Source organism: Apus apus, chromosome 3 (genome assembly GCF_020740795.1).
Source record: "Apus apus isolate bApuApu2 chromosome 3, bApuApu2.pri.cur, whole genome shotgun sequence".
Lineage (NCBI taxonomy): Eukaryota > Metazoa > Chordata > Aves > Apodiformes > Apodidae > Apus > Apus apus.
The window spans coordinates 57,673,571-57,817,749 of NC_067284.1; the positions used below are offsets into that span (position 1 = coordinate 57,673,571).

Here is a 144,179-nt window from a genome sequence, read left to right on the forward strand (position 1 = left end):
CCAGCTGGTAGACGACTTTGAGTATCTCGCTCTTCTGCCACTTTCCACCACTCCAGCTAGCTCCATTAAAGGATTAACTCTCTCTGGCTGCTAACAGGTACTTTCTCCTTCTCAGTGGACATGTTTATGAAACGGGACTGATAGGCTACTGGAGAGATGATCACTACAGGAAAGCCAGCTTTCTGAATTTAGCACCGTGTGTGTCTGCATGTGCACACCCATACCCATGGGCCTGCAGAACTGCTCTGCTGTGTATTGTCAGCTACACTGTAGCAAGTCCCAGGTTGGGGTTATTTTTGTGAAATTCACACCGCCTTTGATGAAAACTCAGTTTCCAAATCCTTAGGATTACATGGGAATTAAAGGTTTTATTTGAAATGAAGGCAGATTCTTAGCTTTCATTCTTCCAGATAAATATTTGAACATTAGATAATTTGAAGCTCCAATAATCACAAAGCAAATGTAAAAGTTAATTACTTTTAAAAAGCTTGTTATATTTTTAATGCTTGAAGCTGGCAATATAGCATAAGTCCTATCCTGCTGTCAGCTTACAGATTTTACTTAAATTAGATGCTAAAGGAGTTCAGCAGTCCTCACCAAAAAATATGGGGCCATCTGTTTCCAAGAGTGTCTTCTAAAATTATGAATTCCCGTTGCAAGTGCTGCCCAGCTGTAATTGGCTGAGAAAGCTACTGCCTGAGGCGAGAGAAAAAGACAGTGATCAGAAACTTTACTCAAAAAATAAAAAAATTACACTTCAGCTATTGAGTAATTTTCCAACACAAAAGCGTTTCAAAAGAATGAAGTGAATCTTCCATTCACAGAACAATGAATGTGTTTAAAAATGCACCAATGGAGGAGATAGTTTAACTATGAAGGAGGGTTTTCTTTAAGACAACCTTGGTTAAGATTTAAGGAAGAATGGGAAGAGACAGCAGATGCTCCAAGACAAGTGAAAATTATTTAGGTGTTCTTCTATTAGTACAAAAGCTGCATCGAATTATTAATTTGAATGCAGGATATTCAAGACACACAATAATGGACAAGTCAAGCAATTATGTGGGTGGGAGTCTTCCTGCTGAAGTTACCTTCCTGAAACTATGAAGAAAAGAGCATGTGTCAAAGAGAAGACCATTATATGTGAAACAAAAAACCAGGAATGAAAAGGTCATGTGTAAAATGAGCCCTGTCTCCTGGTAATCCTGTTGAAAAGTCAAATTTAGGGACATAGATTATACCTTAAATTATGCATGAATGAACGTCACAGCTAGAAGCCTTGAAGTTCAGGCAGCACTGACAGCAGACTTGCCGTGCAGCTAGTCCAACCTCTCAACTGCTCAGTGTCAAATTTGTGAAAATGCCAGTGTCTACAGAATGAGCCATATAGATATTTTCTGTCTAGCACAGGCACATGAACTCACATTTCTGATTAAAATCACAGGTTATAGAGTCACACAGGCAAGATACTTATCATTCATGGCTACAGCACTTCTGTTTAGAGACTGATAATTATCACACTGCAATTTGGCAAAAAAATCCTCTAAAACTGTGCACTTTTCAGTGTCCATTTTAACAGAACTATTTACTTTATATAATGTTTTTGACACCTGTGTTACACGTAAAATGCAGATAGGTGGTGTCCAACACTTCTTAGCACCCATCAATGTTCTAACATGAGGTTTAGTTCGACGTGGTTCCGCAGGGAAATGCAGGAAGCCCATACCCAAGGTAGGATCACACAAACAGAGTGACTGAACATCAGTCCCAGGACAAGCAAAGGGCTGGCTGCACATCCTTTCCAAGACTTAACATAGCAGGCTACATCCTGGCTGTGAGGGACCAGCCCTCAGGACCTATACTTGCTGGAATTGGTGTGGAAACCCCATTATAACCCTAAACAAAGTCTTGTTTGCATCCCAAAAGGCCTGCCTGAGAGGATGGAGACAATGCAGATGGCTGCATATGGCCTGCAGCTGCATCTACAGTGCCTGAGACAAGGATGGAGGGGCGGAGGGGGTGGAGGTCCACTCCAGCTGCTCAGGCTTACGACTCAAACACACTTGCTCATTCTTGCAAAGCAAGGAAACTAGGCATGTAAACCAGGGGGCTGCAATGGTGGGCTTGGGGAGCCTGACTGACACGAACTCTCCCCTGTTGGCTGGCCCAATGCTGGGTCCAGGACTGGTGACTTTCTGTTACCTATCCCTCTAAACATTTCTTCTCTCTCTCTTCCTTCCTAACATCATTAAGTAATGCAAGGCCTAACCACGACTTGTTCTCAGGTTCTGCAGCTTAAACATATATGTATTGTACTCTTGTGATCTAATTGTCAGCCTTTATGATTGTGCAGCCAAAGATAATAATTGAAGTATCCATATTCCTTCTAATGTTTTAATTAAATCTAATTCAAAAACAGACCTTGAGTGTTGTTTCACCTTAATCTGATCAAGGAGTATCAGGCAGTCCAGCATTTCCTTGGACTGTGGCATTTTAATCACTCTCCCTGGAAGGGCCAGGTCTGAGACCAAGGTTGGATCCAGCTGCACCTGGGCTCCTTTCTGAGAAGGAGTTTAGAAAGCAAGGGGGGCTGATCTGAATCTCCCTGGGTTGCCCTACTCAGGTCATGACACTGGCAAAAAAGCCTCATGTACATATCTTGCAAATTCCCTACAGGAAAAGAAAGAAGAAAATACGGCAGTGATCATAAAAATGAAGCTGCAAATAATCTTCTTGCTCAGTGCAGACCACCAGGTTTGCATCAAGTCCCACTGTGACCAACAATGCAGGACTGTGTGGTTCCATGGCAATACAATTGTCACCGGATCAAGACAGAATTGTTGGCTTTAGCAGGCAATTAAAGAAAGGGATGGAAATGGACATCTGTATATAGTAGGCTATTTTAGATATCAATAAATCTTGGGGATTTTTTAAATTAAAATAGAAGGTTTCTTGAGAAAGAAAATTATTTTTAGAGCCTCATCGATGGAATTAGTATATTTGACACTATGTCTCATATGTAAAGATATACCTTTGTTCTTACCTGAAATGCATTTAGTTTTAAATCCCTGCCTCTCCAAGGTGTGGATTCCAGGTACACAAATCTATCTAATAATTTTCCACTGTAGGCAAATTGCCGCTATACCACTCCTTGCCTGACTGGTTCCCCTGCCTGCTTAATTGCCATTATTGTATCACGAAACAGCATGGCATCCAGATACTTTGATGTTTTTTTAAATTTTATTTTATTCTAACAACTACAATAGACTACTAAACTGACTTCAAGTTCAGCAAACACATGGTGTACCAAAATGATTATACTAGCAACTGATTTAAATTTTAACTATTAGGTACCCACTAGAAGACTAGTACAGGTTGTATTATTTGACCTTTGATGATATTTTGCCCTAAACTTAAAGCAGTATCAAATTACAATGAAGTGTATTTTTGTTCTGGTTTGGTTTGGCGGGATTTTTGGTAGCGGGGGGAAGGGCCCCAGGCTTGGCTCTAGTAAGAAGCTGAGAAGCTCCCCCTGCTCCAAACCCAGCCAAGACCAGCCATTAGAAGGACAATAGATGGGCCTCTGCCATTAACATACGAAAGAACTGAGATAACACCTGAGCAGAGCAAGCAGAGAGGGGGAGAAGAGCTGTGCTAAAGGAGAAGAGCTGTGCTGGTGGTTGGTGAGGAAGAAGGGGAAGCAGGTGCCCAAGCAGAAGTTTGCCTGCAACCCATGGTGAGATGGCAGCTGTCCCCCTGCACTCATGGAGGAACGTGGTGGAACATTCACTGAAGGTGCCAAGAGGGGTGAACTTGGCCAGTGGTCTTGGATGTTGTGGCCAGAGGATTTGCTGCCAGTGGACTCTGATTGCGCAGCTTTGGAAGACCCCGGTGCCAGGGGATTTTGTTCCCGAAGCAGCCCCTGACTCTGTGGGAAGCCCAGGCTGGAGCAGCTCCAGACCTCGTGGGAAGGACTCATGAAGGAGAGGTTGGTGGAGGACTCTCTCCCATGGGAGGGACCCCATGGGGAAGAAGGGCAGGACTGTAAGGAATCCTTCTTCCTGAGGAGGAAGAAGCAGCAGGAACCACCAGCCTGTGACCTGACTCTAAACCCCATCCCCTGTCCCCCTGTGCTGCTGGGGGAAGGAGGGAGAGAAACTGGGAACAAAGTGATTTGGGCCCAGGCAGAAGGGAGGGGTGGGGTAACATATGCAAGCCCTGCTCTGTGTGTTGTCTGTGTCCTGTGTGTGTTTAATTAGTGTGAAATTAAATTATTATTTTTTCCCAAGTTCAGTCTGTTTTGCCCAGGACCTTAATCCGTGAAGAACGTTACTTGTCCTTTGTCTCGACCCAGGAGCTTTGTCCTCCTCATCCCAGAGTGTGTGTGTGTGTGTGGAGGGGGGGGGGGGGGACAGTTGAGTGAGCGGCCATGGGGCTGTTCCTTTGTTGTGTTGGGCCCAAACCATGACAATTTTATATCCAAATGTAGCAGCACTTGTCTGCAGGGTTGGCTGCTGCTTTTGTTCAGTCATGGTAGTCAAAACTTTGTAAAAATTAGGAGGGGAATGAGGACAGATTGAGAACTGCCCACAGATACACACCTTCCAGGATAACATTGCCCTTACATATGTCAGTTTTGAACGGCAGCTTGGTGGAGCATGCAATGTTAGCACCCTGCATGGCTTCCTTCTCGAAGAGAAAGAAAAGAAAAATAGCACCAAGTGGAGTTCTTGGCAGGGATTGGAGGTGCCTGTAGAGAAAAGGAAAGCTTACAGGAAAGTAAAAGAGCAGAAAACTTGTGTTCTCAGCATGTGAAGAGAGATTGGGTACATACAGAAAAAAAAAAAAAAAAAAAAGGAGATAAACACAGAGAGGGCCCTGAGCTTGTGAGGGATAGCAAAAATGGAATGGAGAGGAGCAAGTAAGGTGACACACAGAGCCACTGCCATGCACAGGAAGGGAACAACATGGCACAGAAAGTATTTGTCATCACGAGGATGAGCAGGATGAGAGCCCTGGTGAGTCTATCAAGAGCTCTCAGCCCCTGTGTTTCCCCAGATTATATTCTATCAAACAGAGCAGGCAGTGATCCCTGATCTACCTTGAGCCAAGCATGACTTGTTTCTCTGAGTTTAAGGAGAGGTCACTATAGCAATCTCAGAGATCTCAAGCCCTGTCTTCCTGGAAGCTTCATGTTATGTAGCTCCCAAGGTCTGGCTGCTGAAATATAAAGCAACAGTGAAAGCCAAGCTACATTAAAAATGTGTTCTAAAACGGAAGCATCTTTCAGTGTGAACTACAAAGGTACGTATATTGAACCAACACTGTGGTACACCCACCAGCATACAGGCAGTGATTTTGAAGGAAATGATCTCTTGTTAAACATTTGAATTAATGCTCTGAATCCCTCAGACCTCCTGCCCTTCATGATACTTTCAACCACTAACTTGGTTGTTTTGAGAAAATTAATTTCTAGACTCACTGCAATCAGTAAACTGCTGACTGTCAGAAATTCAGTGTACACATACTTTAAAAATAAATCCACATAAATATAAATCTGCTAAGAAAACAGAAACTTCAGGAAAGACACCTCTCAGAACACCTGTGTTAAAGAGAAGCCTGTAAAAAAGGGGCTCAGAGTAGTACATCTGACAAGCTATTCATTCCCAGCCAGTAGACTGGTTACTATTTCCTAGTAGAAGCGTCTTTATTCAGCAAAGGTTCATAGTTAAACTCCATCTCTCTGGCTATGAAAACCAGTTGTCAGCTTAACTAGGGGACTGATTCAATGTGGGCAGGGCTCAGTGGGAACAACAGTCCTCCAGTGTGAATATCAGAGCACTGTGTCACAGCAGAACAGACCACCCCACCCCATGTCACCTCATCCTTGTCCCAGTCTGCACCTTCCTCAGAGAAACAACTTCTGGAAGACATTTTCCAGATCTAGTGCCAATGTCACTTGGCAGGAGATTAGCTCCCCATAAGGAACAAAGTTACAGATTTCAGAAGGAAATCAAGAAGCTTCTTCTTTTTTTTCCCTGCCTTTTAATTAGTAGGAACCAATCTTCCTTTGGCTCTCTAGGCAGTATCTGGCAGGGATGCAGAACTGAAACATTTAATTATCCAAGCAGTGACCGTACTTACTCTTCATCACAGGGCTGCTTTCCCTTTGCCACTCTCACCCATCATCAATGCTGACAGGTGGTATCTCTGAAGTAAAGCAAAATACAAATACTTTCCTTTTGCAACACCAATTTGCTAATTCAATGCTGGGGAAAAAAAAAAAGGAGCTTGCTTAACCCTATCCATCCAGCTCAAATTTAGTTCCCTGTCTCATCAGCTGCAAATATCTCATGATACTCATTTAACAGACTGTTGTCATGATTGGCCTTTGCAAACTTTTGAATAAAAAGTGCTTGTTTTCAATCTGATTTAAGCAGGGATTGATTTGGAGAAGCAGGTTGAACTGCTTGATTAGTTGTGTTTTCTTCTGGATTTATGAGTTATTTTTCTTTGCAAATTGAAATTATTAAACTGTATCACTGAAAAACTTGCAAGGGTTCATACTATTAATAGAAGCACAATAAAACAGAAGGCAGGAAGCAGGATAACTGTGGGTGGGTACTACACTTTGAAAAAGCAGGAGCAGCAGCAGCAGAGTGTTGCTGCTCTGTGCGTGCAGAATGGAACCATGGAGAAGAGTTTGAGTGTCTTCAGCCCTGACCCATTTTCCTTTTTTTTCCTGCTTTTTTTTTTTTTTAATTATTTCTATTATTTTTTTTTAGGACATTCTATCATTATGTGGGGATCAATAGTGATGACATGAGAAACAGCTGAATTGGAGATGCAGTCTGTCTGCTGTTTAAGTTGCAAATCAGTGTCACAGTTTATATTTAGACTTTTCTTGATATTTTAACTCTTCTTTCTGGTAGTTCTGCTACATGCCATTCCAGCAGCTCTCATTTTACCTCAGACCTGCATCTAAAAGAATGCACAGTGTAAACAGAACATCCTAAAATGTCATTTCTTTAGAAATATTACTGTTCCATCTCTCCTTTGTCACATAAGAAAAACAGTAAAAGGGTTTTATTCATAGACTGTGTAATTAAAGGGATCCTAAATAAACATGCATTTCTTGCTTCTTTACAAGTGCCTCTAAAAGTGGTAGAAGGAAGCCGCATGTCTGCAGACATGCAAAAAGCAAGCATAGAGGAAGTTATCTTACAATGCTAAAATAAAGGTGGTTTCTCAACCCAATTACAGAACAATGAGCTACTGAATAAACAGTCTCTGTCTTATTTTCGTACTCATGCTTAGCCCTTCAAGTATGCTGGATGCCAAGGAGGAAACTGAGAAGTGGTAAAGTTAGCACTGGGGAAAAATGTCTTTGAAACACACTTTTACAACATCCTTGCATATTCATTTTTTCCAGTCTTGCACAAAACTAGTATATGAGGATATATGAATCTCACCAGGCTACCAGATCAATTATATCTAGGTCAGCATGAACTCAGTATGCATTAACATTTTTTCATGGTCATATTTTTCTTAAAACAACTTTTCACTGGTCACCTTGTTTACAACAAACATAATACAGAGACATCTCATGCTTAAATTTTCCTTTGGGGGAATTCCTGAGAAAAGTCAACATTGTCTTCAGTTCTGTCTACATTAGCATGATGAAACTATTTCTGCAAATTGTTCCACCTCATAATCTAAAATTGGTGTGGCACCCTTTGTCACCAAGGAAAGGCCCATAAAACATTTAACACTGATTTACGGTTACTTCTCAGCATCTGACCTTTATGGGTGTACAAGCAGCTCAAGTCAGCCTCAGAGAAAGGACACACTTTAATCAAATGAAGCAGTAGACTTTTCTTTCCACTCCCCATTAAGCTATTTGCATGCCAAAATTATTTCACTTGGTTTTGAGAGTTAGTGAATGTTTGCAGCAGGCTTATAAAGACAGTTAGGACTCACAATCTTCCTCCATAGTCACAAATTCTGCCAAAAAATTGAAAGAAAAGATATTAAAAAAAATTTAGAAAATGTGTTTGTACTAAAAGTGAAAATTGTCACATTGGTCCCAGGGGGACGACTGCAGAATATTGGAATGAGAAAATCTTAGTTTTATTCAAAATTAAAAACTCCTACCTATACTAGCCAGGAGTTGTTTCTCACCTAAAGAATTTTCTCTTATCTCTGGAAGACAGATTTGTTACTTTGCTGAGCAGACACATAAAGAGGGGTAGAACACATACCTTGTACTTCAGGCACCTACCAAAGCGAAACTTGATAGACTGCTCTTGACATTAATTATAATAGATACAGCTCTTCTGCCAGTGGTTTAGAAAATTTTGCCTGAAGAGCTTTCAAAAGTTTGTTATCAATATTTTTTTTTGCCCTGGGCACCCAGCCCCTGCCTGATCAGTGCTTGCTCCAGGTGTGCCTGCCTACAACCCTGCCTCCCAGATGGATCCTGGATCTGATCCAACCCCTCGCCTTGTCTGCAGCTGCTGTGGTATCAGTACCCTGGCTCTCCTCACACAACTCACCCTTGAAGTGGGAAGCAGTAATGCGTGGTGTCCCTCAAGGGTCTGGACTGGGACAAATACTATTCAATATCCTCAATTACAAAGACAGACGTAGCACAATGCCCTGCATCTGGGTCAGGGCAGCCCCCAGTATCAATACAGGCGGGGGGGATGGAGAGATGGAGAGCAGCCCTGCAGAGAAGGACTTGGGGGTACTGGTGGGTGAGAAGCTGGATGTGAGCCAGCAAAGTGTGCTTGCAGCTCACAAAGCCGCCCATACCCTGGGCTGCATCAAAAGAAGCACGGCCAGCAGGTCGAGGTATGTTGATTCTCCCCCTCTACTCCACTCTGGTGAGACCCTGCCTGGAGTTCTACAACCAGCTCGCGAGTCCTGAGCACAGGAAAGACATGAAGCTTTTGGAGCAGGTCAAGAGGAGGGCCCCAAAAATGATCAGAAGGATGGAACACCTCTCCTATGAAGAAAGGCTGAGAGAGCTAGGGTTGTTCAGCCTGAAGCAAAGAAGACTCCAGTGAAACCTAATAGTGGCCTTTCACTATAGAAATATGACTTACAAGAAGGAGAGAGGTTTCTTAGCAGGGCCTGTAGTGACAGGACAAGGGGTAAGAGTTTTAAATTTAAAGAGGGTATATTTAGGTTTGATATAAGGAAGACATTTTTAACTATGATAGTGGTGAGTCAGTGAAAAAGATTGCCCTGAGAAGTTATGGATGTGCTATCATTGAAGTGTGTAAGATTAGATGGGACTTTGAGCAACCTGATCTAGTGAAAGATGTGCGTGCCCATGGCAGGAGGTTAGACTAGATGATCTTTGAAGGCTGCTTCCAACCCAACCAATTCTGTGGTTCTCTAATACAGACACTGTGGGTCTGCATCCTGGTCAGTGAGGGTACTGCTCCTGCACCTTGCTCCTGCTGCTCCCTAAGCCAGTTTGCTTTTGGCTGTATATGGCAATTTTAAGAACAAGATTCCTCACCTGAGGAATGACTCTTCCTTCCTGTCAAGTGTTTCTTCCAAAGAATATCTAAGATAGCAAATGCTACAGAAGTAATATTGAGGTCTTTCTGAGAAAATGGAATAATGTAAATCAAGAAGGATACCTAGAACAACAACCACAAACAGAACAGCAAAGTACTCTTGAGGCCATCTGTTTACCTGACTAATTTGGTGGCCTTCTACCATGGGGTCACAGCGTGAGTGGACAAAGGAACCGCAACCATTGTCAACTACCTGGACCGTGCAAAGCCTTCAACACTGCCCTGCCCTGCCCATCGTGGTATTGAAACTGGAATGGTACGGATTCGATGGATGGACCACTCACTGAGTAAGGACTGGCTGGATGGTTGCACTCAAAGACTGGTGAGGAATGGCTCAATGTCCAGATGGAGAGCTGTGATGAGTGGTGTCCACCAAGGGTCAGAACTTGGACTGGTGCTATTTAATATCTTTGTCAGTGACATGAATGGTGGCATTGAGTGCACCCTTGGCAAGTTTGCCAATGACACCAAACTGTGTGGTGAGGTCAACGTGCTGGAGGAAAGGGATACCATCCAGAGGGACTTGGCAGGCTTGAGAAGTGGGCTTGTGCAGACTGCCTGAAGTTCAACAAGGCCGAGTGCAAGGTCTTGCACAGGGGTCAGGGCAATCTCAAGCAAAAATACAGGCTGGACAGAGAATGGATCAAAAACAGTCTGGAGGAGAAGCACTTGGGGGTGATGGTGGATGAGAAACTCAGTATGAGCTGGCCATGTGTGCTTGCAGCCCCAAAAACCAACTGTGTACTGGGCTGCATCAAAAGAAGCATAGCCAGCAGGTCAAGTGAGGTGATTCTCTCCCTTTACTCTGCTCTCATGGGACCCCACCTGGAGTACTGTGTCCAGTTCTGGAGCCCCCAACATAAGAAGGACATGGAGCTCATGGAGAAAGTCCAGAAAAGGACCACAAAGATGATCCAAGGGCTGGAGCACCTCTGCTACGAGGACAGGCTGAGAGAGTTGGGGCTGTTCAGCCCAGAGAAGAGAAGGCTTCTGGGAGACCTTGTAGCAGCCTTCCAGTACCTGAATGGGGACTTCAGGGAAGCTGGGGAGGGGCTTTTCACAAGAGAGGGTAGTGATAGGACAAGGGGTAATGGATCAAAACTAGAAGATGGGAGATTTAGGTTCGAATTTAGGAGGAAATTCTTTAGTGTGAGAGTGGTGAGACACTGGCACAGGTTGCCTAGGGGAGTTTTGGAAGCCCCATCCCTGGAAGTGTTCAAGGCCAGGCGGGATGGGGCCTTGAGCAACCTGATCTAGCAGAAGGTGTCCCTGTCCATGCAGGGGGGCTGGAACTAGATTATCTTTAAGATCTCTTCCAACTCAAACCATTTTATGATTCTATGATAATGTCTGCACTACAGCAACTTAACAATTCCCTATAGTTTTATCTTCAAAAGAGGATATTCAAAAAAAGAGGGAAGGACAGAGTTATTTATGTTTTCAGTAATGTTATCTTTTACAACCTGCTATCAAACAACTTCCAAGGACTTTCATGTTTTAATTACTATTCTATAACCTACCCTGCTGAAACTGGTAGAAAAATTAGTGGTTTGTTTTTTTTTTAATATATAGTTTACTAGAGAGAAACTGAAAACCATGTCATAAAAGCCCCCTCTGTGTGAGTTTTTGTGAATGGCTCCACAGGCATGTGTGTGGCTGGAGAAACAGGTACCAGAAAACAGCAGGCAAAAGAGAGGGAAAGTGTGTGCCACGAGTTAGGATGTGGAAGTCTGTCAAGAACTGATAAGCTCCAGAGACCGGCAGTCCTGCTGAATCCTCAAAAACTGGTAAATGCTGAACACTAAGACTCTGCCAAATCTGTCCAAATCCATAAGCATCAACCTTGGGCTGTACAACGCAGGATACATGCTATACTCAAAACTACAAGATTATATTTCTCTCTCTCTCTTTATCTCTCTATCTAAATATATAAAACACACACACACATATATACGATAAAACGAATCACCTGGAGGGACTTCCTGAACGCCACCTCAAAGCCCTTGGCACATCAATACATGCCTCTGCTTTTACGTAACAGCTGGGGTTGGTCTCCCTACTCTTCCTCTACCCGGGCAGCAGGTAGTGCACATGTTTGTGAACTGCATGAGGCAATAAGTGAATGCAGCCCGCAATGAGCCCCTGCTGCTAATAATAGATGAATAATAATAAAAACACAGTATCTAGTAAATACTGGTGTGATCTGAGTTTTCCCCAGCATGATCCCATCAGAGAAAAGGGGATGTACAATAATCCAGTATTGCAAAGTTTAACTCATACAGTTTTGTGGATATCAAAGGGCAGAGCTACCCCACCTTGCGGGGGGGAGGGGCGTGCCTGACATTGGATCTAGACTTTCTAAAACAGATTTAGGTATGTTTGCAATGTGGCATTTCTGAAGTGGCTGTCACCACAAGTGGAGGAATGCCCAGACACAGACCTGGGGACATCACAGACCTGGAGAACTGTTATCATTGCACAGGACAAATTAAAAACCTGCAAAGCAAAAGAATAGTCTTCTCACAGGTGCACGTTCAGGCCCCTCGCTGAAGCTTCTGGAACACATGGTCTGTAAATTCCAAGGACCACAGTCTCTTTTCCAGGCCTTCACAGCTGTGCAGAATCACTACCGTGCAGTAATCCTCTTCCAGCAGTAACAAGGAGTGACTCACGTGCTGCTGCCAACCTGGAGAAATCCCAGAGGTACCGAAACAGACCCCAACACCAAAGTGACTTCTGTGGCGCTAATCCCATGTTGGATCAGGAGGCCACCAAATACAGATGACCCTTCATGTTTTTCTGCTCTCTCCGTCCCCCTTATGAACTGACAACAGTCATCTCCAGGGAGACGCTACCAGGACCTATCAGGATTCTGCTCAAAACAGGCTTAATCTTTAAAGACTGGGCTTGTTTTCAGCATTCTCCCAGGTTTCTTCCCTCCCTGCCTCAGCCCATCTCCCTCTGCCAGATAGACTATCAGAGGGTATTTTTCCAGACAGTTACAAATTTAAATAGGGATTCCTATTTCCTGCAAACAATTGACAAAAATGTGCTACCCAAACATTTGTGCAGGTACCAGTCCTGGAGAGTTTTTTTGATAGGAACGACAACGCCTGCAGAGGGAGTTACCCTGCAGCGTGTTCCACTTCACAGCCCGTGTGCTTTGGAATCCCCTGGACTATTCTCGGGAAAATGAATGCAGTTATTTTTCTGTTTCTGTTTGAGGTTTGTGTAGCTGGGGATACATCAGATTGTTTACGAAAGCAATAGATGGTAAGTTATATGGAAATTCTGTTTTGAAATTAAACAGAAATAATTCTTATAAAAGGAACAGGCTTTTAAAATCCTTCAGTATCCTTAGGGTTTGCGTGACCTCTGGTGGTCAAACCCTTATCATGCAGGTCCACTTTTTAAATCGCGGTGGGAGCGTGCCTGGTTAAGATTGTTGGCTGGTTGTGCTGAGCAGTAGAGGTTTTGGCTTGCGGTATTAAACAGCAGTTTAAGTGAAAGGAAAAGGTATGCTAACAGACTTTTAGTGGCAGTAATTTTATTTTTTTTTCTCCGAGTTCATGCTGATAAAAATAAGTTCTTATTTTTCCTCTGTAGTACTGTTGCTTAAGCACAACAGTCAAGAGCCATGGTAGGTATTGCATTTTAGTGCATTAAAAAACGCTTTTAAAGGACATAGCCTCATCTACATATTGGGGGGGGGGGGGGGGGCGGGGAGGGTAGGGAAAAAAGGTGTGGGAAGAGCAGAGGAAAGGATCCTATTATCTTAGCTGCCAGTTCTTAGCTCTGGTGTGGACCTGCCAGCCAAGCCAGCTGAGGGGTATCCCCTTGCAGCCTGGCAGCAGGGCCAGCCGCTGTCCTAGCTTCTCCTTCTCCCAACACACGGCTGCTCCTGCCCTCTGCTGCAGAGGTGGGAAGCTCTCCAACGCGGGCGCCAATACCCCCCTCTCTGGGGGTATTATTCTTTGCGGGAAGGTTCTATCTCAACACTAATTGCAACAAAAACGCTGTGGCCTGACTACAGACAAGTAGCAGCGTTCGAAAGGCTGTGGTTAGTAAGGTCAGGCCTCGCCGCGAACTCCAGGAGCCGGGCAGCGCCCGCCTGGCAGACACGCCGCGGCAGGGCGGCCCGCTCACAGGGCAGGCGCCGAGGCTGCGCGGAGGCGGGAAGGAAGCGGGAAGGAGGCGGGGGCAGCTCCGCACCCCCGCAGCCCCGCCTCCGCGTTTCCCGCCCCGGGATGGCGCGCTGGGGGCGGGGCAGGGGCGGTGGCGGGCTCGGCGCGCTTGGGGCGGGCCGCGGTTCCCGCCGTGGCCATGTCTCGGCAGAGCACCCTGCTCCGCTTCTTCCCCAAGGCGGCCCCGGCACCGCCTCAGGCGGCTGCACCCGCGCCCGCCCCGCCGCAGGCCGCCGCGGAGACCCGCCGCCGCGCTTCGGGCGAGCAGGATGGCCGCCGGGCCCCCAGCAGCCCGGCGAGCGACGGCGCGGCGGGCAGAGCTGCGTCCCGCCGCCGGGAGACAAGCGGAGGGGACGGCGCGGCCGCCAAGGTCCCCGGGTGAGCGGCGGGAGGAGCGGGGCCTGCGGGGGGGGAGGGGAGGGGAGGGGCGGGAGCGGCAGCGGGGGGGGGCGGCGCGCGCGGGCCGTGGCGGGCGGGGGGGGGGCTGCGTCGGGCGGGAGCGGGGCGGCCCCGCACCCCTCGGACCGGGGGCTCCGCGCCGCCGAGCCCGGGGGGCGGCTGCCGGGGCCTGCCGGGCGGGCGGGGCGGGGCGGGAAGGGCGCGCAGCGAGCCCCGCGCCTCAGGCCGTGCCCCGGGCGGTGCGGGGCGGCTGCTTCCCCTGGGTCGAGGTGTGGGGCCGGCGGGACAGCGCCCACAGCTGCGGGAGGAGGGGATCCTGAGCTCCTCCTGTTTTGAAACACCCCAGTGCCTGCTCTGTTGGTGTGGCGGGGTGCGTGTCTCGGACGTGAGCTGCCCCGCAGTCTGGCGGCAGCCCCCAGGGCCACCCTCGCCGGCCTGGGTGAGACCCGGCAGCGGCTGGGTTAACATCTCGGCGGGGTAATATCTCGGCGGGCAGGGAGCGAGCAAATAAAAGCCGCATCGGGTGGTTTGCAGTGGAGAGAGTTTCTATTTGTTCGTTTGGTTTTTGGGTAGCCGGAGGGTTTTTTGAAATCCTGCTCGTTTCCTTTAGGTGCCCTGTTGAGAATTGGTCTTCAGAGGAAGACTTGTCTTGGTTATGTAGGTTGAAAGTTCGTGACGTGTAGTCTGTGATCTGTTTCTTTCAGTTAGTGCCTGTTTGGACCCAGTTACTCACCCCTCCCCCGAGAAGCCCACTAGGAGGGTTTGCACAGGGCTCTCGGTGGCCCTGCCTGAGCAGAGGGCTTGGGCGAGGTGGCCTCCAGAGGTCCCGTACAACCTCAGCCAGTCTTCCGTGACTGTCAGTGTGGGTGCTGATAGAACCTGGAGGAGCAAATCAGAAGAGCCATTTTAAGAGAAATACTGATTGTGATATAGACAGACTGTATAATCCAGGGTGCACCAGCTTAGGAGCCTTCCAAGACCTTCAGTGGGCAAGCTGCTCAGAAGCAGCATGCAGTTTTGTTGATGAAGAGAGCTGTTTTAAAATGTTTATTATGTTCCTTAAATTACACATCTCCTGTCTTTGCAGTGTCTCCTGTGAGTATTCACCTGGTGACTTGGTCTGGGCCAAGATGGAAGGTTATCCTTGGTGGCCGTGTCTCATATACAACCACCCGACTGAAAGAACAATTGTCAGAGGAAGAGGGAAATCTGCTCGTGTCCATGTGCAGTTTTTTGATGACAGCCCTACCAGGGGCTGGGTCAGTATTAAATATTTGAGGCCATATAAAGGTAAGGGATGTAAATGGATTTTTTTGACAGGGAAATAATACCATTTGTTTGGGAAAAATAGGCATGGAATATAGGGTATGGTATTCTCCATGCAGAAAGAGCAGCAAAACAAAGATTAGTATTGAGTGGGAAAACATGTTTTGTACTTTGTAAGTTAGAGAAGGCAAGTTTTTGAGGGTTTCAGGTATTTTTATGGTTGTACAGTTCTTTGGGCATGAAACACTAAGCCCTCTTGTTAGATTAGAAGGAAAACTTAAAGCTTGCTTATGTTTTAAAGTTTGGTCCTTTATTTCTCCCATCAATAAAAAAAAGATTTAAAAGATAAATCAACTATTTCAATTTTTGGCACTGAAGGCCCTAACATATTAGGAATGCCAAAATTAGTTTTTAAGCAGGTATTTAGGAACTATGGTTTGTCCAGAAACAAAATATTAGTCACAGGAGGTTCGTTAGGTAACTAAAATTAATTATACTGTGGTGTTAGTTCTTTTTAGCAATACAGTACAGCTTTGTTAATGAAGTATATAACTTGAGAATTCACTGTTTGTTGGGATGGTGCTTGTAGTTACAGAGCAAAGTTGGTGTTTGTTATCTTGAAGAAATGACTTAGCTAACTAATGAAAATCAAACGTCATAAAGAGTTAAAACAGCATTTTAAATCTCACCTTAGTAATAATGGTGATCTGTTTTCAGTGTAACAAATGAATTTAAACAGTTTTATTTCAAGTCTGAGTTCCATCTCATGTGATCATGTAATCTTTTTTTTACCTTGTTTATATTTCAATGTACTGCACTTAAGCCATAGTTAATTTTGCATTGAAATGGTAATGTTATTCTAAGTGTTAGCATAGCTTAAGGCAAATTGATTGATCCATGGTGTTTATGTATCGTTCCTGAAGGTATTCTAAAATAATCCAATATACTTTAACAGCTTGCTGTTGCACTTAGAAGCAAGTATAGGTAAGGAGAATAGAGCTGTTTACTGAACAAAAATTGCAGAAAAATAAGAAGGGTTCAAAATGTTTAAGAACAGAAACAGTGGTATATTTACAAGATAAAATATTAATCTAAAATATAAAAACAATAAATACACACTTTGCTTTTAAATTCAGACAAAATGCTTCTATGTATACAAAGTAAGAGTCTTGGAGCCTTTCGGTAAGAAAATGGAGAAGTTTCTTACATTGTGGTATTGTTTGTAACTGAATAAATGCAGGCAGCACAGAGGTAGACTTCCAACAGCTGGGCATGCAAGAAGTGGAGTTAAATACAAGCTGGTTAAGTGAACATGCAGGTGTTGCACATTTGAGGCTTTTCTCTTGCTATCATTAAATTGTTGGTATTAAATACAAAATATTTTAAAATTGTCTCATTGCATTTGCATAACTAAAATGGAGATCTGGTTTGTTAATGTGTTACCTTTGTGCAGTAGAAGCAGCTGCTTGTAGCTCCTGCTTTGCTTCTGCAAGCTCAGAGACATGAACATGAGCAAGTGTTCTGTTTGCCTTGTGTCTGAGACAGATAGACTGCAAGTCATCTGCTTTTTGTCTGCCATTGGCTTAGAGCTGAAGCTTCAGTTAATAGCAGCCTCTGCAGGGATTTACCAGAGTGGGTGTGAGGAGCTATTAAAGCAGATCCTACTGTCCATTGCAGCCAGCTTCCATTATAAGGGCAGAAAAAGGAATTGCCCTTCCCCATCTATAATCATACAGATACTCTTCTCTCTCCTTTCTTTTCCTCAGGCTGACTCTCTAATGTGTTACATATGCCATTCACTTTTTGAGCATGGCATTATGATGAATGTTGGTGTCTTTGGAGACCCTTTCTAGAAATTGATCTGTAGGCTGGTTGGCTGTGTTTTTGTCTTTATGTACAGGTCGTGGAAGGAGGAACTGTGGTGCTCAAGGGATATGAAAGAGGATGAGGGAATGGTATGGTTATTAATAGGCTTTGCTGTGTCTGTGATACCTGCAGTGTCAGGGTGAATTGCCAGTGTGACTGATAATCAGCTAATCTGGCTGATAGCTTGCTGTTGAGTCTGGGCACCTTCCTGCACTTAGAGGAGCAGTTTAAATGGCCAGCAGAGCCAAGAGGTTTATGTCATAGATAACTGATGCCCAGAACTTGAAGATAACTTTGTGGTTGAACTTACCTGTAAAAGTATCTGTGTGGTCTCAGTCAGGTCTGCTGCACTGTTAGTATAAAGTGTTGCTTTTAATAGTAACTATACTAAGTGTGATGGTGTTCACAGCTTAGCTTAGAAATATTCAGATGTGGTAACGAGTTACAGAAACAGAAGGAATTCTTCAAGTGTTCACATACTAGATAGACATTTCATTTGTGAGTGTTTAGACTTTCTCTAGGGATCACTTCTCAGGCTGAGAGAGTCATGGGTTGCTGTAGTTAATATGTGAGAATGACCAGTAACAAATCAGTGTTAGATAATCATGAAATCACAGAATCATCCTGGTTAGAAAAGACCTTGAAGATCATCAATTCCAACTATAACCTAAATCCCCCTACCATAATGTAATCCGCCTGTTCAGTGCTTAAATCATGTTGCTAAGCACTACATCTATGTTTCTTTTAAACACTTCCAGGGATGGTGACTTCACCACCTCCCTGGGCAGCCTGTTCCACTGTCCAACCACTCTTTCAATAAAGAAATTCTTTCTAATATCCAGTCTAAACCTCCCCTGGTGCAGCTTCAGGCCATTTCCTCTGGTGCTGTCATTACTCACCTGGGAGAAGAGGCCAACTCCCACCTCCCTACAACCTCCTTTCACGTAGTTGTAGAGAGCAGTGAGGTCTCCCCTCAGCCTCCTCCTCTTCAAATTAAACAATCCCAGTTCCCTCAGTCTCTCCTCATAGGACTTACTCTCCAGACCTTTCACCAGCTTGGTAGCTCTTCTCTGGACACGCTTGAGCAACTCAACATCCTTCTTGTAGTGAGGGTCCCAGAACTGCACATAGTACTGGAGGTCTGGCCTCGCCAGTGCTGAGTACAGGGGCATGGACACCTCCCTACGCTGGCCACACTGTTCCTGATGCAGGCCAGGATGCTGTTGGCCTTCTTGGCCACCTGGGCACACTGCTGGCTCCTGCTAAGTTGGCTGTCAACCAGCACCCCCGGGTCCATCTCCACCATGGAGCTTTCCAGCCACTGATCCCCAAGCCTGTAGCTTTGCATGGGATTGTTGTGACCAAAGTGCAGGACCTGGCACTTGGCCTTGTTAAACCTTGTACAATTGGCCTCAGCCCATTGATCCAGCCTGTCCAGGTCTCTGCAGAGCCTTCCTACCCTCAATCAAGTCGACACTTCCACCCAGCTTAGTGTCATCTGCAGACTCACTTAGGAAGCACTCCATCCTTTCATCTAGGTCATTAATAAAGATATTAAACAAGACAGGACCCAAAACGGAGCCCTGGGGGACACCCCTGGTGACCAGCCACCAGCTGGATCCAACCTCATTCCCTACAACTCTCTGGGCCTGGCCTTCCAGGCAGTTTTTTACCCAGCAGAGAGTGCACTTGTCTATGCCATGAGCCACCAGCTTCTCCAGGAGAATGCTGTGGGAGATGGTGTAAAAGGCCTTCCCAAAGTCCAGATAGACAGCATCCACAGCTCTTCCCTCATCCACCAGGTGGGTCACGTGATCATTAAAAATCCTTACCCTGCCCCAATTTTACTAGGTGTCTGAGTACACTTAAAAGTGAGTATAAACACTGACAAAGGACTGGCTAAATGCTAGACCTGACGAGTTATTTGTGGTTTTACAGGTTCCTCAGATGGGGAGACAATGAAGGGAGGTATGTTTTACAGCACAAAGCCTGAAATTAAAAGAGCAATGGTGCTAGCGGATGATGCCATGAGTAAAGATAAAACTGAGCGCCTTGAACTGGCAGTGTGCCGTGAGCCGTCAGACACTGAGGAGGAAGAAACAGAGGTAATTTTTTTTGTACTTGGTGTCATTTTTAGAAATAGTGCTAGAACTGAAAAGCTGCCTCTTGGAGCTAAGCATGGAGTATCCTGCAGTTCCCTGCTACAGTGGTCACAGCTTATCTGCTCTCTAATCATGCATGCACGTGTACCCCTTTGTTTTTCTTTCTGCTGCCTCAATGCTACCAGGTCATACACTGGTCTCTTTTCTATTTGGAAAGACAAATCTAGTATCTCTCTGGTGTTCTGTATGGTAAGGACTGACCTCAAAACTTACTTCTCTGAAGTATATAATCTCTCTTTGTTGATCACTCTGTTATTAGCACAGATGACCCACTTTCTTCTTCGTAAGTTTAGGACGTATTTTGTGGTGTATCTTTTGATGTTCTGTATCTGGTATTCATATACCACGTGCCCCTAAGTTCTGACTTGGAAGTTTTCATTTGTCATGCATGTCATGCTCCTCAGTTAGCATGGCCAGTCTACTCTTTCTCCAGCATGACATGGCCCAGGGGTCAGGTGCCACTCCAAGCATTGTGTTACGTTCATGGCAACAGTGCAATGTTAGCTTATGGAGGCATTTCTCCATTGTGCTGAATTTCATATGCCCTTTGTCCAGTTTAAATGTTCATACTATCACTTATCACAGAATCATTAACAAGATTTTAAAGAATACAAGTAAGAGTAATTGTGCCACTGGCTGGTATCAGTTCCTTAATCCAGAAAAATGAATTCTAAATTGGCTGTGACTTTCCTGTCTCTTGCTTGAACTATCATAGCTACTGCATTGTTGCACATTTTTGCACTTCCTTTTACAGCAGCAATACTTTACTTTGTAGCCAGAATTTTTTATAGGTTAAATAATTTATTTTTCCAGCAGATGAGTGAAAGTGCATCAGGCAACAGTGATGACTGCAATAGTGAGGAGGATGTGAAGAGTAGTAAGAGAGCAATGCGCAGGGAAAGTTCCATAAAAGCAAAAAGAAGAAGAGTGGTGGATTCTGACAGTGATCGTGATGGTTCTGATGTAGAGTTCAAGCCTGATGTGAAGGAAGCAGCAAGCAGTGAGGAAGAAGCTAGTAGTGGGGTGGATGAACATGAATCTGCTGATGCAGAGACGGATGCAGAGAGTGTTGAAGAAAGTCCCATAAAAGTCCCTTCTAAACGAAAGAGACAAGAGAGAAGCAAGCCTGCTAAAAGGAGTAGCCTAGAAAATAATAATTCTGAAGCACCCAAAAGACCAGTAACCGTTTCTCTAGAAGCCAAGTCTAAGCTGACAGCGTTTGCAGCACCTGAAAGTTTTGAATCTCAAGCAAATGCTTCCAGTGGAGGCACAGGTGGGTTCGCAGTATGGGAGCATGAAAAGCTTGACTGGTTGCAGGCGGGGAAGAAGAAAGATGCACACAGGAGACGGCAGAGTGACCCTGATTATGACCCATGTACCCTCTATGTACCTGAGGACTACCTGAACAAGTGTACACCAGGAATGCGGAGGTGGTGGCAGCTGAAAAGTCAAAACTTCGATGCTGTGATATGCTACAAAGTTGGAAAATTCTATGAGTTGTATCATATGGATGCAGTCACTGGTGTAAATGAGTTGGGCCTGATCTTCATGAAAGGTACTTGGGCTCATTCAGGTTTTCCAGAAACTGCATTTGGCAGATTTTCTGATGTTTTAGTGCAGAAAGGCTACAAGGTTGCCCGTATTGAGCAAACAGAAACTCCTGAAATGATGGAAATGCGCTGCAAGGCAATGGCCCACCCAACAAAATTTGACAAGGTTGTGCGCCGAGAAATATGCAGGATCATCACCAAAGGCACTCAGACCTACAGTGTTCTGGATTCTGACCCCTCTGAGAACCACAACAAATACCTTCTGTGTGTTAAGGAGAAAGAAGACTCCTCTGGACAGCGTGTTTATGGGGTTTGCTTTGTTGACACATCGGTGGGGAAGTTTTATGTAGGCCAGTTCTCAGATGATCGGCATTGTTCAAGGTTTAGGACTTTAGTAGCGCATTACACTCCTGTGCAGGTACTGTATGAAAAGGGGAACCTGTCTGCGGACACTCAGAAGATACTGAAGAGCTCACTTGTTTCTTGTATTCAGGAAGGGCTTATCTCTGGTTCCCAGTTCTGGAATGCATCTAAAACACTGAAAGTCCTTCTTGAAGAAGGTTATTTCAAAGAGAAACAGAACTCTGAAGATGGATGTTCTCTGCCCTCTGTAATCAAATCTCTGACTTCGGAGAATGACTCGCTCGGATTAACTCCTGGTGAAAACAGTGAATTAGCTTTGTCAGCTCTTGGGGGATGTGTTTTCTATCTCAAAAAATGCCTGATTGATCAGGAGCTCTTATCGCTGACAAACTTCGAAGAGTATGTCCCTGTGGATATTGCTGCTGCAAAAACTGTGAGCTCAAGTAGTTTCTTTGCGAAAACTGACCAGCGGATGGTCCTGGATGGAGTGACCCTGATGAACTTGGAAGTCCTGCAGAATGGAACCAATGGAACCACGGAAGGTACTTTGCTGGAAAGGATTGATTCTTGTTGTACGCCATTTGGGAAGCGACTCCTGAAACAGTGGCTCTGTGCTCCGCTTTGTAATCCCAAGTCCATCAATGATCGCTTAGATGCTGTTGAGGATCTTCTGGCAGTGCCACATAAAATGTCCGAAGTTTGTGAGCACCTGAAGAAGCTTCCTGACCTTGAAAGGCTGCTCAGCAAAATTCACAGTATTGGATCGCCACTTAAAAGTCAGAACCATCCAGACAGCAGGGCCGTCTTTTACGAAGAAGTCAAATACAGCAAAAAAAAAATTGCTGACTTTTTGTCTGCACTGGAGGGGTTTAAAGTAATGAATGAAATTGTTGATGCAATGGAAGAAATTGCCGGTGACTTCAAATCTAAGGTCCTCAAGCAGCTAGTCACCCGCAAAGCAAAAAATCCAGAGGGCCGCTTCCCAGACTTGAGTGCGGAGCTTAAAAGATGGGATACTGCTTTTGACCATAACCAGGCTCGAAAGACAGGAGTGATTACTCCCAAGGTGGGCTTTGATCCCGATTATGATAAAGCGCTACAGGATATTAAAGCTGTTGAGGAAGATCTTCACAACTACTTGGCTCAGCAACGCAAACTGCTTGGGTTTAAATCTGTTCTGTACTGGGGGGCAGGCAAAAACCGATACCAAATGGAAATACCAGAAAGTGTAGTGTCACGTAATTTGCCTGAGGAATATGAGTTGAAGTCAAGCAGGAAGGGATATAAGCGCTACTGGACGAAGGAGATCGAGAAGATGCTGGCTGCGATGATCAATGCCGAGGAGCGCAGGGATGCAGCACTGAAAGACTGTATGAGGCGTTTGTTTTACAACTTTGATAAAAACAGCAAAGACTGGCAGACAGCTGTGGAATGCATTGCTGTGTTAGGTAAGAGGTTTTCTTCATTTTGACGTAGAATAAAAATAATACTTGATAGTAAATGATGAAATCTGATCCGGGTAAGCCAGATAGGCTTGTTGCTCCTACTTTGTAGTTTTAAAACTTTGATTGTGGTAACAGCATTGATAATTAACAGTGATCACCTGTTTGCCTCCTAACAGTAAATGGCAGAACAGGTGGCTTGCTGGTCTTGGATATTTGCAAGCTCTTTCTTTGTTCCTGCTATGTGATTGCAGGTGTGCAGCTGACTATTTCTCACAGTTAAGTGTAGCCTGCTGGGTCTCCCACTGCAGCTAGCATTCTCTTGTATGGATTAGTAGCTTTTTTGTAAATGAAGGCAGTGATGCAGATGGAGGGGTAAACATCTAGTGTGCTAATCATCTCCTTTCCATCTGAGCAGGCTGCTTTATCAGCAGCCTTTAGATGGAAAAAAAAAAAACGGTCAGTGTCACTATTTTGAAGAAGGTAGTCTAGTAAGAAGACTTCTCCAAATCTTCCATGAATTTCTGGGGTAGAACAGTCTCCTGTATTCCCTTCTTGTGACTGGCGTACTCTTGTACTGTGAATTTTCTGCTAGCAGGAGGCACTCCAAGATGTCTTTGCTGCCAGGAAAAAATAAAAGCGGTCTCCGAATGCCATTGGAACAGAAAAGGAAGTATTGGTGGGCAGGGAGCATTGTGTGGGAAAGAATTCTCTAAATAGGCTGGGAGAGCTGGGAAGCAGTCACATTAGCTACAGCACAGTACCAGAGCAAGTACTGAAAATCAGAGGAGAGCGACATAGCTGTAATGAAGTCTCTAAACTCACATAACATGGTCTCATTTTGTTAGGTAATCAGCTTTGAGTACCGTAGAGCTAGGCTAATTGAGGGGGGTTGTGCTGCTGCCAACCGAGTTTTGATGCTTACATAAACTTATTCTGGCAACTTCAGAGCAGCATTATGGTTCTTAACAAAGTAACTAGTTGTCACAGAAGCTGATTTCCTCTTTACTTAGCTTGTTACAAACAAAACAATGCAAGAAAATAATATTTTATACACATATGTTTAAAAAATAGCTTTTAAAGTGACATTATGTGGATTGTAAAGACTTTTAGACTAAAGTCTAGAGGGGAGGATTTTTAGTCTGACATCAGTAGAAATCTGGAATGAATAAGGAAGCATACCACCTTTTACTTGTTCTTCTGGAGTACTTCTTGGGTGTTTTTGTTAACAGGAAAATGGAATGGAAATGGAAAATTGTGTTTCTAAAAATGCTTTTCAATGAGTAAATGCATTCCAGTGAGTAAAGAAAGGTGAAAGTGTGAGTTACTGGAATTTCTCTTAATCTTACAGATGTCTTGATGTCCCTTGCTAACTACAGTCAAGATGGTGATGGACCACTGTGCCGACCTGTAATTCTACTGCCTGTGGATAGTGCTCCTCCTTTCCTGGAACTTAAAAATTCACGCCATCCATGCATTACAAAAACTTTTTTTGGGGATGACTTTATTCCTAATGACATTGTGATAGGCAGCAAAGATGAAGACAGCAGTACCAAAGCCTCCTGTGTCTTAGTAACTGGTCCGAATATGGGTGGCAAATCTACCCTCATGAGACAGGTGACTATCTACATAAGAGTGAATGTGCCAGGGTACCTCTGCTTTGCATAAAGGAATGACATGATTTAACTGTTTATAAATATCCATGCAGGTCTTAGCAGTGGTCTTCAGGGTGTGCAGCACAGTACAGCAGTTACCCTGTAAAGACAATATAATCTGGTAGAAAATGCCCATGTTTTGATAGTAGATTTTCTGCTTATTTCAGTGAGGCGTAAATGTTAATTGTCCCACGAGAGATGGTTGGGAAAAAATGAGAGAGTATCTTTTATCTTTTTCAAGTGGCCTTATCCAGGACTTGGCATCATCTGGCAAAAGATGCTTCTGCAGGTTGAACAAGATGAAAACAGAGATCAGTGGCAACTGGGAAAGCAACAGGGAGTTTCCTTTATAAACACTGCTTCCTGTGATAATTTGTGTTTTGAAGGTTTTCAGAGTAGTTTAGACCTACTTGAGATGACAGCGCTGCAGTCTAGAGCTGTTAAAACAGTAGGAAGCTTTATGTACTCTAGTCTCTCTGTTTCAGAGGAAATGCAGTTTCATTCCCTTGTTCTCTATGTAGAACTGAAACTCCAAGCACATAGTAGAAATTGAAATGTTTAATCTTTGTTCTGCAGGCTGGTCTCCTGGTTATAATGGCTCAACTGGGATGTTACGTACCTGCTGAAGTCTGCAGGCTGACACCGATTGACAGAGTCTTTACGAGGCTTGGAGCCTCAGACAGAATTATGTCGGGTGAGTTTCTGAAATCCAGCTGTCCAAAGTGTTTTTGTCAATGAGTGAGTTTCGTTTTTTTGCTTTGAGTGGCAAGTTGGAAAGGGATAGTCTGCTGATTTAACAGGGAGAGCTGGCCAGTGAATTTGTTGTCTCATTGTTCAGAGTACAAACAGGATTATGTAGTTATGCTCGATTTGTTTTATATGCTTGCCCTCCATTATTTTTGACACACAGGACCAATTTTTAATGAATTGCAATATTAAAAGCTTGCCTTCCAGCTGGATGCAAGCCTGGGGAATAAATACCTTTTTTGATGCTGTACAGTTGATTGTGTTCTACTTACACAGGTGTCTTTCTCTAAGTGTTCTGGAATAATAGGACAGTGATCTTCAGGTAGCTGTTGTAGAGGAGTTGAATATGTACCCTCTTGCAGGGACTGGAGGTCACTTATTTCAATTAGAATGTACCTGCCTTATGTGTGAAGTCCAGTTTCTTCATACAATTACCAAAGAGGCAAGCTTCCTTCTTGGAAGGAGTTGTTGGCAATTGTTGGAGTGTTTTGTTTCTTCCATGGAGGGGAAGACAAGAGGTGGAGATGACACAACAGCTGGAACACGAAAATCTGGTTGTGGTGGTAGGCAAAGTGTCACAGGGCTAGAAAAAACAAAGTATTTTTTGTGGTAATAAGAGTAGTATCACGACTCAAGGAGGGTGCAGATTTTCTGTGATCTTTCTGCTGAAAAATGTGTGTCAGTGAATATGAAAGGAGTTAAGCCTACTGAACTAGTTGCACATAAGGAATTTTGAAATGAATAATTCTGAGTTCTTAATTTAAAAAAATATTTACCCTTCCCCAAATTGAGGCTTTTCTTAGCAGCTAGAAAATGTTACTAAGTCTTTGCACCCAGCTATTTTCCGTTTTGCTTCACTTCAGCACAAAAAGAAATGTTAAGAATGAAGGAGTACTTATGGTAGAAATAAAAACTGCCCTTGCTGCAAGAGAGGTGGTGTAGAAAAATGCAGCATTTTCAACTTTTTTATATTAATGGAGAGCTAATCTTTTCCGAATATCTGCAGAAATGTTTTAACATTTCACAGCATGAGGCTGACCACTGCACAGCAGAACTGATTTTGAAATCTGTTCTTGAGGCATTAGTTTCCACACTGTATAGAAACAAAAGCACAGGGGAAGTTGTTCCACAGCAGCTATTTCCTAACTGAAGTCAACAGGATTTTTATGGAGTAAATTTTAAGTAATATAACTTTTAAATTGCTTATGTAATTGTAGGGAAGTATTTTCTAAAGTGAATAAATGGTTATTCCTAAACAGTTAAAAAAATTCCATCCTGGAAATGTTTTTAAACAGGTGAAGAAAATCAGGATCGCTGGACTCTTGCTTAATAATTCATGTTGAAAAACTTACATTAGAGCAGAGCAGTGTTTGTGCAGCATGAGTATAGGAAGTAAATAATTGCCTTCTCTGCAATGACATTAATTGCTGCTGCATGATTATTTTGAATGAACCTTACAAAGACCTAGTAAATCTGGACTTTATACATGTGGATTTATTATGTGCAAGGGTCTGGATTATTGTGTATGTGATTGTTCCTGTAATCTGCTAAAACCCAATTTCGGGTTTAAATTTCAAGCCTTGTATTTATCTGGGTTGCTGGAACTCGTGTAAGATGTTTAGACCTTATCAGCATTGTATTTCTTTTGTCATACTTCACTCTACTTAAAAGTACAGGCTTAATAAGCTGAATAATTCATTACCTTATGACATCAATAACCAAACCAGTAACTCTAGTCTTTATTTTTTAAGATTTTCTGCTGGCTTATTCACACTTAAAAAGCCACAGATCTTAGGCCCACCTTGTGTATTTGAGAGCAAGAAGGAGCAAATGATTCTCCTCATCTTGTATCCTTTGTGCCCCTCTTCTTGTCCAGTTGATACATATGACCCACACTATTAAAAGAAGACAGCGAAGGTGGCCTAAAACTTATTTACGCAATTAATTGTACTTGTGCCCATGCCTGTACTCCTAATGAACCAAAACCTGCCCTTTTTTAGCAAATGGAACCCCATCATTCTCAGGATGGAAAAAAGCTGTGTTTTTGTTCACACTGAGTTTGCTGTCAAGCTTCCTTTTAGCTTGATTGAGGCTCAAGCGCAGACTAAATTGGGTTTTAGTTGTGCTTTTCAGAGCTTTGACTAATACTTCATGACTCTTGTTCCTTTTAAAGGTGAAAGTACCTTCTTTGTTGAATTGAGTGAGACTTCCAGCATTCTCCAGCATGCAACAGAGCACTCCCTTGTTCTTCTGGATGAACTGGGTAATTAGTCTATTTTGTAATAGATGGAAATTAAATCTTAAGATTAAAAACTAGCTGTTGGCAACCAAGTACACAAGGTTATCTAAATGTTACTAATGTGTAACTGGGGTCGTATCTATGGACATACCTCTAAGAACATGTATTTTTTTAGGTGCCTTGGGAACTAATACAACACCCTACACCTCCCAGTCATTGCTAGCCTATTTCTAGCTGAGTTTTCCTGCTTTTCTTTGCATAAGTACTTGCAGCAAGCCTTGAGCAAGTCTCAAGAGAGCAGAAATGTCTTTTGCTGCAGTGCAGAAGAGCATGTGATTGTTAGAGGGCAAATACTCCAGTCACTTCCCTGTGATGCTGGTGGCTCTCACTACTCACTTCCATCTTCCACACAGCAAGGAGGGAGGGAGACAGATCACAACAACTGATGAGACATGGCAAATAATGCATTGCACGTGTCTTTGCTTTTCCATGTCCCCTCCAGGCAGAGGCACAGCTACCTTTGATGGCACAGCTATAGCCAGTGCAGTGGTGAAAGAACTTGCAGAGAAAATCCAGTGCCGGACGCTGTTCTCCACACATTACCACTCACTGGTGGAGGATTATTCCCACAACCCAGCTGTGCGGCTGGGGCACATGGTAAGCTGGAACATACCCCTGTGGGCACAGACAGGTAAGATGATGTTTTTGTTACAGGATATAGGCAGATCTCATGCTGTGCATACTTTTCTGCCTGGTCACAGAAGTATCCTAAGAAAAGGATGTGGTGTTTCATGCATTTATTAGTCTGTAACTGTTACATACACTGACTGGTAACTTAACTCTTTCTAGGCATGTATGGTTGAAAACGAGAGTGAAGATCCAAGCCAGGAAACAATTACTTTCCTGTATAAGTTCATTGAAGGAGCCTGTCCAAAGAGCTATGGCTTCAATGCAGCAAGACTTGCTAATATTCCGGAGGAGGTTATTCAGAAGGGGCACAGAAAAGCAAAAGAGTTTGAAAAAACTAACATTTCACTGAGAGTATTTAGGTAAGATCTTGAGTTTTCCATTTCTAACTTGTGCATTGCTTAGCAGGCATCTGTTGTAAAACTTGGACAGTGGCTTTTGCTCATAACTTCCCTCTCTGCTTGGAGACTAAAACTACTTTTGTCAATACAAAATGTATTTCACAAGTGGTGAGGGAGGGAACTACTGAAACCTGACCACACGATGGCAGATACGATGCATAACACAGTATTTTAAGCCTTGGGTCACTATGCAAGGCTCTAGGGCTAAGATCTGAATTAGCACAGAGGTGCAGGGCTGGCTGTGAGCTAAGCCGAAGTGAAGGCAAGTGTGAATAAGCCCACTGCTGGGTGTGTGGGGGGTGATGCTACAGTAGCCCTGAAGCAACCCAGGGGCTAGGCACTAGGAAGCCTTGGCAGCTGGTGCAGATGAAAAATGTCACCTGTGCTTGAAGCTGAGCAGGTAACAGGCAGCTCAGGCTCTGCCCCTCAGTGCCCATGTTCCGTAAAGCTGACTGCATTGTTCTCCTTAGGTACCTGTGCCTGGTGGTGGATGGTGCAACACGTGATGCAAATGCTGTTCAGAAACTTACCACTATGATAAATCATCTTTAAGAACACAAGTATCTTTGTACTGGTGGTTTCTCAAAAATGTATCAGACAACATTATGATCTAATAAACTTTATTTTTTAAAAATGACCATTTTTCCATTGTCTTTCCTAGGAAATTAAACCCTTTAATTCTTACCTACCCTCTACATAATGGTTATTGAGTACTCCACAATATATTAAGTCTAGATGTTATGGTACATGCATACACTTTCAGGCTGTTGATTACCCACTGTCACCAATACACATAAATGGAAAATAGCTATGAAACTGTATAGGGCTGTATATATACTTGTCTCAGCTTCATTAGAGCAGGAAATTGCTGTGATTTCCAGCAGATTACATAAGTAATGTCCAGACTGTTCAAAAAAAACTATGAACAGAGTAAAGTACAAGACTGTTTTGAGGAGACTTTCTACGGTGTACTTTAAAACATAGTAAAATTTCATTCACAAAACTTAAGTTACATGGGTACTTTGTTTTATAGTGCATTATAGTCTAGGAAGTCTCATTAAAACACTCGCTTTTTTGTTAGGGTGGTTTGAGTACAGACTATTGCTGGGGCAGGGAAGGAGATTATTCTAACTTCAGAGGACACCAGAAAAATTGCTGGATATAATTTAAGATTAGTGTTTTCTCTTTCATAGAAAGAACGTACATACTGGGACATGAGTACAGGTACAGCAAGTCTAGGTGTGCTAACAAAACAGGACACATTCAAGTACAATAAGATTTTTTTGCTTGAAATTAGAAACAAACTACATGAGATTAAAGCATTAAAATCATATTTCTCAATCTGAATAAATGTTAAAAAAATCAAAAGAAATGGAGAAGTGCTAGCTCACATTTTTTACCATGTTACAAAAGCAATTGGTACCCATGTCCATAAAGGCAGCAACAAAGAATGCTGCTTGTCTACAGAATAGTACTACTGCAAATTGGACTGCGTTTCAATGCTACTTGTAAAAACACCAGCTTTCAGAAGTTGGTATCTGTACAAAATTGCAGCTTATTTTTCTTCACTTCTGTCCCTTCAAAGTCTTTGTTTACACAGTAATGCTAAAACGCCCAGTTCTGTTATCCTGAGTCAACATATTGCCACTTTCTTTTTTGGTAGGTTGAGCTCCATAGTGTCAACACCTCACACATCCGCTTTAATACAGTCTCTTTCTGCAGAAATGGGCAAGTATAACTTCCTCCAAAAAAAAGTTTTAACAGTTATGATATTAGAATGGCAGGACTTTCTTGAAAGGAATTCAGTTGTGCTGCAATGTATTAGATTCTATAGGTGGAGCAGAGTCATATAGTGTATCTGTATCATGTGTAGGCTCTCCAGCAAGCGTACAGGGATTAGACAGTGTTCCAGCACCACAGTCACAGAAAAACCTAGGGAGAAACAGAGCTCTTTAGTTTCTACTTTATGTGCCTTGTCAAAATGGCTCAATAAACTCGTTTGAAACATACCTATCATGTCTAATGAATTCTACATCATGTCCTTGATGGCACTTCTTAATGCAGTTCACACATATGGCATTGCGGTCTGTGGTGTTACAGGTGTGACACCTGAAGTAAAACACATCATATTAGGCATGAAGCAACAACCTGATGAGTTGAGAAGAGTACTTGGGGAGGGTGTGGAGGCAGGACAGAACCGAAGAAAGGATGACAAGTTCACATGAATGCAGATTTCATGGCATACTTTTGGTTGCTTGTTTTGAAAAGGCAGTTTTGCCCCTTTAATCCCCTAGGCTCAGGTTCACAGGAACAGTAGATTTTCCTCAAGCCCACAGTAAATTCAAGGTAATAGAAACTTGCTTAATCCTCTACTGTTGCAGCTGAGGAAGAGCACACATTTGTGTGTTAACTATGGCAACTCTTTTGGGGGTCTTGCTAGAAGAGAAACTGTTTATTTGAAAACTTTACTGTAGGTGACAGAAAGAACCTGTTACCTGTAGAAGTCATGCATCGGATAGCTGGTGTAACTTGATATCTTATATAAACACTGGCCTCTACTTACAGCTTTTTCTATGGCATCTTGATTGTTCATTATTTTGTTATCTGTTGAGGGGAAAAAAAAAAGAGCCAAGAATTAATCATACCTGGATCAATGACTTTTTTTCTTGAGGTGTTTAAGCAGAGGCTGCCTCCCCCCCAATGTTTTAAGAGCTAACCCCTCTAGGAATAGTTAGTTCTATGCCTAATAGTTACTTTTGACATGTAAGCATAGCAAATCCTCAATGCTAGATTACAAGGCAGATAACCAGGCAGTGCAGTACACTCCCCAGATGAGAAAAACTGCTCCTCTTTGCACATACTGCATTAAATACCTGATAAATCTTTGTTTAAACACTCTTTGTGAATGGGTGTGCAAACAAATGGTTAGAGAAACAAGCTTTCGTATCAGGCTTCAGTTTTCTGTTGAGAAGTCTGAAACCCAAATGTTTGAAAGCCTCTGGACAACCATAAGGAGTTTTACACACCCCTGAGAAGACAGAAAAGCATGGCTCTTCCCCCAGGGGAGTTTAAGAATAAGGCCACTTCTAACACAATGGAAGTGGGAATTAGGTCTGACCACCTCCAACATTTAAAAGGTGTGTGCCCAAGGAATAGTGAGTTTGATAATCCTCTATTAATTCAACTACTAGATCTCCTGTCAAGGCCTAAAGTGCACCTCAAAATTTTGTCAACTCCCAGCAGCATCAGAGCACTGATTGATGTAGTCACTAAGACTAGGAGCTGTGACGCAAGGAGACAGACCTTGTGTTTTAAATGATGTAAAGAATATATGGGGAAAAGCACAAAAAGGTACAGCTAAGCAGGTCAAACCTCTGCAAATGGAACCTTTTTCTTCTAGAATAACCTCTTGGAACTGTCTAGCATTCAAACCATTACTCCAGTCTCCTCCAAGAGGATCATGTGTCATACACACTTCCTCACTATACGTGAGAATTTTATGTGAAACTGTTCCCACTTTCTGAAAAAAGTTATTTGGAATTGTGAACATTCAGGCTTTTAGACGCTAAAAACAAAGCGAGACATTTCTTTACTCGATGCTTGTTTTCAGGTATGTGACAAAAGACTTTCCATTATACTAACTTAGAACTGGAATTTGAGATGGGCCAAACTCCAACTGTTTGGAAACAATTTTGAGACAGGAGAGCTAATAACAGTTTTAATGTGATAGGAAAACCTTATGTGACCTTTGAGTCAGGTGAGTGGCTGTCTAAAAAGTGAAGGCAGTTTTGCTTAGCTTACTACCTTCAGCTGAAACTTGCAGTTGCAACTCAGCTTACAGTGGTACCAAATCTGAGCTGGAAAAAAATGACACACTAAATCTAAAACTCAGCACCAAATAAGGAAATGCAGAATGAAGAACATGAGGGCTCAAGCTCACCTTTCATTGTCACATTGACACCAGATGCTAGAAATAAACCTCCAAAACGGTTGTTGAAAATCTGATTGCCTTCTAATGTTGCAGTTGCGTGATTTGTTATTTCAATACCTTTATTGGGTGAGGGGAACAAAGAAAATAAAAGAAAGTGGGAAAGTTAAATCCTTAGGGATTGTGCATTTGTACCTCTCTCATGATCTATAGCTTATTTTTTCTAAACCATCAAACTCGGGGGAAAAAGGAAAATTACACAGCTAGAAATTGCACTATAATTTGCTATAAAACTGATGTTCAAATCCTTCTGTTGAATCCTTGCAAAGAGCTACAGCTGGCATGCATGGTTTCTGGTAGTAACAATACACTACTGGTTTATCTAATAATAAAATGGTGCTAGGATCATGTATTTTCCACGGATAAGATTTTTGGGTGCTTAAAGCGAAAGTTCCTGTGCACATACCTTACCCTTTAAAAAACATCTTTTACAAAAAGTTCTCTAGATGGGCACCTAAAATTCATTTCTTTAAATCTCAGCTTTTATCAGTAACCAGTGTCTTCCAAGTCATTTGTCTAACACTGCTCTTGACAGCAAGATTCCTTTCCCACCCACCACACTGAAACAACACCTTTAGAGGCTCTTCTCAGAAACTTTGCTTCTTCTGAAAGAAAGATGGGAGAAAACTCAAGAATGCAGTTTTAGTTGAAATGGAATAGAATGCAAGATTAACTGTGACCATTAAACAGTAAATTGCATAAAAATCACTACTACACATTCTTTTCTTTCAGAGTAAGAAATGCTCGATTTTTCAAGTCTGTGGAGTGAGAAAGTTTAACTTCAGACGCAATTAAAAACTCTTTAAAATGTGTATTTGCTGTTGCCTATGTTTTAAAGCAGTGATAAAATATATTCAAACCAACAGCCAGCAGATCAACTAAAAATATGTCCTAGAAAACTTTACAAATAACTTCTAAAATAAAACAATGAAAAGGTATTTCGCAGAAAAGTGAGAAGGTAGGCTATGTGTTTTTTGCCAACATGCTTGTAGTTCCAGAGACTCTAGTAAAGATATTATGGCTACTTTACTGAATTCTCTCAAATGATTCCTAGAATACACTGAAGGATATTCCAATCTCTGCTAAAATATCTAAATATTGTGGGGTAAAGAAACTCCAGTTAGCTTTGTGAACAGCCTACTCTAAGCTCCAACACTTCAAAATTTGATGGAACAACACAAACCTGCTGCAAATCCATCAAATATTCGATTTTTCCTTAGCACAGGGTGGCTGTTGGTGCTGATAAGGACACCAGCTTGAGCATTCCTGAAGATATCATTCTCTTCCAGAAGACCTATAACACACCAACAAACATTGAGCTTGACATTTGAGTTTGCTAACATTTCCTCACCTGTAAACCATTCTGTGAAATACTAGCCAAACATCTCATGTATCATTATCCTGCTAATTCCTTTCATTTGGGAAATACCCACCCAGCATCACTGAAATTAGCAACAGAAGTTTAAAGTAATTCTTAGTGTGTAGTCATGTAAGTCTATTCAGTATACTGAGTAGAATTTGGGATTGTATCCACCATTACAGAAAACTCTGTTTTTGAGGAAACACTAAGTCTTTTCACTTTCCAAATTTTTCTTCAATTTTTCTAACCACCTTCTGTTCTTGTCTTCTAGAACTAGCAATCTGTGAAAACAAAGCTTAACTTGCATTTTTGTTACTGCAGGACAGCATTACTTTAAAGTACTTGAAAATAACACTAATTTACAGCAAATTATTTTAAAAAAATATCAGAAGTAGTATCAGAACACACATCAGGGGATTTCAGAGGAGGACAGCTTCTAAATTTACAAGAATACAAGAAATTCTTTAAGATCTGTCTTTTTAATTCCCCTAAATCTGTGATACTGGCAGAACCTGAACTGTTCAGATACATGATTTTGGCTATGTGACTTGAATTCAACACTGCCTTTCAGTCAAATGGCAAAGCTTACAAAAGCAGATGGGATAAAAGGACCATCCTAAGCAGCAATCTAACTGTTAGTTGCCTTGGATGAGATTAGTTACCTTACTGCCTCCCACAGACTTCAGTATTACTGATGTCATTAAGGCTAAAAAGCAGCAGTCTGTGTTCGTTATAACTATTTTATTACTTCAGAAGACAAGAGCTAGGTTTCTAAAGAGCACTTTAAAAAAGATACTGCTTAATCTGAAATTAAACTCTTATCCAGAATATACAGTATATGCCAGTAAGGGAAAAAAAAACTACCTCTTCCCCCATTAAATATACAGATGCCTCCATCTCTTCCATCATGGATTTTATTTCTTCTTAATGTAGGATTACTGTCTGTTTTAATCCATACACCAGCCATTGCATTATCAAAAATTTCATTGTCTTCTATAAATCCAAGGCCTAAAATTGAAGGAAGGGTGAAAAAAAATAAAATCAAAAAGGATAATAAAATGGGAAGATATAATATTGCAGAACATAAACAACATGGCATAAATAAGAAAAAGAAACCTACCAGAATTATAGACAAGGATACCACCATTCTGACCACCCCAGATCTTGTTGCGTCTAATTTTGGGGTTGCTTCCAGTTCTAGAGAGAAATGTCAGCAAAGAAGACATTTTAAACAGTTTACCATCTCCCAAGGTCAGATTTTTAAAACACCTCTACAGAAGTGCCCCACAGATCTCACTGCTAGAAAGTATCACTAAAATAGAGTTACTTCCAAACACAGGAACATATTTTAGCTTTACAGACTTCAAGGGTCACATATTCTAGTTATTACCCAGGCTGTATTAGTAATTACTTTCTTGTAAGTTGAAACAGAGGATATTTGGGCATACTTGAGATTTAAAAAAAAAAAGTTTTTTACAAACAAAATTACAAAAAGTTAAAAAAAAGACACAAAAGAGCACAGATCATGCTACTTCTGTTTTACGTAAAATCAGAATATACTTTACCTTATCTGAACCCCTGAGTACATGTGGTTATAGATGTCATTGTCTTCTAAGACACCATGTCCATTGTCATAAAAATAAACTCCAACCTAACACATCAAGAATTAAATTATTAGTTCCAAAGTAATGAAGCATAAAACCACAGAATATTCTTCTCATTGGCCTCCTTGTAATCACTAAGCAAAACTCACCTGTTTCCCACTGTGTATTCTGTTTCTCCTCAATACTGGAGTGCTTCCTGTTGTCACCCAGACCCCAGCCAAAGTATTGCTGTAAACTTCATTTTCCTCAATCACACCTTGTCCTTTCTCATGCTAAATTCAAGACAATTTAAGAGTTGAGAAAACCTGTAACTGCTGATACTTTCTTTATGGCTGTACCCATCCCTCCCCAACATGGCTTCTTTACTGTAGTAAAGTAATTCCTTTCTATTTAAGTACATGTTTTTAACAACAGTAACCAGTGATTTTTAATGTCTGCCATGAAACGAAGACACTGCATATAAATAATTGTATTTCAAGGCTCTGCAGCAGTATTTGCAAGTCTCTGCTAGCTGTTGGAAGGAGAGGCACCTCCCCAGTGCCATGAAGTTGGATGAAAACTGTGGCACCTGGCACGTAAACCTACACCCAGCCCTGTTCACGAGGCTGACAAAACATTGGCATGTTTTCTCTCTACTGTGCTTAGGAGTAAAGCAAGAGTATTCTTGGTCAAGGTAAGCTGTTCTGCGTAGATTTATAGCATGAACAGACGAAGCTGCACACTAGCAGCATGAGCTGAACCTCAGGTAACTTTTGGCAGAGAGATACACAAATATTTCTCAGACTCTGATATGGCTTAAAGGGAACCTGACAGCTCTCTCAGTTCAATTAGCAGAGCCCTTGCACACGCTGGAAATTGCGCTTTATTCCTCACTTCTACAATACACGACTGCACAGCAACTGCAATGTATATCATCCTGAAGGCAAAACAAAATATTTTCTGAGGTTAGTGGCAAACACATTACACTCCAAACTACATTTATACTAAGCCTTTAAAAAGCTTTCAATCAAGACACGGTAAAATTCTGTCATCCATCCCATTTTAAATTGTAACAGAAATAATTCAGTGGCATTCATAAGAGCTTCCATCTTTTGAGTAGCAGCACCAGTCTTTTACCATTAATCTAGTTTATAACACAAGAAGTTCAGTCCCTGTAAGTGCAATCATTTTACACAGAGTAAAACAAGTTTGTCAGCCTGTTTGCAGGAAACACTTACTACATAAATTCCACCATGTTGACCATCATGAATCTTGTTGTGTCGAACTATGGGACAGCTGTTTGTTCGAATCTGTATTCCTGCTAATGCATTACCTGTTAACAAAAATGTTATTTAATACAACTTACATACTAATTTTTCTCAGAATTCAAGATGCAATAAGCAAATTAGCTTACCATAAATGTCATTTCCCTCAATAAGGCCTCTTCCATCACCAAAGATATAAACACCACCTTGATTCCCATTAAAAATTGCATTGCCCCTAAGAAAAAAAGCATCCACAATATGAAAAGATTATAATACACTCTACAATACTACACACATGTATGTAGCATCTAGGACTACAATACTCAGATTTGAAAGAGAGAATTTGTTCTGTCTCTTTGAGAAACACACTTCCCAATATACACGCAAATTAGAAATACAGTTCAAGCGAACACAGCGATTTCACTTTTACAAAGGAGTATTTACAGCTCATTATAAACAAATTAAATATAAACACACTTTTCTCATCCCCATCAAATCTCTAAGTAGTAAAAGTATTCACATGAAAAACGATACCTTATTGTTGGGTCACTGTTTGAGGTAATCCAAACACCTGCAAAATTATTTGCATAGATTTTGTTCTCTATGAATTGTCCTCTTCCTTTTTCATGAACATAGATTCCTCCAGTCTGGCCGTGATGGATTTCACATCGAACTACTGTAGGATTGGCATAGGCTTTCACTTCAAAACCTGCTATCCTGTTCCTATGTATGTTGCAGCTTTCAAAATAGCCCTTAAGACAAAATACGCAGTTTATTGTTAAAAGTCCTTTACAAAAATAAGGCTATTCCCTCCCCTCCCTCTCCTCTAAATACAATAATTTAAAAGGAATCGGCACCAAAACTGACAGTATCTAAGTACTTACATAGCTAATTAAAAGTACTACCTATCTATCTGCTACTACCACAAGCACCCAAGTCCTAGAGTTTCTACTGTCTATCATGTGGAAATTACTCAAGTTTCTGCCAACTTAGCTAGAAAGCACTCTGTTTCACCGCTGTATTACTCATGTGGTGTGAATTGTTAAGGGACTTCATTTTGATTACAAAAAACAGAAATACATACAATTCAATAAGGAAATCAAGACAGCATGCATTTCTCCCTAGTTTGAGGATTGCAGCCAGGAAAGGCTCTGCATTGATTAAACATTCTCCAAAAACGTACTATCACTGTGCACAGCGTGGCTACCCAGGCCTCTCTGGATGATAAAGTTGAAAAAGCCTGCTTTTTGTAAACATTCAGAATATATTTTATTCAAGGATTTAGATTTCATCAGAGTGAGTCAAGATGTTTTATGAGTACTCAAGCAAGCTACACACTGACAGGGGAATCTAAAGGAGATATCCACAGAGATACACCTTCACGCCAAAGGGCAGACATTGGGACCTCTTATCCCAGAAGAAACCACTTTTTTTCCTTATTGTCACTTAAAATGAAGGCCTCAGAGAAACTTAATACGACAATTTGGTATAAAGGAAAGCTTAATCTTCTTAATGGAATATATAATGACAATTAAAATATTATTATACATGGTCTGGTATCTTTTTCATTACTACATCCATTATGTTCCCCCTTTGATTGCCAAATATGTTGCTACTACAGCAACATGATGAAGGAAAAGAGCTATTTTGGATACACTTCTTCCACAGCCATTTCAGATGCCACGTAGAAGCTGCAAACAAGCAGAGCTTTTATCATATGGTTTATCACAATGTTTTATCAGCAAGTATTGTTATTTAACAGGAATTTTTTGATACAAATCCTTTTAATTCTTGAAAACAGTACCTTTTACTGTGTAACTTTTAAATTTGCTTGGAAATGAAGTGAAAGAGAAGGCTCCTCCACTTCTGCTTGTGTTCCAGTGTTTCTACACAACATGCAACTTCAGAGAGGTACCTGTGGATTAACTGTACTCTGCCCACTATGTCCTAGAATACCTAACATCACTTGAAAGTAGAGTACAAGTGTAATTTATTTAAAAAGTAGAAAACAGTCTTCAAAATGACATTCTTAAAAAAAAATAAAATAGGACCACCAATTCAGAAGAAACTTAGAATTTGCTGTAAACCTCTGTGACGGAAATGCTTCTCAAAAGGGGGAGATGAAAAAATAACCTAAATCTCAGATTCCTTTATAAGGCTGACTGCTGGGTCAGAAAGTCAAGGCTTTCTGCTAGGTAAGATCAAATAGCATTCAATATTCATAAAGAGAAATTGCATTAAAAAGTCCAGTTCACCTCAAGCATTCAGCTTAAGCCGAACTGCTGACTTTGAGCCGATGCAGTTAAACTCAGTGTACTTCTGCACTTGTTGAGACCACATCTGAACACCACTCGTGCATAATCATTACACTGAATTCAGTTAAACCAAAAGGATTACTGTTTGTCAGAAACACATGCTCTTCCACAGTCCTGAGCAACCATCTCATTCCCAGACTGCCTGTTTCCTGTGCTCTTCTCTGTTGAAACCAACAACTTCTTTGGCCCAAATTTAGCCTTAGGGAGAAGGGCTAAACTTATCTCAGTCTTTAAGATGCCCCCAGACAATCCTTGATATCTTTTCCAGCCACCACAGCGGTTCCCCTCAAAAGACGTTGTTTTCCCTTTGAACTACATCCTCTCAAAGATGTCTCCCCTTTTATTTTTAAAATTATTAACTTCTGGATCCCAAAAAAATCACATATGGGCTGAGACAACATTTTCTTCTTGGAAAGTTAACAAATCTTTCATTAACAAGGAAACTGTGGTTTTAAGTATGGAGTTAGACAATCTATTATCCACAGGGCTGATTAACACTGCAAACCCAAAGCTTGCTGCCAGCACCAGGTATAGCCAGTAACACCATTAGCAACAGCCTGTTCCTTTCTTACACTTCTAACACTGCCCAACCTGTAGCTCTTAAGCTCTGCCCAGCTGCCAGGCAGCTGAAGCCCAGATCCTTTATGAAGACTCTGCCAGGTGGCTATTAAAGTCAGGAAGGTCAATACTCCTCCTCTGCATAGAGGGACTGCAAGCACTGTACTGCCTCCACATCCTTCTTAGATGATTTTCAAGTGTGGTGGGTATTTTACTTGTGTTTTGTGAAGGTTTCTGATTATAATTCATCAACTAACAGTGTAAGAACCTGGAGACACAGCACCTGGCAGCAGCAGGACTGCTTAGTAAGAAAAAGAGGCCCCTGTGATTAATAAGGAAGAGGGAATAAAGGATGCATGTGGAAAAATATTGCAATCATACGCAAAAATACCACAAGTAAGAAGACTCAAAATACCTAACAGTAGCTTTCTGCTTGAAAAATCCTAAATATTAAAAAGTAGTACATTAAAATACCAGGCTGAGCATTAGCTGTGGGCAGAAGATGACAGCACTAGTGACAAAAAGTGTGGGCAAGAACACATTGCTGCAGGCTGTTATCACCTGAGCAGACAAAGTAATCACAAACAAACTAACACCACAGTAATGGTAATGTTGATGTTTCTACATGCTACTTAGTGTGCAGAATAAACTGATGTGCTGACAAAGGAGAGTTCTTATGCAGCTGGACAAGGTCAAAAAACTTTTTACATCAAGACTACCTCAGTAACTTGAACTTGGATTTATTTATTTTTTGCTTTCTGCATTTTATCAGTCTAACAAATACTGATTTTAATTAAGTTTAAAACTTGTGACTGATGGGATTTTGTTCACTGCTTTTCTTCTCAGAGGAATTTTTTCCCCATATATTTCTAAGAGGGCTTTTTTTACTTTGTCTCAAATATTAGAACATTACAGAATCAACAGAACATTACAACAGAAACAGAGGTATTTAATGTTACTATTTGAACAGTAAGGATATTTCAAAAAAAAGAAAGAAAAAAATATAGTTGTGCAAGCCTTAACACTACCTAAATATTTATTGACACTTGTATTCCCAACAGGGTAAGAAAAAAAAACAAACCAGGAGAACAAGACAAAGAAATTTACTGCTAAAGATTATCTGACTCTGTATCAACTTAATTAAATGTCAATTTTAAGTGTGACTGACAGCATAAGAAAATATGTTTAAGGATTTGCCTCCCAAATCCTGGAATGGCCTTTACTTGAGAGCTGCAGATTTCATGAAAATTGAAATGCAGCATAAAGAAAATTATACTCAAGATGCAAAAGAAACTTTTTAGCTCATAGGAAATGTTGCTATTGCAGCAAAAGGCCAATGGAATCTACATAGAAACTAGCGTAAGCTTCATTTATCTTTTTGGACTTCATAGAAATAGTCTTTTAAATACCACATATCAGACCGTGCTGCCAACTACTCATAATCACCCATCTTGGACTACACTACTACGCTACTACACTTTCATAAAAAATGAACAACAATGCTCTGTTTCTCATTTGGGAGCAAAGAAAATGAATACCGTTATGCCAAAATCTCAGCTTTAAAATATAAAACTATGCTTATTCTTACAGTAAATTGGGACATCCCTGTTGTTAGCGCAGAAGCACTAAACACGATTTCTGACAAATGTCTGGTAATTAATCTCTGGCAACTGGCAAGAGAGGTCAGGGTAAGGCTCTGAGGGCTACCAATGACATGCTGCATTTTTAATGCCTGCTTGTTAAACATTTCCCACAAGCACTAAGGCAAATGTCAGAATGTTGCCAGTTTAGAAATAAGAGGTTAAGTTTCTGCAAGTATCAAAACACAAAGAACAATCTTAGAACATGAAGCTGAAAAACAAAGCACTCTTGAACATTTTAGAGCCAGCACTCCAGCACAGAAACCCACGGAAAAAGAACATGTAGGGTAGGAATTTAGGACTGGAATGTAGTTATCCCACTTAACAGTCACATGAAATTAAATTTAAAAAACCCACAAAAACAAACAAAGCACTCAAAATAACAGAAGGGAAGTAAGAAAAGTGAACACAGATAAATCATTACTTTGTTTAGGTATGTAGGATTTGTATCTGAACAATATGGGGTCACTTAAAGAGTATGTAAATATTACCAATGATGTCATTTCATCAACTCTGTCACTAGCTTCATACAGAATAGAGGACCCTGCCAAAAGCAGACTTTGAGATGGAAGGGTGGTGGTGGGGAAATCTTTCAAAGGAGTTTATTACTAAGAAAGATTTCAATAATATTTGCAGTTGAGATAAATATTATTCATGTTATCTTTCATGTGCTAGTATTTCCTTTAAACAAAAAAGAAAACATTATTTCTATTCCATTTTGCTTGTGATATCCCATTGGAAGAGGCATTCCACTGGTAAGAAAAGAGATCAAATATAATTTTATTTAAAATTAATCAAGTGAAATCTGTCTGGCTTTTAATTTTATTTTTTTTTAAATCTATTTCAATACTCACATATTTAATATTTATACTTTGGTACTTAAACAAGAAGCAGCTCCTAGCTAGAGTTGCAAATTAACCCTCAAGACTATATACAGGCATCTCCCCCCCAGGAGTTACTGAAGCACCCTCCTTTAACAGCTTTTCTATAGCTGAAATAATTTCATTACAGGTTTCTGAGCCTGCTTAAGTCTTGGAGGGATGTACGGATATATGTATCCACTGAAGCGGATTAGGAGCGCTTATACAATATGTTAATACAGCTTAAATGAGGCAGTGTCAGTGTCCAAACAACTAGAAAATAAAAAACCAAGACATAACATCTCAAGCTTGCCACCATTCTTTGCAAAATGGCCAAACAACTACATTTCTAGAAAATATAAAATCATGTAAATAAATATGTCAGAAGACTGTTAGAAGGCCTTTCTGCTGGGCTAGCATAATCCTTCCCAACACAAAATAAATATGCACCTTGGGATGTAACCAGAAGAGTGAAGAAGAGGCACCTAACAGCAGAATCCCACCACATTTGACCTGGCAAGATGACTACACCATCAACAAAAATAACACCACTCCACGATCTGTTTATCTTACACTGAGATCAGGACACTGCAAATGCAACAGCTACAACTAGCACTGCATTGCTCCTTTACCCTTGCCTCCCAGTAACTCAGATGGAGAGGAGAAAGGCCTCACTAGTTTTTATCCACAGTTGATTTTCTGTTAATACTATTTCCAGACTCTCAGACACTCATCAAGAACCCAACTAGATCTGGGTTAGAACTAAAGCAACAAAGTATTTACAAGGGAAAAAAGATCCACAATTCAGTGAGCCTAAAACCACCCAGTCAGGGATCAAAACATTCAAAATCCAGCTGCTTCTCTTCTTCTTACTCATCATAAAACTACATATTTTTTTTCTGAAAGCATACTACATTATGTATTAGCTATAATTGCATTAAACATTCAACAAAATTATGGAAATTTATTTCCCCAAATAAAAGTGTTATTATGTGAGATTATTATTTTATTCAACAGGCACCTAAGACTACTGCTTACATTTTTTCAAGTATTTTCTGCAAGTATTATTTATCTTCCTCAGGGACTAAGTAAGATCTACACATAAGGTCTGATTACGGTCATCTTGCCAAAGAACAGGCCTAGCATATATTTAGCCATATCTAGGCAAGAAGTTTGTCAGGTAGTAAGACTAGAAACAAAATGCATGGAGGGGAATATGCACTAGTATTCCTGAGGACATGAAATATGCACTGGCTTGGCTGACTTCATTCTTCATCAGCACCCTGAAATACAAGTCTGTTATAGTAAGGCTTTCATTACAGCAGCAGCACAGCACCAGAGAAGAGCTCCCTATTTATCTACAGTACCTGTAAAAACACAACCCCCAAAGCAACTGACTATATAGCTTATTATTTCCTATCATCAAAGTTATAGGCAATTCATGCCCTGCAGTATCCAACACCCACAGCAAGATAATCAAATTCTCTGGTACCCTTGCAAAGGCAAGAAGGAATCTGCAATCAAGTTGATTTTGAACATTACACTTGATATGACAGTGAGAAGTATCAGCTTCAGCATCTCTTATCTAGTTTGACATTTAGTTCACCATACTCTGATCACATTTTGTACTTATGTGTGTAATTTTTATAGAATCATAGAACAGTTTGGGTTGGAAGGGACCTTTAAAGGTGATCTAGTCCACCCCCTCTGCAGTGAGCCAGGACATTGTCACTAGATCAGGTTACTCAGAGCCCTGACCAATCTGGCCTTGAATGTTTCCAATGACAGGGCATCTGACACCTCTCTGAGCAACCTGTTTGAGTGTTTCACCACCTGCATTATAAAGGATCTCTTCCTTATATTTAGTCTGAATCTACCCCCTTTCGGTTTAAAACTATTACCGCTTGTCGTATCACAACAGGCCCTACGAAAAAGGTCGTCCCTATCTTTCTTATAATCATAGAATGCCAGATTGGAAAGGACCCCCAGGATCATCTGGTCCAAACCTTTCTATGTAATAATATAATTTAAATGAGATGGCCCAGCACCCTGTCAAGATGAGTCTTAAAACTCTCCAACCTAAGCAAATCCACCACTTCCCTTGGGAGATTATTCCACTGTCTAACTGTTCTCACGGTGAAAAATTTTCTTCTGGAGCCCAGTCAGAATCTCCCCAGCAGTAACTTGCACCCATTACTCATTGTCTTTTCCACATTACTCCTTCTAAAAAGGCAGTCTGCATTGTCTTGGTAGCCACCCTTTATGTACTGGTACATGGTAATAAGCCTTTAAGCCCACTTTAAATACTGAAAGACCACTATGAGGTCTCCCCAGAACCTTCTCTTCTCCAGGCTCAACAACCCCAGTTCTCTCAGCCTTTCCTCATAGGACAGGTGTTCCATCCCTCTGATCATCTTTGTGGTCCTCCTCTAGATCTGCTCCAACAGCTCTGTGTCTTTCCTGTACTGAGGAACCCACAGCTGGCCACAGGACTCCAGGTGGGGTCTCATGAGAGCTGAGGAGCAGAATCACCTCCCTAGACCTGCTGGCCATGCTTCTTTTGATGCAGCCCAGAATACAGTTGGTTTTGTGACCTGTAAGCACACATTGCTTGCTCGTGTCCAGTTTTTCATCCACCAGTACCTCCCAAGTCCTTCTCCTCAGGGCTGCTCTCAATTGCTCTGTCCCCCAGCCTATAGCGGCACCAAGAGTTATCCCAGCCCAGGTGCAGGACCTTGCACTTGGCTGAAATTGTGTTGAAATTGATGAATTTCATACAAGAATGATGAGATCTGTCTTCCCTTGTTCTCTGATCTAGTCACTCTACCACAGAAGACAACCAGGCTGTCTCTAATCACCTCCCTGTTCTCCATCTTCTCCTGCTTCTAAGAGTATCTGTTCCATGATCTTCCCAGGCACAGAGATGAGTCTGACAGGTCAGTAGTTCTCAGGGTCCTCATTTCTACCCTTTTTAAAAATGGGTGTAATGTTTCCCTTTTCCAGTCATCAGGGACTTCACCTGACTGCCACGACTTTTCAAATATCAGAGATGCTTGGCAACTACACCAGCCAACTCGCTCAGGACTCGGATGCATCTCACCAGGTCCCATGGACTTAGTACGTGTTCAGGTTCCTCAGGTCATGAACCTGATCTTCTCTTACAGAGGTGGAAGGGGGGCGGGGATGGGCTCCTCCAGTGCCTTTCGAGCGAGAGGTTGCCAGTGACGACTGAGGCAACAAGTTTTTGAGTACTTCAGTCTTCTCCTTCTGTTGATACCAGTTTGCCAGTCTTGTTCACAGGGGGTTAGGCTTTCTGTGATCTTCCTTTTCTGGCTGACATATCTATAGAAGCCCTTATTATTCTTTGCATCCCTTGCCAAGTTCAGCTCCATCTATGCCTTCACCTTCCTGACACCATCCCTACAAAACCAGGCAGTGTCCCTATACTCTTCCCAGGATAGCTGTCCCTGCTTCCACTGCCTGAGCATTTCATTCTTTTCTGTTAGTTTGACCAGCAGTTCTTGACTAAGCCATTCTGGTCTCTTGTCTGACTTCTTACACCTGGGGGATTGTGAGCTCTTGTGCTCTATGGAAAGTGTCCATAAAAATCTGCCATTTTAAGAGTGACTAGAAGAAACCTGCTAATTTTGCCAGCTGGGTGGGGAAAACTGAGACTTTGTCACTCAAGCAGGGAAAACAATGATTTGGCAGTGTTTGGAAGACATGCAGAATATTTTGCTAGAACAAAACACTAAATAATAATAATCTACTTCAGGGCAAAAATCCATGTTGTTTATTTCATGGGCTATGCAAACTCATTACTTGCTACTTTACAGGTACATGGAAGTTATCACCTTCATCCTACAGAAACAAATGTTTTTATAAAAGAAGGCCTGACTTCTGAAACAAAATCCTGTGTTAAAATTCCACAATGAGCTCCATGCTGGAAAAGTCCTCTTCCCAGAGAAGTTGGACATACCCTATTTCAGAGATTTAACATTAAAGTAAGACTGATTAAGTCCCCATAGAGCACTTACTTTCACTTTTAATTCTTTCAACACCCTACTTTTTGTTCCGATTCAAAAGAAATAGAATTAAGTGATAGTGTAAGTGTAATCCTACCAGTCACACACTATTTCAAGAAGTATTTTGTCACTGCAACATAATTCAATGTAACAGGCTGCCAATCAACTGCAAAAAGCTTGCTTAAACCTTTTCCAGCTATAATTGTATTTAAAGTGAAATTGCCCACTGAAGGGTAAGAGAGGAACAGCAGGCATATTTTAAAATAACTGCTCATGTGTAAAAGCATGTTTTTTAAAACACTTTTTCAATGATAGGGAAAATTGAATACTTCAACTATATAACATCTATATTACTTTCTTCAAAAGAAAATATATACATTACCATGCCATGGTCAAAAGTGAAAACGCCAACATCACGTCCATGGTGAATGTGATTTCGTCTGATAATGGGATTTCCATGGTTTTTAACCCAAATCCCTGCTAATGCGTTATTGGAGATCTCATTGTCCTCATATATTCCCTGGAACATAAATGTATAAATTAAGATGGGAATCAAGAACAGTAAACAATTTTATCAGAGTGAAGAAACTGATGTCAAAAAAATACCTGTGCATGGTCTGTAATATAAAGTCCAACATTTTCACAGTCGCTGATGTTACAGTGCTTGATAGTAGGACAAGCTCCCTGGCCACTAACACATACTGCAGAGCCAACTGGAAGAAAACAGTACAGTTACCATAGCTTCAAAGCATGGCATATTTATAAATAGTCAGGCAGTGCTTTTGCAAGAAAAGTTAGCATGAGCTGGTATGTTAAAAAGATTCGGCACACACAGCGCAATGCATTGCAAGCCACAGGCAGAAAAACACTAAAGTCATAATTTTGCAGGTGCAGAAAAATGAGGTAGGAGTCACTTTAAAATCACTCCAACCAAGGTTACACAGCTGAGTATGATTGCCAGACTAGACAACAGTTTGTATAATAATTCATGCATCTGAAAGTTCTCACTCATTTAGTTCCCTGCCTTAAGCCCCCTCTATACTGACAGTTCACAACTGACAAAGGACGACAGATATGTAATAAAATTCTATGCTAATTACTACCTTATTTTAGTTCCCTTTCAACTTTTGTAACCCAGTACTTCAAAGGGCCTAAATAAATAATAATTTTGTGGCTTACAAAGTCACACTGTAACTAAAGATAAGCAGGAGACAAACAGCACAATCTCAAGTAGAGAACCACCTATCAGAAACCAACAGGCCTCTTCTCAGCTGAATTTCTAAGCTGCTTGCTGCAGCTCCTTGGATGATTTCACCAGAAATTTATTCAGATTTATTTCACCAGATTTATCCAGAAAACAAACTCTTTTCAGACAACTAAGACTCAAACTGCTCAGGACTTCATCTGATCAGCTCAATTCCCTAAACTCCAAGAAGTATGAAAACATGAAGTTCTACACCCACTAAAAGCCAAAGGCAGATCCACAGTGATTTCAGAAATTTAAGACTTCATCTCCGGGTATCTGGCCTATGTAACACACACCTTTCCTGCAATTAAAGATCACTAAATAAGCAAGTCAGTACATGCACTATTATTAAGTTTTCATATTATGTTCTAGCATAGTACCATAAAGACTATACTTTAATAATTCATAGACTCATTTACACTGCTTTTTTTTTTTTAAACCCTAAAGAAGTTATTGTGATTATGTATTATGACCTTATGAATAATACAGGCTATAATAATTCCCTGAATTAATTCCTGCTTCAATTCTAGTAGCAGGAACTTCAGAACGTATCTTTTAGAAACACATTTATTTTCGATTGTATTATTTCCAGCAACTGAGAAACCACCAAAAAGCTTATTAGCTAGAGTTGTTACCCTGTTAATTTGCACTTTAGTTGCTCATCTGAATTCCTCCAGCTTTAGCACCCAATGAGTTCAGTTACTGGTTCTCTTTATACCCGTGTATGCCATACCAAATGCATGCATGTATTCAGTGCAAGCAATTTAGTCCTTCAGCCTTGTCCTTAATAAAGTAACAAACTGCAGTCAGTATGTTTTTCATCACAACTGAATTTTTCTGCTTTATCTTTCAGGAGTTTTCACTGAACGACTTCTAAATTTTCAATGTGTTGCTATGGTCACCAGGAAAGAGCACTTTATTCTGAATCAGGACTAAGCAGGGGCGTAATACAGTCTGTACTTCTGCTCAATATTCTCACAGGTATAACTGAGGATCACACGCTTTCTTTCGGCCACCCAACTATCCAAGGTGTCATATTTAGCTCTTTACCCACAATGACTAAGCTTTTCCCAGTAATACAGGTTCCTAGGAGAGAGATTTATCACTTCAAACTAGGAATAAAAGCAAGTTGTGGTTATAACTTCATACTTGTCCACACTAATGTGAATATTGTTTAAGAGTCTACCTTGCAAAAAGGGTATAGCAACCCATTCCCCTGGTTATTTATAATAGTCTAAGTCAAGATTTCATCTTTAAAATAGGCACAAAAAGCCAATAATAATTACCCTGAAAGCTAGTTTTCATCTACTTAATGTGTGCTCCAAGAATTCTGTAAAATTCTAATGTTTTAAGGCACTGTATGTTGAAGTAAAATATTTTCAAAGATCTATATAATTATACCAGGCCTGCTACCTTTTTTTAGTCAGAGTAATAACATATGCTAACAATGTGATGCAACCACTATAACCTTCTGTAAATACACGCTAATTTGCTTTAATAATACATTTTAAATTCTTGATTGACCAGACCTCTGCATTTACTACCTCATTATTCTACCCACAATCAATAGGCAGAACCACTTGTCATACTTCATCCTGTTCAGTCTCAGCTATGTCCCACCCTCCCCAGCAACATACACCATCTCACCCAGGTTTCAAGTTAGTGTTGACACATAATAGGGGACCAGAAGATTTATTGGCCAGTTCTTTTTAAACTCCTGCATTATTTTAGAAAGTCTATTTTTACAGCTGTTTAACTTCATCCATGGTTACTGTCAAGAGTGGAATGTATTTCATTATCCCTCTAGGGTATGAGCACATTTATCATTTCTGTCTATTCTCATTAAATATGGAACAAAAATTACACAACACTTTGCCATTCAAATTCTTCCATACTATGATGGATCAGCATTACTGCTAAAACTCCCTTTGTTCCCCAAGTTAACGCACAAGCACTGCCTCTTCTAGACAGATGTTATACCTTGTGTTATTTATCAAGTGCTTTTGGTGAAGTACGGGGTTACTTTGTTGGGGTGTTTGTATTCTGGGAAGAAGTCCCACAGTTTCCTAAAATTTGTAATTTCCTATTTATATTAATTACTAATAACTTCTTATTTCTTGTATTTCATAACTGCTTTCACTCCCCTTTCTTCTACCTCTCTTACGAAAGAACTAGATTTTTGAGGACCCAGTGTGATGTTCTAAAAGCATAATTCTACCATATTTGTTTATTTAAATGAAAGCAATCTTTATTCTGACTCACTTCATTGGACTTCATTATTGATAGTGTGAAATTGGTCCTTTTAGAGTACCAAGCATATGTATTACTGGTTTAGGATTTTGCTTACTCAGAATGATTGCACACATTTAAGCAGTAATTTAAAATGGCACATTGCCATCCACTACTTCTTTTGTCTGTCAAGGTGAGGACTAATAGAAGATTTCCTCTACAACAGATGCAACAGAACCTCTAGACTCAGGATCTTGAATTTAAACTTTATTTAAAAATATTTCAAAGATGCTTTGGACTGGCAGCAAGAGACCTCCAGCTTAAATCATTCGTACTTACATAGCTCCATTACATATTACACACATTAAGAACTTTACACGTGACATGATATAGGAATATGCTTTAATGCAATTAGGAGCTCTACAGAAAAGGTATCAAGCATGTGCTTGGAAAGACATTTTGAATGCTCATGGATCAGGATTTCGGAGATGTTACTGACTTGGAAACAGTAAATGCCTTTTCTGGCAGACTGCCATTCTTCCTCCCTTTTTTACACACACACAGAGTACCTCCTGAGGAGGTTACAGCAAGGCTTGGTAAGATTTAAAAAGTCAATTGAAATTAATAATCAATAAGTGATGAGAGTAGAGCCTACACACAACCTCCAAAATTGAACAGAATTTTTAACTTCAGAGAAGAGAATCAACAATTCAATGCAGCAAACATTCATAAACCCAGAGTACCGAAGAGGGCAAAACTCCCATATTTTCAGTATTCTGCAATGAAAAGTCGTAATGAAAAACATTATCAAAGCTTAATCTTAATAAAAAGTTTTCAAAAAACATCTACACCTACTAGCTTATCTATAACCATGCTTCAATATGAAGTCATGCAGCTCTTCAAACTACTTTTATAACCAAGCTGAATGTGGTCCAAGAAGTGCATCTAATTCCTCTCATTTTTTCTCAGGCTCCCTAATACTGGCATATAGGAACTTGCAGAACAATTTTTCTTTGTATACTTGAGCTTCCCAGTATCTAGCATTAAACAAAGAAATCCAGATACTGAGCGCAGATAGCTGTCTTTATTCTGCTTTTTTCAGTTCCACAGATTAGCTGGTATGTCACCAATACAACAGATGGTGAAGCAAAGCATAGAGCTGCCCTAACCAAAAGTGAAGCAGTGTTTTATAGCCTGAAACCTCCAAGAAAAAAGCATATCTTCCTCTACAAGACACAAAGAATCCTAATAGTTCTTATTACAATTCCCTGCTGAATTCCCTTCTCCCTAGTTCATACCAGAAAAGCACAGTTCTTGTATCTAGTTGAAAATCTCCTTGTGTACTTGCCTTTGCTGAGCTGAGCAACCTTTGTGCGCAGCCTGCTGTGTAGACCCATTCCATCCCACTAGCTGAACTTAGAAGTTCATATTGCCATTTCCATGCAAAGGCTCAGCCTGTACCTCTCCTTTCTGACACTCCATTTCATCTGGTTATGGCCAAACACATTTAATTTGGCATGTCTTGTGTCCAGGGATGGTAAACTGCTATGTCTTCCTGCCAACGTATGAAGTCCTGTCTGACTCTGAACTGCCATCCAGCCTCTCACTTCCACTGCCTCCGACTCTAGACTACCAGTGTTTCCCAGAACAGGCAGCATAAGTTGCTCATTATATCTGATGGTGAAATGAGTGTAAGCTTTCCACACTATGCATTTCTTCTGCCTGTCCAGCTAGGAACTCATACTTTGAGCATGTCAAATCATTCCACTCTTGACACGAAAGTGAACTTTGATTAGTAGTTACAGCTCCCGATTGTTTTAATGTCATCAATCCCAGTACTCCATATTGCAATGAATCCTATGTAAAAGCCCCATGTGTGCCTCCTTGAAATGCCCTCTCCTGCCAGCTACAAATATATATAGCACAACCACGTAAGTTTATAGGAACTGTTACTTTTCATATTTTAACTATCTGCTTAAGGAATCCAAACAGAAAACCAAGTATATGTTTTCAACAAAGGTACTGGACACAAAGAAGTCACTGTAGTAATGTCACTCCAAGGCAAATAAGGCTTGCAGACCTGTACTAAGAACATGCATCAAAAACCAAAACATGCCAGCAGTGATCATAATCAATTTGTGTGCTGCTAGGTTAGTCACTTTAAACAGTGTTAATTTCAACGAATAAAAAGCCCACTAACCCGTACAAGTACTTCGAATAATACAGTGATCTATAATTGGACTGCAGTTCACTGTAATCTCTAAGCAGTGGTGTGCGTTGTGGTGCTGAGCAGATTTGTCATCAGGGTTGAACTGAAAAAAGAAGATAAAACACAAATGTTGTATTTATTAAATTAAAAATGAAAGTATTAGAAGCTCTGATGAATTTTGAGATTCTTACCCTGATTGTCATATATCCAACATAGGCATCTTCAGAACCCTCCATAAAAACGAAGGTGGAATCTCTAGTGTTTTCTATTATAACTTTATCTGCTACTTTTCCAGGTGCTGTAAAGAAGACATTCATAAAAGTCTTAGTTTATGTCACTGAAAAAAAAATCCTCAAAAGACAGAATTCTGTTCAAAGCAGCAATGGAAAATGAACACTATTCTTGACACAGAGTCTTCATGTCAGGAGGAATTTGAAACAAAGCTTCAAAGACAATGAAGAAACTAGTCTTTAAGACAATCATGCATCAACTTAATATCTAGTCCCTTGAGAAAAAATATTCTCTAGCTAGTTTTTGACTACCACCTATTATGAACTGAATTAACAGATTAAACATGGATATTGTCTACAGGCACTGTAATTCTGTTACTAAGTACAATTTATTTTGGTATTTTAAACCCTTTTATTAAATACATACATTCCATCACTAATTTTAATCAATTTTAAAAACTACCCAGTAATCTGCTCAAGACCTACAAGTCACCTCCCTGCACTTCTCAAATGTAAAATTCAGTTTTTAATTGATGTTCTAATTATTCTTTAGGAGAAAATCTTATAAAATTAGATCAAACTATACTTCTGAATGTACAGAAGGTTTCAAAATGGTTAATTTTCAAGCTCCGATAATCTGCAATTTGATTTCCTGTGTTAACAGTAGGGTTCTCCTTTATCCTTAACTCAAGGGAAGGAGATGTTTACATTGGTATGGCAATAGTCAGCAGAGGGAGCAGACGTTAACAACAGTCTCACATTAGTATAAACTCAATGATATTCATGCACAAGATAGATCAGATTCAAACCTGCACATTAAATATGCAAGACAGAAGAAACCTTCCTCAACACATAAAACATAAATATGGAAGTTTCTCGTATTTTAACAGATAACTCACTTGATAGCAATTTCAAACCATTCCCAACTCCAGACACACAAACGTGACTAGGTATCTGCCCTAAATTCTGTGTTTTATTGACGAGCCCACGCACAGGATTTCTCACGAGCAGATCTTTTTCTGTTGTCTGTTGACACTAGCACAGACAAGTGGTATGTCCTGTTCTTTATCACTTGGGCAGATAGGTGCCAGTCAGAATGAAGCAACAGTTACATCATTATCCAGCTTGTTCTCACTATCTAGAAGCCAGATCTCTGCTTTCATTACTGCAGAGCTGCAAATATTTTAAGGTAGTCTAGCTCTTCTTCACTTTGTACCAGATAACAACTAAAAGAGGCTTTGATGAGGATTTGCATCATCATACAAAATATTTTTCTGAGGCCTGGTAATGATATATATATTCACCATTGTGCAAATGTGCTGGCATACGCTCATCAGTAGAGCTCACGACTGGGGAAGAATGGAACTACAGTTTTGCAGGTGAACCAAACCCAGAAAATAAACCGAGTCCTTAGTAGAAAATAAAATAGCACCAAATCAATATCAGAATTTCATTCCCTCTTTGGGGGGCAAGGTAAACATGCACTTCACATGGATGCTCTGAAACAGAGAGATTTGTGGCATTGTGTTTGGAGGTCTTTGTCATGCACTTGAATGAGGTTTTCTAGGTATCTCCTTCCTCTCAGAACATGAATTACCTTACAGGTCTCTTAGTTCAGAAGGATACAGAATGCCCATTATGTGAACATGCCAATTAGCTAGACCACTGCTTTTAGATCCCCCTCAGGAAATGGCTGAAGAGGGGCAGGGGCTTGCTCAAGCATTGGTTTCATTCTAAACATAATAAGAAATACTCTGCAACATCCTACTGAATCTTTGCAGAATTATTATTCAGAAAAATATCTGTATTTTGGCTTAGACCACTTTAGAAGAGAGAAAACCGTGTAAGAAAGAGAAAAGAAAGAAAAGGGCCACTAATTTAATAATCAAGCAAAAGAGAAGACTCTGTGGGGACCTTCCAATACTTGAAAGGTGCCTGGTAAGATGGCTGGAGAAGAACTGTTCACAAGGGCATGTAACGACAGGACAAAGGGTAATGGTTTTAAGCTAAAAAAGGGCAGATGAAGGTTGGACATCATAGGAAAGAGTTCTTAATATGAAGGTGATGGATCACTGGAACAGGTTGCCTAGTGAGGTGGTGGAGGCCCAATCCCTGGAGACACTCAAGGTCAGGCTTGATGGGGCTCTGAGCAATCTGGTCTAGTGTGAGATGTCCCTGCCTATTGCAGGGGACTAGATGACCTTTAGGGGTTCCTTCCAACCCAATACATTCAATGATTCTATATCTTCCTTGAGTCTATTTGCTGAAGTCTAAGAGTTACATTCCATGGGATCAGAATTCATGCTCAGTTTAAGGACCAATATGAGACCATCTAGAAATTATTTAGGAGGAAGTCCAGGATAAGGGACTGCCTAAGGAATTAAAAGTTAACTGGATGTTGCCCAATCCTTTTATTCTTCAAAAGGAATAAAACAATTTCACCTTTTCATGTATTAATAGAAAAATAACTAGATTCTGCACAAAATAACTGTGACCTGTTCAATCATATCGGGCAAAAAATGCAGAGGCCCTTTTGGATCTTGCATTCTGTAAGATAAACAGCAAAGAACACAGCTCTAAACTAGTCTAAAATATAATTTTGAATTCAGAGATGCATAACAGGTATCTAAAGAAGAATTCAGGCATGTGAAAGATGTCTTCCACTCAAAATTAAAAAATACTTAATCATGACTGTCTTTACCAATTTATGTTTTTCTGTCCTTAAAATTACAATAATTATTCTTACTGGGTTTGCTGCTTTTTTTCCTTGATTGGAAAATCCTTTGATAATCCCATATTCACTTACTTGCACATTATTTAAGTAAAATGGAAAATAAAGGGAAAAAATGAAAGCTGTATCTCCTAAAATACAGGAAAAAATACAGTCTCAGATAAGGATACATCTGTAAAACTGCCCTAACTCTGCTATTAAGGTGAGAGACCTCATATCTTGAGAGAGATGAGCACTCCATAGAAGGCTCATAAGCCTGCAGTCATCTGACACCCTCTCCCCAACCCTGGAAAATACAATTCCTTTAAGAAATTCATACATATTTCTGTCCACTGAACCAGATGCATCAATTCCCTTACAGGATCTCTACTCTTGCTTCTTACTTGACAGTTCAGATAAGCCACAGTACTAGTAATACCCCCAAAGGCTTCCTTCTGAATCTGACTCCTTCCCCTAGATTCAAGGGGAGAAATAAATAACTCCAAAATTAAACAGAATAACAAACCTAGAATAACAGGGATTATTCTGTAAGAACATTTTGCTTATATGAGAAAGTAGAAGCTTTCTGAAAGCTCAAGGTATGCAAAGCTGCCTTGCTAGTAATGTTTTGCTTCTTCAGAAGTCAGCAGAAGAAACTATTAAAGAAATTTGAGTAGGACTGCAGAGAGATTTGGTGCTGCCTTAATCCTACCCTCCTGAAAAGCATGCCAGACTGGACACAGAAGAGGCAGGTCTCCAAGACTTAGTGGTTCACTTTATTTTGTTTTCTTTTCCAGAGAAATTTAAACGGACTCCCTCTACAGTGTCACTGACCATTCAGTGGAGAAAATCTTGAGGAACTGAATAGTCAACAGTGCCAGAAATTGAAATATAAATACTTCTAGCGTATCTGAATTCCTCTTGGAGGTTTTGCTCCCCAAGACAGCTATTCTGTATTAAAAATACACAGTGCAGATCCTTAAAGAACTGAAGTTAGGATAATTGTTTTTCTGAATAACTTAACTCCAGTGGAAGGAAAAGCAGATGTCCTTTCAAAACTTAAAGAGCCACAGAACATACAGAAGTTCAATGAGGTATTAAAGACACCTTTCCAGTTTCATCAAGTAATTAAAAAATATCTTAGAACAGTGCTGATCCAGTTTCTTCTGGATTTGAAACACTTCATGAATATGTTTTGCCCTATTTGTCCTGGTATCTATTACTGTCATCCCCTATCTGAAATAGAAGCCAGGGGTATTTTTGTTATTTGTTTTAGGCCATGTCTGCATTAGTAAGCACTGCAGCATAACCAGAGTGGTAATACAGAATGAAACAGTGCTGAGGATCAGACACCCACATCACATGTGTTGCAGGACAGGGATGGCAGAAGTGACTGACTTTGGACTAGTCCTAGCCTGGCCTCTCTGACTGAACATACACCAATTGCTAGAGTGCAGTAGAAGTATTCCAGGAACATCTCTCTCAGATTAGTCTCATCCAAAAGGAATCCGGTTTGTGCTCCAAAACCTCTCCACAGCACAAACCAAAGCACTGTAAGTGGGGATGTTCAGGATGTTAGCTTCCGAAACATAGTCATGAACTGACAAACTAACACACTAATGCAGCTGTATCTTGCAGATCTGCAGAGACAAGTTTTAAGACAAACACTGGAACAATCTGACTGCACTGCTCAAAACCCTTCTCACTGCCAAGGCTGCAAAACCCAGGCAAGAAGTGCCAGAGTAGGTTTACTCAAGAATAGAACAGTTGGTAGTAGGAACAGATGGACACTGAAGAGGGACTTTTCAAAAAACAAACAAGAAAACAAGCAACAAAAGAAAGAAAACAAAAAAAACCCAAATAAAAAACCCACCCAAAAAAACCCCAACCAAAAAACCAACAATCCAGACAGATAGTATCTCAGAAAAAGCAGGTAACAGGCAATTCACTTCTGCATCACCACAGGAACAAGTCTTGACACCTCTCAACCAAGATCTCTACCAGACATTATGACAGTCTAAATTCTTACCATGCTATCGTGCTACTGGGGATTAACATGCTCACAGTAGGGACAGGAAAAGTAACAGCTCCACAAGAACCACAATTTTTAGCCAGGACTATTATCTTATAATAACTTCCTAAATATTTTATATTCTGAAAGTCGTATTTTCTTCTCCACAGAAGTTCTCCTTTAGAGGAACAGTTGGAAGATGAACAGAAAAGAACCTCCAGTCTCAGAACCTTTCTGCTGGATGCTCTCATTTCCTTCCTCAAATGCAATTACAATGCTGAACAAAATGGGACAGATACTAATTTGGGCTTGCTCCCACTGCTGGATTCTACTCTGGAGATGGGTTATATATAACAAATTTCATAAGAGCCACCTGAAAATTTCAGCTGCAGTCATATAACTGAGTATACTCTCTGAAAAATTTAATTTTTTTTCTCCTAACAAAATAAAAAGGTAACTTATACCAAGAACTAACAAGCAGACAATAGTACTTCAGTCTGAAGCATCATCTACTTTTTAGTTAGTGACACTTGTACAGAAAATATGTATTTATGATGAATAAAGACGGGCATTTATACTGAATATTTAATACACCAGAGTATCTTTGTAATTAAGGTAGAAATTAACATAAGTCATATTGTGAGACAAAAATGCTCTCAGTTTAAATACCTGCACCAATCATGGTGATTGGAGATTCTATATATATCCATTCATCAGTATATATACCAGAGTGAACAAAGATAAGTCCATCAAAATGAGCTTCCTGAACTCCACCAAGAGCATCCTCAATGGTGTCGTAATACTAGAAGAAAAGGCACAAGTTTAGAGACAAGTATCTATGCAAAGGTGTATATATATTTTTAAGAACTGCTTTAGAAACATACCAACATATTTTCTCTTCCTTTGTATCTTGCAGGATTACTGTAGAAGTGTTCAGCAAAACCTGGCTTTACATGCGCTCCTTTGTACTGAAATAAGGAAAACAGTTTATGATAAGCTTGCAGATAGGTGGATCTGAGTGCACAGACAAGAGATCAACTAATTCCCTAATTAACAAGCCAATCAACTTGTTCATAGAACGGATCCTATTCTGACCTCCCATCTTAGGCCTCCAATTTGTAATGGCAATGTCAAAAAAAAATCTGAGCCTACGACAGTGATCAACTAAACCAAGAGGTTACCTACTTACACAGCCAGAAGCCTCTGAAGTGATCAAAAAGCTTTGTGTACCTTATTCTGTCCACAACAGATGTTCTTATTTCCATCTTCTGGTTTTCTAGCAGCTTGTGACAAAACAAACTGCATTTATAAGGTGAAGAAAAAAAGAATCCTATACCTTCATGTTTGATGGAGTACTGAACAAAGAAGCCAAGTCAAGTATTTGTCCTCAAGAAGCTTCTGAATTTCATTAACCAATTACATACAGTATTATATAATACACTCACCTTGGTATTTATTTCCCTTACTTATATTGTTCAAATATCATGCCCAGCCATTCTTATAATACCTTTGACACTTTGGTTTTGGATCAATCACATGCCTTAAAGGAATCTTGTTTAGCTCCAGTCACATCAGCTCTACATCACTACTTAAGCTCCAATAATATTATCAATATACTGTTTGTTTGCTAGAGGAAGATGAATACAGATCTGATAACCAGCATGCACACTGGTTTAATAATACATGACAACAACAATACATTTGAAGTTTAGTTGTGAGACACAGACTATGACAATTTATTCCACAGAACTGCAGTGATGCAAAGAACGAGGAAAACCCAAGATAGAAGAGCTGGATGTTCAAGTGTTCTACCATGATGTATGCCCCTAAAGTGTGCCTCAGAATGGGAAATAACTTCAGATATCCCCCTAGTGCATAATGCAGTATAAGGATCTCTCCAGTCCCAACATTTTATTTAAGTCTAAAAATCAAAATAATTACTATAGTCAGCCACATTTCAGAAGTTGGAGTCTTTACCTTTAAAAAACATCTTTAAAATTGGAATATAAATGAATACTACTGTTACCAGCTGCTGAAAGCTTTCTTTCCAGGGATTTGGATGTTCATATTCTTCTGGATTAATCTGATAAAATTTTCCAGGTTCAGGATGCATCATGGGACGAGTGTACTCAAATACTTCCATATACAATCTTTTCCTGTGCAGAAGCAGAAAATTAGTGTAATTCTGATCACTCTTGTATTTTGATGTAGCAGATCAAATGTCAAACCCAAATGTTTTTCCAATAGCATTTGCCCGCTTGTTAGGGTGAATTAGATAAAGATAAGTAACAAACACTTAAAAAAAAAAAATTCTATTGGAATGACTCTTCTGTTTTTCTAAAAAAACCCCACCGAAACAACAAAACAAATTTTGACATGTTTCAGGATCCAAGCGAAAGAGTTCTCAACATGTAGTTTCCATGAAGAATTGTGGAATCCAAGTCTAACTACAGCATCACTTTAACATTTATAAAAACTACTAGCATAAGACAGCAAAACTTATAGACAAAGCGTGCTGAAAAAAATGCATTAATAGAGAACAAATGATGCACTGTATTTCAAAGAGTTTAATCAGTGGACAAATTACAGTGGCTTAAAGAGAAGAAAAAAGTGAAGCACGTAACAATGAGATTCTTTTGATTATTGCTAGAATACAAATAATTGCAGCATCTGAGCCTACCAATAAGAAGTCCTGACTTACAGGATGCCACTGAATCTCAGAGGTTCATCTGACAAGACATTCCCAAAACTGTTTTTGGTTTTTTTACCCCTGTCCTAAACAAAACAACCCACAAAAACCACAAACATTTTTGAGATGCTATACTAAAATTTTATTATTTTTCTTTTAGTCTTAATCTTAATTAAAAAAAAACAAACAACAACAACCTGCCTAAGAAACATGTTTTTTTCCCCTTCTTAAAAACTACAAATTTAGAACCCTTTTATACAAGATCTCAATAACCCAGGAGAAGGGTGAATTCATATGAAGAAAAAACAGCCTGTGTATCCAACCATTAAACAAAACAAAAAACAAACAAGTAAAAAAAAAGTATCTAAGTAACACTAGACAAAACTTGCATTTAACATTAAGCAATGTGTTGTTTCTTTTGCTTCATGTAAAACAATCCCCACAGAAGCCTGTGAAAGGTTAAAGAGGGGAAGAAGAGTGACTACTGAAGGAATACCTTTTTTTAAAACAGCCATTCTTAAACTAGTATCTAAACTACTGTATAATCACAACTTTTACCATTTAACACATAAAACCAGATATTCATAGGTAACAAATAATGCTCAAGGAAACCAGACATATTAAAATACAATTGGTTTTAATTCAACTAATTGTAACTAGCATTTCAATTTTCCTATTGTAAAGGCATCTCACGCAGCACATCTAATACCTCTTAAGATACTGAGGAATAGCTTTTCACTTACCACAAAATTGGATCATTAGCAAGCTCACTGAAGCGTTTACACACACAAGCTGCTCTACAGAGATCCTGCTCCAGCAGGTACGAGAAGATCTTTAGAACCACTTCATCCGGTAACTTCTCCTGAAGGTATTGTTCTGCAGGTGCTGCTGTTAAACAGTAATTTAAACAAGGTTGACATATTTAACAAGCCCGAATTCTGACCCAAAAAGATCACCAACTTGCTCTTTTAAAGATTTCCATCTAAATTGTCAATTATCTCAAAGCAGTTTGGGGTGTTTTGTTTTGTGTTTGTTTGGTTTTTTTAAAGTACATTTCATCTAATGTCAAAAGAGAGGTAAATGTCGACTTTGGAGTTGGGTAGAAGTTATATAGACTTCAAGTCCTCTTCCAAAATTTCTTAGTTCACCTTTTCTGTTGCAGGAACCAACCTGCATACCATTGGAGACATTAAGTAGTCTACTGTGTAGGTTCCAGATATACTGGCTCCTCATGGCTACTACCTTCATTGTGGTTCAATTAACACACATTATCCTATTATTGTTATTGTTATTATTATTAATAATAACATTAACAATAATAACAATAACATTTTTTATTATTATTTAGTCCCAAAGTCAAAATCTCTGCAGATGTTTTCAAACACAAAATATTTTACCAAGAAATAGTCACTGTCTGGAAAAACAACTAGTAAAACTTCCTTGTTCTCCAACAATGAACACACTAGGAAAAAGGGTATCTGGGATGCAGGAACCAGTAGCCAACAATAATTCCAACATCTCCACCTTCCACTCCCATTTATTCTCTCTTTTAAAATGAAGAATCTAAAGACAGTAGAAGTGTTAGCTTTGTCAGATCTTGTATTTCTTAGGAGAGGCCTGAAAAAGTGGCATATCGTTGTGCGGAGACACAAGTGCACAGGAGACACAGGTTTGTTAAACCTCTGTTCTTGGGCATACGTGCACTCAAGAGTTCATGCAAGAAACCCACACCTGTAGCTTGTGTTCTCATGAGACCCTTCAGTAGCAGGTGTCCTCACAGCAGGGCCATTCTGTTCACAGAGGTCACTTGTTTGGTTATTGTCTTTAGGATCCTTTCTCAAGCAAAAACAGAACACCTTCCAAAGTTTAGAGGATTTGTATACAAGGTATTAAAAGCTCCTGCTACATTCACAATGCAATTACAACCATTTAATGCCCCTTGCATTAATTTTTTCCTAGAGCAGCTGAAGCTAGGGAGCAACAGAACCATGACTGTGGCTACTACAGGAAAACTACTAAGTGACCCTTAGAAAGACAACCTACTCAATTTGAGGGACTACCATTCTGAAAAATAGTTTCCATGCAAGATTCTACACCAGAAAAAGTCTCCCTTGGCAAATAATGTTATTTGTGAGAGTAAGAAGACAAGAACTGCAAATGACCAGAACTGTGGCTCTTAGGAAGATCCTGTGGTCTACACAACACATCACCAGAACCTGTGTACTGAGTTTTTCCACAGTGTCAGGTGTTCATCATGGTCAGACCAGTTAACAGAAATGCTAAAATATTACTGACTTTGCTGTAACTTAAGAGCCTGTTCACTGTTGCACCATTGTATGAATGTCACCTTGGTGATTCAGAAATACCGATTTCCTCTAAGATGCCAGGAGGGCATTTATCGAATTGACTGTTGGGTTGCTCTCAACCGTTAAACAACTTACGGTCATAAACTATAGGTACATGCCACTTTTAGCCAACCAAAACCTATGCTGTAGAAAAGGGATCGACTCTCACTACTCTGCACACTCTTGGCTGTTTCCTCACAAAGAATCATTTAGCTTGGTAGCACTGGTCATGGGCAGAATAAACCAGAATTTTTTTCCCTTATCTTTACCCATTTTCCTCCAAACCTGTCTTTTATGGATCAGCTCCTTGTAGCTTACTGCAAAATACAGAAGTGCTACCATGGGTACAAGACAACAGAAATTAATGTCCAGAAGCTAGCCAGGATAGTTCCCTTCAACAGTAGTATTATTAGTGTCAGATTAAAGAGTTATTTTTATTAAAAAACTTTAAAAGCAGGCTGAAGCCAGTAAGCTAGCAAAACTAGTAACAAGCAAATATTCTGCAAAAGCCTTATGCTCAAGAGACACTTGGGGTGCCCACAGTCTGAAGAGCACACCCCAGCAGCCCATCAGATGAGCATGGCTGGGCACCACCAAAATATGCTACATGCACAACCAATGTTGTTTTTTCAAAAGGTGCTTTTGCACTGAAGATATAAAGGTTCCTTCCTGTGTCAAACAGGCAGCAGCAATTCTACAGTTCTAACTACCCTTGAAATGCATGACTGGATAACTGGATATGGCTTCCAAGCACTCTTTTTTTTCTGGTAGCTTTCCAGTTAAATGTGGGGACATAGTCTTCTACTGTCCTACAAGTTGAAATGTGATATTGTGAATGCAAGGCAGTAAATCCTCACAAGCCTTCCAGAACCCATCTTCTTCCTTTAACACACGAATCCCTGAGGCACACAATCCAGTCTTCTTCCCAAGACTATGAGCTACTTCTTTAAACAAACTAGAGATTTTTTTTCTTCCTTTAACTCTATATATGTTAGCACCTTGATACATTTTTTTATTGAAGAGGGAAGTTCACTAGAGTTGAGCCTCCCATTGCTCAGGAGTTCATACTATCATTTTTCTTCCTAAGCTCCATCTCAAAATGAAAACTGTAATTAAGATAAGCTTCCTTACTGCAACAGGCAGGGATCAACTTTGAAAGTGTCAAAAACTTCTTGCAATTAAAAAGAAGGAAGGAAAAAAACCAAAGCCACAATAGATGTCCCCCCTCATTAATTTTTCAAGCTTTTTTTACTTGGAAATTTAGGCACTACTTACAAAAGAAAGATTGATTGTACATGTGTTTGCTATCCTCATCCACTCATACAAAATCCTGCAGAAAGGAGAGATTTTAAATTGTCCTTCTCTGCTCAATGAGTAAGGAGCTTATTTAAGATTTCTCCACTCAAATCACTGATACAGTGATTATTAGGTACAATTCTCCAGTAAAATTTGACAAAACTAATTCACTTCTTAAAGTGAAGACTTAAATATCCTCTGGGTCCAAGACAACCCTATGCTTTTCTTTTATAAATTCACACTTCACATTTTGAGTATCTTAGTAATCTGTCAACGCAAGGATGCATTCAGTATGTTCATCCTCCCGGTTTAGAAAAATAAGCTGAAACAGTTTTGAAAGGTTTGTCTGGTCACCAAGTCAGAAATATTAATGTACTGCTATTCCTGATGGTTTTATGCTTATTGACTAAGTGAAGGTTAAGTACAAAAGACATACTCTTAAAAAAAAAATACTAAAAAAAGACAGCTTTCCAAGTAAGTATTAAAAATAGACAAGAATTAAAATAAAAACAAAGTGCAAGAGGTCATCACCAGCCTTTACCTTTGCCCTAACATAAATGACAGTTGAACTATTTATGATTTGAATAAAGTGTTAATATACTAGACAACTGAAAATTAGAAACACAGCTGGTTATGTCATTCTGTTTCCACAGGATATGCATGAAGCTAATTCAGTTTCCGTTGTGATCTTTTGGTAGACAGAAATTAGTTTAGTAATACCAAGACAAAGGGTGGAGAAAGCTGCCTGAAATTTAATTACCTTCTTTTTACAAAGTACAAGAATGCCATCCCATGAATCCTGAATTGTAAATTATGTCTTGTATTGAGACTTTTTTGTTCAAATAAGTGGAGAAGATCGAGACAAACAGCTTTTACTCCATAAGGATGCACTTAGAAAAAATTTTTCTTGTTAAGAATTATAAATATGTCAGAAAATATAGTATGCAGTGTTCTTGGAAAAAATATCTTCTAAATCAATACAAAAAATAAAAAATAAAATGTAAAAAGGCAGTAAGTTCTGTGAACTATAAGTTGTGCATGTACCTCATGTATGGAACAATCTAAGCGTGATACAGTAACCTAGAGTCTCAGGATCTACTGCAGCTCTGTAGTTCAATTAAAAGAAACTACTTGTTTCTGAACTGCAGTCTTCCAAATATACTTAAAAGTCAGTAAGAACTGCCTAGTATAAAACAGATATGCAAATGTAATCATCGTAAAGCAAGAGAGGAAAAAACCTACCAGTAATAAACACAAAGGAAGAGTACGTAAACTTATTTAAACCCTGGACATTTACACTTAGGGTAATGTAAGGAAACAGTCAGAATATACTGAAGTTAAATCTTTCTGTAAATCAATAAATATTTTATGAGCATATGATAAACATTTGTATTAATAAGATCTAAAAGCTCAAAGTATTTTCTACAGATGTCAATCTAATGCTGAACTTGTCTTCTGTCACATAAGCAGCACAGTTTCATCATACCTTTCTTGTATCTAAATTTTTGGTTTCTTCATCTTTTGTCCTCTACTTAAAAAGACTGAAATGAAAAATTATTTACATTTTTTTCTATAATGTGTTGTTCTCTTATAAAGATTCTTACATATTAATTTTTCTGTCTCAGGATTGGAGAGCTAACTCATAGTCCACTGCAGAGACCACTGGAGAACAGGGTTGCAAATAACCGAAAAAAAACATGTCAATCTTTCAAAATTCCAGCATGGTGTTCTTGAAAGTATCCAAGACTGGTGTTTTTTTTTCCCCTTAAAGTTTGAAATAGTCTTTTCTAAGCATCACTAATTCTGAAATCAGTATTAAAATAAGGAATATTCTTCTTTTTTCCAACTTCTGGTTCTACTCCAGTTGGAAACTGCAATTGACTGGCATAACTTCTTTCGTCTCTGCCAAATTTTCCCCAACTCAAGAGTCCACACAAGAAGGAATGGTTCTCCACCAATACATTTTCCTGTGTTTCTAGTCCCACGCCTTCATTTCATCTTCCGTTCTAAAATAAACAGTGGTATGTTCCAGATGACATCATACAATCTCTGCTGATTACAATCCAAAAAGCCTTATACTTACAACCTAATCACAACAGCCATAATTATATATGCTAACAAAAAATGGGGGGGGAGGGGAGGAGAAGGGCGGGTGTGCAAATTTTGCTGCAATCACTACTTAAATTGAGAGGAGTATCTCAAAAACTCAATAGGAAAAAAAAAAACCACCCACCCATACTGGGAATGAAATTAATACAAAATGTGTTTTCTTGATAGATTGTAACTGGTTTGAATACAAACTTAAAAGTAAAATTATAAAATCATTGTTTACAATTCCTCTGGTAATTCCATGCTGTAGAAGCCTCCACTATCCCCATAATTTACACACATTAACTCAAGAATGTAACAGAAGAAATGTGCAGCAAAAGTGTGGAGACTTCCTCTGGAAATTAGCATCATTCATGCTGTATTTTCTACCACAGGATTCAAGTAAAGTTAGATACCTTCACTAAAACAAGGTGGTGAATAAAAGTACAATGAAGAACACATCAAAAGTGAATGACCTTGAAGAAAAACTAAGAACTGGCAAGAGAAACCAAGTCTATAGCAAGATGACTTTGCACAAGGCTTTAGATACTGAACCAGGAAATGGAACTAGAAGTAAAATTGCACAGGTTTATGTTGAGATGGCTCTGGCTATGTGAAGGATATAGAAGTCAGGTTAAATGATTCTTAAATAATTGGTGAAATCAGGAAAAATTAATCCAAGGGGGATCAGAGGAGGAATCATAGGGGGAAAGAGACAAGCAGCTTGAAAGATGAAACCTACACGACGGAGAAGGTGAGAAGCCAAGAGCAGCAGACTTCAACCAGAGCAATGAAAACAGACCAAAGCCTTTTGCCAGCTGCTCAGTTTTAAATCACAATGCTAGGGGAAACATGGACTAAACCAAACCAAAACTAAAAACCCCCAACTACACAAAAAAACTTCCTACAAAAGCCAAGAAAAGCAACTGAAACCACATAAATGGAAGGTGGCAAGCATTGGAGTTGATTTTCCAAGGAAAAATGAGAGCAGATCTCCTGGAACTAAAAAGTGTGTCAGGAGACACAAACGGGTAGCAGCAGGAGAAAATAGCAAATTAAAAAAGAACAAGTAGGATGTGTGCCTGTATCTGTGCATATATATATATATGTTTTCACTAATGAAAAAACGTATGTACACACAATTTTATACACATGTATTGCATCTATGTGTTTATTATACAATGTAAATCTACAATATATATGTGTGAAATCGATGTACATACAGGGTACATCTATGTATGGAGGTATATGTGTGTATTTTTTTATTTATAAACACACACAAACTCTCCCTCTCTCCATAACAAAGTCCTATAATGACATACCAAAACTACCTCTAAACAATATACCGGAACAATACATTAATAGGAGAAACAGTGAACAAGCCTAGTCAGGAGTGCTGCACCACTGCAGTATTCCTGCTTTTAACAATAGTTTGGGTACAACTACACAGCATTTTGAGGAGAAAAAAAAACAAAACAAAAAAATCCCAGAGCAACATGCATTCAGTGAAGCAGGCAGACTGAAGGATGAGACTCTAAAAATCAGATTAAAATCATGCTTTCAAATTTGAAGTTCAGAACAAGCTTGTAGCTAGTTTTTCACTACTGTTTCTTAGTTGGGAGAACAGACAGGAAAAATAGTAAGTTGCAGGGGTGGAGTGTGGGTGCATGTATGAAGTTAAAATGTCTTCACTCCTTCTCCCCCATCCCCTTTTAAATAAAATATTATTACCTGATAAATCCTGGGATTTTCCAGATACTCTAGCACGTTTAGCTCGGTGACCAAAGTTCTCAGTAGCTGAAGTGGAAGCACCCTTTAATGAAGTAAGTAAGAATCAGTTAAGTCATTAGGTAACCTATGAAAAGTACTGATCAGCTTCCGATTCTTGAAACAGTTAACACTTACTTTACAACTAAAAACAAACAAAAATTACCTCCATACTGCTCTTTGTAGGGCAAGCTGTTCTTTTAGGTAGAAGAGTTTTTCTGCGAAGTTGGTATGGACTATTTTGTGCACCAGGACCAGATTCTTCTGCAACCATATCTGCAGGTACATCGTCATCTGGCAAGAAAAAAGAAACCGGTTAATTAAAAGTGTAGCTTTGCTTCATATCAGAAAAATACATCAGGAATTTTCAGATAAATACATCCAGTCAGGACGATAGGGAGGAAGTGAAAAAATCAGAATATACACGGCATACATTAAATTACATGAGAAAGTACACATGAATTCACTTATGTTCGCCATATGTCCGCAACAGTTATATAAAAACATGTTTAAAAATACAACAAAACCCCAAAAACTTAGGCTTTTGGTGTCTCTGCAAGTACATAATTCACTGTGCTAATCCATCACCTTATTAAGTCAAATATTTCATCTAGAACTATCAGCATAATGGGGAACACTGGAGTTTCAATTATTAACAAGTTGTTATCAGGAAAACCTTTAGCAAACACGGCATTTAGAATAAAACTTAATGCGGGGTTTTCCCCAAGCATTTCAGGAATAGCCCAAGCCAGCATACATATCCTCCTGTAAAATTGAGGTAGCTTTAAACACATACACTGTTTGCCTAAATGATACTTAGAAAAGTAAGAGTATATTCCCTCCCTGCCCTTTAAAAAAGTGCATAAAGTGTGATGAGTATAATTTTAAAAGTTTTTGATTCATTAGTTTCAATTTTTGATGTATCATGTATTTATGGAATATACCCCAATCAATCAAGGAATAAATACTTATCACTGAATGCCCCACAACTAGCATTACACAATTAAGCTACAAGAATTAAAAAAACACCAGAACAAAAACAGTCTATAAAATAGATTAAAACCAGCTCCATGTAAGGAAAAGGTATACCTTCTGCAGATGCTTAACTGGAAGAAAACAATTTTTTACTTCCTTTTCATTTTAACTGCTTTTTGTTTTTAAGTGGAGTCAACCATGACATAAAAGTAATAGCCAGAAAAGTAATACTGTAGAATAAGCAGTTTTCCTGAATATATTAGAGTGAAAAGTGACTGATATATAAAAAAAAAATAAAAACACACAAAAAACCCAAAACAAACCAAACCTCCAGACATAATTTCTCCCCTTCAAAACCAGTGTTTGAAAACCAAAGAAAACAGCCCAAAACAAGTTCCCTTACATCTCAAGACTTTAACCTCATTATTTTCCTACAGGCTTTTTTTTTTCTTTAACATGAATTTTTAAAAATTGCATTTGTATAGATTTAGGCATACCACCAGAGCCAGAGCTGCTACATCAGTGACAGCTAACTCTGCCACTCTTGGCAGAGCTAACTCTGAAGAAAAAGCTATTTCAGCATCCTGCTGCTCTCCTCTGGTCCAAATTTCTCTTCTACCTTAGCAGATTTTCACAAACTGCAAACCTTGCCACATATCATAAACAGATAACAACACTAAATAGAGAAAATCTAAATAGAGGACAGAAGCTGGTAAAAAAATGAGCTGGTGGAGTGCTTGCAACTTCACACAGCTCAGGGCAATCTAGAAAGAGTGTCATCAGCTCATTAATCCGCCTGAAAACTAACCCTGTAAGAAGTACCTCCATGATTAGCCTCTGGCCAGTCCTGCACAGCCAGAAGGAGGGAGACAAGACCACACAACTGGGAAAAACCATCACCCCTTTTTAAGGACAGAAGGGAACTGTGAAACTTCTACCAAGAACCTCCCTAACTTCAGCTAGAGCTCAGCTCACTCAAGCTAGAGTTTCAGCTCACTCTGCCAGTCTGCTACTTAAATGACACCTTACTAGCATCTGAGCACTTCTCTATTAGCCTAAAAAGGCTAAATATTTATGTATTATGCAGAAAACCGGAAGGACATCGACAGAAGAACTGCAGTGCATTTTCCTGCCTGGCACTGCACACGTGTGGGAGGTTACTGACCCCAGAGAAGACCTGTTCCATGCTTACAATTCAGACACCTGATTTTACACATTTCTTTTCATCTCTGATCAAAAAATACCAGAAAAATATAGCAAGATATCAGCAGGTAAAAGAGAGAAGCTGCTACAGGAAAAGTTCCCAGCCTTTCCTCGCACACCAGAGCAGAAAAGGAGCTGAGGGTCTGCAACAGGCTGTGCCAGGAAGCACTCAGGCACTCACCAGCAGCAGCAAGGCTCTCTCATAGTAAATACTCAAAGGTACTCAAACACTGCAGCATGTCTCTACTTTGTACCCTTTATTTCTGCTTAACATCCAATAGATTAACTACGATTTCTATTGCTAATACAACCCAGAACTCACTCTTCTCAGGGATTTGAAGCACCTTTTGCACGTTCCCCTACTTTGCATTGAAGACAAAAAATGACTGTCAGAATGGTTTTTTCCCCTGTTCTCAATGGTGACTACAGTAGTTCAAAATTGCCACAGGAAATACAGCAAAAGCATAATAAACAAAAAAATGGGGGTGGGGCAAAAGAATAAATCAGAGCACAGAATTTTGCTCTCTTGGTAGGCGATGAAAAGGGCAGAGAAAAACCTCAATCACATCCTTAGAAGTAAACCCATGGAGGCCACTAAGGACAGAACATTTACTGCTAGAAAGAAAAGGCAGAAGCCTGTGGGGGAAATGCAAGTAAAGGTCAGTTTGGCTGAAACAGTGAAGGACTGGCTAAGCACAAAAGAAATGTATTCATTTTCTTGCAGTGAATTTAGGAGGATGGTAGAAGTCCTGCTCAAAGATCACTTTTCTAGAACAGATGACATTAAGGGATATGTAACTATTCACTCAGATTCATGGCAGGTAACAGAAGAATTACAATCTTCCTTTTTTCCATTGAGTAGTAAGGAAGATGAGAGAAGGACAGCAGGGGAAAGCATGAACCCATGCAGTGCACAGAAGGCAGAAGGGTGCCCAGGGCACACACGTGCCAAGGTGCCCATCACTGCTGAGCAATGTCAGGGTGGAGGCACCAGTCCGCGCAGTGCTGCATGTGGAGCATTACTGTGACAGTGGCTCATGTACTGTGAGGGCAGCTCATGGGGAGGCAGAGTGCTTCAGGAACCAAGAGGCTCCCGTCTGGCCCCTCCTGAACCTGCTAATTGCATGCAAGTAATTTGCCAGCTACAACACAATAAACGAGAGTCAGGCAAGTTACATGACTTCTTTCTCACCAGCAGTTTTTGTCATGCTTCTGAGGGCCTGACCAGCTTCTACATTTCTTATATTTCAGGAACAATAAGAACTGAAAGTATTTTTTCCAAATGCATCCTGTGTAGTTACTGTCAGGTAAAACATCAGGAAACCTGAAAGTCTTACACTGATCTCTTACACTAGTAGCATCACTGCTGGTTTTTAGGCTTCCAAATAAATGCTCCACTGTAAGCTCCAAACAGACTAAATCAGCCACAATGCTACCTTCTCCTTAAAACTGCACATTACCCTTCCTGAGCAAGGAACAGGGCAACAATACAGACTAAGAACTTCAAGAGCTGTATTTTGAAAATCCTCCCCTTAAACACACACAGACATAACAGACATATGCCTACTTTAAAGCAGAAAAATCAATTTTACAATACCAAACCTCAGTGTTTCCAAAACATTTTCAAGAACCCTATTTTAAAGCATAACAGTATCAGGTGTTGCATCTAATAACATAAATAAAACACAATATAATCACATCTGTTGATGGCAAAAGTACAAAAGTCCATATACAAATTTGTGGGAGTTTGTGTGTGTGTGTGTGTGTGTGTGTGTGTGTGTGTGTAATATTAACATCCTCATACAAACACCTGCTGAAATAACTGCCAGAGGCTGTCATAGTTTTAACCAAGTCAATAAATTTGCAGTTTTTAAGAGATTAAATCAAGCTAAGACTGCTCACCTGAATATTTTACACCAGTTATATTGTACACGAGGATAAAGTAATTTCAAACAAAATCCTGTTTATTCAAAATTAAAACCTTAGTGACACCAACAGGTAAAAATCTAGATAAAAATTAAGAAGCATTGTATCTGATAGTTCAAAACAGCTCAGGAAACCTGAAATGTAACACTACAAGTTTTAACACCAACAAAAGACCAGTAAGCACGAATACTTCCAGAAGGGAAAGAAAGATAATCTGCCACTCTGTAAATGGCTATGATCAATCAAGACTGTCTTGCATTTCCACAAATACTATGGAAGTGTGTACTTCTATGTGTGTACCCTAAAAGGTACACAATTAACTTTGTTTCATAAAGACACTGTAAGTTAGAGAAAAGTGACACAGGACTGTCAAAATAGTTTATTTAAAAAAACAAAACCAAGCAAAACAAACCACCACACAAATCACTTCTAGATAAAGTTTACCATGTCACACCATCTCCTTTACAAAAAGATGTGCATATGGTTTCACTTCTACCTTGCATGTGTTCAGATAATACTTCCAAGAGTTGTCTTTAATATTAAATGATAACTGTTGTGAAGACAGTAATGCTGATAAAAGAAAAAAAGGAGCGTTTCAAGGGAGCGTTTCAAGGGAGAAAGCTCATACACTAGCCTATTGTGTTTAACAGTTTTAACACTACATCTTCACTTGTTTGTGCTTTTTCCCCCGTATTCTCAAAACAGAGCATGGGGAACAAAAGATTCATAGCTAAGGGAAGGCAAAATGCTGCGGGTAACAGGTACTCCTAGTTACACACAGCACCAAAGTTCCTGCAGACTCGGGGAAGGAAAATGTGATAAACATAACCAAGCAGTTTTTAAAAAGAGAAATACATATCAAATTGGGAGTAGGTCCTAGAACACCACCTCTGAAAAATAAAGTTAACTAGTATTTAACCTATTTGAATGAAGTGATGATTCCAAACACATTTCAACAGTAACAACTCTTCATCATAGGGTCTTAAGCAGAACTGGTACAATTTCAGAATGAAATAAACTATTAAGACAAAAAAATCCCAACAGTATCTATCTTCGTAATTAGAAGAAAAACTGAGTTTAGTTGCTTTGCGAAGAGCAAATCTTGCCCTGTATTTGGCACAACCTGGATAAAGCATGTGAGATGACAGCTTCAGCTACCTCACTGCTGGATTAGCTTAAAATTGTAACAGAGAAGAAAAGATGGCACATGTTTAAGGAAACAGAAAAGGATGGTACACATTTAAAAAAATTGCAATAAAGGAAAAATAACTTAGAGAAACACAAGACAGGAGCTCTGTATTTGCACAGAGTAGCTGGAAAAACACTAACTTCTCTGCAACAAATTGTTAACCCAAATATACAGAGGACAGCCCCCCACACACACCATTTTTCTTTAAGCAGAAAAATCTGTCAAATACATGTATGTACCAGTAGTGTGACTGACACTCAACTTATGTCCTTGTAAACACTCCAAACAAGTGGCTGACACTTAAAAGCAGACAGTACCAAAAGCTGAAAGATATGAATATAGAAATGGTACATTCTACTCTGTACGCCAGAGCAAAAGTTTTTCACACCAGCAGAAGTCCAAAGTGGACTTAAAAAAAACAAACCCCAAAAGAAACAGGAGGCATGTACACAGCAACTCCTTTTATTAATGTTAAAAAGTCTGATATTAAAATAAGTAGCTGCAAACTCATCTACTACTAACAAATAAAGAGACTTCAACAAATACTGTAATGTATTTTAAAAATTACTATGGAAAGAAGCCCTGCAGTATTTTCCAAGCAATATCCAAAGCAGCTTCACTCACATAAGGATAAAATCTAAGTGGTAGTATTTTTGCATGGTTCTGATGGCACAGGTCAATGAGGATTCATCTCTGACAGGACTCAAGACTGTTTGAAACTGGAGAAGACATAGTATGAAAAAGATTCAGAGACAGATTGACACTGAAGAGTAGCAGGCTCTTAGTTTGGAAAGGGGACATACCTAACATTAAAAAACCACACACTTTCTTAAAGACTACAGAAAAACCAGAATTACTGAACACCATATGGAAAAGAGAGATTCTGCCTTCTGGCAAGCAACAACTAGACACAGTAACAATTACTGACTACTAGAATATTTTAAATATACATACAATGTCTTACTCATAACAAACCACAGATATATAACAATATGCAAGCTTATTGCAATTTGTAATTGGCTATTTGATAAACAAAAAAAGTATGTGGAATAGCCAGATTTTTTCCTGTATGGATATAAAAATATGCTTTAAGCTAAAAATCTTGGTACTCAGAGCAAAAATAACAACACACCCCACCCTAAGAATCAAACATCACCTCTTCAGAATTTACATTTTAATCTTTTAAATACAGTGCCCAAATGAGACAGCTTACTTGTTTTTGGAAACAGTTTGTACAGTCATGATGGCCTAAAAAGAATAAGAATAGATCAGATGCTCAATTGTATCTGTATTTGCTCAAGAGCTCATGTTAGTTTTACCACACATTTAAATATATTTTCTACAAGGATAAAAGTAAAGATACTTCTATCTAGATAGTGAGTTTCTTAAGGCTCAGATTATTTTTTGTATTATTCTTAGGATCTAATGGAAATTAACTTTTATTGAAGAATGTGATCTTTTCTCCTCCTCAGCACATTGTGAAGCTCACTACAGCAATCCTCACCTAGTTCACTCAAATCGGACAGGAGAGAAAATACACCCTTCAAAGGTATGTTAGGTCAACTAGCACCCTCAAAAAGCTGCATACTAAAATACAGCTTATGTACACACAGGCAAAAACGTAAAGTTCCTAGAGCTTGCACAAAGCAGACAACATGAAAGGAGGTAACTGGAAAAGACAAACTGGCTGGAAGCCCAAAACTTGTCCTCAACTATATTTCTTTAAAAATTATAAACATGCACAAACAGCTACTCATATCTCTTAACCTCATTCACTAGGGAGTTGATAGTCTGAAACTATCTATTGCAAAAAACATGTGTGAGCACTGGTTAAAAACCCCTCCAGGTACTATGAAGAATGTTACCTTTTTCAGAGCCAAGAGCAGAAAGTGATATCTAGGGTCTGATTAAAAATCCTAGTTTCTTTCCACAACCACCCACCCTCCAAAAAAGAGAGATTTAACACCAGGTTAAAGACTGAATTTCTAGAAAAATACATGAACATGCACATTTTTATAGACATACAGAATAATTGTACAAATACCAGCATACTTGAGCTACTTACTAGAAAACTCATTTTAGAGAGGGAAGAAAAAAATAATCTTGGAACAAGCAGCTCTAATAACCAACACTACCATGTTTCAAGCAATAGTACTGACAAACCAAAATGAAGAGATAAGATGTTTGCCTTTGTTATTTTTTAAAATTATACTGTTTTCCCAAGTGGATGATAACTGTATTACAGCATCACCTATAACACTTAGCAAATGCATAAACAGATCTCCAGGTGTCTGCTTTATTGTATTTTATTAAGAGAACTTCCCTTCTTGCTTAATAGGCAGCTTGACTCCTGCTCTGACAAGGTTTCATTGAGAAGGGACAAGGATTACTTTTTGGGTACACTCCTCATTAATAAGGCAATACACTCAAAGCTGTGGCTTTAATGTATCATTCTTTGATGCTACAAGGAAAACACTGACCACAGAAATATTAAAAGTTCAGGAATATACAGTGTTTAAGAGCCTTTACTATGTAGTGCTTAAGAGCCTTTCCTCATGACATTTCTAAGTAATATTAAAGAAAAAAGACTTTATTATTACAAGCTGATTTCCCCTGCCCCCCCCCCCGCCCTTTTCTATTCTGACTAGACTCAAGTTTCCAACTAGGATCAATTTAATTAAAATTTCTACCTGGTCATACCACTGCATTTCTTACAACAGTCACCAGTCTCGAAAGTCATTCCTCTCTTTGGCTGAAATAAAGCAACTTTCATCTCATTAGAAAAAAAGTAACAACAATAAAAATACATTGAAAGAGGCTCAAGTATTCCCATATTATGATGCATCACAATTAAGCAGAGATACATTTCTGATCAACCACTACACTTGAACTTAATGCAGTATTTCAAGGTGCTTGAACAGAGAAAAGAAACTGATGACCACAACCTTGGAGCTACTGCCATGGAAAACACCACAAAAACAAACAAACAAAAAACCAACCAATGAAACAAAACAAAAACAAACGGAAACAACAACAAAAAAAACCCCACACAACACCAAACCCACCACAAACCCCTTCTTCCTCCTTACAAAAGTCCCACCTTACCAGGAGACGGTATCTCAGACAGAAAGAAATTATAGGTTCTCCAATAGCAACAGCAAAGTGATCAGAACATATATTTTGGTGGCACAGAAGAACTGTTGAACCAAGCATTTCCCATCAGTTAAAAAAAACAACAAACCCAACAGAGAAATTGCATCCCTGAACTATGCTATTACTAAAATGGCTGGACATTGGTAGGATGAAAGCAAGCCTCCAAAACTTGTATGTTGGGAAGAGTGCAGACTCTGGCTAGGGGCAGCTGGGACAATTAAGTAAATTAGTTTTATGGAATGGCCATTAAGGCAAACCAATATTTCAACTTTGTCTGACAGCCCGGCTCAGGCTAGATAGCTACCATATATAAAATAGCTAGCATAAGTAAAATAAATATATTTGTGAGGATAGATTACTTCTAGTAAGCAGAAAGGAGCCAAGCTGTGAAACAGAAGCCTTCCATTCTTGAATTAAGGTAAACCTGGATCCATTCTTCATACCCATAAACTCCAAAAAGAATTACCCAGAACTTTGTAAACTTCTGGTTTTATTAACTTCCACTAGCAATTATTTCCAGTTTAATCTCATCCTGCATTAATAACTGGCTTTAGCACTGCAGGAACTAAAGAATGAGCATGACACTTCACTTTTCCTCCATTTGAGTTTCTGTTATCTTTGAAAAAAAATGGGGGGAAACCCACAGTATAGGAATGAGTAAATTTGGTGAGAACGCAGAGATTTCACTTAATGCATCTACAATTTACATTTCAAATTTTCAGTGGCCCATAACTGATCTATTTGCAGAGATTTTTCTGTTATGCATGTGAAGCAAAGAGAAACCTTGCTCAGAGAAACATGGCTCCCCTTGAAAGGGCAGAAAAGTTTATGCGTAATAAAACAATCCACATAGCTACAAGACTTATTACAACAAACATTACTGCAACTATTCAAGCATAACTCCCTTAAAACATAATAGCGGGGTACAATTATTTCGCCAGATTTTTCGGAAATTAAAGCCTCCCACGTATTTCTCTGCCATAAGCCCCATCTGCAGAGCACTCTTACAATACATTCAAGAAAAAAAAAAATAAAATAAAATAAAATAAAAATCTATCTCCTGCTACTAAAAGTGTTTGGAGATACTTGCAAAGCCATCTGACTTATATAGACTCTACACCAGAAGTGACTGACATCTATCAATACATTGGCCCAGCTGGCACCTAGTTATGTCAAAGAGCAGGTCTGATATACTAAACTGGGAATTTCCTGAGGTTCTTCAGAATCAGAAGAATTTTTAAGATGCCTATCATGCCAAAAAAAGGCAGTCATGGATCTGACTTACAATGGCAAAAAAACTAAGGGGGGGACTTGGGGGGAGAAGAGCAACCAAGACAAAGAGCCAAACAGTTCCTTGTGTGCTGGGGAGCAAGGGTGGTACCGTGAGTACTCTCTCTTTCCTGCAAAAGCAGGAAAAAGTACATTAAAACTTACTGAGTTTGGCTGTCATGCTTCCCAAAAGGGAATCCTACTATCACGTCACATCAGAGGAAGAAATAAAATAACCAAGAACCAGGAATCATCAATTTAAGCACTTTGTATTATTTGATGTAGACAGGAAAACAGGCTCACTAAGAAAATGTGAGTTTGATTCTTGTCTTTTTATAAATCCAAGATAATACTTGGACATATAAAACACAAGCCAACATACTACGAAGCGTAGTTTTCTGGAGAAATCCCTACTGATGTAGATGGGCCAAACACACTGTACCAAGAATAGTTTTCAAGTCATGTTCAGTTGCAGTGGTAATTTACACTGTCCATTAGTGTTAAGAAGCAGCAGAGGAACACCTAACAGTCCAGAGACAAAAAGCTGGACCTTGCAACTTTGACAGATATCCAGGAAGTGAAACACTCCTGGCTAATAATACTCAAAATTTTAGATATCCAAGAGCACGTCACTAGAAAAAGACAATCGTTTCAACGACTAAAGGTAAAATATTAGTTCCACTACCTCTTTTGGCTATTTCACCTGACTTACTATTACAATGATACTAAACATACATGCTACCTTCTCCTCCTACTCAAGTACTACAATCGACACTTCCATGAGTATTTAAAATGTTACTGCTGAAATGAAGAAACAACACCACCAAACAAAAAAACCCATGAAATGCAACCATATGAACATGACTAGCAACTGTATGCTGAAAACTTAATACACTAAATACACTACAGACTAGGGAGGAAACAAAATAGATCATTGGATCCTCCCAAATTAATGTTTATTCACCAAAAGGACAGACATGCTATTAAGTTATTTCTAACCTGACTTCCAGCAAGGCTATTAAATTATTATTATGCCAGAAATACACACACACAAAAGGAAAGCAAGCATTTACTACCCTTGGATCAGTCAAAAGCATGTTGTATCTAATAGACCTTGTAATAAGGTTGACTTTTACAAGACTGTGGCAAGGTTTGCATGCACTGACTCAGACTTACCTGATCATTACTTTGAAAACTTTTCTGAATTACTGCTCCTATTATTCTGTTACTTGAATTACAAAGTGCAAACGAGTCTGACAAAAGCAGGAAAGAATGGCTCTTTACAGCTCTAGGGAAATGACTGAGACAACAGGTGTGGAACTAGTAAAATCAAGCATTGTGAGGGCATGGGAAGAAAGTGCTTTGTTACTCTTTACCTATTTGCCAACATATATGTTACTAAGATGGGTTAAGAAAACTGTCATCAAACTATAAAACACCAGTGCAGTATGCGACTTCTGATTGAAATCTTCATTTCTTAAGAGCTACAGTAAAAATAAATAGCTGCTATCAACACCAAGTACTGCAGCACTAAGGCCCACTTTGAGAAAGAAACTAAACCCCACAGAGAACAACTATACATATTCAAAACTTCTACTCTCGGAGCTAAGACTAAATAGGTTTTCTACCAAGTTTCACAGTATTAATACATTATATAAATACAAATTGGAATAACATGACTGTTTTCCAATGCCAATGTGTTGCAAAACAAACATCGGGAAAGCTGGCAACAAGGTTTTGTATTATATATTAAAGGAAATTGCAGCACAGGAGGACACTCTCTTCTTCCTTGCCCTGTCTGTAAAGTAAGGATCTCCTAAGCACACCAATCCAGCAGTTACTGCTCTTGGACATCTGGAAGGAAAGAAAAGTAATTGCATCTGGATTTTTTTATTAGAAAACCAAACGGCATAATTTAGTATTGGGTATTAATCCAAGTTTCTAAACTTAGTTGTTTGCTTTCTCTCCTTCTAAACAAAACATTTTTGAAAGCATGTTTAATTTTAAAAATACAATTTCTGTTTTTAAACCTAACCACTCTAAATTCTACACATGAGTTATCCAGCCCATTCCACAGCACTTCATAACTAACCGTTCACCTAGCTTTAACTTTCCTGTTTTGTTTTCAAATGCAGTGGAAACATGCTGTGAGATGCAGACTGATCATGTATTTTTATCATTAAAAGCAGTATCATGCATGAAATATTCTATCAATGAACTTTTTAAAGCTTTTTCTAAATAAAATAAAGCAAATAAACATGGGTTTATAAATATATTTGAACTTAAAAAAAACCCAGTTTTTAATTCATAATGCAACTGATTTTGACACAGGAACTCAGTTTTCAGTAGAACTTCAGAGTTTAAACCACCAGTCACTGTAACTGCTAAGATGTGTATTGGGGGGTAGAAGGCAAAAATCAGTGTATTTGGCTGTTAATTGTGTCTTTTGGCAATTAATTACACTAATTGCAATACTTCTTTTCTGAGAAATTGTGAAGTAAAATATAATGGTAGCTTAAATTAAGAGTTTCTAAGTTGAGGTGTGTTTGCAGGGAATGCTTTCAAGTTTAAAACTCTGAAGATGCCCTGTATCTTGATGAACTATTTTGAAGTACTGACAATTTCTAAAAAACAAACAACAAAAAAACCCGAACAAACTCCCCCCCAAAAAACAACACACACACCAAACAAAAAATAGCTTTTCTCAGCATTTCTTAACTGTTTTCTTCATGGTCCCAATTTGGCTAAAGCTCTGTTATACTAAATACAGAAACACCATCTAAAAAAAGTCTCCTGATGCATCTAAACTCCTATTTTACTTAGTTTCCATAGTTCTAGATATTCACCCATTTTAAGACCTGATGAAAAGGCTTGTTGTCATTTATTCCGTATCTGTTTTGAAGTCCTGAACCACCACACTTTCTAAAAAGCCCCTATAATTTGTCATGTCTTCATGTGGTAGATTTCTATTTAAAAAACATTTTAAATAATGTGCATTAACTGTAAAAGCTGTTTGAACACATGCAACAAAAAGCAATTGCAAAATTGTATGGTTGGAGAAAGACTCCAAAAATTAAGCCTCTCACTATACACAGTAATCCTGTGTTGTGAGCTATTAAAATATAGGTTGCAACAGCCATAAAAAATAACCCTTATGGTAGAAGGACACAAAGACCTGAAAAGGTTTTAGGAGGAGGAAGTGTTATTTATCCCCATGCCAAAATATTAAAGATTGTCTAGTAAACTGCTAATCTTAATACCAACTTTTTTCATGTCTAGATAGTTTCATCACTGTCTCTCTGCCTCATGTATTTTCTCTCTAGCATATTCACAAAGTGGGGCATTTAGAGACCAAGGCACTTTAGAGAGTTAGTGGACAAAACACATGGAAAAAAAATATGAATAATTTAATTACTTTTCTGATTATTTTACCTACGTCTCCTGATTATTATTTTGTTCTAGAAAAATAAGAAGAAAATATGGAAAAAGACTAAGAGTATTAAAAGATGTCAAAATTTCCCATGCGGAGGCTCCTCTCCATCCCATGACTAGTGCTGACACCCTCTCTTCCCTTGTGTTCCCAACAAGCCTATGCAGTTTGATCCTATCCATTTTAGTACCTTTTAGTGTTGATGGAGTCAAGCTAGTACATACAGAATAGAAATGCAGCTGTTTGCATATGCATAGCTGTCAAGGCATTTTTCTGCAGACCATTTTGTTATCTATACAAAAATATATTGCAAGAGTCACAGGTGTACGGCCCTGGCACAGTTCGAAACGCACTGATCTACCAGAAATGATAAACAGGTCTCATTTAGCCAAACTAATTTTACTTAGTACATCAACAGACTAGGTCAGTCACAATATCTTGGTTGAGGAGGGCTGCCACCTCGTAGTATTAATTTATTATGGTTTTTAGGTCAGCTGACTATATCCTTAAAAGGTTGCAGGAATAAAGAGTATTAACATTAAGAAGGAACATCATATTACAAACAAGACAGATGGCTAACAAACCTTCAGATAAGTTCTGTATGACAAATAATCTTATAGATAATTATCTCTTCTGGAGAACAAAGTGCTCAAATATTATTTAAAATGAAAACAGACTTCTCCTGCCCAAAGCACTGCAAAGGTTCACTTAGCTCACAGCTCTAGACAAATAAGGTGAGAAAGTACTTAAGCAGTCGAAGAACATTCCCCTTCTGAATATAACTTTTTTTTTTTTTTTACCTGGCACTGGCACAGGTTGCCTGGATAGTTTGTGGAGACTCCAAACTCTGTAAGCCCTTTCCAAGGCAGCTCTGGCTTTGCTTATATGGCTTATTTGAGTTAAAATGATAAGTTAAAGATCAGCTCAAAAGGCTGTTCCATCCATTTCTGAAGAATGACCTAAATTATGAGCCCAGACTCCTCACGTAGTCAGTAAAGGGTGAAAGAACCATCAGAGAACAATTCATTTACTGCTTGACTTCAGCATTCTCATCAGGCAGGTAACAGCTCTCCCACTCCTGCTGAACATCCCAAGACTATTTACCCTTTAGATTTCCTATTACACAGCCTCACTAGGACTCTGAAGCTGCAATCCAGTAACTTTTATCCAAGGAATGTCTTTTTTATAAAACAAATTTGTAGTACATTAGTGTCTTGAAAACCTCAGCCCATTTTCACTCTGCTCAGTACTCCACACATTCAAAAATCCCAGACATCATGACATTAGGATAGAAAGACAGACTACAGCACACATGTAAAACTAGAGCTTTACATAGGTTACACTGTTACATAAACGTGGATATTTTCTACACTGGGAAGCATTACTATGTTAAGCAATCAAGGAATCTGTGGCAAAATATATTTTGTCAGCAATAAACCTTTAAGGAAAGAATATTATTTTAGGTTAGATAAAAACATGCTTGGAACAGTAATTTAAGGATTTGATTATAAGTACCAAAGTGTTCTGCAGTTCTAGAGACTCCCTTCTCTTAGTTTTCCATAACATATACATTACTTCATTCCTTCCCAACTGTCAGACTGAGTTTCACTGCATCATCTTCCTGGTTCACAGGCTTCAGGAGAAAAAAAAAAAACTCAACACCATCACCAAGCACTTTGACCAAGAGTTAGGTTGTAAAACATCGTATGGTACTTCTACACACTTGACCAGGTGTGTCAAACACCACCAAGCCTTTACAAACTATGATAATTTAACAAACAGTTAAAAGACTATCAACTGATGAAGTATTTGCAACAAAAAGCTATTTTAGAGTAGTAGTAACCTTTTTACAAAATTGCACAACGGTAACTGACCAAAACACCACTTTTAAATTTATTTGTATCTATAGAAAAAAAAATACAGAAGAGGTCAATCTCAAAGGTCAATCTGCAGAAGTTTTAAACAGGAGGACTCAAGCTGCTTACTTCCTCACCTTTCCACATTGAAGACTTCTCCAAAAGGTAAAGAGATATTGTGTTTACTCTGGAAGAAAGGCATGAAGACAGCCACACAGAAATAAACTGTTACATGACCGTGTTGTCTCAATGTCCAAACTTGGCTATAACAGAAATAAAAGCTTTTACTATAGAGACATAGAAAAAGAGTTATCCCTTACCGCTACAGCTCAGAAGGAAAGCAAAACAAAGTCCAAGACACCCAACAGATCTTCCTTAAGCGAAACAAGATTTCAAAATTCAGTGCTAGGGTGGGAACAGAGCAGTGACAATCCTCCCATCCCTCTTCAGAAGTAATGCCCTCTTGAGCACAGCAGTCTGAGCAGAGGCTCACAGTCTTGCCAGGCACATACTCCTGGGCTGTGAACACCTCTCTCTCCTGCAGCTGAGGAAGAACAGGCATCCAGCAGAGGTAGCTGCAGCAAGCTCTGCTCCCTTCGTTTTCTTCCTTTTCCCCATCTCATGCTCTTCTAGTAACTTCTGTTTGTGCCAGGGTGGATGGCACCACCTATTTAAGGGCAATTTTCAAAATAGCGTCTTCCCCCATCCACTCTATCCTTTATCTGGAATGAAATACTTGCACTGTACACTACATTGGAACAAATCTGTAAATATCCTCCTGGTACAAAAACAAGTAATTTTTTTCTAGGTAATTGTTTTAAGCTCTAAGTGTTTAAAAGAAGTAAAAAATAAAAATCAAGTGCCAATTCATGGTTTCAAAGATCTTTGCAACTGCAAACTGAAGTATGCTAGAACACATGCTGGCTGAACACACTGAAAAACTCACCTACTAGATGAGATCACACCAGCTAGAAAACAAGAGTAATAACATATCCAAACTCCTACATCTTCCCTCTAAATTACAGTGAATTTGCTAAAAGTGAAGCCACACGCAATCATGCTCCCTTACAAAGTATGTTCTAAGATGGTTATATAACATCAGCAAATTGAATTTATTTTCCTGGCCCTATTTTCTATCAGTCTTTGTAATCATCCCCTTGGTTTCAGCTTCCTTCAACAAGTCATGCTGTCAGTTTCACCTGTTCTGAACTTACCAATCTGACACACCTGTAAACTTCTCATTTGTTCCACTGCTATTAATTTGCAGTAGCACCTAGAGACAGCCAAGTTAGTCACTACCAACACTTAAAAGAGGGGGCAGGAAGACACCCACATTTACCCTGAAGAGCTTGCGGACATGGTTGCAAGCAAGTCTAGAACAGAAGAAAGGAAGACACAAAAAGTAATCACCTTAAGTTTGTTTTTACACAGGCTTATACCTGTGTATTGACTGTGCAGTGTTTTGCACAATTTTCTTTACTGAACTTGCAAACTAGATAGTCATACTCATTCCTGTGCAATCAGAATTTTGACAGAATGACAACCTTTTGCCTCCAAGACAGCAAAAGTATCTTCATACCATACAAGTACAGATGTGTTTCAGAAACATATCACGACCAAAAGGTCTTCAGGCAGCAGTTAAACTTGTGAAGAAAATACACAGCCCATGGCTTCTCTACGCTCCCAAATAAGAGCTGGACAAGCAGGCACTGTTCAAACCCGGTGAATCCTAAGGTTTCCAGCCAGCAAAGCTAGGAGGCAGGTTACTTTGAAATACAGAGTACACCCTGAAGAACCCTGTCAAACAGTAGCAGGCTGACAATTCCCCCCCCTGCCCCCACCCCTAACCCCCCCCATGTCAAAGCATATGCCACCATTGGTGACTAACAAATAGAGAGCACAAAGAAATTCTGGTGCATCAGTCAAACCATGACTGAAAAACTATGAATCCTGACATCAAATCAAGCTGCTATCTTTGAAGCATAATACTTAACAGTCAGTGAATTATTTCACATCAGTGCTGTGCCAATTTCTGATACTGGCACAAGATAAGAAATAGGCCAGAGCCTGAAATGTGATAGTATTTCCAGTTCACGGGCACAATGGACACTAGTAGCAAACAGATGTACTGCACTATCTACAGTGATATTCTGGGAAAATGTGATGGTAGTTGCAACTGTCCCATAACCAGAAATGAAGAAATAAAAAAACCTGAGACATTACCACAGATACTTATTTTTGCTAACAGACACCACTCAGACATATTTTCAAAGTGTATGTCCTGGTTTGAGCCAGGAGGTATTAAAGGGAGAAAAAAAAAAAAAAAAAAAGGATCTGGAGAAAAAAAATATTCCACTTTATACTGCAGGCTCTCAGAGGATTTACAGGAGGTTCTGTCTTTGGTGGAGGTAGGTACAAGAGCTCTGTCACAAATTAAGAGCTATGTATGCGTGCATACAGATACTAGGTAATAAAAAAGAAAGAATCTTCAATACCGAGAAGAGTCAGAGCCCACTCATTCTGCTCCCGTCCTTTCACCTTTCATGCATAATTTGATCCTGGAGAACTACAATGCTTCAGGGAAAACTGGTCAATGTCATCAGTTCCACCCCAATCCAGTACTAACCATCACTTCCAGAGACAAAATGTTTTTCTTGAACATCTAGCAGCTTTGCCTCAAAGAAAGCCTCTCTAGACTGTCTAAGTCTTCCTAGAGGAAAACCTTGCATGCAAAGCATCTACAAGCTGATGATACTACATAGCCACACCCACCTTTTTGGCAGGCCAATACCAATCATAAGATAGTGAGAGTAGAATGCAACTTCAGTATAACAGCTCACAAGTACATAAACAGGCACCATGTATGAGCAAACAGTTAACAAGCAACTCTAGGCCTTGCACACAGGCAAGAGGCTGACAGCTCCTTTAAGCAATATACATCTGCTACTTTTAATTAAGCATATAGAGAAGCAATTCACATTTATGTGGGCTCCCATCTAGTACTAAGTAAAGTGTAAAGCAATAATGTATTAGATGCTTTCTGGATCAAGTGCACTAGTCAAAATGAACATGCCAGAATGAAAGCAACATTAAACATTTATAATAACCTAGACCAGGACAGTCAAAGTCATATTTAAACATTAGACTAGATTTACTTCTGGGCACTAAACTGTTGAATACATATAATAAGCATACACAAAACAGTATTATGATAACAAGACTTTTAAGAACAGCAGATATGTAAAAGGCTAAAACCATCTTTCATTGCAGCAAACTCTTCAATATTCCACGAGAGAGAACAACCATTTAAGCTACACATGATGTCATCTATTAGTCAGAAAATGTCAGCATTCCTACAAGCAAAGCAAAGAGCTGTAAGGTAACATAACATGTTCTGAAAAAAGTTATTAACATTTCACACTTGAGAGCTGGTGCCCTCAAACAAGTAAAATTAAAGTCACACACATTTAAAAAACAAACTCCAGTTTGTTTACTTCAGCTTGGATTTTTAGGCTAAAGAAAAAAGCCTTTTAAAAATATTTTGTGTTCTTTAGGGAACAAAAGGAAAGGAGAGAATTTTTCCTTTAATGAAAAGCAACAGATTGTAGCTGAAGATCTGCAAACCTTCAGCTATGACAATGTTAGGAATAAAAGAAAATCATACAAAGAACCAATACTGCAATAAAATTGCTACTGACACAAGTGCCAAAAAAGATCTGGTTTGGTGCCCTTAGAGGACAAATACAGAGCTGCAGACATCTTCAGTAAAGAGCAGCTCAAACTGAATTTTCATCTTCTGTAAAGCCAAACCTTACTGTGCACCAGTTTTTCACTGTAAATACAGAAGACTTCCGGATTTCCAACAAAGAAGAAACTTGAAATAAAAAGGGGAGGAAAAAGCCATGCCACGACATTCTCCCCACTCAACACTACAAATGACATTTAAAACACGAGACCAATGTGTATTAAAACACAAGTTAAAAACCATGAGAAAAACAACACCAGGACTCTACAACCTCTCCCCCCTCACAATGGGACAGCCTCAGACATGACAGCAAGGTTGCCAACATAAAACCATCTCTAATGTACCTATTAGGAAGCATGGTGCAAGGGTAAAGATCAAAATCAAGACAACTAAGCCATGGACCTGAACATCTCAAAATGGAGACAGTGCAAGGCAAATCCTTTGTCAGAAATAATTACACCAGAAGTAATTTTGAAGGTGCCACTGAATTCCATTTTGCAAGTATAAATGAGTACAACAGTTTGTCAGTGCTCTTTCTCATACTTACAATTGTAACTTTTTATTCCCACTCATTATGTGTATATATATATATTTTTTTTTAATCAACTATATTTTTTTTCAGATTGAGAAGTACAGAGAACTTAGTATAACTTCCTGGAAATTTGAAGCAATTATTAAAGACAAATGCTTCACCACATCCAAAAGCAAAAAAGTTTTCACCTAGCAAATGACAATTCAATAGGACAGCTTCTACAGAAAATTTTAATTCCAGACTCTTCTCTGAGCTACATGTAGCAATAAGGATATGCTTCAGACATGTCCTACTGTATATTCATAAGACTTGAACCTTAACAGTTTGGGGGTCCTGCCAATACTCTCTAAATGTTGGAAAGGCACAATCAACAATGTGACAGCTTCTGAAACCATACCAGCATTTTGTCACACCAAAAAGCCAATCAATGTGGGCCAAGGTTAATTGTATGGAGTTCAACAAAGCCAAGCTGGGTCCCGCACTTTGGTCCTAACAACCCCATGGTAAGCTACAGGCTTGGCAATGTGTGGTTGGAAAAGGACCTGGTAGTACCAATTGTCAGTTGACTAGAGACAAGCCAGCAGTGCGCGAAGATGACTAAGAAGGCTAACGGCATCCTTGCTAGTATTAGGAACACTGTGGCCAGCAGGAACAGGGAGATGATCATTCCCCTGCACTCAGCACTGATGAAGTCACACCTTGAATATTGTGTTCAGTTCTGGGCCCCTCACTATAACAATGACATAGACATACTGGAGCATGTCCAAAAAAGGGCAACAAGGCTTGTGAAGGGCCTAGAGCACAAGTCCTGTGAGGAGCAGCTGAGGGAGTTGGGGTTGTTTAGTCTGGAGAAGAGACCTCATTGCTCTTTACAACTACCTGAAAGAAGGTTGGAGCAATGAGGGGACAGCCTCTTCTCCCTTGTGACATGTGATAGGACCAGAGGGAATGATGCAAGCTGCGCCAGGGGAGGTTTAGGTTACATATTAGGAAGCATTTCTTCACTGAAAGGGTTGTTAAGCATTGGAATAGTTTTCCCAGGGCAGTGGTGGAGTCACCATCTCTGAAGGCATTTAAACAGCATGTGGAACTGGTGCTTATGGACACGGTTTAGTGGTGAGCTTGAGGTGTTAGGTCTAAGGTTAGACTAGAGAATCCTGGAGGTCTCTTCCAACCAAAGACATCCTGTGATTCTGTAATGTATGTTGCACATAGTCCCTTTAACAGTCCAGAGAAGTGGACAGAGGACATGTATGCCAGCTAACTTCAAATGGGTTCTTTTAGAGCAGCCAGGAGCTGGTTTAGGTTAGAGCAGAATATCATCTGCCACCAGTCCGGATTATGATTGAGCACTAAGAATTAATTCTTAAAGTTATGCTGTTTCCTTCCCTCTAGCCCAGCATATCAGCTGGCTGTACTGGATGAACAAATAGTTAGACTTAGAAGCTAAGAGTTATGCAAGAGCCAATGTAAAATGCTAACCTGGACTCCCTGAGACTTCCTCAAAGTTGAAAAAACAAAATAAAAAAAGCCAATCAGCCAAAGAGAGAGAGAACAGTACCCCCTCTTCTGATAAAAGTATTCCAAGCATTTCAACTTAAAAGCCATATATTGTTTGACTGCCAACTGCAGTGTTTTCTCCACTACTTTCCCAACAAGTACCTTTCACAAACCTGCAGTCTTCCATATCTAAAATTATGTTATTAGTGTTTTTTTTCCTCTCTCTGCTCACAGCAACATGTCCATACGATCAAAACCATTTAGAGTTCCCCCATTCTCACTCAGGAGCCTGTAAGATAGAGCTGCTGAAGAATTAGTGCAAAATTTAAGTGTATGAATCTTCCACATGATTCTTTCTGTACATTGTGTCTCTCAACCTGTTTCCTTCAGTGTTTGTGCTTTTACAGTATAACACTGCATTTTAGTAGGAATGTGCAATTTTCTTGTCTGTATGGTTCAGTGCACCCATAGGCACACCTATGGCTTCACAATTGTCACATTGTTGTTATAGCACAATACCACAAGAAATAGCCTATAAGGGACACAAGATGCAAGCTATACAAACTTAATTTATTCTCGCAGAAATGCACACTGTTCCTCTTGAGATTTTTTACATTAATTGCACAAACAACTAAGGCAATCCCTACTCTCTTACCAACAAATAAGGGCTCTGACTGACATGCAACACCAAATCAAAAAGCCTGCCAGCTGAAGCAAGTCTCAACCCTGGCAGCTGCCCCTTAAAATACAAGTTGTTGCCCCAATGACAGATGGCTATACAGCTCACATGGCAATTCAAAAGCAGCTCTGGTCTTCAGCCTAGAGTAATTAAGCCAGCCAACTGCAATTCCCATTTACCTTAACATGCTGCTCTGGAAGATTAAAGCATCACCACAACCATATTTTGAGCTGTTCAGTGATCCTTGCCTTGAACATGGATCAGCTGGGAGCACAGGACAAATGACAACTGAGAGCAACAACTCCCAGTTCAACCATCCGGTTTTTATCCTGGGACAAGCTGAACACTGAAATAAGTTCAAAAAGAAGACAGGTATTGTACCAAGAATCATAGAATATTTTGAGTTGGAGGGGACCTTAATTGGTCTTGAACAATTCCAGGGATGGGGCTTCCACAACTCCCCTGGGCAACCTGTTCCAGTGTCTCACCACCCTCACACTAAAGAATTTTTTCCTAATGTCTAACTTAAATCTCCCCTCTTCCAGTTTAAAGCCATTACTCCTTGTCCTCTCACTACAGGTGGGGTCTCACGAGAGCAGACTAAAGGGGGAGAATTGTCTCCCTTGACCTGCTGGCTACGCTTCTTTTGATGCAGCCCAGGACACTGCTGGCTTTCTGGGCTTGTCGCAAGCCAGTACCGGGGGGTAACACAAGCAAGCATACATTGCTATCTCATGTTGAGCTTCTTGTCCACCATCACCCCAAGTCCTCCTCCTCCTCCAGACTGTGTTTGATGCATTCTCCACCCAGCCTGTATTTATGCTTGGGACTGCCCCAACCCAGATGCAGGACTTTGCACTTGGCCTGGTTGAACTTCATGCAGTTTGCACAAGCCCACTTCTCAAGCCTGTCAAGGTCCCTCTAGTTCATAACTAGACTGCCAATCACAGAAACATGAGAGCATCATGTTCAGTTCCACACTTTGCCACAGATGTGGTTCCATGATAAAATTAAGCCAATTTAAGAGTATAAAACTGCTACAAAGCAGAGTGCAGACCTTTTTCCACCACCTCCCATGCCCAATGTCCAGTGATTGTATAGGTAAACTAAAACCAAAGGAAGGGAGAAGGAATTTCTCAGTGGCACTTTGCTTTTTGGTGGCCATCAGCAGCTACACTGCATAAACCAATGGTGAAACCATGCCTACAGACTTCCCTGGAGACTTTGGGCAGATTATGTAATTTCTTTATGCTTTCATTTCCCATTGCTGAAGTCAGAACAACTGCACTTCACATCCCAGGTGTGCAAGAGGACAGCTACAGACAAAACTGAAAGCCTGCAAGACACAAGAGTACTGCAAGACAAATATCCACATTAGTAAAACAAAGATGCTTTACCAGCATCTGAAATAACTCTAGGCTGTCAAAAGAATCAGTGTAAGAAACAGCAGGATAAGAGGTATTTCCCCACATTTCCTGCAATCCCAATGCAAGACCTTCAGGCAGAAGGGAAGGATTAATGTTGAGCGTACTGATTAGTATCTTTTTACATCACTGAATGCTTGAACAGCTCTTGGCCAAGTAAACTCTTAGCCTATACAAAAATAAGGATTTTTGTGAAGAGATTGGTAAACCAGGAACCTTCGGGACTAGAAACTGCTCTTTAAGCTCACTCCACCCACTGTGTTACTGTTACTAGAAATACTAAAAGAGGAAACAAAGAACCAATGAATTACATATTTTGAAGGAAAAAAAATATGCCGACATACAAGTTTACTCTTAGAAGAGAGTCACTAATAAAAGTAATTTCTTATTTAATTTAAACCCTCCAGATAATTAAGTCTTTTCCAGAGACTCTCACTAACACAGGTGGGGAGACTTTGCCAGCTAGGTTTGGAGAAAGGTATACTTAAGAATTTTGTCTCCATACATAGATGGTAGGGAGGAAGACCCATGCCTTAGGAGAAAATGTATTTTGATTTTACAAACTAGAGGAATCAGAATTCATCTTCTATAATATATTTGGCCACTTCTGCAGTACTAAAGAATTTGGGGGAAAGACTAAATATATATCCTAGAAATCTTACAAAAGAAAACTTTAGCAGGCTCAAGCAGCTCCCCCACCCACCATAACGCACAAGACAGTATGTTCCTGAAAAAAATAACCTTTCTGCCAACAGAACCATACATATTAAGAAAAATCATAGTATGTGTTTAATGTATAGTATATAGACATAGTTTTAGTGACTACATCAAAACATCACGAAGGTACTAACACAGACCACTTACTCTATTTTTCTTATTATTTAAAACTCGCTCATTATGAAAGTGGTAATCATTTCCAAATAGTTTCTTGAAAAAAAGTTACCCAGAAAAACAATCTGTAAAATTCATTAAGTGAATCTGAAAACTGGACTACCACATAATATCAATATTAAAAATTTTAAATAAAATTTTGCTTAAAATTCATTTTCCATTCTTCCCCCCCATAATTCACATTCTTACAAGTAAGCTACACCTCCTTCATACTAACTTTTTATTTTCAGCCATACTAATGCAATAACTCCCTAAAAGATGTGCTTATTTCAACATTAGCATGACCAATATATTTTCCTTTAAAAATATATTATTATTTTGACAATAACTAAAAATAACTTTACCTCTTCTTCTCTGGCATTTAAAGAAGAGATTTAGATAAGTCAGAGCTGGCAGAAAACATTATTTCCTGTTAACACTTTTAATGTTAGTACACTCTGTTGTTCAAATAAGACAAAATGGGAAATCCAGCATCACAAGGACAAGTACTATGATGACTGTCTTCAGAACCGAGCTTCATTAGACACCCTCTGAACCTACTCAGGTATGCCTTTTTCAGTTACATAAACCATTTAAATTCAGGTAAAATCTGACAATTGCAAGCATCCATACTGATATTGTCAAGTGTATCAGCATATTATTGATGACAAGATACTGATCAATGAGCAGCTGCTGCTAAGAAATGTGGCAAGATAGGGTCTAAACTCATTACCAAAGGCCACCTGAAGTAATTCAGATATTACCTGTTATCACAATCACACCCATTCTTCTTCTAATCATCCAGGCAGCAACAGTAGCCCAAAGCACTTATCTCCTGCCTTCCCACTGATGCTTAGCTAGCCAAACGACTGCACAACTTGTGCTGAAGGAGGTTCTCTCAACAACAATCTGAAGCATATGCCTCAGAGGCTCAATTACTATATAGCTTTGCAGAGTTAAAAATGGAGCCAGCAAGGAAGCTCCAAATGGATCTGAATAAAATGGTTCTTCTGTGACTGAAAAGCCATTACTCATTTTCATATACTGCAATCACCCTAGACCTTCAGTCTTGCAACTCTGAAGGTCATTAAGGATGGAGCTCAGCTATGTCCTGTCCCTATCCACAATTTTGACTTGGGCATTTGCAGTCAGTACAGCCCAAAACCGAGCAGATGAAACTCCAGAGTAAACTCTGGCTTATTTTAAGTGATCTTTGATGTCTGTTGAAGAAGGTGAAGGGGAAGAACCATTAGTCAAAAAAAGACAGTCACAGATCTTACCATCTTCAGAGAAAGGTGAAATGTCACATTTAGCCAAAGACTAATGTAACAACCATTTAAGCAAAGCTGCTGTCCTTCCTCTTTCAAGATAGCAACAACTGCAGGAAATAGCAAACATTATTTTGAACAGCTAAAACACACAATTACAATTGATGACCCAACATTTGAGTCATCTTTCTGGTTTCTTGCTTTCCCAATAGTCAGGAAAGGCCTATTTAGCCAAAAAGCAGCCATTTTGTCCTCGGTTCTTAGAAAAATTATTTAAAAGATTTCCTATTATTCTGATATTCAATTTTTTTTTAAAGGTATGTTGACAAATTTTCACAACTATTTCTCATGAAACTACAAGATTGCACCAAGGCCTATGTCTTAAGAAGGCTGAAATCCAAGTACAAGCAGCTCAGGAACTGTACATTTTACCCAATACCTCCTTAAAAAAACTTTTCTTGGCCAAACAAGATTGAAAAATGTATATTTGCCATATACACACAGGATCAGTAGTGCAATAATTAACTAAGCAGGACTAATCTGTGGGAGAAGTGGAAATGAAGTAGATTAAAAAGGCAGTTCTGAGTTTCTCTTTAGGAGCCTTAGAAATTCAGAAAGACAGCAAGACAGGGTGGCAATATCTGACTACTGAAAAGTACTTTTCCATATGCGTTTAAGTAGCATTTTATGTTTTTAATAACTACTGATGAACCAGACTAGATAGCTATATATCTACTGTTGTAAAATCAAATTTGAAATAAGAAAAAAGCATTAAAATGAAAATAAATTGTTTTACCTTTCATGCAATTTCAGATCAAATTCAAGTGCCATTTCTGGTCAATTGGAATCTTTCAGCCATCCAGGATTTCCGTGGCCTTTGAATCACAACATCCAAAAGCATCACCAAAGTGTTAGAATTACTTCAGTTACCAAGCATCTTCTGAAAGAACTTGAAGTAAAACCTACTTCTTTGAAAGGAAGAAGCATACCAAGCTACTATGAAATATACAACTTTTGTGGGATTTTAAAATGCACCAATAAAGCTTTCCTAAGTGTTGCTAAAGAAAAATATTCCTGGTAATTATAACAACTGACTGATTTTCATGGTAGCATCTTCGTAGCATTCGCTCCCTCAGCAAGGAATTGCCTCAAAACAGCAACAGTACAGGAAACTGTGGTGAAGTCCTCATCTTACTCTTGTATAGGTACACCAAACTAGCTTGGGGACAGAAACTACATTATTGTTCTAGCCAAGACACTCCAGCAGGTCTAACAATCTGCATGGAGAAGGGAGTGCCTTGAAAGAGCATAATGAAAGAGGGTCAAGCTAACTCAAATTACCTTCCATTTGCCACAGGCTAAGAGCATAGACATGAACAATCACTGTGAATCAGATACCACAGATCAGCTGACATATGGTAACCTGTCATCCCACAGTAACCTGGCCAAATGCAAAGATAGCTTGAAATTTAGATCAGCTGTAGAGCTACAGCTCACTTCTATTCAGAAAGCAAGAGGCTAAACGCTCGAACCTTTGCTTCTAGATGTCTAAAGTAGAAACAAGCAACAGAAGAGAACCACAAATCAGAGCCTTTAATGCAAACAGGCTGTTTCCAAACACTACAAACTGGGATTAACAACAGGAAATAGTTACTGTAATGTGACCTATTCATGCTAACCAGTCCTTTGGTAAAAAAGCATGCACAAAGCATGATGATCATGAGACTACAAGTTCAGCTCTTCTGCTGGTCTAGATAGTGGTTGTTTAAAACAAGTGTAATAATTTCAAGTAGAGTTGTTAATTTTGCCTTGCAAGGGCAATTCACAGGACAAAAGCCAAGCTTTTTCTTCCCAACCAGGACTGCTTGTTACTCCATGCCACGCTTGGGAGCTAGGAACTAAAGAGTTCTCTGGAATATGAGGAGGACTATCCTTGCAGTGGCCTACAGCCAGAATAAACCCACATGTACTCTTACTGTTCACCCCCAGTATTTTCCCAGCCCAAAAGAAATTTCTGATATGAGGTTTAATTAATTTTTTAAAAACTAGTAATTGCAAAAAACATCATAAAACAAAAAACCCTAATCCAAATACCTCCCAAGCTCAATGGAGACAAGCAGGATGGAAAAACTGAGGAAAAACTTTATATCAGCTTTAGACTGGTCCTCACATGGTAAAGCTATACAGCTGAATCACTTCTTTGGAACACAGAAATAGCTGCATGAAGATAAATGCTACTATTATTTTGATATTGGAATACCAGTAAGAGCCATTATGTATTGGAATTATATTTGTATATGCTTTTGCTGAATAAACTAAGTAGACTGGAGAACATACTGCCACTTACCAGAAACAAACACAGGAGCCTCGGCAACAACGTTTCTAGGCAGAAAACAACTATGCAGCAGTTTGAGCTCCTAAAACAAAACAGTGCCTGAACTCCCACATTTAAGACATCAGGACGGACCTGATGAACCTGGCAATGGAGTGGAAACCACAGGTTTCTGCTACAATGAACAGCAGTTTTCATTGTATGTATCATAGGACAAAGCCACAGCAGCACTTCAACACCTCCTCTCCAACAAAGAGGACCATGGGCAGTCACCACACACAGCTCCAGTCTCACATGACAGCTAAACCAATCTGAGGGGTAGATGCTGGAATGAGCAGCAGTCCTACTTCTTTCCTCCCACTCCCAACTGCACACCTGATGACCACTTCTCTTAAGAACGCACCAAATTCTGCAGATAGTTAGTTCAAAGAGCTAAAACAGCAGATAGTATTCAGGGTGCTCTGGAGGCTTAGTTTCCGTGGTGATATGGTTTAGAGACCTCCTACTTCTAATGCAAGGCAGGGGATAAGAACACGGGGCTAGAAGCAGGAATAAAGGGATGACCCCTTCCTCCAGCATCCAGACTCTAAAATTACTTAGTTATCTTGTTAAAATGCAACTAAAAGAAGTATCTCGGAGGAGAGCTTAAAAAATAGTTCCTAAAAGCCTGCTGAAATAACTGCTTTAGAAGTGTTCATTTGCTGCTTGTCTGTATCCTCCCAGCTTCTATGCATGGATAAACAACATTTAACAGACAGGCAACAGTATAACCAGCAGAGCTTAGTTATTCAGAAGAACCACAATAAATGCTATGCAAGTTATCTTTTAAGAAGTATTCCAGATTCAGAGATTTTTATCAGCTCAAAGTTCACTACACTTTCTAATAGGAAGTACAATTTAAATTATAGGAGATTCCTCTAGAGTGCCACCATTACTTTAGAATTTACATCTAGATCTTGCTCTCTTCTTTTACAAGAATTTAGAAGTCTTTTAAAAAATTATAATATAGTATAAAACCAGAAATGCATATGGCAATATATTATAAAAGCAAAATTTTGATAAATGTTCTGTAGCTTCACAGTAGGCTTTAGTTTGCTTTCTTCTCCCTGACCCCCTCCCCATTTCACCAAGAACTGAAAGACTCAAGACTAAAATCCTAGGCTATATTCAGATACTACAATTTAGTACCGTGAACTATAATAAAAATAACCAACGATGCTTCTCCTCCTATTTAAGTGCTAAACAGAGAAACAAACATAAGCAAGAAACAAACTGAACTGCTTAACAACCAGAAAACATGATAGGATTAGGTAATGCACAAACCTTTCATTTTCTCAGTTTCTGTCAGTTCGGTCATGTTCTCCTTTCTTCTTTGCTTTTATTGTCCACACATTGCACAGCTCTGATTTACTCTTCCTAATATACAGGGCTAAATATATTTAAACAGCACAATTTAAAAATCTTAGAGAAGCACACTACCTCCCCTTCCTAGCAGAACAAACAGTTCACAGCCACAAGCTCTAAGAGGAAGTTTAGGCATTGCCACAGGTGACCCACATTACAACACACCTGGTGCATACTCACTCTCCTTACAGATGTGACGCAAAGAAAGGGGTGGGCCAAATTACTTGTCGTCACAGCAGTAGCAGCCCCCTCTGGCTGTCACCTGGCCTCCCCAATGATACCACAGTGTATATGCAAGTGTAGATGTGCTTAACATGTTGAATAAACACACGCCCAGAAGTCACTCCGCATCAGCACTGCAAAGTCAGAACCTGCTGATCACCAGATTCACCGTGCTGGTGAGGAAACTGCCAACGTAAAGCAAGCTGCAAATCTTACATTCTCAGTGCTCCAGTTCTATGCATATACATTAAACCCTCCGTATCCAGAACACATAATGTTTATTATGCTTAATGCCCTGCCCACCTGCCGTAAAAGCCTGGACAGCTTTGGCCTACTCTGTAACTGTGATTCTTCCAGGAAGCATCACAGCATGAGGAGAGCACAGAGCATAATCTCCCCCAAAGCAGAAAGATATCAAACTGACCAACATACGAAATTTCACTACTTCTTGAAACTTCACTACTTCTTTACTTAAACCATTTGGCTCCATTGTTTTAACACAAACTAACCAACTAAATAAATTGGTATTTCTGGGAAACTATAACAAATGTTAATAGTCTTACAAATGACCAAAATAGACGAAAACTATGGGCAATGAACTTTACTGTGTATACCAAGAATACACTTTATTTTGATCTGTTCGAATGAGACAGAAAGCTTTAGTATAAATTTAGGCATTTGTCCTACGTAAAGGACAACAGAGGTACCCAGACACTTCTTTTTACTCACGCAGAATCAGGCTTTGGCAAACCGTAGTTGTACTTAAAGTACCAAGTTTATAGATTCTAAACTTTTATCTATAATGTAGACTCTGGAAACTTGTAATTGGAGAAACAAGGATTACATATCCATATGCAAATGTATCTTTTTCCAGCCTAGGACTTTCTTTTAAGGAATATGGAAAAGTCTGAATTAGTTTTCATTCCACCTGGACCAACTGATGTCTGACTTCTTGACATTTTTTCTGTAAGGATGACCCTACAAAATCTGAGTCAATTTAGCTATCTTGATGCAAGTCTGGGCATTTGCTTCAAAATGAGAGCAATTTAGTTAAGTCACTGTTACAGCCCAGCACACACCAATATAAGCCTTTTGGTGCATATATTAAAAAAATAAACATAACACATGCTTACATACATGCACTTCAAATAGGGCCAAATAAAGACTACTTAGCTTTCATGAGATATTCATCTCAGCATTACAAAATTCAAGATTTGTGAGCAAGAAATCTACAGGAGATTAGTTTCTACAGGTTGTTGTCTTACACAGCCTAACCTACTCTTTCTCCCTACTCTTTCAAGCCCTCATGTCCCCTATAAAGACAAACAACGAATTCAATTACCTTGTGTGCTGACAGGCCAGCTGGTTGCTGCTTCTTAGCATGGGTAAGGAGGGTAAGTCTTTCCCTCACTGAAGAGAGTAGATTTAGATTAGACACTGGGAAGAAATCCTTTAGTGTGAGGGTGGTGATATACTGCCCAGGGAGGTTGTGGATGCCTCATCGCTGGAAGTGTTCAAGGCCAGGCTGGATGGGGCTTCAAATAACCCGATCTAGTGGGAAGTGTCCCTGCCCATGCAGTATGGTTGAAACTAGATGATCTTTAGGGTCCCTTCCAACCCAAACCCATCTATGATTCTACAATAATTCCCACAAAACTTAAGAATTTCACACCCCTTTCTCCAATCTGGTTGAAATGAGCTAACAAGTTCAGAAGCTGCAGAGTGATAGACAGACTGTACGGCTGTTTCTAAATCATGTATTCTTTGGAAAATAGATAGGGGGGTAGGGGAAAGCAAACTTGCAAGGTAGATTTGCAAGCTCTATGTATTACTCCGAAAGTTTGACCCATCTTAACCCAATCTACATGGGAGCCGCCACAGTCCCACCACACCCACAGGCATTCAGAGTTATCCCTGCCCTTGTACTGATGCTTGTGCCAAAAATCAACCTGGGGAAAAAAAAAAGGCAGTTAGCTCTTGGCGCAGGCAGCTCCGGAGCCAGATCGCTGCCTTGTCACATGGACACCGCTACCACGTAAAAGGAACGCGCAGGCTTGTGACAGAGGCAGCTGCCATGGTGCTACATGTTTGGTACTTAACAGTACACAGGATCCAACCCTAAAAGCACTTAATACTGGAGATAAGCTCAGAACCTTATTAGTACCATATCCAGTAATGTGCAGATGTTACAAAGAAGAACATATGCATTAATGTAGTTATTATTTTGAGAAGAATAGAAACAAGAAAAAAAATATGTGATAGCTCTGAGGTTGATTGTTTTAGCTCCATTCTGGACAAGATCATCTTTTTATATATGTGTGTTCTTCCTAGAAGTGTAGCCAAAACTAAAGGAAAAAAAATACTACTATAAGCAAACAGGAATATTTAAACACAGACATCACCCAGTCCAGATTTCCTTTTAGGCAGACCATTCTCCTGAATAAAATGAAAGGACCCATCTATTCTGTACCCTTCATGCAGAATTCCAAAAACACAGAATAAACCACTGGCAGCCCCATGGGTGACTGAGGAGAGATCAGGAGGGAGAAGGTAAAACAGAAGTAGCATAGTGTAGCCAGAGTGACTAATTTAGATGGAGGGAGGTGTGAACAGCAGAACATAAGGCATAACATCTTGGGAAGTACATCCTGATGACATCTTATCTTGGCTGTACAACACAGTGAGTTTGGGGAGAAAATTTTATCTGCAATCAGTTCTGATCTCACTTCTCCATGAATCAGAATACAGGTATATTAGCATTGTTTATCAACATACAATATAGATAGCATGATTATGCATTCATTAGATCCATTCATCCTACACACACAAAACGCATTAAAATAAGAATCACTTCACAGTACAAAACACAGCTTTGTAGAATTTTTAAACCCTTACAAGGAACCTTTGATGGAGGATTTTTATAAAACCATTTTTTTCCTAGTCATCTATTTATTAAGAACAGGAATCACAACTTGATTTTTTTCCCAGTAGTGAAAAATCTACCAGCTGTTACACAGTTGCAAAACATTGTCTACTTACACAGCATTAAATAATACATAAAGCTCAATACCTAGTACACATTTTACTGAGCAACCTACTTTAATGATAGCAAACAACAAGTTCCAAAGAGTAACTACGTGCTACATTATCCACTCTGTCCATGATATTTGTACTTATAAGTACTATGCTGAAATATGGAGGAGAGAAATTAATAATAACAAAGAATAATCTTTATTTAATCACAGCTGCACTCACATTATCTAACACAATTTTTTTAAACCAAATTTCAATCTGAATTTAATAGAAACCCATTCCTAATAACTTACACTGCTTCTTTTCTACAGCTCTTCTTAAGATGACCTACATTGCTAGGTAATAAAGGTGAGAAAAGTCACCACTGACTTGCGTGATACAGTCTAACCCTAGTATATTGGCTTATAATTTAGTAGCATTATTCATCATCCTTTACAGTAACAGCCCTGCACAAAGCGATCAAAGTCACAGGCAGAACTAGAATAAGCTTCCAGAGATGGTGGATCAGACCTTGCAGGTTTTGAGATAGGAGTAAGAACTGCACAAGAGACACTCCAATTGTCAATATAACACTAATAACAAAAGACCCTAATGTCACTGATAAATTTTTGGGCAAGTCAGACCTAGCGCAAGTGACCTTCAAAAATGCAAGGAAAAACCTAGTGGTGATCTATATGGAAGAGTAATTTCAGCAAACTGTGGAACTTAATTTTTTTTCAATTTTATCACCACTTAGCAGCAATGAACAATATAAAAAAAAACACCCAAAAAACAAAAACCCAAACGTGAATCACAAAACGTTCCACAAAATGTCATAGTAATACAAATAAATTGCAGCCTCGTATTTTTACAGAAAAAGTTTCTGCCTGTATCTTCAGCAAATTAATAATATATGAACAGAGACAGGCAGTCTAATGTAAAAGTGAATAATCAGAGCATTTAATCCATAAGCACACCTTTCCAGATGCCTTTGGAAGTTGTATTGTCCTCTGTTTAAAAGAACAAGTAAACTGTGGGGTTGAAAAATTCTATATTCTGCATATGGAATACTGATGAAGAAAGTCCTCAGTTCATGTCATTAAGAGAAGGAAGTAATTTCCTTTTTTGATTATTTTTTGTTGTTGTTTTTAAATGTCTGTATACTAGAGAAGTAATTTTAATTACATAATTACTAAAGATTTTGGAAGGTTTACTCAAGACCCATAATTGGGCATAAGACATCACATCCTCTAGTTATATACACAGCAATCTGGTCTGGGTAACATTCTTTGCTCTGACCAATGAGGGGGGGGCGGGGGAAGGAAGGGGAGGGAGGAGAGGGGGGAGGAATGGAGAATTAAAAATACTTCCTCAGATTAAATTTTCTTTACTTCATTTGCTTATGTTTTGATTCCATAAAACGTACTAGAATATTTATCACGATGCATCTCCATAGTTAAAATACCTTGTTCTCGATGTGGTATCCTAGATACTCAAACAAAAGACATTCAGATGACAATGAGGTGGGGTGTGTTTTTTTTTATTATTATTATTTTAAAAAGACATTTGTACATCTAAAACTGCACCACAGACCAGTCTCCTTCATCACGCCAGAGTTGTGACAGCCAACGCATAAAAAATTAAAACCCAATCCACCAGATAAGACATGCAAAATGTCTCCTCCAATCCCACCCCCATCTCGCCTTCAAAAAAAAAAAAAAAAAGCAGAGCCAGCCCTGCACACAGGAGCACACGCACACTCGCACCCCCGAGAGCCATGGCTGGGGCGGCAGTGCCAGGGCGGAGGGGCCGCCACCCCCAAACTCCCGCATCCTAACACTAGTCACCCCACTCCGGGCTCCACGAGGAGAACAATCCCACCTCGCCGCTTCCTCATCCCCTCAGACAATGGTGATTTCCCCCATTAGCTCCAAATTGTCAACATTTTCACGCTAGGCCCCGGCTCCACCGGCGCGGCCGGACTCGCCGGGCAGGGCTGAGGCGCGGTGGGCCGGAGCCCCCGTTCCCCCGCGGCCGGCTCGGGGCCGCCGGGTGCCGCGGCGGGGGCGGGCGGGGGGGAGAAGAGGCTGGTGGGGTGGAGGGAAATAAATGGCTGATCGGCCGCGGCCCGCGCCCCCCCGCCGGGCGCTGTAACCGAAGCCCGGGCGCCGAACTGCGCAGCAACCATTGAGGGCCGCGGAGGCCCGGCGAGACCCGGGCCGCCGCCCCCGGACACCATTTCGACGACGACGACGGGGAAGGTGCCGGCGCAAGTTGCCCGGCCCCGGCGCCCCCCACCCCCAGGCGCCGCTCCCACCGCGTCACTTCTCCCCTCCGCCGGCCTAGGGGCCCTCGGGGAGGCGCCGGCTCTCCCGGGCGAAGGCGGCTGGCTCGCCTTCCCGCAGCCCCCGGAGACGGGGCGGGGGGGACTCGAGGGGCGTCTGCCCCTTCCCGTGCCGCGATCGGCTCCCCCCTCCCCGGCGGGCGTGGGAGCGCGGCCGGGGGAGAGGCTGAGCCCCCGCCTCCCTCCCCTCTGGGCGGCAGGGCCCAGCAGCCCCGAGTCGGGGCAGAGCCCAAGCCAAACAAAGCGCGGCCTGAGCGGGAGCCAAGGGTTGAAGCAGCCTGGGCTTTTCCTGCCAGTGCCCGGCCGGGCGCGGCGGGGCCCAGCGCCGCCAGCGAACCCCGTGCAGGCCCGTGCTCGGCGCGGCAGCGCCTGGCTTACCCCGATCCCCGGCGGCGGCGGCGGCGTTGTTCCTCTCCTGCTGCTGCTGCACCGGGCGCGGCCTGGACACTCGCCTGGGTCTCCTGTTGGCGGCTCGGACCGAGTTCATTTGCCGACTCGTGTGGGTGGCGGCAGGGGAGGGGGGGAATCCTCCGGCAACCGGTGCCTCGTCGGGGAGGAGGGGGAAGGAGGGAGCCCCGGAGCGGCCGCCTCGCAGCAGCGGGGAAGGCGGGGGGTCTCCAGGCAGGGGTCCCGCCGCCGCTGGCGTCTCCTCGCCGGCTCGCTCGAGAGGCAGAGGAGCCGCCGGCCGCTGGCTCTCCCGAGCGCTGGCTGTGGCGGACGTTCGCGCCGCGGCCCCCCTCCCCGGCCCCCCCCGAAAATCCCTCTCTTAAAGGAGCCCCGCGGTCCTGCCCGTCTCAAGCCCGTCGCTGCTCCGTGGCAGGAGGAGCCATTGACACCGCCAGAGACACACACTCGCGGGGAGGCAACCCCTGGCGGCCGCGCTCCGCCAATCGCCGCCTCCCACACAGCCGGCCGGCGCCGCCGCCGCCAATCCCCGCGCCGCTTCTATGGGGAGGGGCGGGCGAGCGGCGCGGGGAGGGGTGCGGAGCGCGCTATAAGGGCCGGGGCGGCGGGCGGGGGGGGCGGCTGCGCGGGGCCGGGCGTGCGGGGCGGCGCCAGCGGCCGAGGGCAGGGTGCGGGGCCCCGTCCCGGCCGGGGCCGGCGGGGCAGGGAGGGGGTGAGGCGGCTCTGCGGCGGCAGCCCGGGTGCCCGCCACCGGCCGGCCCGCCCGCCCCGCAGGGCGTCGCCGGGAGCTGCGCGGAGCCTGCCCGCGGGCAGCCAGGTGGGAGAGCGCAGCAGGGGCGGGGGAGCGCGGAGGCGCCCGAGCGTCTTCCCGCGGAGCGAGGCGGGCGGCGGTGCCTGCCTTACCCCGCGCTCTGGCCGTGCGGGCCTGGGCGTGGGCCGGGCTCGGAGGGCGGCGGGGCCGGCGGGTTTCCACCTACTTGCTTCCTGTCTGGGTACTGAGAACTTTTTTTGCTCAGGGGCTGCGTCCCTGTTCCTCGGTCAGCCTTGCCCGCCGGAGCCTGCGTTACGTTTTGCTCGTACAGCCGTACGCTGCTTTGCTGGCGGTTGACACAGCGTGTGAGGGTTCTTTGTGTGTTTCTCGTGTTGGTGATCAGCGGGTGGCCTGAGAGCAGGAGGAGGAATTTAAGCCAGTTGCGCTCTTTTTTTTCCTTTTCAGAAGGCGCTTAATAAAATAGGTGGCAAAATCCAAGCAGTAAGGAGGAAATCTTCCCTTTGCAGGGTTGCTCAGGAGGCTGCTTCTGATGCTGCGGAGGTGGGTTTGTGTGTAATGCTGCTTAAACACCCTCCCGAACCAGGGCCCATGTCCATGCCTGAAAAGCAAGAGTCTGTTATCTGCTATAAATGTAGTTAAATTGTTGTAATTAAAACCCCATTAGGTAGGAGCTTGTTCAAAGCTGACAATCAAAGCTATATTATAAGAAATGACAGCTTTAAAAAAGCTTTTAAGACATGTATACTTGTGCTTCTAAAGTAAATCGTGTCAGACCAGAAATAAACATAGGAGAAATTCTTAGACTTGGCACTTTGTTGCCTTGAGGAATGACTGGAGAAACAGTGGAGGATTGTTTCTTATGCCTGAGAAGAGCAATTCCCACCACCTTCTCTAATAGTAGCAGAAGAAATAAGAAAGTTAAGCTTTTGTGAAAGGAGCTCGATAGGGAAAGATAATAAATATCATTTTGTTTGAGGCCAGTTTCTCTCAAAACAATTTCCAGGTGAGTGTACTAAACATTCTATAGAGCTACATAATTGCATATACACATCATAAAAAATTTTTTTCTTCTGGTAGCAGCATTGTGAAACTGCTTCAGCTCTTAAATGGGAGGAATGACCATACCCAAGAACTGTGCCAAGCTTAATTGTATCATGGTTAAGAATTTTCACATTATTAAAAAGCTATTATTTTAATAAATATGCTGTTTTAATAGTCTTACTGCATTTCTGTTCAGTTATTCTGGTTGTACTCTCTTCAGCAATTAATGAATTCTTAGTGTTGTGAGGTTACCAGAAGTTGCTCAGTATCGGTGTACTCCAGACTTTTAGTACTGTCTAAATCTTTGAAATGCTGTCAGTGATCAAGATGGATGATAAGTTAATTTTCACCTAAAACATGAAAGAATCCAAAGCTGATATGAGAATAGAACTTGAATCAGAGCAGACTTCTGACTTTCTTAAAAAGCCTTGAACTAGTTTGAAACCAAATGATCTCTTGGCCTAAAAAGCACTTTTGTTTTTGGCTTCTTAAGGTGGTGGTAATTTGTGTTAGGGACATGATGGTGGGAGCTTGACAAAACTTGCTGTAGATGGTAAAAATGTGAGTCTGTATAAGCAGGTCCAATATGTATGTTTGCTGACTCTGCTGAAATGCATTGATAGGGCTCTATATATGATGCAGGAGTTTGTGAAAAATACTTGGAGTTGTTGCATGCTGAGTGAAACAAACTTGAAGTTACAAAATACATTCCTGGTACAAAAAGTGATACCTGTAAGCATTCATTGGTAGCTTACAAGGCATGGAATGGAGCAATGGTTAGTGTTTTTGTCTGAACTCATCTGAACAGTTTTGACTAGAACTCTGTATCTCTTCTCATAACAGAATTAAACCTATCTTACCTGTTTCCTGACAACTGGGACTTGATGATCATAATTGCAGTTTTGTAGGTCAATCTTTAGAATGTTATACTTATCCATCCCATGCTTCTGTTGCTGCTGTATAGCCTTGAGAGGAAAAACACTGTTCTGTGGACTTTCAGTGTCATTTTTGGTCAAACTAACAGAAAGGCTTCATTGTATTGATCACTGTGGAAATGCTTTAAGCCATCCTGTGTGATGTGGTAATAAACCATTCCTGAATGTGGGTGCAAAATAATTTTGCCTTTGTCAAGACAGCTTTTTCTTTATTTAAATTGGGAAGAGAGGGAGTGGAAAGTGGAACTAAACTATACCTTGATATTTTTTTTTGCATAATTGTTTGTAGCATAAATGCTTGCTAAACTGGTTATGTTGGCCACAAATAAGCTTTTGGTGACCCACGAACAGCTTCACATAAGAAACAGAAAGACATAAGATGTGGCTCAAGAGTTTACTTGGACCATTTACAGTATAAGTGGTTTGAGCATTTATCAAGTGCTAGCTCATCATATGAGACTATCTTCTAAGCTGCACTGAATTTCAAGTGTATATGTATTTAAACATTAATGATAATTGGCTCTCTGTATGTACAAAAGAGCTGGCTGCTGCTTTGAAGAGATCATCTTGCATGGAGGAAGGGATGCCACAGAGTGCTTAGTGATAATAGCAGTAACTTGTTAGTTATGTATTGATACAGCATAGTTAGGGCTTTGTAGCTAATGCGGCCGCTTAATAAAGAGAAGTAGTGCATGTTTTAGTGGAGGAAATACTCATATGAGGCCTCCTATGGGTGCATGTGCAGTGGCAAAAGAGCAACATAGATTCAGCTGGCTTGCTCTGAAGTGAGGAAGACAATTAAAACAAATTGATCTGATCAAGGTAATGTAATGGTTAAGTATTCGTTTCTAGAATCTCAGTAGAGAAGATATGAGACTGAAGGTAGTGGGGCTACAGAATAAGTAAGATTGGGAAATATATCTGGGGCAGTGTAAACTATCAAGTCAGCAAGGCTAGTTCAGGCCAGGGTGAGCTGCAGGAATCACCACTGTTTTATTCCCTTTCATGTACACATCCACTAGCAATCTGAAATGCCTTGCTTCAGAAGCTGTTAGAAATAGCTTGAATGTGGGACAGATTGATGTAAATTATGATCCTTGCTTGCCCTGAGGATGTGAGTATTGCTATAACAGTTGATCAAAACAAGTCTAGGGTACTAGATTTCAATGAATGGTGATCTGTGGATTACTTGTAAGGGGTTCACACAAGATGAGTAAGAATAGACTTCAGTTAGTGTATGGTGGCCTAAAGCTCTATTTAAAAATTGTTCAGAAATTGCAAATTGAAAAAAAACACTGAATTGTTGGTTTGCAGAACAATTTTGAGAGCACTGTTGCAGTTTGTTACACAAAGCCCACCACGGAGCCTTTAGCTGCAGCTCAGGATTTGAAGTGAAATACAAGAAGTCAGTTTTTATTATGCTTTTTGATCGGTTCAGATGTCTTTGCAAAGGAGCTGTGTGTCTATCCCTCTCCTTACAGATAAAAGTGAAGCAAAAAGGGCTGAAATTACTTGCCCAAAAACATTTAAAAGCTCTTTACAGGGCCAGGAGTAGAACCTGGGGTACAGGAGCTCTTATCTACAGCTTTTTCCATGGTGTCAGATTACTGCTTTCAAAAGTGTAAGACTTTTTCCTATTATTTCTAAACATCTCATAAGCTGTTAATATACCTCTGGACTAAAAATACTGCATTGATTATTTGGGACCCAGTGTGGACTACTGAATTTAAATTCTTTAAATCTAGAGGATTGTTTCTTATAAGCCTGGAAGAAATGAGCCTTTCAGAAGTAGTGATACCTAGAGCTGGTTGAACCTGCTTACTCTGCAGCTTGAAAATATCGCCATTTTGTGGTGATTTCTCTGACCCTCAGTTCCTCTCAGTTGTGTTTTGCATCCCATTTAATGCAGCTAAATCTTCCCACTCTTACAGAAAGACTGTTAAATCTCTCCTACATTTACCTAGAATCCATATCTCCTGAAATCTAGCTTAATGTTAGCTGACCTTAGTGGGTTGCCTTCTGGGTGAATGTCTGTGGCTGGGATGTTTTCTGTTGCTGTACCAGCCTAGTTTCTGCAGGAAGAATAAGAACTGTGGGGTGGGAAAATGTGTTGTTACCTATAAGCTCACCTGGCTGATGTAATATTAGGTTTGATTCTGCCCTAACAAAATCTCTCTGGAAGCCTGAATGGTACCTCAGTTTTCTCCTTTTTTTTTTTTTTTTTTAATGGATGGTGCCTGAGTTTTAAAGCATTGTTGGCTGTCCTGGCAGAAGTGTTGTAACTAGACAGATATATGCACATCACCTTCTTCTGGATTTTTTGGGAGTATTTTCAGGGAAGGAGGAGGGGGGTATGAAGCTCTTTACATTTGAGGGATGTCAGCTGATGGGAAAAGCACCCAGGTTTATATTGTTAGGTCACTATCAAGGAGGGAGGCAGGGAGTGGTACGTGGTTTTATGGGCTGCTACCACAGAGCTCTGGGTGCTGGTTTCTGGCAGAGCTGTGGCACAGGGACTAACTCATTGGCCCTTGAAGGTCTGAAGCAGGCTTGCAGCAGGGCTGGGTGCCATGCTTGCTTGTGCAGCTTGATGTTGCTGTATGTGGGAAGTGGGTTCAATAGCTGCCCTTGTAACAATGAAATTCTGAGAAAATGATGTGTTCAATCCCTGCTATAAATCAGGAGTGTAAGAGGTCTGGAGCTCAGAGGGAAAAGGGCAACAGCTTATACTAGAGATAAAGCCTGAATGGCAATTTTAAGGTAGCATTGGGGCAGAGAAGTCACTGTACAGGTCAGCCTATAGTCAATAACAGGAATTTATGTTCTGGAGGTAGAGTGGATGACATCTTTTGCTTCTGAAGGTGTGGAACTGTCTCAAGCATTGAGTCTACATTTTCAGCCTTGTTTTCCCAGCAACACCTACCACCTTCCACTGAAGTTCCCAAGCTTGGTCCTCTGTATTGTTCTGAGTTTAGATGGTTCTAATAGTCTGAACTGATACAAAGCATACTAGTTCCTTTCAAGTCTCTGGCTCAGATTCTAAAATTTTCCCTAGATCTTGTTAGTTTTGACCCAATTTTTTTATTTTAATCTACTTTTGTTTTGCTCATTGCATCAGCAATGTGTCTGTGACGATTTAGAGCTGTGGTTTCCCACTCCCAAGTATGGCTGGTATTCTGTTGTTTCATACAGCCTGAACAAATCTTTCAACATAGTGCATTGAGTCAGGCCCCAAATAAAAAAGTTTTACAAGAAGTCTGACCAATGCCACCAACTGGAAGAAAAAATCAATCATTTAATATCAAGAGGTTGAAATTGTATGAGGGCCTGCCTCCAGGATTAAACCTACCAAAGAAGAAAAAAAAAAAGGCTTCTTTAGGGAAGTTTTTGCTGGTTTGGGGAATAGTTGTCCCCCAAAAATCTCTCAGTGGGATTCTGAGCTCCCCATTTTTACACAGCACTCATGCTTCCTCTTGCTTATCCAAGACAGGACTAGAGCAGCAGGAGCAGTTAAGGATGCTTTGCTTCATCTTCACTATGAGCAGCTAAATCTGAAATAAGCACCAGAAACCCCAGTCTTCATTTTTGATGTTGGTGGCATTGTAGAGCATACAAAGGGTGCATCTTAGATGGGATTTGGTATCTCAATGCAGAGGAGGGTCAGTAGTGAGCAGCAATACTTCTTCCAGTCCTGGAGACAAGAAACTGAAATTCAGTGTCTTTAGTCACGCCATCAGCACATGAATACATGTGGTACAGTTGCCTTCACTTCAGAACTTGAAATCATGGGGGCATGTGGGTGCTACTGGTATTGTCTGAATATTTTACCCTACCAACAACTGATCTTGTTTTCTGGTGGGAACAAGTTCTTCCTGCTAAAAGTGAGAATATGAGGAATATTTCAGTTTTTCACTTTGTGTGGTAGACCAATGTAATTTTACATGTGCTGCTGCAAAACTGTATCCTATTCTACAGAGAAGTTCTTTGAATAGAGTAAAGTTGTTAAATTAATTCCCATGAAACCACCCAGGTAAAAAAAAAAGTAACTTCTCATATGTTTGTCTTGCCAGTTTGCCTCTTCCCTAGGTTGGGCAGCTAGAAGAGAGGAGTCTGTCCTTTTTCTCCATTTCACAGTCTCAGTTGGATCTCTCAGCTATGGCTTATCTGATGAGTGGGGGGAAAAGGTCTAGTTACCCTTGTGGCTGAAAGATACTTTCTCAGAAGGAGTTTTTGACTGTCCTGAAGAGCATTTTGCAGTTAGTGTCTAAACTGTCACTGCCATTAAAAGGCCATGCTGGTCTTCACAGGCATCTTTTTTGCTGCCCCTCCCCTGTCCCCTGTTCTGTCAAGTAACATTTATGCAGCAGCACAGTTAGGCAGATAAAGGAGGTAATTTGACTGAAAACTAATCCAGCTGAAAGCACAGCTATTTCTCAGGCACATACGCAGGTGTTACTGCAGAGAAGTGTTAGGAAAGAATGGCCCCTGTGTGGTGGAGGAAGCTTGTACACCAATTGCCTTACTGTGATCCTGGAAGCACACCTTCAGCACTTCCCTGGGCCTTTAGCTGAAAGTCACCTTCAGTTAGATATGTTTAACTGGAATGCTCTCAGACATAGTTTCTCTGCTGTAGGGTTTGTTTGGGCTACTGTTGCTGAAGCACCACCTTACATAGGTGATTGAGCTATCCCATTTAAGCAGGTGGCAGCATGCCACCAAGATGACCAACTTGAAATCACGCAGTAAGTATAAATATTAAGTGATGTAATGATTTTTAAGCAGTGGGTTTCTTTTCATTGCCACATGGTGGTGAAGTTAGTTGTTACCTTCAAGGAGCTTTGGACTTCCACTGCTGAGGATAAGTGGCAGGTAAGTTGGCCAGGAATATCTTACAGGTCTATATCTATGATAAGTCTTTCCAGCACTGTGTGGTTTTTCCCATTATCCACACGGTGAAGACATTTGTGCTTCTGTTTGTATTCCATTTTACATGTAAATATTTTTATATCTCAGTGGGGTCAGCTAATGAACAGCAGAAAGAATTTTGCCAAGGAAAACTGAGAAAATACAATAGATTTTCAGGGTATCATACTGCAGGTATCCATGTCTTAATCCTTTCTCATATGTCATCCTAATTTATTCTTGAAGGTTTTCCTATCCCATCTTTACCACATCAGTCAAAGGCTTGGTTGTGATCTCTTTGTCTTCCCAATGACCCTGTTTCTCTGCTGAGCTCTGAACTCTGTCCTCTTGTCCTCACTGTGTCAGTTCTCACCTTGTACAAACATACCATTCTTGATGCCTTTCACTATGGTATGGCTGGTAGAAGCATAGTCCTTTACTCTCTGTCCATTTTTAGACCTCCAGGTCTTGGGCTTAAAGGCTATTTTGTGTGGAATATTAATTTATTTCACTTTCAGGGCAATAGTCTTTGTAATTAGTCTTGAATGCTTGTTTGCCACCAACTAGCTAATTTGGAGATGGTGGTTACTTATGCTTGCCAAGGTGAGTGGTAGATGTTATCCCTGGAAGACTGAAGAATATTGCAGTTGAAGAGAACTGAGTGCTTGCATTGCTTCCTTAGCAATGTGTGTGGCGTATGTCCTATAGGTGTGTATTGTCTAATCTTGACTGTATGTCATCTAACATGTGAACGTAAATATCAAAATATACATGACCTTTTCATTACATGAAGGACAGAAAAACAGGAATTCATCCAAATTAACTGATAAAGAACAACTGCATATGGCAAATGCTCCTCGTTCTCACTTCCTGTAACTAATGTCTCAGGATCCCATCATTTTGGTGCTGACAAGCAGAGATGGAGGTCATCCATTCAGAAGAATGTATGTGAAAATGAGATCAATACTACTGCAAAATCCTCTCCACTAACTACTGGTGATGAGCATCAGTGTTATCTCAGCCTTGAAGAAATATAGGTAAATGCATATTCACTGTAAGGACAGCTTACAAAATAACTGGTTTAAATATATGCTAAATGAAATCTGTTTTCTTCTAGTTGCATGTGTCCAGTACTACAAACTCAGACTTACTGAGTCACTGAAAGTCTTAAATCTTCTTGTTCCTCAACTCAAGTCTTTGGTTTTTTTCACAGCAAAGCAGAAGAAGAAAATGGAAAATCAAGTTTATAAGAATATTTTCAAGTCTCAGCTAAGATGAGAAGGAAAACTTGAGTAAGGCAAGACTAGTCTAACATTTTAGAGAATTTTCCTATTGGGAATAGGATAAAAGGAAGTGATGTGTCTATGCTGTTTTGTACAGACAAGTTAATAACAGTCACTGCGAGTACATGTTCAGGATAAGTAGACTAGCTATTCCCTAGAAGTTTATAGATGTTCACCCTTCACTGTTTTGTAATCTTAATTTCTCAACAGCTGATCTCTGGTTTCCTTTTTATGAAACTGGTGATATTATTACTGTGTGATTAAATGGATGACTTTCTCTTGTAATATTGCTTGGCAAAACCAGGCACATTTTGAGGCAAGTTGGTTGGGGTTTTTTTAGATTTACATCTGTAGAGATAGCATTACTTCTGTGAACCACTTTCAGCATGGACTAGCATAGTATTTGTTCATAACAAAAAATTGAATCTGACACTTCAGTTCATTTTTTTCTGTGATACATGATACCGAAAACAACTGAGAAGACAGAAAAGTGTAAATAAAATATTATTTAAATAAAATCTGTTCCATCATGGCATTACTCGCAGTAGTCAATGTTGGGCAGTGCTGGGCTGTGGCAGCCCAATGCTGGGATTTTCCTTAGCTCTGGACATGTTTTGGGTGTATAGGGGAGGTCCAGCTATCACACAGTTTCTACAGCCTGCATGGGTGTCTTGATGACTAACTGTATTCTGTTGCAAGACACTGGTTTGGACTATGCATACTTAGTGTTTCCATACTCAACCTGTAAGGTGTGGGTAGAAGGTAGCAGTCTATGAGTCAAATTTTTTGAATGTGTGCAGGAGAAGTCAATGAAAGAACATGAAAAGATGAAGACTGAGGAATGGAATGTTTGGTGTTGGTTTTAATTAGAGTCATCCTGTTCATCACTCGTATCATAAGATAAAAGGAGAAAAAACGCCCATTACTGTAGCACACTCAGAGGAAAAATTGTATTATAGCTAGTGAGCAGTTTTAATTGGCCTGCCAAATATAATTGCATTGAAATACAGACTTTTTTCCAACAATATTTCTCGTATTGTATGAGAATTGTACAACTGGTGTTAAATTGATTTCTAATCTGTCTGCAATCTAATTACTCTATCTAAACTTCATGCTACTATTAATTCAGTATTAAGCTTAGCAATTGTTTCTGACAGCCAAAAATTAATAAAGCCCAATCAGTGAACCTGTCCCTCATGAAAACAAGCCTTCTTGTGCCTTTCCTCTTAAAAGAGTATTGCGGCCTGGAAGAGCAATTGTTGTAAACTGGAGAAGGATTGACTTTCAGAACTCAGGACTGAAGCTTCTTCTGTTCTGGGGGGGACTTTCTTCCTGCCAAGGAGTAAGTAACCATTGAACTTCTCTGCTCACCTTCTCCTAGGTGTGGTGCTGTGACATGACAAGAGAGGTATGTGCTACCCGTGACTGTAGCTAGTCATGTGGAGTGACCTGTGCTCCAGTCTTCTTTGCAGCAGTGTGAACCAACTGGAGTGACCAATGCTGTTACTTCACATGTTACTGTAAATTAGATTAGAATCTGCTACTCCTGAATTTGTATCTTTAAAATACTTTCTAGAGTGTTTGTACTGTGATGTGAAACATGCATAATTTTTAAGGCTTTAACTTTACTAAATGAAGTGAAACAATCTGAGATCTTTCCACATGTCAAGGGGAAAAGTCTAAGAGGTTTAAATCGAGTGTTCTACATTTTAAAATGGAGTAAGTATCAGGATAAGTGGGTACAAGTAACCCTTTCACTCCCCAGTTGATACAAAAGACTTCTCACTTTACATTAATGCCTCTGTGTGGACTGTAGCTCTCTCTGAATCTGTTTGTTTGGCCTTTTGACTTAAAAAAGAGATTGCCCATTGTAAGTACTTCGAATTACTATCAAGCTGCCAGATGTCTTACCTAAAAATAGTGGCAAAGAAACTTCTAATTTTTTGCTTTCCTTCTCTAAAATACACAGTAGGGCAGTTTTGACATTATTCTGTTTAGGTCATCAAAATGTCATATGAGCTATTGTATTCCAATGCAAGACATATGCATATTATAGAAAAATGAGAAGTACAGGAAGTTTGAATGATGTGTGAATATAAATTTATTCTTCTTTTATATAATGCCTTTTTGAAGTACTGACATTTTCAGTACATTAATTGTTCATAATGAATACTCTTGCATAAAACATTTAAAAGGTAATTTTCTGAGGCCAAAAAATTAGCAAAGTTACTCACTAATGAGCAGTGAGTAATCTGTATCCAGAAGGAGGCTTATGAGATGTGAAATAAACTGATGTAACAGGCTAGAAATTTGCTTAAATGAAAAAACCTGCCCTTTTATGGGTTCAATGCCTACAAAAAGAAGCTCCAGAAGCCGTGTTGGCTGGTGCAGAGGCAAGATCATTATGTTCTAATTATGTGCCACTGAAGGAAAGAAAGAACAGTGTTGGGCAGAATATCCATACCTGTTGTAGCTGAGGAAGTCACCTCTGCCGCAGGTAATATGTAATCACTTTTGTGCTGTATACTTCAGGATGCATAATACTAACCAGTGAAGATATGGAATGCTTAAAGGATATACATAAAAATAAGGAAAAGAAATTAGTCTATCAGACAGTTTCCAGACAGTAAATTTTAAACAACTTGTCAAATATTTCTTGGCTCTTACAGCCTTGCATAAGAGCTTTTGCTGGTTCATAAAGGAAATTAATGTGAAATCAATAACGGTATTTAAAAATTCACCAAACGTTTCCTGTCCAGAGAAAGTCTCACTATCAGAGTGCCACTAATACAACAGACAGAGTGGGAAAAACACACAGAGTTGACCTTAGTGGTAAAAAAGAGTGCAGATGGAAAGTACTGCCTGTTCCCCCACAAGAACAAACCTCTGAACAGAACCACTGTGGGCATCAGCTAACAAAAATGCTTTGCTTGAAGATGTAGTCTAGATGCTATGCTGACTTCTAGCTAGAGAATATAAGTTGGTATGAACAGAAACTAAAAATTCAGGTAAGGGTGAAAACAACAACAGAAACGGTGAAGTAAGTTTCCTGTAATGTATTGCAACTGTATGACCTGCTGGACTTCAGACAATGAAGAGGAAACATTTACTACTTCAGGTTGCTTGATTCTACTGTCTCAGAAAATCTGGGATGATTGTGGAAATGGGAAGAAACAAGCAATGTAATTAGATTTGTTTGGTAGTTTGAATTTTTAATAGAAGCACAAAGGAGGAGCAATGTAGTACATGGTGATCTTGCAGCTGCATATGCATTTAGGCTACTTCTCTGCTGAAGATGACACATTGTAGTTACAAGTTGTACAAGTTAATACAACTGTAATTACCTGCAGTTGCCACACTTGATCTGTGAAAATAAATAGGATTTGTCAGTATCCCTTTTTCCTCTCCCTTATTCCCCAAAGCAATGCAGAACTGTTTTCCAACCTCTTGCACAGGATTGTGCAGGAGTAGAAGGCAGCAGCAGCAGAGTCAGACTTGATTTTTGGGTGTGGTGGTCTTTCCTGATTGCCTGAGCTGCTGCACCCAAGAGTGAGTTTGAGTTTGCTCAGTATTGTCATCTGCAGACACCTATGTCCATGCACTCTCAGTGGCATTCAAACCGATTTTAATATATGCTACTTGATTACTCATGGTGATTTCTAGTTTGGGGGAGTTCACGTGTCTCTCACTTCCCTAAGCTTTTCTCTTAACTTCAGAGTTAGAAATTAGGTTTTTTTAGGTTAAAATTAAGATTCACGTGGAAGCAATTGACTCCAGAAGCTGTGGTTTCAACCAGCAGATAGAAGATTCATGATCCAATTGGCAGAATTGTACTGCTCTTAAGCACTTTTGGAGACATATGCTGCTTCTCCTGCTTTGGAAGTAGTCCCATAGATGTCTCATGGTTATTCATTTGAGTCATTGTTGCAGGACTGAGTTTTGGTGGTTGGATTCCCAGATTCCTACACTGCATATTTATGGTGTTTAAAGTGCAAATTCTAATAGAAGGCCTGCCTGTTTTAAAACATAGAGGATTTGTTTTACCAAAACCCAATGTCTTGAATTTAAATTGTCTCTTGACAACAATGTTTGGTCAGAAGAGACCTGAAGGACGAAAAGACAAAAAATACAGAAATAAACTGGACATGGCACACTGTTCCTAAATGTTTGGGGTGTGTTTATTCTTGTGGTTTTCACCAGTGATATAATTGTTGTATTAGTCACTAGGTGGTGCTCTCCTACATGGTCTTCTGCGTTCCTGTTCCCAGGGTGTGAGTGGCCCGGGCTGTAGGTTTTCAACTAGAGTTTATTTTGAAAGGAAGGGTGGGAGTTAGGAAGCTAGACAGCAGCAGCTCACACCCCTTTGGACTGGAGTGAATTTTTAGAATAAAACTGTGCTAGGAAGCCTGGGTTTTATTATTATTTTTTTTTTTTGGCTGAGATTCCTGAAATGAGAGATTGCCTGTGTGCCATTTATGACCATCTCTGCTCCCAGGATAATGTATTCTGTAAGAAACATGGTAGTGCTAAGCCTTTACTTACCAGCAGTTTAACTCTGTGCTGCAATGTTTTAATATCTAATATATCAAAACAATAATAGTGTTTGTCCCAGGTGTGCATTTTACTGTTGAACAACCAAATTTATTATATTTATGTTGTACCATGAGCAGTTGTTAGGCAACCTGAGAAAACTTTTTGTTCATTTTTCTTTCGTTTGCTTTGTCTGTTTGAAATTACATTTCAGATTCATTCCATCAGGCTTGTTATATTGGGGTTTTTTTGGTTTTGTGGGTTTTTTTTCTAGAGAAGGGAAACATTCTGTCCGCAACAGTCCTTTACGGAGTTCAAAACCTTAGGTATGTCCTGATAAGAGAGACTGAAAGGCTCATTGAATACTGGTGATGGTCTGAAAATGGTAAACATTTCTCAGTGCTTTCTCTAAATTTTCCATAAAGCTTCTGGAACATTTGGATTAGTTTGCAGGCAAGAGAAGTTGTTTTCTTTTTTCCTCACTTGTAGTAGTTTTTTACAAGAAGTGAAGACCAGAACAGGCAGATGAAAGGAAAAAAGTGAAGGAATTAAAACATCAAAACCTTTACAGTATTGGTTTAAAAAAATGAAAACATTAATTGTGTAGCTTCTGTGTCTAAATTTCAGGAAGTTCTAAAAATGCCATTTTAGTTTTTAAAAATGCTGTACTTATTCAAAGAGAGCTGAGAATTAACAACATGGATAAGCTCTGCTAAGCGTTTTCATATGGAATCTATTTTCGGCCACATACCAGAAAATGTCTTTATTTTTTTTTGAATGAGACCCTAATCTTGGAATGACTTTTCATTTATCAGAGCCTTTTAAGTCTGCTATTGTGTTTCCAGTCAGATCCTTTCCAGTCACTTCTTTTTTCCTGTGTCAGGCTCTTGTGAACTCACCACAGGGCAAAGTTCGCAGTTATTTTCCACAGGCACAAGGGTTTCCCTTTCAGGGGTGTACTTGGGATTTATGTAGGGCAGCCAAGCACAAATTAATGCCAGCTCTAATAGTTTGGGATAGTTTCTTGTGGTACGTTGTATTTAGTAGCAAAACCTACAATATGTGATTAAACTTGTTGTCCATTCAGAGGCCTTTGTTTCTTACGCTGCTTAGTCAGATGAAGAGGCTTTGTATTTTTTTGCAACACTGGTATTAACATTTGGCTCAGTGTTGGTGTTTCTGTTTTGGTGTTTTTGCTAAGCTTCCCCCTTCAAGAATAATTTAATAAATGTTAAAATGCTGCACTTTTTTTTGGGGGGTGGGGGGGTGGCATGAAATTTCTGGTATCTGCAGTTGAGAAGTTGGAAAACATGAGTGCAGTGTGCTGAAAAAAATAAAAATAATTTACTCCTCTTAAAATGTCACGATTTTTCTGTGGGTTTTTTTTTGTTGTTTTGTTTGTTTGTTTTGGGGTTTTTATTATTTATTTATTTACAATATTGTAGCATTTAGCTTCTCTGAAATAAATCTATTTTAACTTGTTCCAGGGTGCTCCAAGTTAATTTCCATGTATTTGATAGGCAAGAAATACCTGAAATTCTCTCAAGAGATTCAAACAGCACAAAATCTGTTTGTTCTCCCCTGATTCACTATTACAGATGTTATGACTCTTGGTAGCAACAAGGATTTGCGTACATGGTCTTAATCAGAATTTCCACCTCCCCGTCCATCTGCAAGGAGGATGTGCCAGTTGTCAGCCTGGATGCCACCTCCTGCAGCTGGTGGAGCTTTCTTAATTGGTTTTGGGAAGTGCTTTGTGATCCCTTCAGATGAAAGGTGGATGTTCAGACTGTAGTTCCTTTTCCCAAACATGCTTTTTTATTTCTTACTGGCCCTTCACTGCCTTCAACTGGAGCTGAGGAGACCAACAGTTGTTTGCCTGTGTCAAATAACTAGTTATAACAGGAGAGGAGCAACGATTCATGGTTACAAAAAGAGACAAAGCTGTTCTGGTTAGCTATACCATTGGCTCAAGTTGCTCAGTCATGTTTTACCAGGTACCAAAGTAAAAATTTAATTGGCTTGTTTAGGTAACCTATGATACCTATCAGAGGCCAATAAACATCTGCATCACAAAATGAAGTGTGGGTAAGAAATCTGGGGATTTTGTGCAAGTTTTATTTTGGAAGAGTCCATCTCATCAGAGACATGTCTTGGGAAAAGTATTGCCAAGGTACCAGTTCAGATCACCCAGGGTTTGAGAGGCTGCTGCTACGGCTGGCTCTGGCAACCATCCAGCCCAATGCCTCATTTTGCTTTTCCTTCTGACATTGATATGTAACCTTTGGCTGATTTGCCTTCTCAGCCCTCAGTCTCCTCCTACTGTTTGATTGCTTTGTCTTTTTAGAGTTGAGCTCCCAGACAGGATGAGGCTGCAGGCTCCATCTTAGTAAGTGTTTGCAAAGTACGTGGCACAATAGGGCTGATCTGGGTTAAGATCTTCAGGCACTACTTCACTACTACCAGTAATTGTTATTGTTAATAACAAAAACAACTAGTTGTAGTACAGTGTGGAAAGGAGAATAGCTTGGCATCATTAATGTCAAGTTTCAAGAGCAAAAGTTCAATTTGTGTTGCTACCTGTCATCCTCTGGAGAACTGTAAGCGTGTCCCTGAATAGGGATCGAGTTTCTGCACTTTCCCTTTATCACCTCATTTGTTTCAAAACAAGATTCAATGTCATTAGAGAAAATTGGCATGGAGTCAAGGGGTTTTGTCCAAGGAATTCAGGTTGTCTTTATACTTATTTTCATAAGCTCATGGCATCAGAGGGATCATTGAGAAACCCCTATCGGCCTTTCTCCCCAGCTATCTCAGTTCCTGCTTGTATCACCAGACCTTCTGTTTATGTCCCTTTCTATTCTACTTAGTGGCAAACATCTTTCAAACATCTTAACATCCTTAAGAATATTTTACACTTCTCTTACTCCGTTTCATCCACGGACAAGGATAATTGTGTGGTCTGGTCATTATCTGGGAACTTTGACAGCCCTCCTCATGTTATCAACATTGGTTATAGATTAATCCTCTCTGTTGTAGCTGTGGGTTAATAATCATAACTCATCAATGGACTAATATATATGGCTAGCATTTAGTTTTTTGCATTCTCCTGCAGCATGTTTCTTTCCTGCTGTTTTGCCTAAGAATACCTACCTACATGATAGATTGTGTCTGGAAAACTTGAATTAGTGATTTAAGCTTTCCTACTGTTGCTGTCATTGCTTGTGCTTTAGAAATCCCTTTCACTTTGAAATTTATTACTTTAAAAAAAAAAAAAAATCCTGCCAATATGGAATTGCTTAGATTTCTTTGGGAGTCTTTCAGTGTGTCAGTCAGTGTTTTGTTTCCTGGTAGGTACAAGTCCTCTATAAATCTCTCAAATCTTTTGGGGTACCTCCTAAAAGAAACATGGAGTCAATATGGCAGCAAATTGTTTTAAATAGTTTATCACATAGTCACTGGCTAGTTTGTTCATTTTTACAAAATGTAATTGTTTGCTTTGTATCAATCCTCATAAGCTACAGTTAGAATCTGATTTTATTTTTCCAGAGAAGGGTCTGAACCCTGGCCCCACCACTGCTTTGAATTCTTCCCTGGTAGACAAAGATGAAGCTTGAGGTATCAAAATGTCCTGGGAGAGATGTGACTTTGGAGCGGACAAGGATCTGATGGGATGGGGTTATTTTACGGGGCTAGAGATAAGAAGGATTGTGACTCCGCATGGAAGCAGGGCTGATCTAGAGCCCCAGCAGTTGCAAAATGTAGCTAAAAGCTGGAGAGAAGCCAGGAGGCTGTGCCAGGCAGTGTACTATTTTCCAGTGTCATTGCAGGGGATTAAACATGCTTTGACAGGGAAAGGGGGGTTTATCTTTGGAAATTGATGCCCACGTGGATCTTAAGGAGAATGAGTTGGATGTTTTCACTATCATATTTTGATTCCAAGAATGAAATGGCCTTGCAAAGTAGCAAAGAAACAAGACTTACTGTGATTCTCAAGGAAACAATTTCAGCAGTAGAAATAGAAAGTAGAGAACAGCAAATTAGAGGATGTGGTATAAGAAAGGATTCATTCAGATCACATAGCAGATAAGGGTGTTCTCAAAATACGAGATACTGTTTTAGGAACATCTGCACATAAAAAGAAACCAAACTAAATCAATCTTCATGACATGACACGTCTGTGGGCATTTAACTTCCTTGCTGTAGCACCTCTGTGATTGTACTTTCCTGTTTGTGTGTGTTCTAGGCATAAACATTGAAGGTATAAACATCTTTATTAAAGAGTAGACTGGATTAAATATGTTCAAAACAACACTGAAGTTTTTTTTCAGAGGGCCAGAATTTGTGAGATAATGTCAGATGTAAAGAAAAATTCTGAAATTTACAATGGGAATATTTCAGCTGAAATGTTTCCTTCTGAACCAGAAAGGAAGACAGAGAAATTGTACCAGCTGATTTCTTGTCTAATGTTTTTTTGTTAACTTGAAACTCAATCTCTTCTTTCTAGAAAGGAGTTCTTTAGGGAGTGGAGGCACTTGGATACAAGCCCATCTTCCAAACCATTTGGAATTCACTGATAAGAATGATTTTTGACTGAGCCTAATTTCAGGCTAAATTTTAAAGCAAGATGACAGGCAATACAAGTTGGTATGAAATCAAAATAAAGGAAAATCCTACTGTTTCCTGATAGATATATATGGTACCTGTCAGTTTAGTTGCCACAATATCTGAGCATCTCAGTATTTAATGTGTGTAACTTCAAAACTTCTATACAACTAAAATTGGTTTTAAAGGTCAAAATCAACATTCAGAATGTGAGAGCCAGTTTGTAAGAAGAGTTTGCCTACATATAATAGGTGAAGCTATGTTGTGATATGCTAGGGTTTTTTTCTGATTTTTTTTATTTATGAAATAAATCTTTCTCAGGCATACAACCAGCACAAAACCAAATATAAAACTCACATAATAAGCTGATAAAAAGCAGAACATCTTCCATGACCCTTCAATCTGCCAGTTCTATTTTCACCCGCTTACACTGTTCTCAAGACTTCTTTTTGCCTAGGGAAAAAAAAGCAGGATTTATAATACACCAAGGTAGTAAAAAATACTTGCCACACTAAGGTGAAAGATTTAAGTAAAAGGATCATCTCTCAGCACATCCTTGTCCATGTTTATTTTAGTCTAATCTACTTAGATTTTATATATTTTTAGAATATCTTAATTATCATAGTATTTGAGCATTACAGCCTACAGCCATCCTACATATGGAAAGAAATACTCTTGTATATGGCTGGTAGATAATCAGGAACAGAGGAGGAAAGAGGAATACAGTTGAATACCTAATGACATCTTTAGCACTTGCATGCATTTGCCCAAAATGCATCAGGCTCTGATCTTGCATCAGCATGGTTCACACCTCAAGTCTGAATGCTGCTGAATGTTAAATGATAAAATGCACACCATGTTTTTGTTTCCTTTAAATTTATAGTGGAAACTTCTAGCTGATCTTCCATGCTGTTGAGGGCTGGGGAGGAGGGAGGGCAGATTATGTGCTACAAACCCCATCCACCTACATGTGTAATAAAGTAAGCACAAGGAGCATCTTGGCTGCAGAAATGGCTGTGAAGCAGCTATGAGGATGCTTAGCAGAAGAAATGGAACTCTTCACAATCCCACTCTCAGAATGGGCTACATACAAAAATTATGTCCAGTTAGGATGAGGGGGAGAGATGTAAAATACAAATCCATAAGGACTTCCGTTGTTCATGGAATAATTTTTAGACCTTGCATATTATTAACATGCAAATACTGGAGTAAGTATATCCTGCTTTTTTAATAGGCTTCATGCATCTGTGAAAGAAGCAGTTCTACCCGGTCATTTGCTTAATGAAACCTGAAAAAAAAAAAAAATGAGGTTGGGCTCTATAATGCCATGCTGACAAGCAGTATAATATTCTTAGTTATGTTTCAGTCCTCTTATTTCAGGTCTCTAATTTGATGCTTCCCCTATTAACTTTCTCATTTCTTTCTGTGCAGTACGTCAGAGGCCACCATACCACTTGTCATAATATTTCCAGCTTATAAGAGGGTAGAGGGAGCAGAAAGTAACTACAAGATAGTTCTGAATCTTTCATATTCATTTCAAAATCAAGTAGTTTATTTAAAGTACACACTCTCCTTCTTTCTTGCTACCTGAAACAAGAACTTACTTGAATGTTAAACAGGGCCTTAATGAATCCCACAAGATAATCATAGCAGCAGCTGTCCAAGTTAGTTTCTATAAATAATTCTGTATGATCTTTACTTAAGTTTTAAGTACTAAATTGAGAGTCTGCCTTTTTCTTCCTCTCATACACCCATTGGAAACCAAGGATGCTTTGTAAGGCTTTTAAGTGGTTCACCTTATGCTCAGATTGTGATACTGAACACTGAGCTCCTCAACCATGGCAACTGAAATGAAGTATGTAACCTTGACGAGTGAGGCACTCCTGAAGAGCCAGTATTGAAAGAATTAAATTCTTGATACAAATATTTAGAAAGATCTCAAATTAACATGAGTTACCATTCAGCAAAGCTTGGCACCTCTGAATGGTGGTTACTAAATAATTTTATGCTTTACTAACTAGGTTCAACAGAGTTATGTGTCGTAATAGTCTATTACCTTCCTCTAAGGGAGCCATGTACTGAGTACAGTGTTTTTCCTGTACTCTACCCTTTAAAAACCTTTCATACAAAGCAGGGCAAATGGCAGTAAATTGAAACTTTGTTGCCTTGTCTTCTAACATCTGTGTGCTCTATCCCTCATTAACAGGTGCTTATGCCTTCCTTTTGGGCATAAAAGAAGTCTGAGACTATTCTAAATTTGAATTACTTTATTCACTCATATATACCAGTCCCAAATTGAGAATATGCAGCCAACATACAAGGCAGTTCCTTCATGTAGGAAGCCTAGCCCAACATCTTTATCTCATTCCCAAGAGACAGCTCTTAACATCAGAAGTGATTTAACAAGAGTCAAGGCAGATAGCCAATTTTCAGGCTGTTCCCATTGCCTCCTCTTCTTCTGAGTCTGCCAAGGCACAAAGTCCTTGCATAACCCAAAGACTGAACAGCAAGACAGCAGGTCTCTCCAAGAGATGAAAGCCTACTTGCACTCTGTAAAGGTAAGATTGGAATATTTGTAGTAATGCCATGTAGTGATGCTCCCCAGCCTGCTTAGCTGTTAACAGAAAAGGTAACTGCAAAGCTTCACAGTTTCACTTTCAACCAGCATTTCTGGAATTGGGTTCTTAACCAAATTATTTGTGTCTGCAAAACAAGGACAGGAATCAGCTTTCTCATATTACACTGATACTGTTTGAATTTATCTTTTTAAAGTTTGCAGTGTGTTTAGTGACAGGCTTGTTATCAGCAATTTCACTTCCCAGACTGATCAGTTATGCAAATGGGGGCATTTTTACTTTGTGGACCTCGTTTTTCTTCCATCAGCTACTGCAGCTTCATGCTGGCATCTTGTAGGGCATCCCTCAAGAGTAATGTGTTTCACACATGCTTTTTTTCAGAACAAGGATTTTTTTTTTTTTTTTTTTGGTAGTAGTAGCTCAGAGCTGGCTGGCTCTAATTCTGTTGTACCTTTTCTGTTCAGTTGTTTCAGATTTACTAGCAGGATGCCACCAGTAATGCAGGAAGACTGAAGTAACTTGCAACCCATTCTCAGCGCTACTTACAGACTGATGCAAACTGGCACATTTAAAGCCCAAATAGACAGCAGCTGTGTAATCCAGTGGCATTTCCTTCTAAAATGTTCTGTTCAGAAGAGGAGCTTGAAAGGAACATGAGATGAAGTAACAGTTTGGTGAGAAATCCAATTCCAACCCCAGAGGCAATACTGCACTAAGCTATAGATATTCTTGTCTGTATCTACAGAAAGAATAAGACACTTCTGACTTGCTAGCTCTGTCTCTACAGCCAGGCAGGTGCCTGCAGACCTGCTTCCCCCTTCAACTATATCAGGGACCTATTTGATCACACTACAATTCCCATTCAGCTATGCTCCAGGTGTTCTTTTCCATGGAAACCAGGTCACTGTTGAAGAAGGAGAGTGTGAGAGATGCTGTGTTCCTTACTTCAACCTGACATCGCTTTAGGACATGAGCAGAGAACAACATCAGAGCCAGACACAGCTCGTTTTTATGTTTTGGGTTTTTTGTGGTTTTGTTTGTTTGTTGTTTGGGTTTTTTGGTGGTGTTTGTTTGGTTTGCTTTTTCGGAGGGATTTTTGTTTGGTTGGTTCGGTTTTTTTTGGGGGGGTTGTTTTGTTTTTTAGCTTGATAGGGCATCCAGTAGGTCCAGGCAATCAGACAGTGTCTGATACGAAAAACAAGCTCAAAAATCTCAAAGCATCCAATTCATACAGAAAAGTACCTACTAAACTTGGGGGAAATGGGGACTTAGAGTCATTGTTGCACAGTCACAGACAGTTACATAGCTTTGAGATAGCAATGCCTCCTGTCTAATTCCAGCACAATCTGTCACTCAGCTTTGAAAAAGGCAAGGTGAACAATAGTCATTCAGTAGCAGAAAACGCTGATATATATTGTGCTGGCACATCAGTATCGGAAGGATGATTTCTGCTTGATTTCATTCCCAGGACCTCAATGGGTTGTTTTTTTGTCATTTTTTGTTGGTTTGATTTGCTTTGTTGCTTGTTGTTTTTTTTTACTATTCCTTTTCATTAAGAATAGACCTGCTTCTAAATTTCCCATTAAAACCATGGTTTTGGTCAAAAATGCAGTTTCTGCCACATTAACAACTCTAACACACTGATTACTCTTTCATTGGGAGATGCTTTTAAGGTCGCATAACCTAGTTTTACTGTCCTGTGGCCTATGGAGCTAGCCCAAAAATCTGGGTAGCTTCTGGCTGGGCTGGGATGAGAAGCCTGCTGTACACAGCACTTGACAGTGACACTTTATTAGCAGGAGGCCAGACCAGAGGTGTCACAGAAAACCAAGCTGCAGCTCTCAGGGAACATGGTTTCCCTGCACAGTGAGATGAAATTTAACTTTGAGCTGTCTCAAAAGGCTGAAGGAATTTTATTTCTCACCTCCCTTTTACATCATACGACTATTCTCTTTACCACTATCTTTAGGCTCCTCTAAGCAACTACAGTCTGTTCTGCTTCTGGGAGAATCTGGGGAAAGGAGCTGCAAATGGAAAATAATGTCCCCTTGTTTCTACCCACCTCTTCACCCCACACACTTTGGTAAAAGAATAAACAAATACACATATCTCCTTCTCCTTAAGCCCAGATTGCTTCTCTTAATGCTTTCTCTAGTGATTTTAGCTACACTTTTTTTGTTCAAGCAGAAATAAACCACATTTAAAAGCCACAAATTGTTGCTTCCATTTTGTCAAAAACGCTGGGCTCTTTCCAGGTTTAGAAATACACTCAAGTCTGCCAAGTTTTGTCAAACATTACCTTCCTGTAACAAGAAATATTCGTACTTCTTGGATTTAAGAGAAAGAGGAAAAGCTACCATTCAAATGCCTTCTATAAGAGGGAAGGTTCTGTATTTTCTTGGGTGCAGACAAGGGGGAGGAGGAATATGGAAAGACAGAATAAAAAAGAAAAAAGCAGCCAGAAATACCCAGCTGAGGGCCAATCTGAGTTTATAATTGGGATCAGATTCTGCTGGTCTTGTGTAGTCCAATCCCTATTGATTTCTGGAGGTTCCTCACAGGGTAAGCTAATGTTTAACATAAATGAGGGTTACCAAATCTTGTCCTTGAGAAGTAGAGGTCCAGAAGTTTTTATCAATTCAACTGCTGTATTCCTGGCCAGCAAGCCTGTCTGCTTGATTCAGGTTTAATTAACTGATTCCTTAGAATGGAAGTGTTGTAGAAGAGCATGTTCATTACCATTTATACTCATTCTAGTATGACGTATTCCAAGTCCCCCTTCATCATGTCTTGGAGAGAATGATCTGTTGAAGAAGGATGACAAATCTTTGCACAATGATCTTGTATTCTGCCAGATACTCATAGTTTAAGTTGTATACCAGTCTGAGATGAAGCACAGTATGAAAGGCAATAATGGACACATTCTTGATTCCAGATTATTTTGGTATGATACAAAATCTCATCGTTACTGGGCAGCTCACTCACTTTTCATGTCAACCTTTGCTACCTAGCCCACTCCAAAGTGTGGGAAAGAAACATTTCTTTGAATTCTCCTGTAGCGCCATGCATCCTAATAACACTCTAGAATGATTGGCATGGAGTCTGAACTCTGAGGCTGGATCCAGTCTCAATGCCAGGAGGCAATGTTGCAGAGAGGAGCTATGGCTGTGGTCTCTGAATGGACCTGGCTACCTGTGTATGCTTTCCCTGTGTCTTGCAGTGCTTGAAGATGCTAATTCATTCAAATTTTCCTCTGTTCATTTATGTCTTCTGTCCTTAAAAGTTTAGCTTTTTAAAATAGCAATCTGTATTGTCTATGTGAAAGATTAATCACAAAGAGTGCTTGATGTGGGAAGGCTTTTCTGGAGAGGTTCCACATGTTGTCAGCCAGTAATTCTGAGTGGCGGTTTCCACGTAGGTCCCTTAGCTTTTGGAAATGACATTTAGTCGGACGTGTGCCAGCTGCACAATTTACCTAGCCCTGCAAAGTGCAAATATTAACATAAATGCATATTAAGATACTGTGTGTTAGCTCCTTAAGTGAAATAAAGAGTGGGTGTTCCAGTGGAGGCAAGCAAATACTGTTGGTTTACACTGGCTGGAGGATTTAGCCTGTTATCTCTTCTTTATACACTTTTTAGGGGACCTGCAAACTAGATAGTTTAGGCTTCTCCTGGAACATGGCAAGTAATTGTATGTTTAGGCTGACTAGCAGTAATGTTGGGGAATCTTTCTCAGGAATTGTTGCACTGGATAGCAAATTCTTCAGGTAAGAGCTGCCTTTTTAATTCAATCCTCCATCCACAGCCTATTCCTCAGGGAAATCCTCCTCTCAGCAATCTCATCTGCGCAGATTTTCAAGAACAGCTCTGATCACCCAGGATATCTGTGTGTCTGACCAGTCTGTCTTTTGAAGGAGATCCTGTACCAGCTGCACCCATGCTGTGCTAAGCAGAGACCCCCACAGCCCTGCACCTCATTCCCGGTGTGCTTGAATGGAAAAGGTACAAAACTTGCTCCAATACTTTCTGAAAAACTCTGGTGTTACTGCACAGATGCAAAGCAATGGCAATACATGTAAAATAATGCCAACGCTTCCAGAAAGTGTCGAGCTTCCTGTTCCAGGGTGAGGTACCTCCTCCACACCTGCAATGCACTGGGCTGAGAGCCATGTGCTGAGCACCCTCTTGCTGTCATTGCCCCAGCAGTTCCCAAGCAGCTCCTGCAGCACTGCTGATGGGATCATTCTGTGGCTGTAATTGTTTAAAAGCTAATTTTGTTTATAGCATAATTGGATTGCAGTTTTCTTGGGCATTTTTGCCTCTTTAATAAGTGTGCTGTGAGTACATCTGCGGGGATTCATATGCTGACATAAAATCATTGGTGGTGATCATGTCCCCCTATGCTACTGCTGCTACCTCCAGTAAATGCTCCTGTGCCTGAAAGCCCTCATACAGACACAGATGCATATGTGCAGCACCTGATCCTCCTTAATTATTTTTAGCCAAGTTGCCTGAGTTGTTCTGCTTCCTGATGATGAATGGAAAACTGTAGTAGTGCTGTTTCATTTCACCAGCCTCTTAAGTATAGAAATTATGGTAAATTTGAGAACAAGTGAGGTTAGATGAATAGTTACACTTCCTTCTTTAATTAGCCAACCACAGAATCTCTGGAGACAAGGGAGGAGAATAAGATTTTACTACAACAAGAGTGCTAGAAGTTCTTTTTTGTCTGTCTGTTCTGACTGAGACTGAACTCTTTGGTGACATGTTTTATTTACAAGTGCCCTGACTATACTACATCAATGGTTTCCCTGACCTTGGCTCAATGATTATGCAACAGAGCATTGTAAATTATCTTGTCACCAGCATCTCCATTTAGGCAAGTATAATCACTTCCTTGTAAGAACCCAGGCCTGGTGTACAGAAAGAAAAAAAATCTGCTGCATAATAATGAGATCAGTGTGCTATTAGGGATGAAAAAGCCCCTCTGCCATATGGAAAGCTACCACATATGGGTGCTTGGAAACTGAAATCATTAATCTGTGCAAAGTGCTCAGCAAAAAGATGATAAAGTGTAAAGTATTATTTTTAGCTGCTTTATAAAGTGCAGCATGCCATGTCCTTTCTTTAATGCAGTATTGAGTCTCTCTGTGCCTGGCTGCAATGAGACTTGGCAGTGCTGCAGTCACTATTTGCCAATGATTCTGCAGGCTCCATATCACCAGGACCATTCTTCACCTTACTGACTCTCTGATCAATGTGACTTGCAGTCTAGTTTTTCTACACCCATGGTAATAAAAGTATGGAATGCTAGTTCCTTGCAATGCGTCAGATTGAAGGGGAGTGATTGAATTCTGCTTGCTACAAGAAAATCACATTATGGAGATGAGGAATCAAATGGCTGTGTGTCTGCAGGTGTGTATGTGCACACGTGCATACTGATTCCTTCAAGGATAGGTATCCTCACTTGGCTTTGCTAGCTGGGCTGCAGGAGATGTGAAAGGGATTGGCTATGATAGCAACGATGGAGTCCAGTGAGCTAGAATCAATTTAAGATGTGGCATATTTGCTAATGCCAAATCCGTTCTCATATTTGCTTCACTTCAGCTGAGAATCACTTTCCCTTCTTGTATCTCAGAATGATGGAAAATATCCCTCACATAGAACAACCCTTTAGTATGTCTCTAGACTTATCAGGAAATTTCCATTTCTCTCTCCAAAACTTTGAATGTAAGACGTTAAGCTGCTAAATTATTATTACTGTATGTGATGAAATCATGCTATCTTGTTTTTACTCCAAAGATTTTACAGTTAGTCCTCAAGCACATTACTTTCTCCTCTCCCTCTCCATAGTAACAGAGGAACTGTTATTTTGGTGTATTTGTTAGCGATGTAGTTAGTATTCACTGAATAAACTCATAAAGCAGTATTTCACATAGAATAGTTATGAATATGTAATTACTTGAATAAGCTGTTGATTTTGCATGAATTCTGCACGCTTGTTTCTTAGGCAAATATGCTAATGATTGATGTGTGAAAATTTACTTTATTTTGGGCTTGACAGACTAACTAACATACAAATCTAGAAAATTATTTCCTTATGCCTAAAGAACCATAACAATTATAGGAATATTCCAGGGAAGTTGATTACTAATACATCACACCCTTCTCTATGGATATGATGACTTTGCAGCAGTATTTTCAAACAAAACTTATTTTGCCATTGTCTCTTGGCATTGGTATTCAGTCAAGTCCTCACAGTTTTATTAGCTGAACCAGGAAACCAATTTCATTAGGATTCTTTCACGTGGTTTCTGTGGCAAACACTGGACAACACTATGGGCAATGATGCCAGCTAGTGGGCAATGGTGATGTCAGTGGCAATAGGAAACAGTGGATGTAATTTACCCGAACTTTTACAAGGCTTTGGGCATCCCAGTATCCTGGGAGCTGACCCGAAGATATGAGGACTGAGCAGGAGAATGTTAAGATGAATGGAAAACTAGCTAGTCCACAGGGCATGAAGTGTAGCATGCAGCAGGTCAAAGTTGAATTGGTGAGTGGTTGCCAGTGGTGTTCCTCCAGGGTCACTACTGAGTCTGATGCTATTTAATGTCTTCATTAAACCTGAACAATGAAGTAGGGTGCACCTCCATCAAGTTCACTGATGACCTAAAATTGAGGGAACAGTGAATACACTGAAGGGCAGGGCATTGAAGAGAGATCTCAAAAGTCTGGAGAAATGGGTTGGCAGAAACTTCATGAGGTTCAACAAAGGCAAATGTAAACTCCTGCACCTACTAAGGAATAATGCCCTGCAAAAGCACAGGCTAGGATCCAACTGGCTAGAAAGCAGCTCTAAAGGGAAGGCTCAAGAGTCCTGGCAAACAACAAGTTGAACAGGAGTCAGCAGTGTGGCCTTGTGGCCAAGAAGGCCAGCAGCATACTGGCTTTATTAGCAAGAGTGCTGCCAGCAGCTCAGGGGAAGGGGTGACTCCATCCTTACTCAGCATTGACATGGTGAAGCCATGTCTGCAGAGCTGTGGCCAGTTTTGGGCTCCTCACTACAAGGAAGACATGGAAATTTTTACTGTGAGGGTGGTGAGATGCTGGAACAGGTTGCCCAGGGAAGTTGTGGATGTCCCATCCCTGGAAGTGTTCAAGGCCAGGTTGGATGGGGCTTGGGATAATCCAATTTAGCCAGAGGTGTCCCTGCCCATGCAGGAGGGTTGCAACTAGATGATCTTTAAGGTCCTTTCCAATCCAAACCATTCTATGAGTCTATGATTCTATACTGGAGCAGGTTCAGCAACAGCCACCAGGATGCTCAGGGAGCTAGAGCATATGGTGTACAAGGACAGGATGAGAAAGCTGGTTCTTCATCCTGGAAAAGTGATGGCTATGGGAAGATCTTATTGCTCTCTTATACTACTTAGTCTACCTAGAGGCTGTTGACTCTCCATGCTTGAATATATTCAAAACATATCTGGATAAGACCCTGAATAATATCATCTCACTTCAAAGCTGACCCTATTTTGAGCAGGGGTATGCGCCAGAGAAAGGAAAGCTGCCTTCCAGCGGAATTTATCATGGGTTTATGACAAACACTTGTAGGGAATTTTGCACTTGGAAAAGTACTCCTTTTATCTGTATTTTGGATATCTTTCATGCCACAGTAAGTTCCACCAGAAAGGCATCCAACGAATGGAGTCTTGCCAAATAAATGAGTGCTGAGACTCATTTGTATCATGACAGTCTGTCTATGAATTTATAATGGTATAACTGTATAAACTGAGTTCCATACCTACAGACCTCTGTAGCTGAACATTAATCACCTTCTTCTAGGGATAAAAGCCTCTGGTGCTTTAATCTACAAGTTATGGTGGATGCAGACTCTGCCCTTCACTGGCCAGCCACACATGATGGCTCTTGTGGTGCCAGCCTGCCTGCCTGCACTCAGAAGGCTGTGCAACCCCATACACACATGAATACATGAGACTGCTCTTCAAGCAGCTGTCGAAGAGCCAAATGTACAACCTGTCTTCCACAGCCCTTGCATATGGAGAAGTATGCAGAGAAGTTCTAAGCTGACTTGAGTTTGGGTCAATAGGAATTGTGTCATTGATATAAATGACAGCAAGATTTCCAACTTCTCCCTTAAACGTGCATACAAATCCTAGAGGCAACATTTAATGCAAAAATAAGCTAGATAAACAGATTTATCCAAAAACACCAACAGTGTTTTGTGGGGTTTTTTTGGTTGTTTGGTTTTGTTTTTTGAGATGTGAATGGGACATTGCTTGCAAACAGAATTTAATAGTTCATTCCTGGTGGTGAACCAGGAACAACCATTTTTATGTGAGTTTGTATATGGAGGAGTATGCTTTGTGCTTTCCTTGGACATTTCAGTGGCAGGGCATCTATTTTTTCTAATTCTCTGCCTGATGTGCACAATGAAGCATGCATAGAAAAGTCCTCCAGACTCTGGAAGAAGCTTTCTTAAGCCCCCAAAGACTAATTTCTGTGTGTATGGAAAGGAACTGTATAAGAAAAAATAAACGTGGGGGTAGTTGCATGGGACAAGATTTTTCAGCATTGCTGTACTCATGTGGCTGATTGAGGACAAGATGTGTTGCTTGCCATTTCCCAGAATAAAAAAATGAGCTGTTGAGTCTTAATGTGCTATTCCAATTATGGTTATAACATACTGAATCAATATTTCTTAAAAAAACAAAACAAAGCAAAACAACAAACACTTGAAATTAAACCATTCAACAGAATTAATAACTATTCCAGATGGGCCTGTATTTGGCACAAAGAAGTGTGTGAAAGAAAAAATTTTCAACCAGAAGTTTGAATTATTTCTAAAAATTCTTGAGAGATTTTTCACTAGTTAAGATGCCCTTTCAACCTCTATGCACTTGAAGCTCACAAAGGAAGTAACACTCACGGAGTGCAAATCTTGGTACTGGTGAAAAACACACATGTTCACAAGCAGAAGTGTCTGAAATAGTACAATTAAAAGCCCTAGCAAAGCCAGGTTCTCAACACACTCTTGGTGCCTTATTTCCCTATTAGTAAAAGAGGAAGAGTAGCAGGTCCTCACCTTGAAAAGGTACTGAAAATAGGAAATCTTTTGTGATTGTGGAGTGGATAGATATAATGGTACTGATGCCTAGAGCAATATGTTGAGAATTAAAGCAGCCTCTGCTTGAAAGTTAAACCTTTCCTTAGGCCTGGGAGAGACAAGACACTGGGCTGAAAAAGAGAGAGGTCTCTGTTTGACAAAAACTATTTTAGTATCTAGTGCTGGGCAGACTTGGGACTACTTGGAATAGAAGAATGCAGAGGTACAAGATCTCATCCAAAACCAAACATTATCTTACTCCACTGACTAATTGTCTCCCCTTTCCACAGCATCCCTGTTATAACCACAAAGTATTTAGTAGACATTTAGCTTTCTTAAATGCAAGTTAGCAGCTGGAGTTAGGAAAAGAGTTAGCATCATGTGGTCAATTTACTGGTCAGCATGATTCATGGATTATGTTAAATAGAGGAATAAGGTAGCAGATTACACATATTTCATATGTTACATTAAATAAATTATTAATAGACAGTTGAGTATCTCACTGCCCTGTACTCTTTTACAAACTTGTGAGTGTGATGAACAGCAAAGCAGAAGCTAACAGACTGCCCCAAACCACCTTTTTACCACTTACGGCATTAGCCTAGTGCCAGTTAATGGAAATTACAGAATTTCACATCCTGCCTCTTCTGTGATTTACAGCTCATTCCTTGATCAAGATGTTAGGGAGGATGTCTTTTGCAGGGGGAGTGGAAACGACAACATATGGTTTCTGTCTCATATTACATCCATTTGTATGTAGCCTGCAGATTTAGCTCTTTTTTTCCCAACAAAACCCAAGAGAATCCGCTGGTGCAGCTAGCTCCTAAATGCCACAGAGCCTTTCTCCTTGCCAAATTCCTCTCTTTTATTTCAACGTCCCTTTCCTTTATTTCACCACTTAACACTTTGTGTTTGCTAAAGTCAGTCTTTCTTAGCACATAAAACTGCCCAGTTATTAATAATTTCTGGGCCCAGATTCAACAAATCTGTTTCGAGATGATACTTGCTCTGCACACACAACTTCCTTGTGGTCCTGAGGCTTGTATCAGGCTCCTGAGAGCTCATCCTTTTTAATGAATAAATGGCATTCTTATTTACCTGTTTTAAAATGTTAACAAATGGTTCCACAGGCAAGTAATTGGATTCCAATATTTTTGGAACTGTCATGTGCTGACCGTTGCATGGCTTTATCCTGTAATTGTCATGATTCTTGTTATAATTTAAAGGCAGATGCAGCTTGATAAGGAATTTCATTCATTGATTCTAATTATTGAAGCCAACTGAGAGTGAGCATTTGATGTCTGATTTTTAATTCCATCTTAGTGTATAAGCAGTATATCTCTACCTTTTATTAATTACAAATTTAAGAAACATCAAAACTGCTTCCTTTCACTTTCTGAATTTTCCAGGCCTGCAGATCTTTCCCCTTTACTGCTCCAAGCATGATCTTGGAAAAAAACAAACCAACAAACAAACAAAAAAGCAGCTTGCAGCCTACATGTTGGGTCTGTGGAAGTTTCCTTTTTGACTGTGTACACTGAGGCAGGTCCTGGCATCCTGGACACCCCACAGCACTACACCCTCCAGGTAGGGCTCGCTGCTCTCTTCTGCCTTGAAAGCTGTGGCTACAGGCACTGCTTCCCCTTCACCCTCCCCATGAATATTTCTGCTTTAAAAAGGTTTACAAGGTTGCTCTGTTCCTTCTTGTTCTTGCTTGGTTTGTGCTCTTTTGCAAGAGATTGGTAGTGATTCTGATCATGCACTGTTTCTTCTCTCTGCCTTCTTCACTAGCCTCCATAGAGTGAAGTGTATCATGTTTGTCTATGGATTCGTAACTTTTCCATTCGTTCAGCATGTTCAGATGAATCTGACTTTCTAGTGTTTAAACCAAAACTCATCAAACTCACTCAAGTGAATGGAAGAATTCCTAATTCCCTCAGTTTCTGGACCTCATAAACTTGGCTTGCTTCTCCAAACTTTGTGCCTTTTGTATAATTACAGATTTCCAAAGTCAGGGGGGGAAGTTATTATAAATGTTGCCCAAATCGAATATCAGGGTTTCACACCCCTTCTGCATAGCTGTAAATGGGCTAGAAAGCCCAGAATATCTGTTGTGCTGCATAAAATAATACCAGTGTTTTGGAGTTCATGTTTGGCTTAGGCAGGCAGAGCAAAGCATCAGCAACTCTGCTTAGGAAATGTAGGGAGAAAAGCCAAACCTCATAAACATTTCCTTTCAAGGAAAATGGGTTTGAAACAATGTAAATAAAGACATTACCAAAAACACGTTGTTCTTCTAGGAAAGGACCATCCAGGATTGAGGAGTTTTTTCCATTTAGGAAATAAAACAGCCCATGAAAAAGCTATCAAAATCTAGCAGAAGCAGAGCAGTCTGGACAAGAATAGGAACAACCAAATGAAAATTAACCTTTTTTTTTTTTTTCCCTTTTTTTTTTCTTTTCTTTAGGATTGTAGAAGCTCTCTATAAAATATTTTGTGTTTTAAAGGTCTCATTTTCTAACAAAAGATCAGTTTAAACAGAGAATTTTCAACCTACACTCTTTTTACGTGCTTCTGCAAATAGCAGATGTTAACAGTAACATTTATTTACATAAATATACCATAAATAAACCTGGATTCCAATGAACTGCTTGGAAAAATACAACCTTGCTCTTCTCCCTTCCTAAGAGGCACAGCCTTCCTCTCCTTCTTGGCAGAGCCTATGAGAAAGGTACAAGTTGAGACTTGAATCCTGCAAGACCCTATGGCAGGCTGGATAGGTTTTTTGCTTCCTGAAAGCTGTGTTGCTGGGTTGTAACACAAGCTGCAAGTCTGTGTAAGCACAGTGTTACTTCGTTTTCAAGATATACGCTTCGCAACACCTTTCAGTCTTGAGCAAGTGCCTTTTAGCTGTTCCTTACCACCTAGGAAAGAGCAGTTCCCAGCCCATTCCTTAGCTATGATCTTTATCAAATCCTTGCTGCTACAATGGCAAGACCCCTGAAAGGAGCAATGAAAATAAGGACAGAGGCTCTACCTCTAATGCAGATCCTGGGCCACTAAATAAATACCTGTATATGTGGGCACACAATGCTTGGGTTAAAGGAAAATCTGCAAGCCCAAACCGGTTGTTTATTGATACAGCAAATTTGCAGCAGGACCACATGTATTTCTGATGTGCCAGAAAAAGACATTTGAATGAACTGGCAGATTGTAAAACCCACTAGAAAGTGAAGCTCATTTCTGCTTTCCCGGTTGCCTAGGTGAATAACATGCAATAAATACAGTTCTTCCTATGCCTGTTCTTAAATCTTTAAGACAAAGAGGTTTTTGACTTTCTGTTGCAAGATGTGAAGGTGTTTCAAGAGCCAGATTTCACAAGAGCTGGGCCCTCCTCTTTTCCCTTTGCTGCTATCGCATTTCTGCTGTGAAGGTCACCTTATAGTCACTAGCTGAGCGCCCTCCACGGTCCTAGGGCAGAAGAGGGGGATTGTCCCTGGGGGCGACCGAGTTCAGCGGGGATTGTGCCTGTACGTGAAGCTCCCACTGGTTAAAAATACTAAGTCGTATACAATTATCTTCAGCGCCGCTAACACCCCCCGTAAGCACTAGAACAGCAAAAGGTAGTTGTCCGTGGGAAAGGGCAGATTGCTGGGCTGGAAATCAGGACACCAGGCTTCTGCCTCGGGGCTCCTCACCGGACTGTGCAGCCCGCAGCTACTTAACGCCTTTCTAATCCCCTCCTTATTTCTCCTCCGCCGACTCTAATGAGAGAGAAAGTCCTTTGTGAGGGGGATGGCCGCTCAGGGTGTGTTTGCACAGGGCCCGGCACAATAAATAGGCCCCGATCTCCGCTGATTGCTCCGAAATGCAGAGGCCTCAGACGAGACTTGTGAGACAGAAAGCTTCACCTCTGACGGCTTCAGAAAACCCGGTTCTAGGACGGGTTTTGCCTTCTTTCTGAGGACCCCGAGCATCAGCACCAGACAGGGAGAAGCTATTGCCGTGGTTCGACAGATCAGGAAAGTGAAGTGCAGAAATATGGAGTGAAATTATCCAGTTTACAGAGCAAATAAGCTTTTCTGCTTTATTTTATTCTTTTTTTTCCCCCTCTCCCAAATACGAAGAGGCAAAACATTTTTAAAAACAAAAATTTCCCAGGATATGTTCAGATTTTTACCTTCTGCTTCTTCCCTCTCTTCCCAGACTGGCAGAAGCTGCCACATCTGCAAGTGTGTGCTCCCTTTAATGTCTTCACTTTCCTCCCTGATTTACTGCTGACGTCTAGAAACCTCTGTAAGTCTTAGCCAGGCAAAAAGGCCTCATCTTTACAGGGGCAGACACTGAACATGTGTGTTATGTCTAATCCATGCTGATGTTATAAACACATGCATCCACCTATTTACCCCCAAATTAGACATATATTTGTGGCACTTGCACACATCGGTAGTAATTGGATTTTTAAATTTATTTTGCAAGTTTTTAGCTAGGAAGCAAAAGGAACATCATCACTTTTCATTTAATCTCACAGCTCCATGGTAGAGGAGACAAAATAGGATGTCTACTTTAAAGATGAGCAAACTGAGGTAAGGGATTATGGTACAATTTGTCCGGCTCCTACAGAATTAAGAGATGCTTGCGCCAGAGCAACCTAACACCTGAGTGCAACCCGGGAGAGGAAACCATTCTCCCTGGGGCCAAAAGCCTTCCCGTTTCCCTACAGGGCAAAGCAGAGAGCTGCCTTTTCCATTTTGTGCAGCGTGCATGAATTAGGAGCTACTTCAGGGGGAAAAAAAAAAAAAAAAAAGAAAAAAAAAAGAAAAGAAAGTTATTTCAGGCGTGTTTCCTGGGTTGTTGTTTGTTTTTGATGTTTTCAGCCGCAGCCAAAGGGCACGAAGCGCTGGGGCCGGGGCTGGGCGCCGTTTCCCTGGCGGGCAGGGACACCTAGTGGGGAGGGCAACGTGTGCCGGGGGAGAGACTTCCCACCAAGGGCGGTATTTCATCTTCTGAATCATGCTTGTGCCTAATTGAGGCTTATGTTATCCTTCGGAATCCACAGGGAGTTGGGAGGACTCTACAGCCAAACCTCTTTCAAGGAACGGTGGTTGGAACGTGGGGTGAGCTGAGCAGCGCTACCCAAACTGCTGCCAGCCTGGCTCGTCTATGATTTATTCTTTTGAAGCCTGTTACAGCCATAATAACGCCTACAGTGGCTATAAGTGAGAGCTGACTCGGTGGTGGCATGATTCATCTCTGTCTGCAGTTATGCATTTGATGGGGTATTGCATTGGGGCCACTTTTATTCTATTGCAGACACCTACAAAATGACATTTGCTCCTGCTCTCAGTGGGATGGCTTCAGCAGAAAATGCAGTAGGAAGCTTGAGAAGCAGAGGGAGGCAATGTGACCATTACAACCTAAATTAAGTGCCTTATTCATCATTCATTAAATAAGACTTAATGCTCATTCACTGAAATTAATGCATTTGAAGAAAGCAGTAAAACTTGCTTCTTTCTGACAGAGCTGCATTGACACAGTTTTGTAGCAGGACATAAATATCTGTGTTCTGAATACTGTTGATGGGAAGAAACAGTAGACAATGTATTTAAAAAGACTTTTGGCACTAGTAACCTGAGTCCTTACATATAATCTAGCAAAAACTAGTTTATGCGAAATAATTGTTATCAGTATTTATACAAACAGGTGAAAAAACTCTCAAAGTATTATTACCAATGACTCAATGTCAAACTGGAAGTAAATTTCAAGAGACTATTCTGAGCAGATGTGCAGAGATCTTCAGGACTGATTTTAGTCAATATTTTTATTAGTGATTTGGAGGATGAATATAGAGTACACTTATGAAATTTGCTTAGTCTGGCAGGCATGATCAGAATGCAAAATGATACATTGAAGGGATGGTCTCAAATCAACAAGACGAAGTTCACTAATGACAGGTATGAAGTGCTGCACTGCAGAGGGAGCTATCAAATGCATAAGTACAAAAAAGGAAATAATCAGCTCAGAGTCAATATGAGAAAATGATCTTGTGTGTATAGTAGTTAATAAATTAAATATGACTCAACAATGTGATTGTGCTGCAAAAATCACTAATCCCACCTGGAGTTCTGTTAATAGAAGTGTGTGTAGAAGAGGAGAGATTGTGCAAGCATCAGGTTGGATACCTGCAGCTCTTTAATTACAATCTGGGCACCCAAGTAGACTGCACTGCCCATCACCTTCCAGACCTTCCCTTTCCCTGCTCCCCAGCCACAGCCATTCTTTGCTGGCTTCGTCCATGAAGGATCATTCACCTCTTTTTTTCCTTTGGAAAACTTTTCCTATACTCCTGCTGCCTCACATGGCACATTCCTTCTCATGGAAAGAAGTAACTGGTGATCCCAGGGGAGGTCTCCACATGGATTCTGTAGGCACGTACAATTCTGTATTGGCAACATGCATTGCTCAGAGAAAGCTCACAGGGACTCTGCCGAGGAGAACACATCGTTCTGCAGGTGTGCTGGCTCCTGGCAGCTGTGGTCTGAGCCAAGGGAGTGCCACACTAATGCAGCACAAGTGTGTCACTTGCAGAAGCAGCTCAGTCAAAAGGGAAAATCAAGCCTTCAAATAAAGACAGAAGAAGACAGTCCCCTCAGAATTACCACTGTCCCAGGCAACAGAAGAAAGTGGAGGAAAATTATTGCAGTTAAGTGCCTCATTTTTTTTTATCACAGTGATAAGTTTTGCTTGTGGTTTTGGGGGGGGGGGGAGGGGAAGGGGTGTTGGGTGTGTGTTTTGTTGTTTGCTTGTTTGTGGTTGTTTGTCTGTGTTTTGTTTTGGTTTAAGTCATCCAGGATTTAATACTACACAGAACCATCTCCATTGCACCACGACAACCAAGGGAGCTGTGCCACAGGTCCTGGAGCTGTAACCACGGACCTGGGCACACTGGGCAACGTACCAAAGTTACATGTCCTCCTTCTGTCACTTGTACAGGCATAGGGGCAGGAAGGGTCAGCCAGCACTAGCAAAAAAATCAGTATATGCTTCAGAAATCGTCATGTGATCATCACCTAAAGACTGTGGAGGTTCGGGTAGCCACTAGATGGCAAACTTTATTTTTTAAATTCTGGAGCTGCTGGCCCAGAGCGGTGTCCCACCAGGGCAAGGGACTCAGGAGCCATAGCCCCACCACAAATCACTGGGGTCCCATGAACTCTCCAGCTGTCCCATTACTTCTTGGAACCAACTGGCCAAAAATTTCCATGGGACCACACTGCTTGTGTACACAAAATAGCCACAAGATGCTTCCCCAGGTGCCACTTTCCCCAGAGCAGGGAACCAGTGGCTCTCTGGTGGTTCTTCTCTGCAGGAAGGCTCCTGATGATGCCCTGAACAAGGATGTGGGGAACAGAGACCCAGGGGATTGTTCAGTCAGGCTTGGGTGAGGAAGGAACAGGGCTTTGCCAGATAGAGCTCACTGGTGGCTGAAAAACCACTGACCTTTCTTCTCCTAACCTGTTTTTTAATCTCCCTCTTGGCTAGGGGCCAGAGTTGGGTTGCTGGAGAACAGAGGCACTTTTCAAGGCTTGAGAAATTGTATAGGCTGGGAAAAAAACTTTTCTGCTCTTCTGTCCCTGATGATTATCGCAAAAAGCATTAAGAGGTAAACTAAGAGAGGGACTCTGCTGAACATGGTCTTCTTCAGATCTCTATCAATCCCTGAGGAAATGGGCACAAACTGCAAATCAGAGTGGTGCCAGCAACACGAGCAACTTCAGGTCTTGCCAGTCCTTGCTATGTTGTGAGAAGGAGCAGACTACTCACTCTTTCCCTTTGGATAGACCAACATCCTTCATAAAACATGGGGTAGGAGCCTGCTCTGGTCCCTGAGAGCTCCAATGGGCCTTGTTTCAGGATCAATATTTATAGGGTCACAAGATGATTGACTTTGGTTGTTATTTTTCCATGATGGCCGCAATTCAAATTAGGTTGTCTTTGGCAACTTTCAGAGTGGGCTTGTGATCTGAAATGGAGGGGTCTCTAGTACATTTCCCAGGCAACAGAGTCCTGGGTACAGTTAGGGAATGCCTGATCACCCCAACTCACTGCGTTTGCTCCAGGACAAGAAGGCATCCAGTTGTGCCAACTCACTGCCCCAGCAGGCAAGGTCAGAAAGTGCCAGGCTTTCTCAGCCTACTGCACTTGCAAATGAAACAGGAATAATGTTTGGCCCACCACTCTTGTAACTAAAGCAAGAATGGTGTTGGCTGGTGTTGACATTGCAAAGTGTCTCAGTGAGGGAGTTTGCACCACCACAGTTCTATTAGCACTTAAAGTTTTACATATATTTTAGGGGACTCTAATAATATTGCCAAAATCAATCTTCATTTTCTTATGAACTTAGAAAAAATATTCATGTTCCCCATCAACCATGCATGTTGCCTGTATTTTAATCAGTAGATTTATTTCAGTGTGAAGAGATGTTTTGATGGCTACTGGGAAGCTCAGCCCTAAGTCTGAGATGTATGCTCCTCTGTATAGAAATGAACCATCAGGTCATGTTCTTCATACCACAGGTCTTAGACCAAAAGCTGACCTTATGAGCAACACTGCTTCTAACATGGGGACTACAAGGTGTTTCAATGGGATAAATCACATTTAATGCACAAATACTGCTAACAATTCTGTTTAGCACTACCATGAAGAGCATTTCTTCACCACAGCAGATAATGTTTTTGTGGCAAAGCATGGTGGTTAACACAGCAACTTAGGCAAACCCTTGTAGGGTTTTCTTTGCATCTGCCATTTGTGGTAGTCCTTTGAGATCTTTTAAAAGTTTTATTTACTAAGTCGTTCAACCCCTAGCAGTTGTCCTTTACACACTAAATCTCTTGCAGAATTTTGCAACATGTTGTGCAACATGGTGCCTACTTTACTGATTTGTGGTCTTTTAAGTTATATGGAATGAATGCCATTGGAGAAGATGTTTTCTTCATCTTATATATTTTAATTATTTTTCAGTTGTTTGGTCCTACATCCAGCATCATTAGCTGAAAGCAAAATCAAAGACATTCCTTCCAACTGATGAAGAGCTGGCTCCTTTCCATCATCTTAAGAGTCTGTATTTTGAAGGCCAAACGTTCCAAGGTGGGCAAGGATCTCCTCTGGCTGCACACAGCAGGGTTAGTCACCTCATTTGAAAGTAATCTCCTGAAATGAGCCTCTGCCTACAAAAGCAGTATTTCCTGACTGTAATTCAGGTGTTGCAGGAAGGTGAAGATTTCAAAATATCCTGGGGCCGAATAAAGGACTTTTGCTTCCAAACCTCTTGGTGAAGCCCTTCCCATGAGGCATACAGGGCCTGGTATAGCACATTCAGAAGGAGGCCCCTGCCTCCTATTTGCTTTCTGTGGAGCTGGGACACATGGTTCTTCTAGCTGTTTCTGCAAATATCTGCCCAGACTCATGTTTCCCAGGCTTTGTTTTAAATGTCAGATCTCCAATAACAGAGACAATCTAAGACCAAATGCCTTCTTCTCCTTCTCTTCAGCTTGGGAACCATAAGCTCCACCCTGGGATTTTCTCTCTTTGCCTGCCATATTGTCAGGACTGGGCAAAGAAGTGTGATACCAGTGATACTTCTCATTAAGGTGGAAATGCAGTTTTAAATTACACAAAACTAATGCAAATGATGAAGCATTTTCCAAAGTCTCGCTTCCCTAGTGGACTCTTGCATCAGCACCTTTGAGTAACAAGGTTTCAGGGTTTAAGTAACAAGGAATCACAGGGGAGTGGAAAGACCGTTTTAGGGTCAAGCAACAGATATGTGTTACATTTTTAGTTATTACTTCCTACAGGCGTAAGCTGAAAACTGCAAAAGGCAGATTTGGCATCAAAAGAGATATTGTTTTTTAACATAGGAGGGCTAGCTTTGGGAAGGGCGAGGCTATATATCCTTTGTTTTCAGTGTGAGGAAAGCATCAGGTAATTGCACAAAGGCAGGGATTTCTTTTGTTTCATTTTAATCCTGTCTCATTCAATGCACTTACCTCTAGTCACGATGAGCACGGAGGAGTCACACAAGCTACCTGCAGTATCCCAGGACCTGTAGCAGCCTGGGGCACACTGCCTTTACATCTTAGCACTGGGGGAAGAAATTGTTGAGGTGTTAACAATCCTTTCACCACAAAAGAAACATTAACTGTGTGAGTGAGGGAAGTTTCATGTAAGGGGTGAGCATTCCCACCCACTCAGTCAGGACCTCAGCAACATGGTGGACATGCCCTATAGCTCTAAGCTGTCAAAAATATTGGGGAGGGGGAAACTTTTCATACTGTCTCCTCACATATAAGGAAACAAAAAAGTTCAAAAGCCAGTTTTGAAAATATCCTTTCCCTTCCACGTTAACTGTAATCACCTTCTGTGCAAGGAGAAGATGGCTGAAATGTAATCTGCCCATTGGAAACTGCAACCTTAAGGAGCTGAGCTCGAGCAGTGAAAATGTATTCAGGGAAGTACTGGCTCATGCCATATAAGCAGTTGAATATCTGACAGCTCATTCATTATTGCTGAAAGGTGCTAGCTGTGAGAGGTGGAGTGGCTCATGGGGCTGACTCTGCTGCCCGGACCTGCAGTCGGGGAAAGTCACCACTGTTCCTCAGTGATTTCATAGGTTTCGTGAAGTATACCAGTCACAAACTGCTTCCCACTGGATAAATGGCTGGGAGGCAAAATCTGCCACCAATGGCACTGAGTGATGTGTTAGCAAGGGCAGGCATGGCCCATATTATGCAGTATTTCTCCACTAATGCTTCTTCCACCATATTAAGGTTGAGGCTCGTCAAAAAATGCATTCAGCCTGGCGGAGGAGCAGCCAGATTGCTTCATCTGGCAATCCCTGGAGGTGTTTAAAAGACATGTAGATGTGGTGCTTAGGAACACAGTTTAAACACTGGACTTGTTACAGTTAGGTTAAGAGTTGGTAGAGTTAGGTTGTGGTTGGACTTAATGACCCTGAAGGTCTTTTCCAACCAAAATGATTCTGTGAGACTGTGATTCTGTGTGGTGGCAAGCCAGTACAATTTCTTCTGTTTAACCGTGGGGTTTGGACAGTGACTTTGTCTTTGGACCAGAGGATCCATGAGGTCCCTTTCAACTTGGTAGTCCGTGATTCTTTTGTCTGGTGTTTCTAACAATGCTGCTTGCATGGGGGAGCTGGTATATAGTGAGGCCCCTGAGTGCTCGAGCAATGGAATCAGTCACCCAGCACCTCCAGCCACAGCAGGCTGGCAGCTTGCTCTGCAGGGCGCCTACCTCTGCTCATGCTGCCCACCCAATGTTTTGGCACACCTGCTTGTTGTGTGTCATATTAGATCCAGGCCCCCAGCCAAACTTTGCAGCTCAGAGGCACTTCTCGCTGAACTTGACACAGAGTAAAGAACTGTTGAAAACAAGACTGTCATTCCCCTGACTTGGCCTCCTTAAGCATTTTTAATTAACAGCTATCAGTTCTTTTGTATTTAGGGCCATTAGCAGCATTGACTGAACAAATTCATTGAAGCTTTAGGTAAGGCTGTCCAGATCTTTCTTTTCCTAATTAACTTCTGCAGTTGACCTCAGCAGGTACCATTTACTAGTACTCAATTGAACATTTGCCATTGCAGCTTGACAGAAGCTTTGAGTGAAAAATTATATTGTTGATTTTTTTTCTCGTGTTGCTAAATAAGAATAACTTTATGTTATGGCACAGCCCAGTTGCCTGTTGCCCTACATATTATGCAAACAAATACCTAGAGTAATATAAACCCAGATGTATTAAAAATAAATTAATGAATACTGGATGGAGAGAAGGGGAATAATTCTTTGAATTTTTCAAATTCTTTTTGTCCTTACTCAGAATAAATCAATGCTTTAGGCTTGCATTCTTTTTCATGAAAGGGATTTCGTTTTGCCACGTGTTCTTTCTGACACGTCTTAGAGACATTTTGATTTTCATTAACTATTTAATATCAGATTCCTGAGGTACTGGGAAAAAATTTAATTCGAAACAGTAATATTGTTAAGTGTGTTTCAAAAGGCTGTGCTGGTATTCCAACCACTCCCTTTGTGCAGCAGGGTTGTAAATAAAATGAACTTTGAATGAAGAGTTGGTTTTATGAAAACCATTAATTACTGATGCAAAAGGTACATGGGATTTAGGCTTACCCAGGAAGGCAGTAAAAATCCCTTGCAATTAATTTTTAATTTTGATCTTTATGCTTCCCTATCACGAGTCTGTAAAAATGCAACATCCTTAATTGCTTTTCCATGTCCTGTGTTAAGTAGTATTGCATTTAAAAAACAAAGAGAAGGTTTTTCTTTTTTCAGTAATACCATTGAACTCCCTCTCCACCTACCCTCCCCCACCCCTCTCCAGTTAATAGTCATGTGTAGAGCATGGAACAGGGAATGTCTGGTTTTGATATCAGGCTGGTATAAACTGGGGGTTAATTCATGGAATTGGTTGTGTGACAATGGGAGAAAAAGGTTGGGAGATCAGAGTTAAGGCTTCTGTTTCTAGGAAGACTCAATGAAGATCATATAGCTGTTTTCCTGGAGAGATGCTTCAGAGCTCTTCACAGGCTTGTTTTGATATTTTTTTTTAAAAAACACACTGAAGTAGAAAAAAAGTTGAAAGAAAGATGTTTCTAATTCTAGTTGTTTCAAG

The 144,179-nt window shown here is 40.2% G+C and overlaps 2 protein-coding genes and 1 long non-coding RNA gene across 7 annotated transcripts; 2 read left to right on the forward strand and 1 right to left on the reverse strand.

Annotated features, from left to right (window-relative positions):
• The first annotated feature begins 13,856 nt into the window (after positions 1 to 13,856).
• MSH6 (mutS homolog 6) lies at positions 13,857 to 29,185 on the forward strand. Of its 2 annotated transcripts, none has more exons than XM_051616070.1 (10): positions 13,857 to 14,149; positions 15,258 to 15,460; positions 19,241 to 19,407; positions 20,281 to 22,825; positions 24,171 to 24,436; positions 25,051 to 25,168; positions 27,395 to 27,484; positions 27,963 to 28,117; positions 28,310 to 28,509; positions 29,019 to 29,185. In XM_051616070.1, exons 1-10 carry the CDS (start codon positions 13,911 to 13,913, stop codon positions 29,098 to 29,100), a joined length of 4,065 nt encoding a protein of 1,354 aa, XP_051472030.1. In that variant the 5' UTR covers positions 13,857 to 13,910; the 3' UTR covers positions 29,101 to 29,185. The 2 variants fall into 2 exon arrangements, with proteins under 2 accessions (XP_051472030.1, XP_051472029.1); XM_051616069.1 differs by having other exon boundaries at positions 13,858 to 14,149; positions 20,278 to 22,825.
• Positions 29,152 to 102,078, reverse strand: FBXO11 (F-box protein 11). 2 transcript variants are annotated; one of them, XM_051616073.1, is made up of 23 exons: positions 101,674 to 102,078; positions 67,129 to 67,256; positions 66,927 to 67,008; positions 60,210 to 60,351; positions 58,804 to 58,933; positions 57,662 to 57,745; positions 57,447 to 57,579; positions 52,018 to 52,124; positions 51,818 to 51,929; positions 46,749 to 46,855; positions 46,525 to 46,662; positions 37,279 to 37,496; positions 36,894 to 36,979; positions 36,718 to 36,812; positions 35,650 to 35,772; positions 35,462 to 35,547; positions 35,017 to 35,093; positions 34,761 to 34,904; positions 33,720 to 33,830; positions 32,489 to 32,596; positions 31,044 to 31,152; positions 30,559 to 30,657; positions 29,152 to 30,480 (listed from the first exon to the last, which is right to left on the reverse strand). In XM_051616073.1, the coding sequence occupies exons 1-23, from the start codon at positions 101,780 to 101,782 to the stop codon at positions 30,351 to 30,353; spliced, it is 2,658 nt and encodes an 885-aa protein (XP_051472033.1). In that variant the 5' UTR covers positions 101,783 to 102,078; the 3' UTR covers positions 29,152 to 30,350. The 2 variants fall into 2 exon arrangements, with proteins under 2 accessions (XP_051472033.1, XP_051472031.1); XM_051616071.1 differs by having other exon boundaries at positions 60,210 to 60,354.
• Positions 102,079 to 102,378: 300 nt separating this feature from the next.
• Positions 102,379 to 111,171, forward strand: LOC127383344 (uncharacterized). 3 transcript variants are annotated; one of them, XR_007889165.1, is made up of 3 exons: positions 102,379 to 102,517; positions 102,917 to 103,012; positions 110,239 to 111,171. It is a non-coding gene; the product is annotated as an uncharacterized LOC127383344 (long non-coding RNA). The 3 variants fall into 3 exon arrangements; XR_007889166.1 differs by lacking the exon at positions 102,379 to 102,517 and having other exon boundaries at positions 102,526 to 103,012; positions 110,239 to 110,387; positions 110,564 to 111,171; XR_007889164.1 differs by lacking the exon at positions 102,379 to 102,517 and having other exon boundaries at positions 102,526 to 103,012.
• The last annotated feature ends 33,008 nt before the right edge of the window (positions 111,172 to 144,179 follow it).

What these genes read in the sequence shown, in the direction of transcription:
- MSH6 (XM_051616069.1), top strand. Translation starts at nt 13,911, where the DNA reads ATGTCTCGGCAGAGCACCCTGCTCCGCTTCTTCCCCAAGGCGGCCCCG. An exon ending in GCGGCCGCCAAGGTCCCCGG is followed by an intron (nt 14,150 to 15,257) that starts GTGAGCGGCGGG and finishes CTGTCTTTGCAG; the next exon opens with TGTCTCCTGTGAGTATTCAC. An exon ending in CTGAGGAGGAAGAAACAGAG is followed by an intron (nt 19,408 to 20,277) that starts GTAATTTTTTTT and finishes TTATTTTTCCAG; the next exon opens with CAGATGAGTGAAAGTGCATC.
- FBXO11 (XM_051616071.1), bottom strand. Translation starts at nt 101,782, where the DNA reads ATGAACTCGGTCCGAGCCGCCAACAGGAGACCCAGGCGAGTGTCCAGG. An exon ending in AAGAAAGCTTTCAGCAGCTG is followed by an intron (nt 57,746 to 58,803) that starts GTAACAGTAGTA and finishes TCCTTATTTCAG; the next exon opens with TACAAAGGAGCGCATGTAAA. An exon ending in TGTCAATGTGACAATGAAAG is followed by an intron (nt 31,153 to 32,488) that starts GTGAGCTTGAGC and finishes TCCCCTCAACAG; the next exon opens with ATAACAAAATAATGAACAAT.